The sequence below is a fragment of the Ranitomeya imitator genome, chromosome 3 (assembly GCF_032444005.1).
Source record: "Ranitomeya imitator isolate aRanImi1 chromosome 3, aRanImi1.pri, whole genome shotgun sequence".
Lineage (NCBI taxonomy): Eukaryota > Metazoa > Chordata > Amphibia > Anura > Dendrobatidae > Ranitomeya > Ranitomeya imitator.
The window spans coordinates 149,122,507-149,266,685 of NC_091284.1; the positions used below are offsets into that span (position 1 = coordinate 149,122,507).

Here is a 144,179-nt window from a genome sequence, read left to right on the forward strand (position 1 = left end):
CTAATCTGGATAACCACATAACCACAAAGTTTGAATGAGGAGGAAAGAAAAAGAGATATCTAAAGTGATGACTAAAGAACTAAAGGTACCGTCACACTTAGCGACGCTGCAGCGATACCGACAACGATCCGGATCGCTGCAGCGTCGCTGTTTGGTCGCTGGAGAGCTGTCACACAGACAGCTCTCCAGCGACCAACGATGCTGGTAACCAGGGTAAACATCGGGTAACTAAGCGCAGGGCCGCGCTTAGTAACCCGATGTTTACCCTGGTTACCATCCTAAAAGTAAAAGCAAACAAACACTACATACTCACCTACAGCCGTCTGTCCTCCAGCGCTGTGCTCTGCACGCCTCCTGTACTGGCTGTGAGCACAGCGGCCGGAAAGCAGAGCGGTGACGTCACCGCTCTGCTTTCCGGCTGACCGACGCTCACAGCCAGAGCAGGAGGAGTGCAGAGCACAGCGCTGGAGGACAGACGGCTGTAGGTAAGTATGTAGTGTTTTGTTTTTTTTACTTTTAGGATGGTAACCAGGGTAAACATCGGGTTACTAAGCGCGGCCCTGCGCTTAGTTACCCGATGTTTACCCTGGTTACCAGTGAAGACATCGCTGAATCGGTGTCACACACGCCGATTCAGCGATGTCTGCGGGGAGTCCAGCGACAAAATAAAGTTCTGGACTTTCTTCCCCGACCAGCGACAGCACAGCAGGGGCCTGATCGCTGCTGCCTGTCACACTGGACGATATCGCTAGCGAGGACGCTGCAACGTCACGGATCGCTAGCGATATCGTCTAGTGTGACGGTACCCTAAGACAAAAAATGTGACTTCACAATGGTTGTTAATATTACAACATTGTCTTTGCTGAACAAATTATATTTTAGTGATCAGTCAGTTCTCCAATCGTACAAGTAAATGGCGCAGTGGAAGAAGTAAGTGTCTCACGTGGTAATAGTAAAACTTTAGAATAACAATAGTTTAATTCAGGAAAAAAAATCAGTTGAGGCTGAATGCGATTCTGTGGTTGAATCTGGCAAGGTTTAGTTTTCTTTTCTGCAGTTTGTGTTATTATTATCTTAATATATCCATGTTTATCCCTTGTGCTGTCTACCTAATTAACAGAAGAAGCTAATTGTTCACAGATGCCTAATGTAAACTTCAGGATTCATTCTGAGTTGAATCAAGTGACTTCTGAATAAGTGGAGATGAAAAATCAGATGAAAAAGCAATTGTTAAAGTTTCTGTAAGTACCGTACTCTCCTTTTTGTCATTCACCTAGAAGTACCGTATAGTCACGACACCGACCAAGAGTTGCTTCAGCCATAAATTAAATACCATTTATTTAGATATAAAGTGTATACAGGATATGTTTGTTGGTGGCAATCATTTCACACCAACAGACGTTTCCTCAAAGCTTGAATGAAGCAACTTCTGGTGACTGCCCTGTATTTACTTCTATGTAAAAGGCTTTATTGGATGGTGCTTATCAAAACCAAGCATCACCACTGATGTATACAGCAGCCTGCGTAAACTGCCGTCAGACGCAGACTGCCAATAGGAGTGTATCTCAGATGATATGATTAGATACATAGCTCATCAGCCTGTATCAAACATGATAGGATTAGATACATGGCTCAGCGCGCTGTTTCACAAATGATAGAAGAAATACATGTCAGATTGCTTGGATCTGAGCAGAGCCATCATATAATTGCAGCTGCTGCACTCAGATCACAGTAATGATAAATAATAAAGGTAAAAATTATTACACATTCCCTGTAATGTAGTAAGGTCGAGTGGGAAGGATTCTAAAAAAAGGAAGGCCACTTCTGCATTTGTGGTTATAAGCAAAAGTTGGGTGATTTTGCAATGGTGTCAGTGTCAGAATAGACAGCCCTTAGTGATACCCCTGTGTCAGACGAACCCAGCAAGTTGTTATGGAGAAGGTATAATGCATGGAAGGTAAGCCAGTCAGTTTTTATAATGGATTCTATATTTAGGGAGATAGACGGAATATTTTGGTTTGCTGCTGAATGGTTGATGTCTCCCAGGTGCAATGGTTCGTCATACAGTGAAACTTGTGGATAAATTACTGGGGACAGAGCTGTTGATGTCCCAGTTGACCTTGGTTCACATTTGAGCCAATGGCAGAAATGTGAAAGGTCATTAAGTATAATTTAAACAATTTATTTTGGAGGGAAAGATCCATGTGTTGTATCTCTGGTGTGTTGGCAATTCTTAGTTTTTGGTTTGCAAGTAAACTTCCAAAGAAACTATTGTTATTTTCTGCCACTTTTCATCAAGATTTCAGATGGCAAGCATCACATCCCATGTGGCTTGGGACCTTATATCCTTGATCATAATCAGCCATGACCTCCTCCAATTGTTCCATTCAACTGAATTTATGAGGAATTCTATTTTCAGCATTAAACAAGTAAATGCTATTGGCACTGGCGCAGCATGGGTTGCCAGCGCCAAGGGCAAAGCAAGTATTTTCCACATCCTAACTTGTAAACTTTTAACACGACGCAAGTCCCTTCCACTAGTTTCGGTATTGAACATCTTATCCCTCAAGCACATACAGTATATTTGTATTTAAAAAAAATACTGATGTATCTACCCTTTGACCCTTTCGTTATTTTCTGAGGGATTATTAATTAAATCCAATATATAGTAATGAAGTTATTTTTTATACGTTTTTAATTACATTTTGAGTTATTTTTATTAAACTATATTATTATCCTAGCGCTAAAACTAATGCTATCTCTAACCCTAACGTTATCCCTAACAGTCCTAGCCCTAAATGTATTCCTATCCCTAACCTTGTCCTAACACAACCATTTTCCTACCTTTCATTCTAGTTCTAAGCCTAACCTTACACTACTCCTAACCCTAGACAGAATTAGAAAAGTAAATAAAAACATAATATTATTTTGTTTTGGTTTTTCTTTGTTTTTGCTTTTTTACTTTTACAGGGAGACCCTTTTCTGAATTTAAGAAAGCTTTCCCAGCAGGTCTCTGTCTCTCATTTCACAGACTGCAGCTTTAGTGATCTCTGTTGCTGCCTTTACAGAGCACAGCATTTGAGATTAGATACACTTGTCATCTGCTACTAGACTCTGTAGACTCTGTAGACCTCGTTATACCGAGTAATATGTCATCTTGGTCGCTGCCTTTGCAAAGCAAATGTGTCCATGACAAGTTCATATCGAATGCTACGCTTTGCATAGGAGACTGCAGCACCGACCGAGAAGTCATTTGTAGCACTCTGAGTAATCCTACTACTATACCCAACCTCAATTTTATAAATAGGAGAAAAACTGAAGTAACCAATTAAAGAGTAAAAAAGTGCAAAATTTATTAGAAATAGTCAAAGAACACACTATAAAATTGTCAATCAGGACGGACACACAGGAATACATATAATAGTAATGTGCACATAGAAATCATGAGGTAATGCATCTACCTAGAGTTTTCATTAGATGCTAATCAAAATGCAGGGTAAGTCAAGCCTAGTAAAGCAAGGTAAATCGGGCCCAATAAAGTATAATAATGTGGATACCCACAGAGCGAAGGAGGGCTATATAGTAGATTAAAGGCAGGACTTACCAAGGCTTGTACACAAGATTAACAAGATAGTAGTCAGCCCCAAATGAAGGCGGGTAGCCCCGACGCGCGTTTCATGTCTACACAAGACACTTCCTCAGTTCTTTAACATAAACACAGCCTAAATGTCAAAGTGACCTAACCACAGAAATGGACAGTAACCCTGTAGTAATTAGCGTTCTATTTAATAAAACAGTGCACTGACAAACTTCATGTATTTTTAATTATTAAATTGTCCAAAATTTCTGTGCACAATACTGATTTATACTGGCTGTAAGTGTCAGAGGTAAGATCATCGTCATCGTGTGACAGAGACAAGTGATGTGCTATGTACAGTTACGAGAAAAAGAGTAACAATGTCTTGCAGTTTTGACTCCTAGGCTCAATATCTCGCCATTCACTAAAGCTTTGAACATCAGACTACCATCATTTTAAAGACAATTATCTTGGCTATCTCATACATATATTTGACTTGCAACTATTTAGCATGTGATCAGTTATGCAGATTCTTGTCATGTCACTGGATTGTTACTGTTTTGCTTCTAGTAGCATAAAAATCTTTTTCTTCTGGTATACTACAAATTACAACCTGAACTCACATTCCCTAATAGCTCAGTGTGTTATTAGGTTGATTCCCAAATGAAAGGTCACTAGTTCAAATCTAGGAACAGCCATAAAGAAGATTTCCTAAGAAAAGGGCAACAACATTATGCAGCTCATCAATAGTGGTCTCTCAGCCAAGAAAATTGCCAAATTGCATCATGTCAGTGCCTTGACAGTCAGAAGAATACAAAATGAAGTTCATCCATCCATTCAAAAGCCAAAAGGTGGATGTCCAGGCAAAATATTGGAATCAACAAGTGGGATCATCCTAAGGTCTATCAGTTCTAATGTGACAAACACGGCAGTGGTGGTGGCTTGTATGCTTCATAATAGTGAGATCAAAGATGCCTATGCAAGCACCATGCGATGCAAGTTGCACTAGTCTGGAATGTTGGCCCGAAAAAAGGTTAAGCGTCAGCTCAAGTTTGCAAAAAAGTATAAAAAGATGACAGAAGATTGTAAACTGGTGATTTGGAGCAATGAGACTAAAGTCAATAGACTAGGCTCTGATGGGTGCAAATGGGTCAGGCAGAACTAAGTAAAAAACAGATTGAGAAATTGAAAGAACTGTCATGTGGAGAAAGCCTGATATCGGGTTGTTTCACAGCAAAAAGCATTGTATACTTCACAAGGATCAATGGTGGTCTCAATGCTGAGCTATATGTGAGAATCCTACAATATGAGTTACTTCATACACTCGAGTACTATATGTATGAAAAGGATGACATAGTGTTCCAGCAGGACAACGGCCCAAAGCTTACATCAAGATTGGAGAAGAAATGGTTCAATGATACTTTGAGAATGTGTAGAAGCTAAATACTTGCAAGTAGGGATAATCAAATGTGCTTGCTGATACTCGGATATCACTCGAGTATCTGGGTGCTCAGGTGTACTCATTACTGCGCTCAATTTAAAAGTCGAATCCCCATGTCTGGCACCTGTTAGCAAGCCAATAAGGATGCGGGAATTGCCTGCGCATCAATGTAATGCCGTAGCCATCTTGGCAGTGGCGTTACTGTGATTGGCTGGCTGTGTAATGAAGGGTTATAAAAGAACAGGTGCCACACTGATCGACCCATTGATGCTATTGCACAGCTATTGCACAGCTTTGTGACAGTTCATTTTGGAAGGAGAGAGTGCTTGTCTTGTCCAGGTGTGGGTGTGCACAGTATAATGAATCAGAGTCCTATAGTGTTGATACCGATGCTGATGCCGAACTATCATAATAAGAGCTTTTCTAAGTGCTAATTGTTTGCTTTGTGTTTGGATCACATACATTCTGAATTTAGTCTAGGGAGGCAGAGTTGCAGGAGCAGAGACAGTGGCAGAATACAGTCTGTAGTCAGGGATTAGGACTGTGCAGTCCCTTACAAAATATATATATTTTTGTGTGTGAAAAAAATGAATATATTATGTAATCCATTGAGTATTACGTGCTTTGTGGTGCATTGTGGTGTATTTTGGTGTTATATAAAACTCCAAAATAGTGTTATTTTTTTTTCTCTGGATTAAATTACTCACCCATTTAGTATTCTGTGTTCTGGGGTACATTTTTGTGATATTGAACGCAAAAAAAAGCATTAAACAATTTTGCTGGGTTAAATTCCTCAGCCATACAGTATTCAGTGGTGTGGGTTACATTTATGTGATATCTAACACTTCCAAAAAGCGTTTACATTTTTTTCTGGGTTAAGCTACTCACCCATACAGTATACCGTGGGCTGGGGTACATTACTTTGAAATATATCACTCAAAAAAAAGCATTCAAAAATTTTGCTGGGTTAAATTTCTCACCCATATATTATTCTGTGGTCTGAGATACATTTCTGTGATATCTAACCCTCCAAAAAACTGTTCAAAAATTTATTTGGATTCAATTATTCATCTATAGAGTATTACATGTTCTGGGGTACATTTAAGTGGTATATAACACTCCAAAAAAGTGTTCAAAAATGTGTCTGGATTAAATTAGTCATTCATAGAGAATAACATCTTCTTGGGTACATTTCGGTGGTAGACAACCCTTCAAAAAATAGCAAAACATTTATTGGAATTATATTGATCATCCATATAGTATTACATGTTATTGGGTTCATTTTGGTGGTATCTAGCCCTCAAAAACTTTTGTCTATTTTTTTGTATTATATTGCTCATTCATAGACTATTACGTCTTCTTGAGTGTATTTTGGTGGTATTAAGCCCTCTAAAGGTATGTTCAAAAATGTATCGTATCATATTGCTCATCCATGGAGTTTTACATATTATTGGTTAAATTTGGTGGTATGTAACACTCTAAAACATTGTTCAAAAGTGTATTGGTATTATATTGCTCATCTATAGAGTATTACATTTTCTTGGGTACATTTCGGTGGCATATAACCCTTAAAACAAGCTGTCAATTTTTTTCTGTCCTTTATTGTTCATCCATACAGTATTATGGGTTATTGGGTACATCCGAATAGTATATATAACACTATAAAGAAGTAGTGAGAAATTTGTCTTGATTCAACTACTCATCCATACAGTATTACGTGCTTTTTATTGCATTTCAATGTTATATAAAGCTAAAAAAATTATTGATTCAATTACTGATCTCTGCAGTATTATGTGCTTTCTGTTACATTTCAGTGTTATATAAAAATTAAAAAAAAACTTGAAAAAATGTTTATGGATTCAATTATTCATCTATACACTATTCATACATTCCTCCAATGCAGTTTCTGTTACATTTTTCCGGTTTATTAAAGTCTAAAAAAAACTTCCAAAGATGTTTATTGATTCAATGATTCATGCATACAATTTAAAGTGCTTTGTGTTAAAAATTTTAAAAACCCCTTGGTCTGGTACAGCTCACAAATTATTTTTGGTAAGAAAATTGACTATTGTCATATATACTGTAGAATCTTTGCGTGAAATTTTGTTGGTTTCAAATGAAAAACTAAATTGACCTGCTACAGGTGTACACTTTCCTAATATTTTAATGAGGCTGTCCAGTTGTTGCCTTCAAGAGTATATAGATGACCTTGCTTGTAATTTTTGGAAGGCTTTGCACTCTGCATAATTTTTAGGAGTGTAGGAATACCACAACTATACCTTGTTTGCTATATTTGAATGAGGTACTACAGTTGGTGCATTCAAGCTTATATTGATGACTCTGCTTGTAAATATTGGCAGGATTTGTACTATGCATAACTTTTATGAGTGTAGGAGTACCACAAATATACTTTGCAAACAATATTTGAATGAGGCACTACAGATGATGCCTTCACGGGTTTATTTTTGCTTGTAATTTTTGTCTGGCTTTGCACTTAGTGCATATCCTTTATGAGTCTAGGAGTACCACTACATGCCAATTTGAACAGAATGTGTATCATGTCTAATATAGGGTGTGTCTAAATCCCTCTTACATCATTTTTCACAGTTCTTGCTTCCTTTATAAATTACACTGACATTTCCAATTTTTTTTCTAAAAAAAATTTGATTTTATTTTAGTTAAATTATTATTTTTTAAAAAATGCTTTCAAAATGTTTCCTTATATAAAAGTCATTATACAGGATAAGGAAAGCATGTTTCTTAGCACTTTTTTTCACGTAAACTCCAATCTCTTGTCGATTTTGAATGTTTTTTGTCAGTCCTTAAAGTGGAGTAAAAGTGTGACACCATTCTTCTCAGCAGTGATCTGGGAGTAAAAGACGCTTCTAGGAGTCTTCCCCATTCTGCTCTCCTTCCATTCAGCACTTTTCCCATCCATTTCAACATTTTCACTGCCCCCAGACCTCTTTATAGGGTCTGCTGGAAAAATGCTCGGATTTCCAATTGAATCCCATTATACTCCCATTATACTCCCATTATACTCGTTACTCGAAACGAGCATTAGAGCATTAGCAATTGCTCGATTCGAGTAATGAGCGTTTGAGTATTTTAGTGCTTGCTCATTTCTAGTTGAAAGCAAAATTTAAATATCAGATAGCTAAGTTGATTGTCTATAAAATGATGGTACTCTCCTGTTTGAAGCTGTAGTGGACGGTGAGATATGAAGCCGGAAAGTCAAGAGTTCAAAACACTGCGACCCTTTTGCTCGTCCCTGTATTCCATAATGCCCCCCCCTTCTCCACTATTCCACTTGTGTAGACAAAGGAGACCAATTGTGAATGAGGTTTGGTAGTACTACTGCCCAGAGAGCTTTTGCCAGCTGTGGTTGTAGTGCATTGGCTGTTCCTGGCAGATACTACATTCTTAGCCATGATATGTATTTGGTTTTTTTACATTACCCCATCCATTGCTACTTTTTTTGTGCTATACATTTTGCCACTCTTTACAATACCAATTATTCAATCCTTGCCAAAAAAAAACAAAACAACAAATTCTAAATAAATACATAGGTACAAGTACAGAAAGCACAAACATACGGTACTGGAGCATGTATGGTTATAAAAAAAATCTATTTTACTGTAAATGCAAGTTGGGTACATATAAAAAAAAACGCACCTGCATCACGGTGTTGTATTACCGTATGGGTGTAAAATGTTACTAGTAAGGCAGGTATTTAAACAGATTGTGACACTCACACTTTGTCAGGTAGACAGTCACAGACAAAGGTTTTGATTTTGAGGATTAAAAAAAAAAAAAATTATGCCCCCATTCACAAAAGAATTGCATTAGAAATTTAAAAGCTCAAGATAGCTGCTCGAGACAAGCAATTACACTGTTTCTGCCAGTTACTGATTTCAGGTTTTTTTTCTCCTATGGCTTGATGCTGCTTTCTAGTGTTTTTCTCCTATGGCTTGCTGCTGCTTTCTAGGGGTTAAGGATGAAGAAAAATGAATATGTTATGGTCACACTGAGTCTGACACTGCTGCCGACACCTCTGCTAACTTTTTCTCCCTTAATAATTGAATCTTGGTTTTATTTGCTGCATTGTTTACACTGGTCTTGATGAGGGGTCCGGTGGAGTCACAGGCTACTCATTCATAAAGAGACTGATGCCTCTTAATGAACCAGGGGCATCTGAAAAGTGACATGTGCCTTTGTGTGCCTCATCACAATCTTACTCCAGTCAGGGACTGAAGCAATATTTCTGGAATAAGGTACGCCACAACTTGTCCTCAGTTTGACAAGCTATAGTGTCAGACCACCGTTACGTGCCCATCCTGCACTAGCTCTGCACATAATCACATGTGAATATATTTTTAGTTTCCTTTTTGTCATAAGTCTACAGTGATATGCAAATCAATAAAATGGTTTGGTCCCTTAATTTGACATTTTCACAACAAAATATCCATATAGGCTGTGATTAAATTAACGAAATATAAAAAAATTGTCATATTTACACCTTTTTATCATTTTTCAGATTTGAATTTGGATAACAAAAATGGATTTTAGAAATACCATTCATTTTATTTGCATACTATGTCAGTGTGTTCATTTACACCTGTGCTGCAACCTTTCTGGTAAGTCTTATTAGTAAAATCGCTGTTAAAGTTGTTGTCCAGGACTATTTTTTTCTACTATGGGCCTGAAAACTAACAGGTAGGTAATTGCTAACAGAGGCAACTACATGCCTGTTCTACCCAGCGCCAGCTCAGAGCAGTCACTGACCACTCCTATCAGCAACTCACCTACTCTACATCAACAGAGTAGCTTTTCCTCTTCCTGGCTGCTCTGTCATTGGGGTGTGACTGCTGACATCATACTGATTGACAGCAGGCTCCCCGCAGTTGGGTAGCGGGGAGCTGGCTGTTAGTCAGTGTCACACTGTAATGATAGCCGTCAACATATATTCATGGATATCCCCCTAAATTCCTGCTATGCTAACCCAATGACTCTCTACTGAGGAGAATAACAATCAAGAAAGAAATTTGTCGAAATTTATTGCCATAATATGATATAAAAAGGTACTGAATACTAACATTATGGGCATGAAGGGCCCAAAATTAATTTACTTATCATGTTTTAAAAATACTCATACCAGAAGTATGGACTCAAGTCTTAAAAGAGTTCCTTACAGGGTTGGTATTCTGTAACAATAATACTTGTACAATTTTTAAAGGGGTTGTCCATTCACACAGTCACAAAGGCTGACTGACTGATTTTACGCTAACGCTGATGGAAAAGCTACTGCAAAAATTATTTTTAGCCCAAAATACATTAATTTAAGTAATAAAAAAGTTGTCCCAAAAGTTGAAAGCCCCTCTCAGTATTGGCAGAAGGAGACATGTCTGGAAATACTTGGCATTTGAGCTCTTGATAGGCTACATTTTAACATATTCAAATAGGTATTTGTTTACTGGTGGGACAGACAAGAAAGAGGTATGAAAGCAAGCGCCCACTGACACTGTGTACGTGCACTCGGTTCCTGCAGTGTCATTGTGGATATGCAGTGCCAAGAATTCAATTTAGGCGCATTTACTCTGGGTAAGGCCGGTTTCACACTTGCGATTGCTGCGCACTCTACCCAAAAGCAAGTGTAAAACCGGCCTAAGTAAAAGCTGTTGATCAGGTTGAGAGGAGCTGCATGGCATGCGGATTGAGGTGGGGAGAAGGGTGCCCCAAAAATCCATCTATTGCATATGAAATGCAGCAGTTTTTCTGAACAAGTTAAGACCCTTTAAATATAACCTGTAATATTGAAAACTGCGAGCACAAGCTGGTGGAAGAGGAATCCAGAATCTGCCCGACTTTTAGACGCCAATTAATTAAGCATGGAGTTTCATCTGCTAGTCTTAAAGTTGCGCATGCAGGAATAAGATGCGCCCAATTCATTAGGAGATGCATGCCACTTAATGAGTTAGGTATTAGCTTATCAGTAGTGTGCGCCGCTTTGATCCTCATCAGAAATGTTACTCAAGGCAAGGATTGGGATGACATTTCTGGCATCAGGAACGCCAGAACTTTTATTGAATTTGTCGATGTTGCTGTATCCCATCTTGGCTCTTCATGAAACTGGTGTGACAAGATCAAGTTTTGTGCAAGCTATAACTCTGGTGTAAACACCATGATGAATCAGGGCCTTAATTTCACTTCTGGTTGTCAGTTTTTAAGAAATATCCAGTTTTTAAGGGAAACTGTCCTGTGAAAAAACGCGATTAACCCGCAGATATGGAGTTAATCTGCAAGCGAATAGTGTTCTAAATTTGCCTGACGCCCATACTTAGACCCCCACTACTGAGAAATTAATTTTATTCCTTTTTGCAGCGTTCAGTCATAGGGGTGCAGCCGGGGCGGGGTCAGTCACCACTCTTTATACACTGTGTATTAATAATGGCGTCTGTAACTGCAGCCCCGCGCTTACTGATGGTCCTAATGCTCAGCCGCTGTCAGTCAGTGCGGGGGTCGCAGTTACAGCCGCCACACTGTATACGCAGAGCGGTGACTGAACCCGCGCCGGCACCACCCCCATCACTGAACGCAGAACGCTGCTGGAAGGAGTAAAGTTCATTTCCTCCTGGCAGCGGGGCTCTCAGTGCAGGCGCTGGGCAGGTTCAGGACACTGTTAACTTGCACATTAACCCTATATCTGCAGCCTAATAGTGTTTTTTTTTTTTCATGTGATAAGTTCCCTTTAAAGGATTGCCTTCCTGAATAAAGTACAGTCCTCTAAAATCAAATTGACAATTATAGAAAAGATATAAAAGCTTTCTAAATTTCTTTCAGAGCTTGGATTTGACTTGGTACCCAAAAATCTATCACTGGCAGTCACATACAAAGACGCATTTTTGACATGGGAATGTAATGTTTCCAGGGGAAATGCTCATAACATGTTTTATCATTTCTACTTGAAAAGTGAAGAATTAGAATTTTTAACTAATGTAAGTTGGATATATTTTTTAACTATTTCTCGTACATAGGATGAACTACCTTTAGGGCTCCTCCTTTCTGTATTTATTCTTTTCACCTTGTATTGTTTGCTGTTTAAGGCGGATTATGCATTAATGTTTCATGCACATGTCTAAAAAAACTGATTTAGAGCATTTTGTGCCTTTTGAATGGCAGACATTCTATTCTATTTTGTCAGGTCACGATGTGATTTTACTGTAAGCAGCTGATAAATTGCCAGCTTTCATGGGAGTGTAAACATTGGATGGCAGTCGCATGGCCCAAGTGTCGGGCAATCTTTTTTTATCACACCCACTGACTTGCATTGGAGAGTCTTGTCCGAGATATGGGGACAATCGCAGCATGCTGTGATTTTTTTTCTCATTCCGATCTGAAAAAAACATTGCAGATGAGCAGGCACTCATAGATTAACATTGGTCAGAGTGTAATCCAATTTTTTATCGAATTGCACTCATCCGATTTTCTCGCAGATGAGTATGATATCTAAACAGCAAAATGGCATTGTTCTTCTTTATAGACATATTGTACTGGTACATAGAGATACATCTCTCTATTCCAGCACATCATGATGTTAATAATCACATTTTTAATACACCTTTTCAAAATAAATATCACAAACCAGTGAATAACACAGATATATTTGTATCCTTGGAACCATAACACCCCATATCATATAGTTAATACTTTATTTAAAGTAATAGGTAAATGGCCTAAAAGAACGGTGATTTTTTAATGTTTTTCTCCATTAAATCCATAAAAAGTTAAAGGGGCTGTCCAGTCCAGATCAACTGCAGACTCATGAATAATGCACTATGTGCTGTGGGGATTCGCCGGTTTCTCACCTGGGACCGGAGGGTATGAATGAGTTATACATACTCCCGGCCAGTGGCTGTGGCCTCGCTCCATACACTTACATAGAGTGAAGCTGCAACCCGACTATTGATGCAGCTGTTTAGTGGGTGTGGCCGACGAGAGGGCGCATCCTCGCTCCATACATGTCTATGTAAAGCGCCATGGAATAAATGGCGCTCTAATAATAATAAATGGAAGTCAGGCCGCGCACATTGGCCAGGAGTATGTATAACTCATGCATACCTTCTGGTCCTGGGTCAGAAACCGGTGAATCCCCGCAGTGCACACTTCATGCATTGGAGGGATTCCTAAGTCTGCAGACACACAGAGGGACTGCAGACTTATCGATTTAACACAAATGTAAAGCTTACATATGTGTCTGTCAAAATTACGCTTCATTAAAAGAAATTGCAAAAAAGATCAGATAGTGAAGCTTATTTTAAAATAAAAAGGTAATAGCTGTCTAAGCATGTGCATCACAAAAAAGCCCCATTGTGTACCTGCATGTGTTCCGTGCATACTTTATAAATGCTTCTGGGCATGTTTGTACTATGTAAATGCATGTGTAATGTGTAAATGTGCTTATCATGTATTAGCATGTGCACAATTTATGATGCTGTGGCTAATGTCAATATACATGTAAAAGTTGGGCCTGATGAATGGGGGGCCCAGACACAAGTACTCCACTTGGGTCTGTTATGGTCAGTGTCTACGCTTGGATACAGTATATATTATATAGTGATTTTTTGGGGCATATAGAGACTAAAAAAAAAGGGAAGAAGCCAGCACTGCTTATGGTCAGAACGCAATAACTGAAGTGCAATTGCACATAAATTCTAACTGTATTTCAAATATGAGACATTTAGCAAACAATTGATCAATTCTTTGAGCTACCCCGCCACTTCACGGCAATCTCATAATGGGGCAGTCCTAATCTTCGTATTTTATTTACGTTGTGCCATTATGGCTTCCTGAATGTATAAAAAAAAAAAAAAAAAGGGACCACATTAAATGCGAACTGTACCTGGAGCATTTTCAGAATCACTCCCTTGGTGCCAGGAAAGGCAAGCGCAGGTAAAGGCCGATCAGGTCCAGTGCGGACATTTCAGATCTGGCTTCCACACTGCCAAACCCGCACCAAAGATGAAGGGTGAGACAGGCTGAGACACAGGTGCACAGCTAACTTGAGCCTGAGGCGGTGCAGGGCTGCTGTGTGTGTGCACAGCAGCCTATCAATCACAGTGAACACAGAAAGAATGGCGCACATAACCCAGCGTGCGCGGCAACAGTGGTGGTCAGCCACATACCAATCAACTTTTATCCTCGCTTGCCTACTCTGGCGCCATGGGGGTGACTCAGTATATGCTCCAGGTACAGCATGTTTTTAATGTGGTCTTGCATTTAGTTCATTTAGGAGGCCTTTATGGCACAGCGAATATAAAAAACGTAGTGTAGGACTGCCCCAATGTGAGATTGCCGTGAAGAGGCGGGGTGGCTCAAAGAATTGATCAATTGTTTGCTAAATGTCTCATTTTGAAAATACAGTTAGAAATTAATATGTGCATTTGCACTTCATGTATTGCGTCTTAACCTTAGGCTGCGCTGGCTTCTCCCCTTTTTTTGCTCCATATAGAGACTGCAGAAATGTATGTTGATCCTAGAAAACACCTATAAGCTTACTGCATAATTCCATTTAATATATTTTTGTGCAGTTTTATAATATATATATAGCATTTTGGGTAAGCGGGGTTTTCCAGGATTTCTTTTATTATCATTATTATTTTATAGACATCTTATGCATAAAAATAAGAAAATGAGGTATACATTTCCCTGCTGCTCCAACAACTGACTTTGTGCCAATGCTCCTGATCTTTATGGACAGGGCTGCGGAAGTCAGTGATTGGCTGAAGTGGCCACTTTCGGTAGTTGTGATGCCACCACTGCAGCCCTACTAAGCCACAAAGACCATGGGCAGTGGTGAAGTATCGGTACTGGAGTGCAAGGGAAATAGTAGCTAATTTTCTTATTCTTATGCAGATTATGCCTTTAAAATAACTTAAATATCCTGGAAAACCCATTTAAATGTATAATTACTCACATCTGACTTAGCGACAACGTCATATTTTTTAAACACTTAATCCCTGGGCATCAGGTAAGCTAAGCAAGAACCTGGCAATATCGGTTTGAAATGCGTCAGCTTTCTTCACATGCTGTATGTTTTGCATATGACTGTTTTTAACGTGTTGGAATAAAGATTTTTTTCTGCTTTTAATAAGTTTGATGAAGTTCTTGATATTTATGCAGATGTGCATTACAGACCATTAGTCACTCAATGTTCTGACACATATGCTTTGGTGACTCAAGATTTTAGATCCAACTACTGTTTTTTATGCAGGAGAACATATGTGAGGGACAGGCAGTCCTACATCTACCCGATTATACAAGCAGTGAAGTTTGTGTGATGGTGGTTCCAACTTTTAATAATGAAGTATGCGAAAGTGCTTCTGAAATTATTACATGTGTTAAGCCAGGTAAGATGAGTAACCATGCTGAAACTGAGCTTAGTTTACTAAGTGTATGTACATGTAAAACTACTATATCTACTCTTCTTCTTAATATTCATGAAGTGTTCATGCTTTTGTGGAATTTGTTAGATAAGAAGCATAAATTGAAATCAGCACCGCAAGGTCAGTTTCTGCTGCAGATTTCTTCTGTAGAGCTTGGGAGCTACTTGACTTCAAAACAAATGGAAATGCTCACTGCGCTCAACACTATAGCAAGGCTCCGCTATCTATCACCCAGCGCATGGTCATCTCCAGTCCATGTCTACACAGATCCTGTTTCTGACATATGCTTGCAGTACATTGTTACACCTTGTTTTTAAAGAGGATGTGATTAAAGTAGTTGAAGATTTTAAATGCAAACTGATGGATTGCAATTTTTTTGTGAATGATAGGTATATTTAAATGGAACGTATCAGGTCAGGAAATGCTATTTACCTGCATATATAGGGTTAATCTGCGTGGTAAATAGCATGCCTGGTTGCATGTCAGCAAGAAGAAAATAAACTTGTGTCCTTCTGGGAGTCTTTAGCTTTCAGTGATAAGGGGGTGAACCAAATTAACTTCTATCCTTCATTTAACCAAACATTTTCAGTCATCGAGAAGTGCATGGAGGGGCTACTCACAGTATAGTGGGTGGTGACTAAACACTCCATGCACTTCTCAATGCCTGGAAGTCTATGGCTAAGGAAAGGATAGAAGTTCATTTACACCCTGTAGCCGCATTTCTAAGGTGGTCTTGCACAATTTTTACACTATTTACGTGAGGGTCAATAGAGGTTCCCAATATGACCGGTGAGGGACTCACTCATAAGAGAACAAGTCATCCCAATGGAGGATATTAGAATCCAGCTTAAGTGGCACTAATTATGTACAGTGAAGACATCACTGCTCGCCAGGTATTTAGAATGAAATGTGTAACCTTTTAATCCAAGTCAGGGTCACTGGAGCTGTGTTTGCTACTAGGCACTGGAGGGCAGCAGCTTAATGAGGCTGAGGGTGGCGCAAGCTGCTCACAAGTGCAAATTACAGGTAAAAAAAATTTCTCACAGCCTGTTCCTGGCCCCGCACTTGATCTTTTTAATGGGGAGAATATTACAAAGCTTAAGAAAAAGAGAGGAAATACCTGAAATGCTCCTCCGTCTCCTCTACAGGTTCTTAAATGGAATCTGCCAGTAGGATCAACCCTCCTAAGCCATCTATATGAAGAAAGTAGGTGAAAAAAGTTCAAATAGCTGCTGCATATCTACAGGTCTCCTACCAGTAATACAGGAAAAGGGAACACAGTTGTGGATTTTCCGTGCTGCTGATCATTAATGAAAATCCAGATCATGAGATGATTATGCTGCGATTTCTTCTTAATGTTTCTTAATCGCGTTTTTGAAGTTTTTCCAAACTTTTTCTTCAGGATAGAACCTTGTATCGATAGCAGAGCGGAAAATCCACAACTTTGCTCCAAAGCCATCTATATAGAAACGCAGTTCATAGAAAGTTGAGTAAAATTATGCCTTAATAATGTATGCATTTATTAATATGTAAATGAGCTGTTGAGCTCTATGGGTTGGACACAGATAACAGTGAGAATCTGCCTCTAGAAGTTATTTTAAATGAAATGGTGAGTTACCAGTGTGAGACATGTAGATCAGGAGAGTCGGCTGTCAGTCATTACATGTCTCACACTGGTAATGCCCCTTTCATTTACAATAAGCTCTTAAGATAAACAATTTACAAATCTGTAAATTCATAAGAAGATAATAACCAACAGTGTGTCATATTTCACAGGAACAATTGACATAAATATTCAATGTGTTGTTTACAACATATCCTCTATGACCTGTACATGGACCTATAGTGAAAACGCAACATATAGCCCTGAACACACGCTATCTTTACAGTAAGTGTAAGATTATTTCTATCGATATTTGTACAATATGTTTCCTTGATTTAAATGATAGAACACTCTCTTTTTGCTGCAGGCAAGATGCAACCACCGTTAACTGCGAGCAAAACGTAAATGACGTGAAAATGAGGAGAGGCAACTGCACATTTCATGATTTAAACATAGATTATTTTAAGCTTGTGACTATCCTTTTGCATAGAAAAGGTTCTGAGGAATATGTAATAAAAGATCGGTTCAAACCTGCAGAAAAAGGTATAGTACACCTGTAATTGTAAGGTAATAATATCCTAACACTCTATTATGCTGATAAATTATACATATAAACATAAGGATGAATGACCTCGGGAAGATTAAAACATCCAACACCGCGGAGACACCATCACGTGTTTCTCAACGCAGTGATCCAGAACACTGCCCAATCCCTTATCGGAAATATGCAAATGCATGTAGAAAAGCCGCGGAGACACCATCACGTGTTTCTCAATGCAAGCAATAAATAGCCAGGTCTTTCACCAGGAAGGAACAACCACGGGAAGGGCAGCATCCAAAAAGGAAAACCACCTATGCCAAAACATGGTATCCATCCACAGACAGCTGTTTCGGGGTATTTGACCCTCATCAGTGTGGAGTAGGAAACTGGCTATTAGGAGCAGTGCCTAGTAGGACTATACACATAAGGATGAATGACCTCGGGGAGATCAAAACATCCAACACCGCGGAGACACCATCACGTGTTTCTCAACACAGTCTGTAGATGGATACCATGTTTTGGCATAGGTGGTTTTCCTTTTTGGATGCTGCCCTTCCCGTGGTTGTTCCTTCCTGGTGAAAGGCCTGGCTATTTATTGCTTGCGTTGAGAAACACGTGATGGTGTCTCCGCGGCTTTTCTACAGATAAATTATATGTGGCACTTAGAAATTAGCAAATCGAGTCTCAGAAATCTGGTTCTCCAGCAACATAACTATTCAGTGGCCACAGTACAATAAACCTGTGAACTGCCTCTTACCGCCAGTATCCCTTCTGATTAGTGGGCCCAGAGTAGCATCATATGTGCGCCATTATACAACAATGACATTGCTTCAGGCTTACAAACCAGAAGAGGCACCGCAATCTCCAGAAGATGGGAGGCAGTTCACGGGGCTCCTGTATAATGGCCACATACTACTGATATGGCCACTGGACCAGGGTCTTGAGAATCATTTTGATTATCTCTACATGGCAGCATTGCCGCAAGCAGGGCTTTACAGGTGGTACAGCTGTCTATGGCCTAAGGGGCACAAACTCACCTGTGAGCTGCTATCTACCAGTTGTTACATGGAAGGTAAGAAGATTTATTTTTAAAAGTGTCTAAGAATGTGCAGAACCATTTCGCAATATGGCTCCCTTCATTATCCATAAGCAAGATGTGTTCAACTATCATTCTGTTTCCCCACCGCCATGAACCCATTGAATTTATTATAAGGACTTGATGGCTACAAAAAGATTAGAAACAGTGTATCACAAAAGTGAGTACACACTTCACATTTTTGTAAATATTGTATTTCATGTGAGAACACTGAAGATATGAAACGTTGTTATAATGTAAAGTAGTCAGCGTACAGTTTGTATAATAGTGTAAATTTGGTGTGCCCTCTAAATAAATCAGCACAGAGTCATTAATGTCTAATCTACTGGCAACAAAAGGGAGTACACCTCTAAGTAAAAATGGCCAAATTGTGCCAAAGTGTCAATATTTTGACACCCAGTTGCTCTATGCTCATCCACCTGGGGCTCAGACACTGGCCTCACATCAAGGATAATAGAAAAAAATTGGAGTCCGGCTCAACAGGACTGGATTTTCCTTTTCTTTTTCAAAGAAAATATAGTGCATTCAAAAGAAACATTTACGTGGTTGACATGACCCAGTCGACACATTTCGACTGCACTATGAGTCATGAAGAAGACTGCTGAGTGCAGTTGAAACGCATCGACTGGGTCAAGTGAACCATGTAAATTTTTCTTTTGTATGCACTATAATTTCTTTTGAAAAAGAAAAGAAAAGGAAAACCTAGTCCTGTGAAATCGGATTCAAATTTATTTTATTTTATGTGACCGCCTTTATTTTCAAGTACTGTCTTAACTCTCTTGGGCATAGAGTTCACTAGAGCTTCACAAGTTGCCACTGGCATCCAATTTCGCTCCTCCATGATGACATCACGGAACTGGTGGATGTTATAGCTCTTGCGCTCCTCCACATTCCGTTTGAGGAGGCCCCACATGTTCAACATGGTTTAGGTCTGAAGACATGCTTGGCCAATCCAGCACCTTTACCCTCAATTTCTTTAGCAACATAGTGGTCATCATGGAGGTGTGTTTGGGATTGTTATCATGTTGAAATACTGCCCTACGGCACAGCTTCCAAAGGGAGGGTATCATGCTCTGCTTCATTTTGTCACAGTACATGTTGGCTTGCCGCCACAGACATTTGACACTATTTGAGCCAAATAAGTTTATCTTGAACTCCTCAGATCATGGGACATGGTTCCAGTAATCATGTCCTTAGTCTGCTTGACTTCGGCAAAATGTTTTCAGGCTTTCCTGTGCATCATCTTTAGAAGAGGCTTCCTCCTGGGATGACAGCCATGCAGGCCAATTTGATGCAGTGTGCTACATATGTAAATCATTCAGCTGCCGTGATGAAAACTAAATCTCCGAGCAGTCATAAATACTCAGAGGTCACCCAAGCGTGCTCGGGAAAACCCGATCAACGAGTATACTCACTCATCACTAGATAACACCAAATAAAACACACCTGCTCCCCATTCACACGTGAGACGTTGTAACACTAATGAGTCACATGACACCATGAAACCATTTTCACTTAGGGGTGTACTCACTTTTGAATCCAATGGTTTAGACATTAATCGCTGTGTGTTGAATTATTTAGAGGGCATACCAAATTTACACCATTATACAATATGTACACTAACTACATTGTAACGAAATGTAATATCTTCAGTGTTGACCCATGAAAAGATCCAATAAAAAAAAGGTACAAAAATTTGAGGGGTGCACTCACTTTTGAAGCCAGTGGTTTAGACATTAATGGCTGTGTGTTGAGTTATTTAGAGGGCACAACAAATTTACACCATTATACAAGCTATACATTGACTACATTGTAACGAAATGTCATATCTTCAGTGTTGTCTCATGAAAATATATCATAAAAGATGTACAAAAATTTGATGGGTGTACTCACTTTTGTGGTATACTGTAAGTGGCTGCTAAATGTGCTCAATGGTCAAGATGGAAGTTTACATACCGAAAAGAGAGTTCAAGGTCCATGACCATTTTCTGATGTGTGCTTTGGTTTACTTGTGCTATAAAGACTTCTCTACCAGCCAAGAAAAAAAATGAGTACAACACCAGAAATTACAGATCCGAATGAGCGACTTTTAGTGCCTCAGAGACTTAGTCAATATCTACATTTAGAATTTTGCTTTCATTTTTTTTCAAAACACCTTCCAAGATCAATAACTTTTTATTTTTAAACTAAACCTGTTACATGCCATTGTCAATCCCTGACAGCCACATTTCCATCACACGTCCTGGAGAGTTTGCTTCTCTGAGCGCCCTATCAGCACTCTTGCAATATGATCGGCACCAGTTGATGGTCATTACAGCTGGAAGTCTCCTGATGACCCCCGTGCCGGTTATGATTGTGCTGCTATAAAAGCCAGGCTGTGGTTAACATACACAGGCGGTCATGATTTTCACTGTATACTGCAATACTGTATATACTGTATGTACTGCAGTATTGTGGTATGTAGTGCAAGCAAGGGGACTACAATACAGTCCCCAAGGGGACTACAGAATTCAGTAGCAAAGAAAAAAGTTTTTCACGATACAGTATATCTATTAAAAAAAGACAATTTTAAAAGTTTGACTCATCACCCCTGTCCACCATTAAAAATAAAAACATTTAGTATTGCTGCATCCATAACAGTATGATTTATCAAAATATAAAATTACTTGCCAGATCAGTAAATGGAGTAAAGAGAAAAAAAATTGAAGCACCGAAATGGCAGTTTTCTGTTACCAAAACACCACAAAAAATATACTAAGAAGCAATCAAACTTTTCTACTCCTAAATAGTATCAATAAAAATATCAGCTCATGGCACAAAAATAAATGCCAAAAAAACAAAAACAAATGTGGAATGACATTTTTTGCACCATTTCACTACATTTGGAACTTTGTTTCCTGCTTTCCTGTATATTGAATGGTAAAATAAATTGTCATTCAAAACTTCAACTCGACTTTTTTTTTTAAAGTATACTTGTAAAAAAAAAAAACACAAATAAACAAGCTCATTATTTGATGTGTGCGACAGAATAAAAAAAAATGTATTGTACTCTTGGAAGAAGAACAGAAAAAAAACGAAAATGAAAAAAAGATGGAAAATCGCCTAATCGGGAAAGGGTTAAGAATTTAGATGAAAACAGTAATATAGGGGAAATAACCGTTGAAACCGATAAGCTTGAAACGGATACCAAATTGAATAACATTAGAAAGTTGCAGTACTTTTAACTATATGATGATTAAACTTTATTACATAAAATTGGAAAAGCTATACCTGCTGCTCTGTATAACCGATATACTTTTCATTCTTTTAAGAAATTTTGAGCCCGCCAACAAATGTCACAGTAAGACATTCTGAAGAAAATCTCATACTGAGCTGGGAGCCTCCCCGAACAAACTATCCTCCTGTTCCTCGATCATGCTTTCAATACCAAATTGAAAAGAATAAGGTATCACACTGACTCGAACACGTAAAATGTATATTTCCATGTTGGAGGGCCTGAAAATTATTGCTATATTAGTGGGATAGTTATCTGTGTCAGCTGCAAAATTGATGTTTGTCCACAATAGAAAAATACTGTATATGCCCCGATTTATCGAAACCTGCGATTTTCACACTGTTCTAGATGAGGGAGTATGGTGGAGACAGAGGCACCTGATTCAGAAAGAGGCGCACGTCTCTTAATGAATGTCTGTCTGACAAGTGGCTTTGGGGCTCCGTGTGCCACAACACAATTCTTACTCCAATCAGGACTGTAGTAAGATTTCTGGTATGCTACAAAATATCATGAATTAGACGAAATGTGGCATCGTGTCCCAGTCCAGACCCAGCTTCGCTAATTTTTGCGGAGATGAGGTAAAATGACAGAAGTAAAAAAAAATCTGCAACTTTTCAAAATGTTTACCAGTTTTCTAGTATAAAAGCTTTGATGAATCGGGGCCAAAGTACTGACTGCAAAAAAAGACCGAAAGTTCCATCTAGGCTGCTCTTAAAAATGGAACTTGATAGCAGATACATGCTGCCTGATCCGCAGGAAGCATGTATCAGACACTGGCTGTGTGATTTCAGCCATGTATGTTTGACTCTGAAATGTGCATATGTTAAAAGTCTCCAGGTCCTCCATCATCATCCGAATCACAGGGTCATTCAAAACAAATGACTGGAAGTAGCAGGTACAGCCGGTGTGTATAGATGGGTATTCACAGTCCGTAGATAAGATATAATCTTTTCCTGCTGATCCTTCTGGTGGGAGACCTCCTGGTATAGGTCCAAGATGGACGATGTATGGGAGCCAGCGAATTTCATGACCTGTGCAAACTGTAACGGGCTGGGGGGGTGGAACCACTGTGCTGGAGCCAAAGAAAGACCTAGAGTGCCATGACTAGAAGCCTCATCCAATCTGACCATGGATAGGCAGCAGCACACGATACCAAGATCCGAGGAAAGACAAGTGAGGTGGTCTAGGTGCTACTATAGGACTGACCTTGGGTGGATGGCAGCTGACCCCCTAGGAATGGGTAGCTGAAGCGGCCCGAGGGAATGTCAAATAGATGCAGGTAGGCGGAGGCAGATGACAGAGGGAAGTGTGCACACGCATGCCCTAAGCACAGTGCCCATGAACCTGTGTGTGGTGCATGCACCTTGTGTAGCAACCAGGTTGTGTAGACCAACAGTTAGGCAAGTTGAAGTTTTAATGATCTCTAAAATGGCTAAACTTAAAGATGACACATTCCCTTTGTATTTTAGGCTAAAAAAATACATATTGATATTTTTTACATTTTAAAAGTTACAAAAAGGAAAATGAGTCTTTCAATTCTTGTTTGAGAGATTTTCAACCATTCTTCTTTGGAAAGTTCTTCTAGTTCTGTGGAATTTCTGGGTCATCTTGCATGCACTGCTATTTTGGGGACTAGCCTCAGATTTTCAATGATGTTTAGATCAGGGGACTGTGAGGGCCATTGTTAAACCTTCAGTTGCGTGTTTTGAGGTAGTCTATTGCTGATTTTGACGTGTGTTTAGAATCATTACACATTTGTAGAAGCCATCCTATTTCCCACTTAAGCTTTTTTTTTACAGATGGTGTTATGTTTGATTAAGAATTTGTTTACATTTCATTGAATCCATTCTTCCTTCTACCCGTGAAATGTTCCCCATGAGATTGGCTGCAACCCAACCCCAAAGCATGATTGATCTACCCCCTATGCTTAATGGTTGACAAAATGTTCTTTTCCTGTGCCCTTTTTTCTCCACAAATACCTTTGATCATTGTTGCCAAAGAGTTCTATTTTAACCTCATCGGTCCACAGGACTTGTTTTCAAAATGATTTTGACTTGTTTAGATGTTCCTTTGCATACTCCTAATGCTGAATTTCATGGCGAGGACGCAGGACAGGTTTTCTTCTCATTACTCTTCCATGAAGACCATATTTGTGCAGGTGTCTCTGAACAGTAGAACAATGTACCACAACTTCAAAGTCTGCTAAATTTTTCTGAAGATTTTTTGCAGTCAAGTGGGGGTTTTGATTTGCCTCTCTATCAATCCTATGAGCAGCTCTCACTGATATTTTGCTTTGTATTCCAGACCTTATCTTGACCTCCACTGTTCGTGTTAGCTGCCATTTTTTAATTACATTTCAAATTGAGGAACGGGGAAACTTGAAAATACTTTGCTGTCTTCTTATAGCCTTCTGCTTTGTGGGCCTCCACCATTTTCATTTTCAGAGAGCTAGGCAGCTGCTTAGAAGAACCCATGGCTGCTGATTTTCAGCACAAGGTTAGAGGAGACTGGGTTATTATAAAGCTGGGAAATTTACATCACCTGGCTTTTCCTAACAATGATAGTGAACAAGGCATAACACTAACAGCCTAACTAAGGTCTGAAACCTTGGTCAAAGTTATCTGAGCACACAAATCTCCAAATGTTTGCATTGGCCCATTTTCCTTTTCGTATATATATTTTTTTGCCTACAATACAAAGGAAATGTGTTATCTTTAACTTTAGCTCTTTTAGGGATCATTTCATCTTCAACTTGCTTAACTGGTCACAATTATAGTAATTTTGATCACAGGTACCCAAGCTTTTACATGCCATTTTACATGCTAGTGAGTTATTGGTATTAGTTATCAATTAGGCAGCTTATCTTGGTTTGTAATTTGACACTGGTGCAGATGTTACCCTCAAGGATTTGGTTGTATAGTGCCTAGTAAGTGGTAGCCCAGTGTTAAAGAATGCATTCCTTAATGGCTCAATAGATTAAAGTATAGTCCATTGTGAAACTTCTAGCCTAATGGATCATGACGCTGGCAATATACTTGAGGTGGCTGTTGGCTGAATGGTCATTCATCTGGCAGGTATCTAATTTTCACCTCCTGCCCCATTACTTACATTCTTGATAGAATGTTGCATGTGTTCCCACTGGTGGCTTAAGGTACCTTCACACATAACGATATCGTTAACGATATCGTTGCTTTTTGTGACGTAGCAACGATATCGTTAAGGAAATCGTTATGTGTGACAGCGACCAACGATCAGGCCCCTGCTGGGAGATCGTTGGTCGCTGAACAAAGTCCAGAACTTTGTTTCGTCGCTGGATCTCCCGTGGACATCGCTGGATCGGCGTGTGTGACACCGATCCAGCGATGTCTTCACTGGTAACCAGGGAAAACATCGGGTAACTAAGTGCAGGGCCGCGCTTAATAACCCGATGTTTACCCTGGTTACCAGCGTAAAAGTAAAAAAAACAAACACTACATACTTACCTACCGCTGTCTGTCCCCGGTGCTGTGCTCTGCACTCCTCCTGTACTGGCTGTGAGCGTCGGTCAGCCGGAAAGCAGAGCGGTGACGTCACCGCTCTGCTTTCCGGCCGCTGTGCTCACAGCCAGTACAGGAGGAGTGCAGAGAAGTAGAGCGCCGGGGACAGACAGCGGTAGGTAAATATGTAGTGTTTGTTTTTTTTCACTTTTACGCTGGTAACCAGGGTAAACATCGGGTTACTAAGCGCGGCCCTGCGCTTAGTTACCCGATGTTTACCCTGCTTACCCGGGGACTTCGGGATCGTTGGTCGCTGGAGAGCGGTCTGTGTGCCAGCTCTCCAGCGACCAAACAGCGACGCTGCAGCGATCCGGATCGTTGTCGGTATCGCTGCAGCGTCGCTTAATGTGAAGGGGCCTTTAGAGACACATTTGGATTGTGGCTATTTCCAGAGAAAACAAACAGATCAGGGATCAAAAGTCAACATGTCTGATCCTTCTTCTCATTTACATCACCTGTCAGGGAACATTTGAGATCTCCACACAGATAAGATAGCCAGTCCTGTTGAAATTCTATAGGTTCAGAAGACATTTTTGTATAGGCAGCCAAATTGAGTTACTGCGATTCTAGCAGAGCTAAACCTGTATTTTTTAAAATCTATGTAACTATACGTGAGGTTCATCATGATCATGAGAGAGATAATGGAATAAATGTCAATTGATAAAAGTTCTGTTTTTTTCAGGTCTATACATTGGAGGAATAGCAATTACAATTATATGGAGTGAGTAAGATTCACTCCAGATAGTTTTCTCATCAACTTTATCTTGGATAAACTTATAACATAGTCAATTTAGGGGAACATAAAATAGATGCAACTGAGTGTTATTATTAAAGATAAGCACACTGGTTTAAGGCAAAATGCATTCATGCATACATTTTCAAAGGATTTGGATTTGCCCAAATTGAATTTTCTTCTTATTTGCTGCAGGCAAATCCATTAAAATGATAGCTGGCCTGGGTGAGTGGTTTAACAAAATTGACCATATCCACAGACTAGAGGAACTCTCAAGTTGGGAAACATATTCTCATGAACATTTTGTTGCTGTTTGGCTCCCCTGGAAATCATTTAGATCCAGTGCGCCTTAATATTGTTCTTTACTTGTCTCTGCCCCTTCGCAAACTCCATGATATCGATCAGTCTACTTTAGAGTGATGTCTTCACGTGTACTTGAAATGTTATGTTTATTGTTCCCCTCCCTCCCCCCATCTCCCTCCTTGTCTTTCTCCCTCAGCCTCATCCCCTTGCCCTACCCTTCCTACCCCTCTCCACCCCTCCCCCTTTCCTATCCTTCCCAAAGGATGGTAGTCTTGGTTTGTTTAATGCCATTAATGTAATGGACATGATTTATTTACGCTAATATAAACTGTGCGATTGTTCTTTGCCTTTACTTTAAATAAAGAATTTACAAAAAAAAGAAAAAAAATGATAGCTGGCCCCCATTTTTTTGGGAAATATAATAAGGCAAAAAGGGTTTTAAAAAATCAGAAATTATTATACTCACACAACCCTCACACATTCCACCACACATACCAACTCAGGTACGGGTGTTTTCTTCTGTCCAGTAGAGTGTAGAGTAATTTCCAAGCCGAATTCAATTGCATCTACCAAATTTCCGCAGATTCAGCTATCCGTATGCACAATATCTAAGCACTTAAGTATCACCTATAGGATAATCTGATGGATTGTTCTACAGATGGATTCCCCTTGAGGAATGATTCCAGCAAAGATTAAACATGAATAGAAATTTAACAGTACTAAGTTATGTTTTCACAACGATACACAGAAGAAACAGCTGACCGCACCACTGAGCCTCCTGACCTGTGACTGCTACAAGCTGATTCCACACAGCTGGCCCGCTGATGTCGGGTGCTTGAGCCGAAGAAGAAACAATCGTGGATACGCAAGTAAAAAGTGTACGGCAGCACTCACCAATCTTCCAAACTGGTTCCTTTATTTAAACAATTTCTTCACGGCACGGGGGAGTATATACAAGGAATGGGCAGCTGAACGACGGCCGTTTCGCGCCCACCTGGCGCTTCAACGGGTTCTCAACCACATGGGACTTTTTTCATTACCTTTATAACACAATTTTCCTTCTTTCTTTTTCTAGATTAATTGGAAATAAACTAAGCAAAAGAGTTATAAATGTTGTAGGGGTTTCACTCACTCAGGTGCGACGGCTGACACTCAGGAGGCACGTTCCTTTAAAAGTTCACAGGGTTTATTGCTCCATAAACCACATAGCAAAATAAAAGATAACAAATAGCCTTTAGCTCAGGAAAAGAAAAACAAGTGTCCAGTCCTTCAGGCTCAGTCCTGGAGCCTTAACACACTCTGGAGGGTTTCACCTCCACACATATATCTACTGTGTTAAACATTAGCCATTCTTTTATAGGTCTAACCACACCCAGGAACCCATCACATGATTAGACATGTGGTTATGACATCACCACAGGTCCTGAAGCACGCATAGGCAGGGTTATGTCACAGTGACAAGCCACCTATGTGACACATATCTCCCGTTGACTATACGACCTTTAGCCACGCTACAATGTATATATTGTTGGTGCATAACGTGTTCAGCTAGTGGTCATTAATGACCGTTAGAGGACATTCATACTTAGAGGCAGTGGCATTGGACTTCACAAGAGAAGACAGAAATGGTTGCAACCAGCTTCTAGCTTCTCCTCAGGATCCTCAGCTGAGGACCTGACCTGCTCCTTCTAGATAGCAAGAGCTTTCATTTAGCAAAGACATGTCTGTAGCCCCTCCAGTTACAATCACATGATGCTTCAGCATTGCTTCAGCTCAGTACCACCAGAACCAAGAGAAACCATTCAATTCCTCACTTATACTTGATCCTTAGTTATCTAGAGGTCTTGTACGCTGGAGGGAAATACAAAGCAGAAATGAAAACAAATGTGATTTCCATGTAATAAACAATAAGGGAAGTTTAAGGTTTAACCAATTTGTGAGATCTCGTCTTCCTCATTATCTTTCTCTCTTCCTTATTTTTTAAAAAAAACATAACCAACATGCTGAAATCAACATCATTTGAAAATATCACTTTTGCATCACACAAAGTAAAAGCACTACTACAAAACTAATGTAACAGAGAAGGAGGAGGAAAATTGGGAAACCATTCAGTAACATTTTCATTTTCTTCATTGAAAACCCTGGTGCTTGTATGTATAGAAGTCCAGTGGGCGGTCCTATTCTGTGATTGACAGTCATTCCTGTATGACTGTGCCTGCAGAGATATGCTGGCTGTCAATCACTAGTAGTAGTTGTAATAAATACTTACCTACAAACTTACGGTATATACTGGATTATTGTGCTCAGCTTCTGTTTCTACATCTATACGCTGTGAGAGAGCACTGAAGGTACAAAGTGGATCGCGTTTTTTCTTGGGAATTTGTTCCTGGGTAGGGAAGGAAAAAAATTGCGCAACCACCAATGTTTTTGCACAGTAAATATTGCATTCTTCGCACTGTCACAAATAATGTGTCACTTTTTTTTAAACCTAGGGTGCTGAATGATCACAGTGATACCAGATATCCATATTATTTTTTGCATTGCGTCTCATGTTTTTTAATATTTTGAAACAAATTTTTTGATTAACTGATGTATTTGGAAGGGAAGTGATGGAAAGAAAAAAAAAATCTACACTTATGTGTTTTTTCTATGGCTGACATTGTGCGATTTAACGGCCACTCTCTAAGCAGTGATTGACAGGTTACTTTTCTTTCATTTACCTCACTGTCCTGTTCAAAATCTAGTGGAAGTAAATCTAATGATGTCAATCCCTGTGATGGATGCACAGAAAGCTCCTCATGAGGAAGACTCAGTGTCTGGTGTGTTCAGCATAGTTTGCACATCGTGCCAAACACTGATTGTCTTCTCTGTTGTGAATTCTGTTCTTGGGCTCCCTCCGGTGGTTATGAGTGGTAGTGCTGCTGTCTGTGGATCGCAGCATTTATTAGGTATGTTCACTTTTTGCAATTTGGACTCAGCTATTTAGTCCTGCTTGATCCTTTAGTCAGTGCCAGTTGTCCATTGTTTTTGGAGGATTCACATCCCTTTCTGGTCTCTCCTGTTTGCTGTGCTTTTCAACAAAGATAAGTCCTGGCTTTGTTTTTGATGTCCACATGCTGTGGGCCTTATAGTTCAGTGCATTTTCATGTTTTGTCTTGTCCAGCTTGTCTGTGTAAGGATTTTTTGCAGTCAAGCGGTATCTCTGGAGATGCAGATATACCCTCCATGTATTTAGTCAGATGTGGAGTTTTGTATTTTCTGTGGTGGATATTTTCTAGTGTTTTAATACTGACCGCATAGTTCTCTGTCCTATTCTTTCTTTTTAGCTAGTAAGGCCTCCTTTGCTTATCCTGATTTCAGTCTGCGTTTGTCATTTCCCTCTCCTCTCACAGTCAATATTTGTGGGGGGCTGTCTATCCTTTGGGGGATTTTCTCTGAGGCAAGATAGTTTTCTCGTTTCTATCTTTAGGGGTAGTTAGTCCTTAGGCTGTGTCGAGGTGTCTAGGGAGTGTTAGGTACATCCCACGGCTATTTCTAGTTGCGCTGCTAAGTTCAGGGTCTGCGGTCAGTACAGGTACCACCTTCTCCAGAGTACGTCACATGCTGCTCCTAGGCCACCAGATCATAACACTTCTCCACTAGGATGACTGGTGCAGGAGCGAAGAAGCCACTGTTTCCTCACTCCCGTGCTGGTCAGCAAATTATGCAGATTGTACCAGGCACTGAGAGTCTTCCAGAATCAGGAGGAAGACTGTATATTTATAAATTGAAAATTATTTAAGGAAAACCTGTCATCTCCTGAAACAATATTAACCCACAGATATGGGGTTAATCTACTAGTTAATAGCATTCCAAAGCTGTGTGGCCACAGCACTGAAACACAGCTATTGGGAGAAAATTAACCTTATTCCTCCCAGCAGCCTCTGGTTTTCAGTCATGAAAGTGTGGCCAGCACAGCCTCAGTCATTGCTCAGTGCATCGTGAGCAACGATTGTAAGCTCAACTTTGCACATTGACCTGCAGTATATCAGTGCTGTCAGTCAGTGTCGATGCATGCTAACAGCTGCCGCTCTTTGTGGACGGAGCGGTAACCGAAGACACACCCGCCACGCCTCTCTAACTTAAAGCTGGAGGCTGCAGGAAGGAGTAAAGTTCATTTCTTTCCAACAGTCGTGCTTCCAGTAAGGTGGCCACACAGCTTTCAAACACTGTTAACCTATCGATTAACCCCATATTATTATATGTGATTACACCCCTCATTAAAAGTGATTACACACCTCACATTTTTGCAAATGTTTCATTTTATTTTTTTCATGGGACAACACTGAAGATATGACACTTTGATACAATGTTACATAGTTACATGGTTTGAAAAAAGACCTAGGTCCATCAAGTTCAACCTTTCCCCGCCAATTAAACATTTGGTCATTAACTATGGTTAATTAGGTACATTAACTATAGCCCATAATGTTATGCGCTTTGAGGAAATCATCCAGCCATTTTTTAAAAGCTTCTGCCATTGCTACCTTTTGTGGTAGGGAATTCTCACTGCTCTAACGGTAAAGAACCCTTTCCTATTTAGCTGCCGGAATCGCCTTTCTTCCACCTGTAGTGAGTGCCCCTCTGGTCCTAAGTATGGTCTTTTGACGGCATAAGTCATGCAACAGTCCTTTGTATTGACCCCGCATATATTTATACATGCTAATGAGATCCCCTCTGAGGTGTATTTTTTTTAAGCTAAGCAAGCCCAATTTTTCCAACCTCTCATCATATGAGAGGCCTTCCATCCTTTGTAATAATCTAGTTTCCCACCTTTGAACTGATTCTAACTTCTTAATATCATTTTTAAAATGTGGGGCCCAAAACTGGATCGCCTAATAAGCGATTTATAAAGGAGTAACAATACGTTGGCATCACGGGATTTTAGCTCTCTTTTTGTACACCCTAAAATATTTTTTCCTTTTATGACAATAGGTCCACTGTAGTATCTATTTATATCAACATGGCTAATACCTTGTAGCTTGCATAACATTGTAAATTTGGTGTGCCCTCAAAATAACTCACACAAAAATTAAAGTCTAATCCGCTGGAAACTAAAGTGAGTACACACATAAGTGAAAATGGCCAAATTGTACCCAAAGTGTCAATTTGTTTCGCTACCATTATTTTCAAACACTGCCTTAACTATCTTCTGCATGGAGGTCACAAGAGCTTCACATGCTGCCGCTGGCATCTTCTTCCACTCCTCCATGATGACATAACGGAGCTGGTGGATGTTGGCTATCTTACGTTCCTCCCCCTTCCATTTGAGGATGCTCCACAGATGTTCAGTAGGGTTTAGGTCTGGAGATATGCTTGGCCAGTCCAGCACCTTTACCCTCCGTTTCTTTAGGAGATGTGGAGGTCAGACCCCCACTATTCAGAAAGTTATAACACAGCCCAGTTATCTGCCATAACTTTCTGTGATGATTATTACCCTTTATGCCTATTTAGAACGTACTCTAGAAACCAGACATGAATGCTTATCACAATAATATGTATTATATCTGTGCATTTCAGGAGCTAATTTCCGATGTGCGCAACCCACAATCCATGTCAAATTTTGAAAAGAAATGTTTAATCAGGATAAGAGCAAAAGGAGACCATACTTGTGGATTAAACACAAGCTGGGGCCAATGGGGTGAAGAGATATCATGTGGTAAGATTTCAGTGTACAAAAGTCACAAAAAGCCATGTTATATGTATATTTATATGGAATTCCAGCATTCTGCACAGTAAAGATTAGGAGTAAAGGCTTCGCTGTCTAGGATAAGCTGAAATTGTGCCTGAAATAAACATTACACCATATGTGTAGTATTCCTACAAATATTATAATAATTCAATAATACAATTTGAGAATTTCTGCATAGGTCTCTGAAGCCTGAATTCATCAATAAAAAAGCTTCAGCTTATGTTTCTCAATCTCAAAATACTATTACAGCACAAAGGTGCCTGAAAAATTGGACTTGCATTCCTATAGCAGTTGCCTCCATGACCCAATAGAGGACTAGGGTATATTTCGTTCTTCACCATAATGACAGTCACATTTATCCTCATCGACTCTATAGAATACTTATATGATAAGATGTCAATTTCTAGATTTGGTCCATTTTTTATAAATCATTTGCAACCTGTCTGATTGAATTGTACGAGCATAATAAGGAATATTTAACTTGCGGCACAAAAGCTTTGCTGCGAGTCGAATTTCCCACAAAAATCTGCGAGAACTGGCGAATTTGAATTTCAAAAGATCCATTCATCACTAATAACTTTTTTTTAGCAATTGGTTCTTAATGTGTTAATTAAAAATTTATGAAATTTGGATACAACTCTGAAGTACAAAATCTGTCTTCCTAATTTCATCCATGTCTCACAGATTGCCATAGACTTTAAAGGCAGAGTCTGATCAGCAAAATTGATGTGAATACGACATGTAGGACATGCTCTGACTGTCATGAACTGGAGACACTGACCCGTTTTTAAAGCTGATGTGTGTATGGTTCAGTAAAATTCTGTGGGTCACTGTGAGGTCCGAGAAAATAATCAGACTAGTATGTGTAGCCTAACAATCCAAATTTTCTCAGAACTGCCCTGATGATCAAACATCAAAGTGTAGAGGACATATTACACTTGCATAACATAGGCCATATTAGGATTCTGTATTGGGCGTAGACTTAAAGGGAACCTGTCACCTGAATTTGGCGGAACCGGTTTTGGGTCATATGGGCAGAGTTTTCGGGTGTTTGATTCACCCTTTCCTTACCCGCTGGCTGCATGCTGGCCGCAATATTGGATTGAAGTTCATTCTCTGTCCTCCGTAGTACACGCCTGCACAAGGCAATCTTGCCTTGCGCAGGCGTGTACTACGGAGGATAGAGGATGCAGCTTAGGGTCCAAGCTTGGCAGTCCTTGGGAATCTGCCAGAGGGCCAGATAAAAGGTCATCGAGGGCAGTAAATCGTCTACAGTGTCGGCACTGGCTCTACCGATGAGCCCTGCAGTCAATTAGCAGCCAACTCACTTTTTCCTCATTTGGACGTAACTGACATGCAGAGGAAGTCAGAGCTGCAGCATCTCTCTTATTTCCTCTAGATGTCTAATTTGTCTGAAGGAGGGGAGAGTGAAGCAGCCACTGATTGGCTGCATGCTTCGTAGGATGCAACTATGTCATGCAAGCCCCAGGAGAGCTGGTTCCGACACCAGCACCGGAGGTGAGTAAAGCTATTATTTTATAAGGGGAAACGTACTGATTGAGGAGTTGTCTGAGTAGTTGACAACCCCTCTAAAGCATGCTGTGTACTTGTACTGTTCTCTTTATTCACTTTAATAGGCTGCATAATGTATGATAATAAGCCTGGGGTACTGTGATTTTAGAATTGTGTTTGAACTAAGGTTACTTAACACCTAGCAAAGGAATGTTTAGAATCACTACTCCAGTGATGGGATTCAGGTCTGCCTTCCTAAAAGTGTAGGTTAGTGGATACGTTAATGGCAGTTTCATTATACAATTGTGCTCAAAAGTTTACATACCCCAGCAGAATTTTTGCTTTCTTGGCCTTTTTTCAGAGAATATGAATTATAACACCAAAACTTTTTCTCCACTCATGGTTAGTGGTTGGGTGAAGCCATTTATTGTGTTTTCTCTTTTTAACTCATAATGACAACCCAAAACATCCAAGTGACCCTGATCAAAAGTTCACATACCCCATTTCTTAATACCATGTATTGCCCCCTCTAACATCAATGACAGCTTGAAGTCTTTTGTAGTAGTGGTAGATGAGGTTCTTTATTTTCTCAGATGGTAAAGCTGCCCACTCTTCTTGGCAAAAAGGCTCCAGTTCCTGTAAATTCCTGGACTGTCTTGCATGAACTGCGTGCTTGAGATCTCTGCAGAGTGGCTCAATGATATTGAGGTCAGGAGACTGAGATGGCCACTCCGGAAGCTTCACTTTGTTCTGCTGTAGCCAATGACAGGTCGACTTGACCAAGTGTTTTGGACTGTTGTCATGTGATGAAGTCATGAATTAATTCACTGTGGAATCAGTGACGCTATATTAGAGAGTAAAATAAATAAGTGGGGTGTGTCTCTTAATGAATTGGGTCACGGGTGCACAACATTTTTTGGTCCACCGGCCGCCTTGTCGTATTGAACTGATCTAAATGGCTGCAAAAAAAGGGTAATTATATGAATACATCTGCACAACCAAGTTTTGAGTATTTGATAATGATTTGGAGAGTTTCTGCTAAAAATAAAAATCACTGTGAACTAATTCAAACTTATACTGAGTTTTTGAAGCAGAAACTCAACCAAACCCTCTTCATAATCTCAAAACTAAGTTTTGAGAATTTTTCAGTTTTAACATGAAGCATGTTATGGATTGCTACATGATCCACAGTCAGTGCATGAAATCAGTGCCAGAATTATCATCAGTACAGGAATATATTACAAAGCTTAATACAGTGATCAATTGCAGTTTCAGGTCAGTTTCAGGTCAGCCCCATATACACTGTTATTATGTAAACCTGCAACTTCTAGTAGGTCCTTAACAATAGTAAGGAAATATTCTGAGTTGTTGTTACCAACCATCATCAGACTGTAGAAAATATAGGAACCACAGCACTGATGAGACACAGGAAGGAATACAAATAAACATTTATATCCAGATACCTAATAGGTTACATCTTTGATCATTCCCATCCCTTTTTCCGGCATTTCCTTGTCTCCTCTGCGCTGTAGCACCAGCAGAAGTGTGATGAGATCACAGTGTAACAAGCTCATCACGCTGCTGCACATCAGGGTTGGTCTGAGAAGCGCTCTTCTGCCCTGCCCCTGTCCCAGAACCATAATGTTAAACAGTATTCGCTTCTGAAAAGACAAATACAGCTAAACAAAGGAAGATGAAAACCAGAATTGCCTGGGTCTCTGGGGGGTTGCACAACATCCTTTGGTGAGCAGCATGCGTCCTGTGTTCCATTTATTGCGCAGGCCTGAATTAGGTGTATCTTAGGCCTCTGTCACATTTCCGTCGGCCCGATGTACCGACGGACGTAGTGCAAATAGTGCACAACGTGGGCAGCGGATGTAGTTTTCAGACGCATCCGCTGCCCACTATGAGTTAGAGTACCTAACAGCAATATTTCGCAATCTAGAACGAAACTGCCGCACAGCTGTTCCTTACACATGGGCGATGTTAGCGGTGCATGTATCACTTATCTTGGATCCAACCGCCAGGTAGAGGTGCACGCAGGAGACAAGTCAAACCACTGGTACTGTGTAGAAAGAAGCGGCAACACTCACCGGTCCTGTGTGGTCTGAGTCTTTATTTAGAAGATTACAACCATCGTATCTTCACGGCATCGGGATACAAACGAAGGGGGAGGTGAGCAGGATGTGACGACGGCCGTTTCGCGCCGACGATAGCGCTTCCACGGGTCTAAGGTGCAGGAGCATGACGCGGGTTCATAAAGGCAGGTGAGGGGAAAACCCCTCCCCCCTCCTCCACATCCCCGCCCCTCTACTTCCCGCACCCTCAGACAAGGTAATCATATGTGATAAGTGAGACTAAAAGGAACCGGGATTAACCCGGATCATTAACACCATAGCTCCCGATTAAAAACAAACAATACAAAACAAGACCCCAAACGGCCATACAGGCATGAAGACAGAAAGTAACAATACATATACCCTCCTCCCATTCACATACAATGAGTCACCCGCATAATCTCAAGCACGTATATAACCGATGGGACAATATCGTTACCCCACCGCAAAGAGTTAATGCGTTTAATCGTATGCACGTAAATACTAGCGTGTGCGGATGTCATACGCAGCAAAACCAGGCGAGTCTGAATACATAAGGAACTGCAGATTATTACAAAAAGACAGCCATGTCAATTCTGTCATTCAGGCCTGCCGGACCAACCGCGTGCGTGCGCATGATCCACTGTGCCTCTTTCCTAAGTAGAAGTTTATGCACATCGCCCCCCTGTACTGGAGCAACCACCCTCTCAATGCCTGCAAAAGTGAGGACGTCCGGGTCCCCTCGATGGGTATCCCTGATATGTTCAATTAACCTTGGTGCACCTATGCCAGTTCGAATTGACCTATAATGTTCTCTAAACCGAGTACACAAATGCCTAATAGTTTTACCGATGTAAAATCTCTTACAGGGACAGAACACCACATACACCACGTAATCGGTCTTACACGATATAAACTGCTGGACGGTATGTCTCACAGGCCCTATATCTAAAGATCGTCCAGTTACATGTTGCTTACACGAAAGGCAGTGACCACAACGGAAATTTCCTTTCGGAACGCACCGTTCTAACCAATTTGAACCGGGGTTAGACACACGATTCCGCACCAGTACGTCCCTGATCCGTGTGCTTCGTCTATTGGAAATTAGCGGCCCTTTAGCCACTTTGTCCGCCAGGTCTCTATCTCCTGCCAACACATGCCAATACCTTCTGATCGAAGCCCGGATTTCACGGTCCATGGGACCAAACCAAAAACAAAAGGAAAACCGCTGACCCCCAGAGGCTCCACCACTGCCCGACCCCGACCGTCCGTGTCCATCCACCCGCTCCACTGCCCTCCGCAACACACTGTCCGGGTAGCCTCTAGCCCTAAATCTATCACATAACTCTCCAGACTGCCTCTCAAACCCTAACTGTGTATTATTAATCCTCCTCGTCCGGAGGAGTTGACTATAGGGTAATGAGCGTCTGGTGTGCACGGGGTGGTAACTACCAAAATGTAAGACAGAGTTGGTGGCAGTGGGTTTTCGATGGACTGACGTGCAAATATCCCCGTCTTGAATCCTCACTGCTACATCCAGGAACTCCAGACTCTCTCCTCCAAAAACGGAGGTAAAGGACATCCCCATAGTATTAAAATTCAAATAATCCACAAATGAATGAAAGCTATCCTCTGTCCCGTCCCATATCAGGAATACATCGTCCACGAATCGAATGAAAACTTTGATATGTTTAAGGAATGGGTTGTTGGCAGAATACACGTAAGTATCTTCAAAAGCTGCCAAAAACAGATTGGCGAAAGTACATGCAGCCGGGGTTCCCATGGCAGTCCCAGTGGTCTGGACATACCAGGTATCCAAAAACATGAAGGCATTATGGGTTAGAATGAACCTTAACCCATTGCACACGAAGTCGATGAAAGTCGGACTCTTATCGGTGGTGTCCACTCCCAAAGACTGAGGTATCCTGGTATATAAACTGACCACGTCAATGGACGCCAGGGAGAACCCCGGCTGCCATGTAAAGCCCTGGCTCTGTTTCAGAAAGGAGCTCGTATCCCTGATATAGGAGGGGACAGAACGGAGCAAAGGTCTGAGAAGCCAGTCTACATAACGGGACAGTGGCTCTGTCAAGGAACCCACCCCCGATACGATGGGCCTACCCGGGGGCTGGGAAATGGACTTGTGTACTTTGGGTAGATAGTACCAATGGGGTCTTACCGGGAATTCTGGGAGTAATTTCTCCGCTTTATTCTGCGTAATGACCCCTAATTCGACCGACCCCCTTAAAAAGGAGCGTAGCTCCTCCTTATACCTATTGGTCGGGTACCCAGGCAACTCCCTGTATGTACATATGTCCGACAGCTGACGTTTAGCCTCCGATAAATACGCCTCCCTGGGTAACAATACCACCTTACCGCCTTTATCGGCTGGTCTCACGATGACATCATTCCAACCAGCCAATTCCCTTAAGGCTGTCCTCTCTGCATCAGTAAGATTATTAGGGGCCCGCTTATACACCAAAGCCTCCATATCTCTTAAAACCAAAGATTCAAATACATCGATTAGATTTCCAGGGGACGTAATGGGCATGAAGGAGGAAGGGACTCCCCCTGTGAATGGGGTCACCCGATTAGACACATCTACTTCAGTATTAATACCGTCGTCTTCAAGGCTCAATAACAAAGTTGCGTCTTCACGCATATTAGCGAGCGTATCATCAGACGAACCTGCCATAAACCCCAAGGGTCCTACGGCACAAGGTCTTTCCCCCTCCAAACAAACTGTGCTAGTAGAGCCAGATATAAAAGCTTTGTGGAGATGAATCTTTCTTATAGCTTTAAACATATCCACCTGGAATTCAGTAAAGTCAAAGTCATCAGGGATACAGAAATTAAGACCCTTAGATAATAACGACAGTTGCGCGGGTTCTAAAACACGCTCGGTTAAATTTAAGACACAATCTTCAGGGGAGAATCTAACACCTGGGTCTACCGCCAAGACACATTCTTCCTCTTGTGTCTCCAAGCTGGAACGTGACCGCCGCTTCCCCCTTCGGGTTCTCTTTCTAAAGGGAGAGAGCTGACACCAGCGACCGATATCGTGGGTGGATTGTCTCTTGTCTCAGTCCCCGTAGAAGTCCCTTCACTAAGGCTTGAATCGGACTCGGTGGTCAAATAGTCCTTACGGCGATGCTGATTACGTTTCTTATTCCTCCACTTCTTACTTCTAGAGGACTTGCCCCCAGTAACCTGGGTAGAGATCCTATCTTTGTGCATATTCTGCCAGGAAAAGACCTGCCCGGAATCATAGTCACTCTTATCCCGGATGAACTTGTCTCTTTTCCTGGTTTTAATTTCAGCCTGAATGGGAATAAGTTTATAATCCATCTTTTTGTTCATCACTGCTGAAATGGGAGTGATGTCACGTTTAGATCTGAGTGGGAAAGCATTATGCTGAAATGCTCCCAGGACTTACTCTCACTGGTATTGAAGTCGAATATGCGGAATTATGAATTGGTCAACGCTGACATCCTAAAAACTCAGGCAGAATTAAAGAGCAGGCTTACTGAAAGCCAATGGACCGCGCTGAACAAAAAGATGGATTATAAACTTATTCCCATTCAGGCTGAAATTAAAACCAGGAAAAGAGACAAGTTCATCCGGGATAAGAGTGACTATGATTCCGGGCAGGTCTTTTCCTGGCAGAATATGCACAAAGATAGGATCTCTACCCAGGTTACTGGGGGCAAGTCCTCTAGAAGTAAGAAGTGGAGGAATAAGAAATGTAATCAGCATCGCCGTAAGGACTATTTGACCACCGAGTCCGATTCAAGTCTTAGTGAAGGGACTTCTACGGGGACTGAGACAAGAGACAATCCACCCACGATATCGGTCGCTGGTGTCAGCTCTCTCCCTTTAGAAAGAGAACCCGAAGGGGGAAGCGGCGGTCACATTCCAGCTTGGAGACACAAGAGGAAGAATGTGTCTTGGCGGTAGACCTAGGTGTTAGATTCTCCCCTGAAGATTGTGTCTTAAATTTAACCGAGCGTGTTTTAGAACCCGCGCAACTGTCGTTATTATCTAAGGGTCTTAATTTCTGTATCCCTGATGACTTTGACTTTACTGAATTCCAGGTGGATATGTTTAAAGCTATAAGAAAGATTCATCTCCACAAAGCTTTTATATCTGGCTCTACTAGCACGGTTTGTTTGGAGGGGGAAAGTGTTGTGGATTCTGTTTTTGGGCTCCCTCTGGTGGTTACAGATGGTACTGGGTGACTTGTGTTCTCTGCGGTCTCTGGTGTCCACCTGTTCTATCAGGATATGGGAGTTTCCTATTTAACCTGGCTTTCTTGTCATTTCCTCGCCGGCGATCAATGTAATCAGTGTGTCTTGTTACCTCTGCTTTCCGCTTCAGTAATCTTCAGGACAAGCTAAGTTTTTGATTTTCCTGTTCCACGTTTTGCTTTATTTTTGTTTTTGTCCAGCTTGCAGTTATGTGATTCCTTGTTGCTGGTTGCTCTAGTGGGCTGATATTACTCCTCATGTTCCATGAGTTGGCACATGAGTTCAGGTAATTTCAGGATGGTTTTTTTGTAGGATTTTTCGCTGACCGCGCAGTTCACTTTTGTATCCTCTGCTATCTAGTTTTAGCGGGCCTCATTTTGCTGAATCTGTTTTCATTACTACGTATGTGCTTTCCTCTCATTTCACCGTCATTACATGTGGGGGGCTGCTATTTCTGTGGGGTGTTTCTCTGGAGGCAAGAGAGGTCTTTGTTTCTTCTAATAGGGGAAGCTAGTCCTTCGGCTGGCGCGAGACGTCTAGAATCATCGTAGGCACGTTCCCCGGCTACTGCTAGAGTTGTGAATTAGGTTCAGGATCGCGGTCAGCTCAGTTTCCATCACCCTAGAGCTTGTTCTGTTTTTTGTGTGCTTGTCCTTTTGTGATCCCCTGCCATTGGGATCATGACAGGAAAGACCTTGTGCCGTAGGACCCTTGGGGTTTATGGCAGGTTCGTCTGATGATACGCTCGCTAATATGCGTGAAGACGCAACTTTGTTATTGAGCCTTGAAGACGACGGTATTAATACTGAGGTAGATGTGTCTAATCGGGTGACCCCATTCACAGGGGGAGTCCCTTCCTCCTTCATGCCCATTACGTCCCCTGGAAATCTAATCGATGTATTTGAATCTTTGGTTTTAAGAGATATGGAGGCTTTGGTGTATAAGCGGGCCCCTAATAATGTTACTGATGCAGAGAGGACAGCCTTAAGGGAATTGGCTGGTTGGAATGATGTCATCGTGAGACCAGCCGATAAAGGCGGTAAGGTGGTATTGTTACCCAGGGAGGCGTATTTATCGGAGGCTAAACGTCAGCTGTCGGACATATGTACATACAGGGAGTTGCCTGGGGACCCGACCAATAGGTATAAGGAGGAGCTACACTCCTTTTTAAGGGGGTCGGTCGAATTAGGGGTCATTACGCAGAATAAAGCGGAGAAATTACTCCCAGAATTCCCGGTAAGACCCCATTGGTACTATCTACCCAAAGTACACAAGTCCATTTCCCAGCCCCCGGGTAGGCCCATCGTATCGGGGGTGGGTTCCTTGACAGAGCCACTGTCCCGTTATGTAGACTGGCTTCTCAGACCTTTGCTCCGTTCTGTCCCCTCCTATATCAGGGATACGAGCTCCTTTCTGAAACAGATCCAGGGCTTTACATGGCAGCCGGGGTTCTCCCTGGCGTCCATTGACGTGGTCAGTTTATATAATAATAATAATTTTTATTTATATAGCGCCAACATATTCCGCAGCGCTTTACAAATTATAGAGGGGACTTGTACATACAATAGACATTACAGCATAACAGAAATACAGTTCAAAACAGATACCAGGAGGAATGAGGGCCCTGCTCGCAAGCTTACAAACAATGAGGAAAAGGGGAGATACGAGAGGTGGATGGTAACAATTGCTATAGTTATTCGGACCGGCCATAGTGTAAGGCTCGGGTGTTCATGTAAAGCTGCATGAACCAGTTAACTGCCTAAGTATGCAGCAGTACAGACACAGAGGGCTATTAACTGCATAAAGTGAATGAGAACATAGTGCGAGGAATCTGATTTTTGTTTTGTTTTGTTTTTTTTTTTTTTAAATAGGCCACACAGGGATCGTTAGGTTAATGCATTGAGGCGGTAGGCCAGTCTGAACAAATGAGTTTTTAGGGCACGCTTAAAACTGTGGGGATTGGGAATTAATCGTATTAACCTAGGTAGTGCATTCCAAAGAATATACCAGGATCCCTCAGTCTTTGGGAGTGGACACTATCAGGCGGGTGTTGGACACCACCGATAAGAGTCCGACTTTCATCGACTTCGTGTGCAATGGGTTAAGGTTCATTCTAACCCATAATGCCTTCATGTTTTTGGATACCTGGTATGTCCAGACCACTGGGACTGCCATGGGGACCCCGGCTGCATGTACTTTCGCCAATCTGTTTTTGGCAGCTTTTGAAGATACTTACGTGTATTCTGCCAACAACCCATTCCTTAAACATATCAAAGTTTTCATTCGATTCGTGGACGATGTATTCCTGATATGGGACGGGACAGAGGATAGCTTTCATTCATTTGTGGATTATTTGAATTTTAATACTATGGGGATGTCCTTTACCTCCGTTTTTGGAGGAGAGAGTCTGGAGTTCCTGGATGTAGCAGTGAGGATTCAAGACGGGGATATTTGCACGTCAGCCCATCGAAAACCCACTGCCACCAACTCTGTCTTACATTTTGGTAGTTACCACCCCGTGCACACCAGACGCTCATTACCCTATAGTCAACTCCTCCGGACGAGGAGGATTAATAATACACAGTTAGGGTTTGAGAGGCAGTCTGGAGAGTTATGTGATAGATTTAGGGCTAGGGGCTACCCGGACAGTGTGTTGCGGAGGGCAGTGGAGCGGGTGGATGGACACGGACGGTCGGGGTCGGGCAGTGGTGGAGCCTCTGGGGGTCAGCGGTTTTCCTTTTGTTTTCGGTATGGTCCCATGGACCGTGAAATCCGGGCTTCGATCAGAAGGCATTGGCATGTGTTGGCAGGAGATAGAGACCTGGCGGACAAAGTGGCTAAAGGGCCGCTAATTTCCAATAGACGAAGCACACGGATCAGGGACGTACTGGTGCGGAATCGTGTGTCTAACCCCGGTTCAAATTGGTTAGAACGGTGCGTTCCGAAAGGAAATTTCCGTTGTGGTCACTGCCTTTCGTGTAAGCAACATGTAACTGGACGATCTTTAGATATAGGGCCTGTGAGACATACCGTCCAGCAGTTTATATCGTGTAAGACCGATTACGTGGTGTATGTGGTGTTCTGTCCCTGTAAGAGATTTTACATCGGTAAAACTATTAGGCATTTGTGTACTCGGTTTAGAGAACATTATAGGTCAATTCGAACTGGCATAGGTGCACCAAGGTTAATTGAACATATCAGGGATACCCATCGAGGGGACCCGGACGTCCTCACTTTTGCAGGCATTGAGAGGGTGGTTGCTCCAGTACAGGGGGGCGATGTGCATAAACTTCTACTTAGGAAAGAGGCACAGTGGATCATGCGCCCGCGCGCGGTTGGCCGGCAGGCCTGAATGACAGAATTGACATGGCTGTCTTTTTGTAATAATCTGCAGTTCCTTATGTATTCAGACTCGCCTGGTTTTGCTGCGTATGACATCCACACACGCTAGTATTTACGTGCATACGATTAAACGCATTAACTCTTTGCGTTGGGGTAACGATATTGTCCCATCGGTTATATACGTGCTTGAGATTATGCGGGTGACTCATTGTATGTGAATGGGAGGAGGGTATATGTATTGTTACTTTCTGTCTTCATGCCTGTATGGCCGTTTGGGGTCTTGTTTTGTATTGTTTGTTTTTAATCAGGAGCTATGGTGTTAATGATCCGGGTTAATCCCGGTTCCTTTTAGTCTCACTTATCACATATGATTACCTTGTCTGAGGGTGCGGGAAGTAGAGGGGCGGGGATGTGGAGGAGGGGGGAGGGGTTTTCCCCTCACCTGCCTTTATGAACCCGCGTCATGCTCCTGCACCTTAGACCCGTGGAAGCGCTATCGTCGGCGCGAAACGGCCGTCGTCACATCCTGCTCACCTCCCCCTTCGTTTGTATCCTGATGCCGTGAAGATACGATGGTTGTAATCTTCTAAATAAAGACTCAGACCACACAGGACCGGTGAGTGTTGCCGCTTCTTTCTACACAGTACCTAACAGCAATATTGCCTTCCTTAGAGTTGTGACCAGATTGCTTATTAATTTTGAAATGTAGCAAGACACGTTCTTCTCCTCCTTCTCCTTTGGGACATAACAACTTGGATTCACTGAGTCTAGGATAAGACCAGGGAAAACCTGCACTTTTTAGGCTCTAATTTTGATTTTATTTTATTTTTCTAAAATAAGTAGCCAAACCAAACCTTGTCAAAGTTGCCCTTAACTCTGCAAACTGAGTTCTGCAGCGCTCGATAGATATGCCCACAATAAGGAAATCATCGAACTAAGGTATCACCAACGCTTCTTTCTTTCATAGGTGAGTTGTTATTTCTGCTATAATCTCCATAAAGCCTTGAGGGCCCAATGACAATTGAAGCTAAGAACCTGAAACTGAAAGCCTGATTTGTCCTTTTAAGCTAAGAGTTAATCTCGGGAATTTTTGGTGTTTCATGTGAATTGGAACATGATAGTACACGTCCTTTAAATCCTAGACTACCATATAGCAATCTGAAACCAGAAGTTGTATAGCCTATCTTATAGACTCCATTTTAAATTGTCTAACTCTCAGGAATCTGTTCGGCCTCTACAGGTTGTAGCAAAGCCTGGGTTAAATCCTAGCTGCATAGGTTTTAATTGGTGGCACCTGGGGAACTCTGCACATGATTAGGCTAAGTGTTCACCTTAGATAAGCAAAGCCTACTAGGGATTCAAGAATCCAATCAATCTTAAGCCCCCGTCACACACAGCGAGATCGCTAGCGAGATCGCTGCTGAGTCACAAGTTTTGTGACGCAACAGCGATCTCAGTAGCGATCTCGCTATGTGTGACATGTAGCAGCGATCAGGCCCCTGCTGTGAGATCGCTGGTCATGTCAGAATGGCCTGGGCCATTTTTTGATCGTTGAGGTCCCGCTGGGTAGCACACATCGCTGTGTTTGGCACCTTACCAACGACCTCGCTGACAGGACGTCCCATTGAATCATCATGAAATGGCATCGTTCTACAGGTCGCTACAGTTCACCGCATCGCTGCTGCGTCGTTGGGGAGATCGCACTGTGTGACATCTCACCAGCGACCACATAGCGACGCTTGAGCGATCCCTGACAGGTCGTATCGTTGTCGGAATCGCTCAAGTGTCGCTATGTGTGACGGGGCCTTAAGCTGGGGTAAGCAGGATCAGATTTCATAAATAAAATATAACTTTTACTGTTCAAGCTTAAAATATTGGTAGCCAATACCTTGCAATGACTTATACAGACAGAAGTGAACCAGTACTCAATCAAAAAATGGTTGGATCTTACCATTAGATGTTTTCACTCAACAAAAATATCATGCAGGAGGAAGAAAAGGGAATTAAAATCAGACAACTAACTCTACGTTTTCTGTCATGCTCAATGTAATATCTTCCGTCATGACAAGAACAATGCCCCAGAGTGACCCATACCTCTAAAAATGTCCTTGTAAAAACCCTCCCTACGCAGTTCATGACCCTGTAGTGGGGGACTCCTCAGGGGAGATGAATGTATATAAAGGAAATAGACTGTGAAAGGTCGTGGGTAATAGGAGCCCTCCTAAATTTCAAAAAGAATAATTAAGAGGTGCTGTAATAGTATCACAGCCCCTTTATGTGGCAGAATGCTGACAGAGTGCTGTGCAGGACATGGATGGAATGCTTTCCTGGAGCAGCCATTTAACCCTTTTACCCCCCAAAGCTGTTTGCACTTTAATGACCAGGCCATTTTTTACAATTCTGACCACAGTCACTTTATAAGGTTATAACTCTGGAATGCTTCAACCGATCATACTGATTCTACTGTTTCTTTCGTTACATATGTACTTCATGATAGTGGTAAAAAAAAACAATATTATTTGCACTTACTTAGAATAGAAATTTCACAAACATTTTGAAAAATTTTCCAATTTCCAAACTTTTATTTTTAAGCCCTTCAATCAGAGAGTCAAATCACACGAAATAGTTAATAAATAACATTTTCCACATGTCGACTTTACATCAGCACAATTTTTTAAGCATAATTTTTGTTTGTTAGGAAGTTACAATGGGGAAAACAGCATTTAGTCAGCCACCAATTGCGCAAGTTCTTCCACTTAAAAAGATGAGAGAGGCCTGTAATTCACATCTTGGGTAGACCACAACTATGAGAGACAAAATGAGAAAACAAGTCCAGAAAATCACCTTGTCTGATTTGGCAACATTTATTTTGCAAATTAGGGTGGAAAATAAGTATTTGGTCATTAACAAAAGTTCATCTCAATATTTTGCTATATATCCTTTGTTGGCAATGACAGAGGTCAAACGTTTTCTGTAAGTCTTCACAAAGTTGGCACACACTGTTGGTGGTATGTTGGTCCATTCCTCCATGCAGATCTCCTCTAGAGCAGTGATGTTTTGGGCCTGTCACTGGGCAACACAGACTTTCAACTCCCTCCTAGGGTTTTCTATGGGGTTGAAATCTGGAGACTGGCTAGGCCACTCCAGGACCTTCATATGCTTCTTACAAAGCCATTCTTAGTTGCACTGGCGGTGTGCTTGGGATCATTATCATGCTAAAAGACCCATCCACGCTTCATCTTCAACGCCCTTGCTGAAGGAGGTTTGCACTCAAAATCTCACGATACCTGGCCCCATTCATTCTTTCATGTACACGGATCAGTTGTCCTAGTCCCTTTGCAGAGAAACAGCCCCAAAGCATAATGTTGCCACCCCCATGCTGCACAGTAGGTATGGTGTTCTTTGGATGCAACTCAGCATTCTGTCTCCTCCAAACACGATGAGCTTTGTTTCTTCTACCAAACAGTTCTACTTTGGTTTCATCAGACCATATGACATTCTCCCAATAATCTTCTGGATTATCCAAATGCTCTCTAGCAAACTTCAGATGGGCCCAGGCATGTACTGAATTAATCAGGGTGACACATCTGGCACAGGAGGATCTGAGTCCCTGGGGGCGTAGTGTGTTACTGATGGTAGCCTTTGTTATGGTGGTCCCAGTTCTATGCAGGTCATTCACTAGGTCCCCCCATGTGGTTGTGGGATTTTTGCTCACTTTTCTTTTGATCATTTTGACCCCACGGGGTGAGATCTTGCGTGGAGGGAGATTATAAGTGGTCTTGTATGTCTTCCATTTTCTTATTATTGCTCCCACAGTTGATTTCATCACACCAAGCCTCCTGCCTATTGCAGATTCTGTCTTTCTAGGCTGGTGCAGGGTTAAAATTTAGCTTCTCGTTTCCTTCGATAGCTCTTTGGCCTTCACCATAGTGGAGTTTGGAGTGTGACTGTTTGAAGTTGTGAACAGGTGCCTTTTATACTGATAACAATTTCAAACAAGTGCCATTACTACAAATAATGAGTGGAGGACAGAGGAGCCTCTTACAGAAGAAGTTACAGGTCTGTGAGAGACAGATATCTTGCATATTTTTAGGTGACCAAATACTTATTTTCCACCATAATTTGCAAAATAAATCTTGCGAAATCAGACAAGGTTATTTTCTGGATTTGTTTTTTCATTTTGACTCTCATAGTTGTGGTCTACCTATAATATCAATTACAGGCCTCTCTCATCTTTTTAAGTGGGAGAACTTGCACAATTGGTGGCTGACTAAATACTTTTTCCCCCACCGTATAAGGGTTAAAATTTGACCAGCGATTTCTCATGTTTCCAACAAAATTAGCAAAACCATTTTTTTTAAGGAGCACATCACATTTGAAGTGACTTTGAGGGGCTTCTATGACAGAGTATACCTAAACGTGACACCAGTCTTAAAACTGCACCCCTCAAGGTGCTCAAAACCACAAGTTTACTAACCCTTCAAGTGCTTCACGGGAATTTGTGAAATTTGAAAGGAAAAACTGAACATTTAACTTTTTGTCACAAAAATTGTATTTTAGTCCCAATTTTTTTTATTTTCACAAAGGTAACAGAAAAAAATTGACTCCAAAATTTGTTGTGCAATTTCTTCTGAGCATAGCAATACCCCATATGTGTGGTAAATCTACTGTTTGGGCACACGGCAAGGCTCGGAAAGGAAGGAATGCCATTTGACTTTTTGAATGTAAAATTTCCTGTAATAATTAGTGGACCCTATGTTGTGTTTGGAGAGCCCCTGATTTGCCTAAACAGTGTAAACCCACCCCAAACCAAACAATTGACATCATCTTGGGAGCTAGACTTCTGAAGGAACTTATATAAATGTCTGGTGTGCACCATGAACCCCCTGGTGTTTTACAGAAGTTACCAACATTGAGCCATGAAAATTTAAAAAAAAAAATCACATTTTCCCCACGAAAAGGTTTTCTAGCCCCAAACTTGGCATTTTCACAAGGGTAACAGGAGAAAGTGCACCGTACAATTTGTGCAATTTCTCCTGAGTACGTCGATACCCCATATGTGGGAGAAAACTACTGTTTGGGCGCACAGCAGAGCTCAAAAGCAAAGGAGTGCCATTTGACTTTTTGAGTGTAAAATTTGCTGGAATAACTAGCGGATGCCATGTTGCTTTTGAAGAGCCACTGATGTTGCTAAACAGTGTAAACCTCCCATAAGTGACACCATTTTGAAAACTAGACCCTTCTATGAACTTATCTAGATGCGTGGTAAGCACCTTGAATTCACAGGTGTTTCAGAAAAGTTTCTAACATTATGCCTGCAAAATAAAAAATTAAAATAATAAATCACATTTTGGGCTCAGAAAAGGAGTGCCATTTTGGAATGCAGACTTTGATGGAATGGGCTGCCGATGCCATGTCTCATTTGGAGAGCCCCTGATGTGCCTTAACAGTGAAAAAACAACAAGTGACACCATTTTGGAAGCTAGACCACTCAAGGAATGTATTTAGATGTATGTTTAGTAACTTGAACCCCCAGCTGCTTCACAGAAATTTATATCGCAGAGCCGTGAAAATAAAGAAAACACATTTTTCCCACAATTTCTCCTTAGTACACCAATATCCCATATTTGGTCCAAAACAACTTTTGAGGCACAGTGCAAAGCTCAGAAAGGAAGAAGCGCCATGTTGGAGTTAACATTTTGCTGGACTGGTTTGAGAATGCCATGTCACATCGGCAGAGCCCATGAGGCACCAGAATAGCAGAACCCCATAAGAGACACCATTTTACAAACTACACCTCTCAATAAATTCATCCAGGGGTGCAGTGATCATATTGACACCACAGGTAGGTCACAGAATATTATACCATTGGGCTGTGAAGAAAAAATAATTGGCAAATAGCACTCCATCCTTCCAGAGTCTCACCATATGGCTAACTAGGTCTGTTATACAGGATGTATCCTGGAGTGCAGGATTTTCTCTAATAGTTTGTGAACGCCATATACAGAGCTACTAAGTGCTAGAAGTGCAGAATTCCCCCATATTGAAAATTATACCCTTTGGGAATTTATCTACAGGTGTAGTGACGATTTTGACTCCATGGGTGTTTTCCAGAGAAACAAGCAGCAGTGGGTGTTGCTGAGTGAAAATTGCAAACTGCCATTGTAGTGCCCGTACATTGTGCCCAGCTCATGCACCTGTAAATTAGGAGGGCTCTCATTGCTACAGAAATGCCAAACACGTGGACACTAACTGCAGTTTTGGCACACTGGGGCTCAGAAGGGAGGTGGGCAGTTAGATTGGGAGCACAGAATTTGCTGACTTTCTTTTGGGAGGCGAGGGCCATTTTGATTTTCCAGAGCCTATAGTGGGCTTCAACAGTACTGGTAACAGATGACGGGCCACAGTGGGGAGCTGCTTTTTTTGTGAATTGAGTTGAAGCTTTTATTGGGAAAATTTTACGTAACATTTGGGATCACATAAGTGATTAGACAACTTTATCCTTCGGGTCGGTGCAATTACAGCCATACCAGATTAATATATTTTTTTATGTTTGAATGCTGTCACACACCAAAGACACCTTTTTTTTTTCAAAAACTAATTTTTGCATCATCATAATTTGAGAGCTAAAATTTTTCTATATTTCAGCCTACAGAATAACGTGACAGCTTATTTTTTTCGAGAAGAGTTGATGTTTTTATTGGCATCATTTTCTGGCTCATTACATTTTTTGATCGCTTTCTATTCCAATTTTTGGAGGCACAACAAAAAACAACAATTCAGAAAATTTATTTGGAGACTTTTTTAGCCCGTCCCGTGTATGGTAAGATTGATAAGGCATCTTTATTCTTCAGATTAGTATGATTACCGTGATACCCCATTTACATCTTTTTTTGTTTTGGCGCTTTTACACAATAAAAAATATTTTATAAAAAAAAATGATTATTTTTGCACCACTTTATTCTAAGAGCTATAACTTATTTATTTTTTGGCTTATGGAATAAAGCATTTTTATTTACATTCGTCTTTTTGATTGCATTTTATTCCACTTTTGTTCAGTGGTTTGATGATAAAGCTGTGTTTTTTGCCTCATTTTTTATTTTTTTACGGTGTTCAGTAAAGGGGTTAACTAGTGGGACAATTTTATAGTCTGGGTCGTTCAGGATGCGACAATACCAAATGTGTGTACTTTAATTGTTTTTTTGTTGTTGTTTTTCATGTGTATTTATGGGTACAATATATTTTTTATTTTCTTTTATTAGTTTGTGATTTTTAAATAAATAATTTTACAACTTTTTCACTTTATAATTTTTTTTTTGCTTAGCCCACTTAAGGACTTTCATTTTCTGCAGTCTGATCTTAGCTATCTAATATATAAAGCTGAATGTGTGTATGTGTGTATGTATGTATGTATGTATGTGTGTATGTCCGAGATTGGCATCTGCACCGTCGCAGCTACAGCCACAAAATTTTGCACAGTCACAAGTCTGGACCCCGAGAGCGTCATAGGCTATGTTGTGAGGGGAAATTTTAACCCCGCGCGTTCCAATTCACCAAACAATTTTGCCCCTATCTACATAATGGGGTAAAAGTGAAAGGAAAAGTGTTGGAGGCAAATTGACAGCTACCAGATGTGAACAAGGGGGACTTAAAGACTGAGAGCGATGGCGCCAAAGAGTATATACCGTACAGTTGCTAAGGTGGGGCCCCGACATGGGATACTCACCACACATCGGGATATGAACACACACACACAAAATGCCCCGCACACTACCATGTACTTGAACACATATACCACCCTCAACACATTTCACCACACATACACCAACCTCGCCACATAAAAGTCGAAACACAAAAGTCGCCGCTCAAAACTCGCCACGCGCAAAACACGCCACGTTCAAAACTAGGCTGACGCAAAACTCGCCACATGTGCAAACTCACTTCATGGAAAACGTGCCACACGCGGAAAAATTGCAAGACATGCAAAAGTTGCCTCACACAAAACTTGCACATACTCAAACTGCACCACACATAAAACTCACCACGCGCATAGCTCGCCATGCGCAAAACTTGCTGCACACAACTTGCTACACTAACCTGTCACATGCAACTCGACACAAAAAGTTGCTACACGCATGTCGCCACACGCAGCTCAACACACACAACTTGACACATGAAACTCGCCCTAAAACACACACAAGTCTGGTATTATCCTTCAAAAATAAAAATCTGATTAATAAGCAGACAAACTACAAGAGTAACAACTGTACCATATAGGAAATATGGCAGCTGTCAGTCACATGACCTGTCTTTTATGTGTATGTGTAAGCTAATATATACTGCCAGGGGAGGGCTTCCAGTTGGCTGGAGATTTATCAGGCTGCCAATTTAGCTTACAAATACTGAGGTAAAAATACTGAGCAAATAACGTGTGAACGAGGTCTAATACAGGAGGAGATGACACACAGATATATACTATATACAGGGGAGATGACACAGATATGTACTATATACAGGAGAGATGACACACAGGTATATACTATATACAGGAGGATATGGCACAAAGGTATATACTATATACAGGAGGAGATGACATACAGGTATATACTATATACAGGAGGAGATGACACACACTTATATACTATATACAGGGGAGATGACAAAGGTATATACTATATACAGGAAGAGATGACACAGGTATATACTATATACAGGGGAGATGACACACACATATGTACTATATACAGGGCAGATGATACAGGTATATACTATATACAGGAGGAGATGACATACAGGTATATACTATATGCAGGAGGAGATGACACACACATATATACTATATACAGGAGCAGATGACACAGGTATATACTATATACAGGGAAGATGACACACACAGGTATATACTATATACAGGAGGAGATGACATACAGGTATATACTATATACAGGAGGACATGACACACAGGTATATACTATATACATGAGGAGATGACACACGTATATACTATATACAGGAGGAGATGACATACAGGTATATACTATATAAAAGAGGAGATGACACATAGGTATATAGAGGAGGAAATGACATACAGCAGGTATATACTATATACAAGGGAGATTACATACAGGTATTTACTACATATAGGAGATGACATACAGGTATATAGTATATACAGAAGAGATGACATACAGGTATATACTATATACAGGAGGAGATGACACATAGGTATATACAATATACAGGAGGAGATGACATACAGCAGGTATATACAATATACAGGAGGAGATGACATACAGCAGGTATATAGTATTTACAGGGGAGCTGACATACAGGTATATACTATATACAGGAGATGACATACAGGTGAATATTATATATAAGGGAGATGACAAACATGTATATACTGAGGGGAAAATGAGAGGTGTGAGGTGAAAATGAATGGTGTGAGGTGAAAATGAAAAGGTGTGAGTGCAAAATGAGAGGAGTGAGGGAAAATAGTGGAGTGACCAGAAAATGACAGATGTGAGGTCGAAATGACAAGTATTAGGGGGGAATGAGAGGAGTGAGGAGGAAAATAAGAGGTGTTAGGGAGAAAATGAGAGATGTGAGGGGGAAAATGAGAGGCGTGATGGGAAAATAAGAGAAGTGAGGTGCTATAACGAACCACAGATATTTACTATGCCCAGGCAACGCTGGGCTCTTCAGCTAGTAAGGTATAAAAATGCAGAGCATTGCAATACCTTATAACCTGTCAGTGCTGCAGACACAAGTTAAATCATGCACAGTGCATAACCAAACTTAACTTACTAGAGTCTCCCTTTCCATGCATTATCCCAATCTGGTCAGTATCAACATTTCTTATTTTAGATGTAATGCCAACCCACCTTCATGGAGCATTGATTGTTGCACATACCAGGAAGTCCCATCATTCGGCAACGGTTGCCGTGGTAATGTGTCCCGGCATCAGTGGTTGTGGTGGTAATATGATTAATATGATTGTATACTGTGCTTTTGCACATGCCTAGAGACAGTGTTTCTCTGAGAGCCAGTTGTTGCCTTGGTGACGTGCCCCTGCGCCTATTGCGCATGTCCTGAAGCTGCATTATGCTATTGTCCAGCAATTTACCATGGTCACACATCCCGGCATGCATAGTTAGGGAAAGTGCATTTTGTGCCACATTACTGACTGCCGGTTGCCGAGGTGAAACATCCTAGTCGAACATCATAGTTTTTTGGTGGTCATTAAAATTACGCAAAAGGTTAAAATTGAGGGTTCCCTGTTCACGCTTCTTTCACCGTGACCATGGTAACGTGTCACATCAAACAGAGGTAATCATATTTGTTTTCTTTGCTTTCTATTAATCGACAAGGTTTTAAATAGCAGGGTTTTTTGGCGGGAAGAGGCAGGGAGGAGAGAGGGGCAAGTGTGGTAGATGTGTGTACTGTATTATACACACTTCATAGTCTATTCCCTTTATATACATTCATCTCCCCTGAGGAGTCCCTCACTACAGGTTGATGAAACGCGTAGAGCGGGTTTCTACAAGAACATTTTTAGAGTGATAAGTCATATTTGGGCACTGTCCTTATTGCATATATAGATAGATAGATATTGCATTGGGCATGACAGAGAACGTAGCTTTACCTATTTCCTTTTCTCTCTGCCGTTGCTGATTTAAAACTTCTAATGTCTTCTAATGTCTAATCCAACCCTTTTTAATTGAGCACTGGTTCACTTTAATGTCTGTATATGTCATTGCGAGGTATTGGCTACCCATATTTTACTCTTGAATATTAAAAGTTATATTTTATAGGTGTTTACCTTAGTCAGACTGCCGAAAACAGAGCAGACTGCATGTGTCCTGGAGCTCAACAGAGAGACAGGCCAGAGACTCTCCATGAGCAAAGTCTTCACAGGGCCGTGTGCAGAAAACCGCAAGTATCAGTGGTTGCTACTGCCAATAGCTGTTTGTTTAATTAGCGCTGGGCAAGGCTAGGGATTTATGTTTATGATCTCCCCCACCCTCACGCTGCTGTGCAACTTGTGGAAAGCAATAAAACTGCATTTATTTGGACTAACCCTGCTTTAGCTGTATATATGCTACCTAATTAGACAGAAGCACAACGAAATACAGCATAATCAAGATTCTCTATTGCTGACCAAAAAGAAAGGACTAGATAAACGGACTAATCGCTAACGAAATATATCTAGACGCGGGTCACAAGGGCCCGAAAAAACGATCTTACAGTCCATGTGATACAAAATATGAAAAAATCTTTATTAATAATAAAACATCATAATGGGACAATTATGGAACGGGTAAGGCTAAGGTGCAACCCGGATAACGGGGACGCTGCACGACCAAGATGTTACACAGGCGTATGAAACCGGGACGGGGTCATAAAAATATATCCAAACAACTGGCAATATTCTAAGTCTGAGTCTGAGTCTGATGTCATATAGCAATAAATACAGGCGCCATCTATACACAGGGACACAGATCCAAAGTATAAATAAAGTATCACTATCAGATCCCTGTGTAAAATGAACTAGTGGCACTAAGACATAGAAAAAGACATAGGCACCAGATAATATGTTACCTCTAAATAGAGCACAGAGTACAGACACCTCCCGGGGCCAAACGCCTGCCCCAACGCGCGTTTCGGCCAAACTCCTTCTTCAGGGGGCATAAGGAAAAGACGCCGAACGTGTGTTTTAAATATAGCCCAAACCGGAAGTACTATATCGCGGACCGGAAGTGAACCGCTGTAACTATGACAACCGGTAACTCATCCCCTGTTCCAGCACCGCAGACAAATCAACACGGTAACTACTACTAATGCCTGCCTACCTTTGAGAGTGAATCCTTACAAGGTTTATTATTGACCTGAAGTTTGCATCCGACACTAAAACAGAGGGAAAAGTAGAGCCCCTTTCTTGTCCTGAACCTCTGTAAGAACACATTACTTTTAAACTATGAAAATGATAATTTAATGAAGCCCTTTTTACTGTCATCTGTTTTACCCAGGTATTTTCTATAACAGGGAATGGAACAAAGTCTAGACTTTGATTGAATGCCCACAGGCCAGCCTTCCAACCATAGAACTTGTCAAGCCACATTAGACAGAGCCACTTACTTAGATCTAACCGCACTGAGACAGCTGAACGTTAGCCAGGAATGCTGCTGACCTGTGCATCACAATAATAGTGGCTAAGATATTTTCCCCTGCTGTTTTAATATTTAGTGGACCTTTTGAACGGTCCAGCCATACCATCATGGACCATTTTTAAATGGCTGGATTAAAAGAACCTACAGTGGATTCCCAAGCTGTCTACTGGAAACTATTCGCCCCCGGTCAAGGGGGCCTTTTTGAGCTCCCATATTGTCAAAGGGTAAGATTGGCTATCTTGATGCGTCTGAAATGGCCACATCAATTTTAGGAGCCTTGTCCCATATAGTTGAGGAATCCTTCTCAAAGGAATAGTTTTGCTTTGAGGATGAGGGTAAGAAACTCTTCCATTCAGAGTTTTTTTTATTTTTTAACTCCTTTAAATGAGGGGGAGAACTTTAGTATTTACAGGAAGGGTTCGCCGCTTCTCCAGATAGTCTTCTCTATACATGACTGACATAACCTCTCTTTGTGTTAACAGAACCAGGTAGCTAGAAGGAATATAGAGCGCACATAGGGTCTTATCCGAGATAAAGGGAATATTCATGAGAGATAGTATAAATTCACTCACCTATTATGGTTGTGTAAGACACAACCACTGCACTTACAGTCATGGCCAAAAGTATTGACACCCCTGCAATTCTGTCAGATAATACTAATTTTCTTCCTGAAAATGATTGCAAACACAAATTGTTTGGTGTTATTATCTTCATTTAATTTGTCTTAAATGAAAAAACACAAAAAGAATTGTCCTAAAGCCAAATTGGATATAATTCCGCACCAAACATTAAAAAGGGGGAGGACCAAAGTATTGGCATTGTTCAAAAAATCATGTGATGCTTCTCTAATTTGTGTAATTAACAGCACCCGTAACTAAATCACACTTGCAGCCAGTTGACATGGATTAAAGTTGACTCAACCTCTGTCCTGTGTCCTTGTGTACCACATTGAGCATGGAGAAAAGAAAGAAGACCAAAGAACTGTCTGAGGACTTGAGAAACCAAATTGTGAGGAAGCATGAGCAATCTCAAGGCTACAAGTCCATCTCCAAAGACCTGAATGTTCCTGTGTCTACCGTGCGCAGTGTCATCAAGAAGTTTAAAGAACATGGCACTGTGGCTAACCTCCCTAGATATGGACAGAAAAGAAAAATTGACAAGAGATTTCAACGCAAGTTTGTGCAGATGTTGGATAAAGAATCTCGACTAACATCCAAACAAGTTCAAGCTTCCCTGCAGTCCGAGGGTACAACAGTGTCAACCTGTACTATCCATCAGCGTTTGAATGAAAAGGGACTGTATGGTAGGAGACCCAGGAAGACCCCACTTCTTACCCCGAGACATAAAAAAGCCAGGCTGGAGTTTGCCAAAACTTACCTGATAAAGCCTAAAACGTTTTGGAAGAATGTTCTCTGGTCAGATGAGACAAAAGTAGAGCTTTTTGGGCAAAGGCATCAACATAGAGTTTACAGGAGAAAAAAAGAGGCATTCAAAGAAAAGAACACGGTCCCTACAGTCAAACGTGGCGGAGGTTCCCTGATGTTTTGTGGTTGCTTTGCTGCCTCTGGCACTGGACTGCTTGACCGTGTGCATGGCATTATGAAGTCTGAAGACTACCAACAAATTTTGCAGCATAATGTAGGGTCCAGTGTGAGAAAGCTGGGTCTCCCTCAGAGGTCATGGGTCTTCCAGCAGGACAATGACCCAAAACACACTTCAAAAAGCACTAGAAAATGGTTTGAGAGAAAGCACTGGAGACTTCTAAGGTGGCCAGCAATGAGTCCAGACCTGAATCCCATAGAACCCCTATGGAGAGATCTAAAAATGGCAGTATGGCAGTTTGGAGAAGGCCCCCTTCAAATATCAGGGACCAGGAGCAGTTTGCCAAAGAAAAATGGTCTAAAATTCCAGCAGAGCATTGTAAGAAACTCATTGATGGTTACCGAAAGTGGTTGGTCGCAGTTATTTTGGCTAAAGGTTGTGCAACCAAGTATTAGGCTGAAGGTGCCAATACTTTTGTCTGGCCCATTTTTTGGAGTTTTGTGTGAAATGATCAATGTTTTGCTTTTTGCTTCATTCTCTTCTGTTTTTTCATTTAAGACAAATTAAATGAAGATAATAATACCAAAGAATTTGAGTTTGCAATCATTTTCAGGAAGAAACTGAGTATTATCTGACAGAATTGCAGGGGTGTCAATACTTTTGGGCATGACTGTAGCATTGGCTAACCCCGATATGATGATCCTTTGCTAGGTGAAGAGAATGGGGCATCAGACTGCGCTGCTCGCCTGTCAGGATAATGTACCAGAGAAGTCCAAATAGATGTAATCGAGAATAGACTTTATTTCTACGCGTTTCGTGGTGAACACACCACTTCCTCAAGACAGTCCTGAGGAAGTGGTGTGATCACCACGAAACGCGTAGAAATAAAGTCTATTCTCTATTACATCTATTTGGACTTCTCTGGTACATTATACTGACAGGCGAGCAGCGCAGTCTGATGCCCCATTTTTTTCACCTAGCAAAGGATGTTAACAGAACCAGAGATTTCTAGCCAAACTCCCAGGCTAGTACTTGTCCCGCCTTAACTGTGTAGCTAATGCAATCTGACCAGGGTAAACCCATTTTTAGAATGGACGTTGACCCCCTCAATTTTATAACCTTGCCTTGCACAGTGAACATTCCCTGAAATTGTTTTTTGCCACATGCTTCCTAGGTTATCTCTAACAAGGAAAATTAAACCCTAATTACAAGGTGAACATTCACAAAGGTCACTTATCGGTACCGTATTATGAGGAAGAATAATTTCTTCTGAATGATCCCCTTTGAAGGTTGTGGATTCATCCATCCTGCTGGCACAATCCAACTTTCCTGGTGGTGCTCCTGAGGTGGGTCTTCACAGGATGTCACCCAGCAATCCATGGATGGGCTTACCATAGCTTTCATCTACCAGTCAATGCCCCACCAAACACAGCACTGCCATTTGAACTCGATGACTGCCCTGCCATACCATTGATGTGTGCTTTCACAGACCTGCATGCCATGCAAATACGCAAGCTCGGGACATTATGTCTGCAGGCAGACACATCAGTTTACTATGCTGCCACCATCAAGTGTCTGATCACTAGCTGATTGCTCTTGAAGATACCGGCGTGCTTATCATCAGGGTGCGCTGTAACAGATCTTGCACATGCGCAAGTCTAGGACATCGAGGTGGCCAGAAGACACATCAGCTTATTATTCTTCCAGCGTCCATCATCCACTCACCAGCTGATTTCCTCTTTGTAACCACTCTGGCACCTTCATGAGCCACCTGCTCCAGCTACAGCAGTGCCATAACACTACGAAGATGACTTGGCCAGGAAATGGGTAAGTCTTCCTATCCCATGACGGTCATTCCCTTGGACATCGACAGAAACCAAATGATGCATTTGAGAGGCGCCCCCTTTTACTCTGTAGGTTTCATGTCCTTAAAGGGTGGATTCCCTCTCAAGTGGTGCAGTCATAGGTGATAGAAAAAAAATATTGAAAACTTAGTTATCCTTTACATGGTGTCTTATAACTGATGTTTCAGCATATTATTGGTGTGTTACCCTACTTTCCTTTAATTCTAGATGCATCTCAAAAAGAGCCTGCCAAATCTGAATTAACATTGTTTATCGTATTGGGGCTCTCTGGCTTTATAATCTTGCTTACAATTATTATCAGCATTTACTACAAAAGGTAACATTTATTTTTTAATAAGAGCATATGTAAATGTTAGTGTAAATATACCGTAAATAGATTACTGAAAAATAATGTTCAAATTAATGGACATAAGTAGTGATGGGCAAACCCATGGAAGTTCTGACCCGGCGGGTTCGGTCAAACATCTAAAACAAGTTTTGTTCAGGTACCAGAACATCCGTTGTTTGCCACACTGTCACTGCATGACAAAGCGGCAAATATGGGGCTCTGATCGGCGGTAAGATCATTACCGCCGGTCAGAGAGCTGCGGTTCCCACGCTGTCAGATGCCTAGTGTGAGCCAGCATCTGTGACCAGTGGTAAAAGAAGTATACTACTCCCACCTTGGGTGTGTATTTTAATGCACTTGTGGTTAATAAATAAAAAAAGTAGATGAATAAAATGGCTTGGGGTCCCCCATAATTTTCATTAGTACCGTTGTCTTTCCTTCTGCTGCTTATAACACCTCACAGCTGATTGTTTAGCCTTTACTGGTTATTATAGGGGAGGAGACTTCCGGAACAGGAATCCTTTTTCAGTAAAAAATTCTCTTTATTTAATCATCTTCAGCGATAAAAAAACAACATCATGTAGACCCCCCATAGGCCTGACGTGTTTCGGACCCAGTTAACACAGTCCTTCCTTAAAAACAGCTGACATGTCCCCAGAAAGATGTGGGCTCACCAAGAGAGCCCACATCAAAGTGGGGGATACTGACATCGGCGTACTAATACGTCTGATATCAGAAAGGGTTTAATTATAGCACAGCTGCCAGTTGTTGAATACTTCCATTAGCGACGCCTGCTTTCTCGGTTATCAGCGACAGCAGGCATAAGCTGATGAGTATTACTTCCTGGAGAAGTTCAGGTTTGGGGTCCGTGTCTGAACACTAGGTGTTAGGTACGGACTCTGAACTTTACTGTTCGGGTTCGCCCATCTCTAGACATAAGGTTTATAAGATTATTTCTGTTTAAAACATATGTAGCTAGTTCAAAGGGAGCTCTAGAAATCCATAAGCAATATCTTATGGCAGCTGCAGTTGCAAGCAATTTAGAAGGAAAATAAATTCTGAACATAATGTAATGCCGTTCATGCAGCCACTTAAAAAAAGAAAAGACAGAAGAAAGAGTCATGGCAATGTTACATAGCAAAAATTCTGTATTTAGCCCAAGCCAGATTTCTCAAACCTCGAAAATCAATATCAACTATCTCTGTTCTTCTAGGATATTGAACAGTTGTTTTCCTCGGATTCCACAGCCAAAAAATTACTTGAATGAAGCCCACAGTTTGTAAAACAATTGAAGTTATTAAGGTAAGTGTTTCTGAGATCAACATGTAATCTTACCATATGACATGGAAGATTTTGCCTTAGTATATTTTGGAGAGATTTTATCTTGAGTAAAAATTTTAAGTCACGTTTGAAGCGTTGCCATTATTTGAGTCAAATTTGTCAAAATGTATCACAATGTTTAATAAATTTGATGCATCTTTGGAGATAATTTTTACATCACACCTCTAATGGGGTGAGCTCTGACTTATAAAAAGTTGCTGTTTCCATCTCTTTTTGAAATTTTTAGCAAAAACAGCATGCTACTAAATTTAGTACCCACAGACCACTACAACACAAATGTTATAAAATCAATAAAGTTTATTGAAAATTAATCTAAAAAGTATACATAATACCATGTGAGTATCTTCAAAGAGAATCAATCAATGTTCCATATAGAGCAGAGGTAACACGTCAAGCCATATCGCTTCGCATTGAAACACACTATAATCGGTACTAGTCCCATATGCGGTTCCCAGAAACATCCTTTAAGGTTATCTTAAATATATTGTTCCCGGATGATGAGAATTCAACATAAAGAACATTATAAAAGTATTAGAAATAGATCAATGCTTACCCGTTGTTATGTACCGCTGCACAGGAACGCCCCGACGCGCGTTTCACCCACGTGCTTTCTCAAGGGGAGACACACTCCCCTTTCAAGGGAGACTAGAAGTTGTAGCTGCAGCGTTAGATTTTGTCTGATCAGATTCACTTTAACTAAAGGTACCATCACACTCAGCGATGCTGCAGCGATATAGACAACGAATCGACCTAAACTAGATTGCTGGAGCGTCGCTGTTTAGGTCGCTGTAGAGACGTCAAACACAGCAACTCCAGAACGATGCAGGAGCGATCCAGTGACGTAACGGCGACTCACTTATCGCTCTCGCTGGTTGTTAGCTCCATGTAAAATGTTGCTGGCATCGTTGCTTTTGATGTCAAACATGACGATACACGCCGACCTGACGACCAAATAAAGTTCTGGACTTCTAGGTCCAACCAGCGATATAACAGCGGGATCCAGATCGCTGCTGCGTGTCAAACACAACGAGATCGCTATCCAGGACACTGCAACATCACGGATTGTTGTTCTCGTTGCAAAGTTGCTGAGTGTGACAGTACCTTTAGTGTGAGGTCACTTGAATGACAAATCTGATAAATCCCTCATTCTAGGACATCAGCAATGCAAGGCACTGGAAGAAAATGACAACTACTGCACAATATACTTATCATATGGATCTAAAAAAAAAAATAGCATTTTAGTGGCAGATGCTCCATGTACCAACATCTCCATTCCAAATATTCAACCCACAATATATAGCTTTATAATTAAAAATGTCCCATTAACCTTTGACTTATATTAACTACTTACGTGTAGTTGTGAATACCTTATTTATTGTACCTATTTTTTATTTGATATTTTTTCCCGAATTTTTAATTAATATGTTGCTCACATAACCAGTGTTGGAAGGTCCTTTTATTTTGCCTGTTTCTGAACCCTAATGTTCCCTCGTATGTTATGTGCTTTCAATAAGGCGGCCAGGTAGTAATTTACCGCTATTTAATTAGAAAATTAACCCAATATCTGTAGGTATATAGCACTTTTGCACATGACAGGTTCATTTTAAATACAACTTGGAAAATAGCTAAAGCAGGGACACCCATTTGTCTACAGCAGTGTTCCCCAACTCCGATCCTCAAGAGCCACCAACAGGTCATGTTTTCATGATTTCCTTAGTATTGCACAGGTGGTTGACTGCTTGCCTGTCCAGGTGATGCAATTATCACCTGTGCAATACTAAAGAAATCCTGAAAACATGACTTGTTGGTGGCTCTTGAGGACCGAAGTTGGGGAACACTGGTCTACAGCTTGGTTTGAGTTTTTGCCTCTTATCAGTATTCAGTAGAGTTGTGTATAGCTGGGTGAGATGCATTTATATTATTTACACAGGGCAAATGTGATATTTTGTTATAAAAACTAAAAATATACCAAACGGCAATAAAGTACCTTTTGGTTTTATTTCATTTTTGCAGAGAAAGGATATAATGACTTCCACTCTTTGAACATCAGAAACAGAAGAATACATTATTCTCCAGGATAATTCATGAAAAAGGAGAGAGCAGAACAAGGCCAATTGTTTGACTTGCTCCATGTAAAAGTTCAAGTCTTCTGAATGGATTACAATGTGTTAGATTTTAGAAATAAGTAAACATGTATTCTTTATCAGGCTCTATTGTTTTGTTTTTAATCTCATTTTATTTAAAGATAAAAACAATAATGGTGAAATCATAACCAACATAGTGGGAAATCAAGCTCTTTTGTAATTTCATGTCCCTCAAAATACGAGCAATGGAAAATGGTGAAGAAAATGATAATGGCAGATTACCTAAGCTTTTATAAATTCCACAGAGCATTGCCATTTTGTTTTGACTAAACCATAATAAGCTTGAACACACTATGGCCAATTACTGTATAAAAGTGGTAGTGAGGTCATGAGCCTACTAAAATAATCCCATGCTAACACAAACAAAATATAAACTACCATGCACCCCCTTAATTGGCTTTGAACTCAGAATCACTAAACCACCATACTGCCTTTCCTTTACTAAAAGTCTTCTTCAAAAACTTTACTTTCTTCTGGAAGAATGCATGAAGATGTAACCATTGTCGGCCATGATGGTCTGCCATGGCCTGGTGACATATCATCATGCATCTTTGTCCGAAGTTGGCTTTTGGTGGCATGGATGTAAGAGACCTGTGCAAACAAATCAGTTTTAAATTTTGTTACATGGTACAAAATACATTAAAGTGTGCTATGCCATGATCACTGACACAGCTCTGCTATAAGACTGTACCGCCTCTGAAGCCGGTATACACTGCCATAGCAGAACTGTGTATGTCATGCCATCATACATCATAGCAAAGCAGTAGAGGACTATATGGAGGACTATGGGGTATGCATTATAATATATGGAGCACTATGGGGCATGTATTATACTATACAGAGGACTATGGGATGCATATATATGGTTAGCAATGGACGTAAAACTTAAACTTTTATTATCTCCAAATGAGAAACATGCAAAGTGCCCACTAAAATCACCTAAGTGAAGAAAATGACGAACATGACACTACAAGACACAAGAAAGGGGAGGGGGGGGATAAAAATACTGATGACAATGGAATAGTATGCTCCTGTGAGAGCCTATACCAAAAAAGAGTGTCAGAACGGGATTCTAAACATATAGTTCAAACCCGGTCTCGTACCGGAAAGGCTTCAAAAATAAGTGACACAAGAATCACCACACTAGGTTTTATGTCAATCAAGTTGTCACAGACAGCAAAATAGGTAGGAATTGGCGCGAGTGCTGTTCAGTCACGTCCCAGCGTATAGTAGAGGTGTCGCTGAGATCTTTACCAAAAGAGAACTGCACTACAGGATGAATAAGCTCAAAGGGTATACAAGAAGTGTTAATATGACCTATAACACAGCATACTTATTGGGTATTAATGAAATTGCAACCCATTCCATCCTTTGCTCATCCAGCTCTGTAAAAGAAAATGCACTTATCATCCTACCGCATAATTATGTTGAGATTAGTGACAGAAGTGACATAAAGACCACTATTGTACATCAGCATATAAATAGCAGCAAATGTGAAAAAATATATATAGAAGGCTCAAAGTGACAAATAGCGTGCCTAGGTTCCTGTATGATAGCGGGCTAAATACCCATCTCTTGCATCCATAAACCACAGGAAACCTTATACAATAATGCTTATAGCCACATCCTTTCACCTGCAATGAAAGACAACACAACTCCTATACTTTCTAAGATAGCGCAAATAGGGTTGAACATCTGCGTTTACTTTCAATATCAAGCGGTGATAAGGTTAGATCTCACCCAGTTCCCAAAAAGGCTGTACCATATCCCTGCAAGGTTTCACACGCCTTCAGAAATGGGGAGCAGGTGGTGAGCCTCTATAGCGTCTCCTGACGCGTTTCATCCTATCTCGGATTCATCAGGGGAGTGTAAGCGATAGCTGCAAATAGCTGCGTTACCTATTCCCCGCCTGTGTCTTTTACAAATAGTCCGAAAACCGGAAGTGCGTCAGACACCGAAAGCCAGCTGACAACCGCGCGCGACCCACCTCCTATGCCTGGAACGCATCACCGCACTTGTGGAGCACAACTAATGCGCATGCGTGTGATGTACCAGGTAGGTCACACGCCGAAAGTCAGCTGACAGCCGCGCGCGACCCACCTCCTATGCCTGGAATGCATGACCACACTTGTAGAGCGCACATAGTGCGCATGCATGTGAGGCACCAGGCTGGCGATATGTCTCTACGCTGATGGAATCTAGACAGCGTGTAATGCACCTGCCATACTAATGTACAGGTACAAGTATGAATTATCGCCTATGTATGATCTCGCATGCATGTAAGCCCCAAGAGCAGACCATTCATGAGGGGAAGTCTCAGGACTGATCTCTTAACTGTGTATTTGCAAAAAGACACCAGGGAAGCCCCTATGGAGATAAATTAAAGGGCTTCACATGTTGTCTATACGGTGTTTTACAAATTAAATCATGATAAATATGATTCAGAAAAGAGAGAATACACAGGAGAGACAAACAGGATAGATGTTGGTAATCGTTAACAACAAAGATCCTGTTGGATCCCAACGGTATGATTTAGGTTTTACTTAGAGCTATATAAAACAATGGGACACTGAATAGAATGGATGCTAAAAGAACCAATAAGCCAAATTTATATGCGAATATGAAATGGACAAACTTGAAAAAAGGTACGCACTTGGTTGTAAATATAGGTCAAACAAGTGCAAACAAACGGAAAAAACTGTGAGAGATACCACCGCCTTTTTTAAAGAGACTACACTGTCCTCTAGTCACAGACTGTGCTCACATGAACCTATCTAACGCGGAGGTTGGCACCCTAAAGACCTGCGCAGATGGTGCCCCCACTCAACGGCGGCTGTCCCTACTTACCTGACCCTGTAGGGCCCTACATTAGATAGAGAAATTATGTGAGAAGTGGAACAGATCATATAAGACGTAGTGGAGGTCGGTTGGGTGCAACGTCTTGGGGATGCAAAAATGCAGGCGATCTTCTGTCCCTCTATGCCCCTGCCTTTCGGGGGGGGGTTGGCACCCTAAGACTCCTGACGAGACAATTGTGTTTGGTGACTCTCCCCCCTGCCCAGAGGACAGAATAATTCTATGGCTAAGGTACATAGACGACATTCTGGTCATCTGGAAGGGCAACATTACCGACTTTGGACAATTTGTTGATGGTTTAAACCAGAATTGCATCGGTCTGCACTTCACTTTTGAAGCCAACCCTTCTAAATTGGCCTTTTTGGACATATGTATCGAAAGAGATACAAATGGAGCAATCATGACTAGTACTCACAGAAAAAGTACAGCAACAAACTCCCTCTTGAGATGGGAAAGTAACCATCCTGTCCCACTCAAGAGGGGTATACCTAAAGGTCAATACTTGAGAATGAGGCAAAATTGCTCAAGCATGGTCTCCTTCCAAGAACAGGCCAACGATTTACGGACACGATTTCTAGAAAGGGGGTATCCTGAGCATGTCCTGAATAAGGCGTATAAGGAATCATATAAGAAAGCATTTGCACTACTAAAGCAGGATGGCACCATTGAAGCTCTAAAAAACTATAGGGAGAAAAATACTTTATCTAAAAAACTAATTAAAGCTGCCAAAAAGGAAACAGAGAAGCACATTGCTAAGAAGAGTAAAACTAATCCCAAACTGTTCTTCAACTATATCAATAGTAAAAGAATAAAAACTGAAAATGTAGGCCCCTTAAAAAATAGTGAGGAAAGAATGGTTGTAGATGACGAGGAAAAAGCTAACATGTTAAACACCTTCTTCTCCACGGTATTCACGGTGGAAAATGAAATGCTAGGTGAAATCCCAAGAAACAATGAAAACCCTATATTAAGGGTCACCAATCTAACCCAAGAAGAGGTGCGAAACCGGCTAAATAAGATTAAAATAGATAAATCTCCGGGTCCGGATGGCATACACCCACGAGTACTAAGAGAACTAAGTAATGTAATAGATAAACCATTATTTCTTATTTTTAGTGACTCTATAGCGACAGGGTCTGTTCCGCAGGACTGGCGCATAGCAAATGTGGTGCCAATATTCAAAAAGGGCTCTAAAAGTGAACCTGGAAATTATAGGCCAGTAAGTCTAACCTCTATTGTTGGTAAAATATTTGAAGGGTTTCTGAGGGATGTTATTCTGGATTATCTCAATGAGAATAACTGTTTAACTCCATATCAGCATGGGTTTATGAGAAATCGCTCCTGTCAAACCAATCTAATCAGTTTTTATGAAGAGGTAAGCTATAGACTGGACCACGGTGAGTCATTGGACGTGGTATATCTCGATTTTTCCAAAGCGTTTGATACCGTGCCGCACAAGAGGTTGGTACACAAAATGAGAATGCTTGGTCTGGGGGAAAATGTGTGTAAATGGGTTAGTAACTGGCTTAGTGATAGAAAGCAGAGGGTGGTTATAAATGGTATAGTCTCTAACTGGGTCGCTGTGACCAGTGGGGTACCGCAGGGGTCAGTATTGGGACCTGTTCTCTTCAACATATTCATTAATGATCTGGTAGAAGGTTTACACAGTAAAATATCGATATTTGCAGATGATACAAAACTATGTAAAGCAGTTAATACAAGAGAAGATAGTATTCTGCTACAGATGGATCTGGATAAGTTGGAAACTTGGGCTGAAAGGTGGCAGATGAGGTTTAACAATGATAAATGTAAGGTTATACACATGGGAAGAGGGAATCAATATCACCATTACACACTGAACGGGAAACCACTGGGTAAATCTGACAGGGAGAAGGACTTGGGGATCCTAGTTAATGATAAACTTACCTGGAGCAGCCAGTGCCAGGCAGCAGCTGCCAAGGCAAACAGGATCATGGGGTGCATTAAAAGAGGTCTGGATACACATGATGAGAGCATTATACTGCCTCTGTACAAATCCCTAGTTAGACCGCACATGGAGTACTGTGTCCAGTTTTGGGCACCGGTGCTCAGGAAGGATATAATGGAACTAGAGAGAGTACAAAGGAGGGCAACAAAATTAATAAAGGGGATGGGAGAACTACAATACCCAGATAGATTAGCGAAATTAGGATTATTTAGTCTAGAAAAAAGACGACTGAGGGGCGATCTAATAACCATGTATAAGTATATAAGGGGACAATACAAATATCTCGCTGAGGATCTGTTTATACCAAGGAAGGTGACGGGCACAAGGGGGCATTCTTTGCGTCTGGAGGAGAGAAGGTTTTTCCACCAACATAGAAGAGGATTCTTTACTGTTAGGGCAGTGAGAATCTGGAATTGCTTGCCTGAGGAGGTGGTGATGGCGAACTCAGTCGAGGGGTTCAAGAGAGGCCTGGATGTCTTCCTGGAGCAGAACAATATTGTATCATACAATTATCAGGTTCTGTAGAAGGACGTAGATCTGGGGATTTATTATGATGGAATATAGGCTGAACTGGATGGACAAATGTCTTTTTTCGGCCTTACTAACTATGTTACTATGTTACTATGAATCAATCAGGAAAGAGAGAAGGGAGTTACTAACCCCAAAACCAAAAGTGGAAGATGATTCCACCATTTGTTTCATCACTAGATTTTCTAACGGTGCCAGAGATGTTAGGAGCAGTCTCCAGAAACACTGGCCCATACTAATGATGGACGATGACATCAAAGATCAGCTCCCCTCTTTTCCTCAAAATTACATTCAGGAGGGATAGGTCGTTGGGTGACAGGTTGGTCCATAGCCATTACCAGCCGGCTCCAAAAACACATTTTTTGTCAAACCAGACCAAGGGATGCTATAAATGTGGGAAGTGTAAGGCCTGCAAGTCCATTCAATCGGGAAAATCTTTCTTGAGTACCGTTACGGGGATTACATATTCTATTCGACACTTCATAAACTGCAGCACAAGAGAGATAGTATACAAAGCCACATGTGAGTGTGGAATGGAATATGTTGGAAAAACGAAGAGGGAATTCCGCAAGAGAATTGGTGAACATGTTCGAGACATAGCCAACAAAAGGGACACACCAGTCGCCAACCACATGAACCTATACCATCAGGGGGAATCCGATAAGATCAAATTTATGAGCATAGATAAGATTAAACCATCAATAAGGGGAGGTGACTTGGACAAATTAATACTGCAGAAAGAGAGCAGATGGATTTTCACTCTAAGAACAGTACGACCGGAGGGCCTGAAAGAACAATTATCATACAGTTGCTTCCTGTAAACCCTCTTCCCTCCCTTCCCTTTCGAACCCGCCTCCTTCCCCCCACCCCCTTCCCTACCTGTCCCCGTCTTTCTTTAGGGGCAAGTTGTTAGGGATAGCCATCGTTGAGTGGGGGTGCCTCTTGCCCAGGAGTCTTAGGGTGCCAACCCCCACGATAGTCAGGGGCATAGAGGGACAGAAGATCGCCTGAATTTTTACATCCCCAAGACGCTGCACCCAACCTACCTCCACTACGGCTTATATGATCTGTTCCACTTCTCACATAATTTCTCTATCTAATGTAGGGCCCTACAGGGTCAGGTATGTAGGGACAGCCGCCGTTGAGTGGGGGCACCATCTGCGCAGGTCTTTAGGGTGCCAACCTCCGCGTTAGGTAGGTTCATGTGAGCACAGTCTGTGACTAGAGGACAGTGTAGTCTCTTTAAAAGAGGCAGTGGTATCTCTCCGTTTTTTTCGTTTGTTTGCACTTGTTTGACCTATATTTACAACCAAGTGCGTACCTTTTTTCAAGTTTGTCCATTTCATATTCGCATATAAATTTGGCTAATTGGTTCTTTTAGCATCCATTCTATTCAGTGTCCCATTGTTTTATATAGCTCTAAGTAAAGCCTGAATCATACCGTTGGGATCCAACAGGATCTTTGTTGTTAACGATTACCAACATCTATCCTGTTTGTCTCTCCTGTGTATTCTCTCTTTTCTGAATCATATTTATCATGATTTAATTTGTAAAACACAGTATAGACAACATGTGAAGCCCTTTAATTTATCTCCATAGGGGCTTTCCTGGTGTCTTTTTGCAAATACACAGTTAAGAGATCAGTCCTGAGACTTCCCCTCATGAATGGTCTGCTCTTGGGGCTTACATGCATGCGAGATCATACATAGGCGATAATTCATACTTGTACCTGTACATTAGTATGGCAGGTGCATTACACGCTGTCTAGATTCCATCAGCGTAGAGACATATCGCCAGCCTGGTGCATCACACGCATGCGCACTATGTGCGCTCTACAAGTGCGGTCATGCATTCCAGGCATAGGAGGTGGGTCGCACGCGGCTGTCCGCTGACTTTCGGCGTGTGACCTACCTGGTACATCACACGCATGCACATTAGGTGCGCTCCACAAGTGCGGTGATGCGTTCCAGGCATAGGAGGTGGGTCGCGCGCGGTTGTCAGCTGGCTTTCGGCGTCTGACGCACTTCTGGTTTTCGGACTATTTGTAAAAGACACAGGCGGGGAATAGGTAACGCAGCTATTTGCAGCTATCGCTTACACTCCCCTGATGAATCCGAGATAGGATGAAACGCGTCGGGAGACGCTATTGAGGCTCACCACCCGCTCCCCATTTCTGAAGGCGTGTGAAACCTTGCAGGGATATGGTACAGCCTTTTCGGGAACTGGGTGAGATCTAACCTTATCACCGCTTGATATTGAAAGTAAACGCAGATGTTCAACCCTATTTGCGCTATCTTAGAAAGTATAGGAGTTGTGTTGTCTTTCATTGCAGGTGAAAGGATGTGGCTATAAGCATTATTGTATAAGGTTTCCTGTGGTTTATGGATGCAAGAGATGGGTATTTAGCCCGCTATCATACAGGAACCTAGGCACGCTATTTGTCACTTTGAGCCTTCTATATATATTTTTTCACATTTGCTGCTATTTATATGCTGATGTACAATAGTGGTCTTTATGTCACTAATCTCAACATAATTATGCGGTAGGATGATAAGCGCATTTTCTTATACACAGCTGGATGAGCAAAGGATGGAATGGGTTGCAATTTTATTAATACCCAATAAGTATGCTGTGTTATAGGTCATATTAACACTTCTTGTATACCCTTTGAGCTTATTCATCCTGTAGTGCAGTTCTCTTTTGGTAAAGATCTCAGCGACACCTCTACTATACCCTGGGACGTGACTGAACAGCACTCGCGCCAATTCCTACCTATTTTGCTGTCTGTGACAACTTGATTGACATAAAACCTAGTGTGGTGATTCTGGTGTCGCTTATTTTTGAAGCCTTTCCGGTACGAGACCGGGTTTGAACTATATGTTCAGAATCACGTTCTGACACTCTTTTTTGGTATAGGCTCCCACAGGAGCATACTATTCCATTGTCATCAGTATTTTTATCCCCCCCCTCCCCTTTCTTTTGTCTTGTAGTGTCATGTTCGTCATTTTCTTCACTTAGGTGATTTTAGTGGGCACTTTGCATGTTTCTCATTTGGAGATAATAAAAGTTTAAGTTTTATGTCCATTGCTAACCATACATATTTATTCTTGTGGATTATATCCTGCTTTGTTATAGACTATGGGATGCATTATACTATATAGAGGACTATGGAGAGTGCATTATACTATATAGATAACAATCGGGAGAGCATTATAGTATGTGGATTACAATGGTGAGTTAATTAAACTATATACAGGACTATGGAATGCATGATGCTAAATGGATGATAACGGTGTGCATTAAACTACATGAATGACTATAGGGTGCCTTATAGTATATGGATGAATATGGGGAGTGCATTATACAATTTGAAGGACTATGGTAGTGGCGTTATACTATATGGATGACTAGAGTTATTATTATGCTTTGCTTATATAGCGCTATCTTAGGCTAGTTTCAGACTTGCGTTCCTGTGTGCTGCGGTTGGTAGCATACTTCCTCCTTGCTTCCTCCGTGAAGCTCCACCCAGGCTCCGTCTACTGCCGTCTGTGTCCAGCATTTCACTGGGTAGGCAGTGATATGTGTTGTATGCAGATGTGTCCACATGTAGCGATTTGAGGTGTGCGGCGACACATCCGCATACAACGCATGTCCCCGCGTACCCAATGTTAAAGATAGGTACGCAGGGAAACGCTGGACGCAGCCGGCAGTAAGTGGAGCTTCAGCCTTAGTCCGCAGAGCTTAACATACATTGTCATAGCTGTCCCCAATGGGCTCACAATCTAAATTTCCTATCTGTATGTCTTTGGAATGTGGGAAGAAACCGCAGTACCCGGAGGAAACCCACGCAAACACGGGGAGAACATACAAACTCCTTGAAAGTGTTGTCCTTAGTGGGATTTGAACCCAGGACTCCAGCGGTGCAAAGCAACAGTGCAAACCACTTGGCCACTGTGCTGTCCTGTAGTGCATTATACTACATACCCATCATGCGTGATTCACCCCAGGCCAGTATATTTAATCCAGTCATGCATGATATGCCCCAGATGCGTGTGTCTAATGCCATCATGAGTGATACACCCCAGACCCGTGTATCTAATCCCATCATGCGTGATTTGCCCGAGGCCATCGTATTTATTCCAATCATGCGTGATATGCCCCATACCCGTGTATCTAATCCTATGAGTGATACTCACCAGACCAATATATCTAATCTCATCATGAGTGACACACCCCAGACCTGTGTATCTAATACCATCATGCGTGATTTGCCCCAGAACTGTGTACCTAGTCCCATCAAGCAACTGCTTTCCCTTGTATTTAAAGTGGAAAATATCAAACCTTTTAAAATTATTTTTCATATTTTACTTCATTAAAAACATTAACAATAATATTAAAAAAAATAGAACTTAAACATTAATACTTTCAATTTTTTTTCAATTATTAAAATTTATTTTAATGGCACCTTTCTATCAGTACAAGAACTTTTCGGCAGGAGCTGCACTGCATAGGTTTTCATGGGTGAGCAGCTGTATGCAAACCTTATATCATCAAGCACAATGCCAATCATCAGATGCAGTGGTGTAAAGCACACCTCCACTGAACGCTAAAGCATTGAAAACTTGTTCTGTGGAGTGATACTTTTTGCAGAACAACAAATGGCGGTTTGTAGAAGGAGCGCTAGCGGCCGTCCCAGTGAGGAGGAAATAAGTGCGCAGGTCCCCGCAGCTCCAGCCGGATACCCCACAAAGGGGGAGAAAACTTGCAACAGGAACAGAATAGGCGGTCTCAGGAGCGCAGAAGGAGAACACAGACACCAGATAGGGTAAAACCACAACACGTTTCAACGGCGTGCGCTGTCTTCTTCAGGTGGATATTTATTAATGATATGCAAGGAAGCAGTATTTAACCTTACAAGGACAAATCACAGAACAGTGGCAACTACATATGAAAATAAAACATACAAAAAGTGGGCATGTATCATTGTTCATTCTGTCTCCCAAAAATCGGAATAAGCGATAAAAAAAATGTTATGTGACCGAAAATGGTACCAATAAAAAATCAACTCGTCCCACAAAAAACAAGCCCTCACATGACTGTTACCCGAAATCTGGAAAAATTATAGCTCTCAAAATATGGTGATGTATTGCAATTAAAAGCGTCTTTTAGTGTGTGACAGTACCAAACAGAAACTATATAAATCTGGTATTGCTGTAATCACACCAACCCAAAGAATAAAGTTGTCCTATCACTTATATTGCACCATGAACACCATAAAAAATATCTAAAACAAATTCTTCACCTACATTCTACATATTCTACACAGTAAAATATCGATATTTGCAGATGATACAAAACTATGTAAAGCAGTTAATACAAGAGAAGATAGTATTCTGCTACAGATGGATCTGGATAAGTTGGAAACTTGGGCTGAAAGGTGGCAGATGAGGTTTAACAATGATAAATGTAAGGTTATACACATGGGAAGAAGGAATCAATATCACCATTACACACTGAACGGGAAACCACTGGGTAAATCTGACAGGGAGAAGGACTTGGGGATCCTAGTTAATGATAAACTTACCTGGAGCAGCCAGTGCCAGGCAGCAGCTGCCAAGGCAAACAGGATCATGGGGTGCATTAAAAGAGGTCTGGATACACATGATGAGAGCATTATACTGCCTCTGTACAAATCCCTAGTTAGACCGCACATGGAGTACTGTGTCCAGTTTTGGGCACCGGTGCTCAGGAAGGATATAATGGAACTAGAGAGAGTACAAAGGAGGGCAACAAAATTAATAAAGGGGATGGGAGAACTACAATACCCAGATAGATTAGCGAAATTAGGATTATTTAGTCTAGAAAAAAGACGACTGAGGGGCGATGTAATAACCATGTATAAGTATATAAGGGGACAATACAAATATCTCGCTGAGGATCTGTTTATACCAAGGAAAGTGACAGGCACAAGGGGGCATTCTTTGCGTCTGGAGGAGAGAAGGTTTTTCCACCAACATAGAAGAGGATTCTTTACTGTTAGAGCAGTGAGAATCTGGAATTGCTTGCCTGAGGAGGTGGTGATGGCGAACTCAGTCGAGGGGTTCAAGAGAGGCCTGGATGTCTTCCTGGAGCAGAACAATATTGTATCATACAATTATTAGGTTCTGTAGAAGGACGTAGATCTGGGGATTTATTATGATGGAATATAGGCTGAACTGGATGGACAAATGTCTTTTTTCGGCCTTACTAACTATGTTACTATGTTACCTGCTATTGATTTTTTCATTCTGTCTCCCAACGATCGCAGCAAGGCTCAGTGTAAATTTATTCTGCACTCTGCATTGAGCGCTTACACCAGCGTTTCCGTGTAAATCTCTGAAATATGTGATTCAGACAGAATCCCTGGCGGAAGATTCCCTATAATGAGGCAGATGGAGGAACTGTGGACACCGTAGAACCTGTGATCTGGCAGTGTCCGTCTTTTTAGGATTGCATAAAAGTGCCGTCGGCCCGTTTTGTGCACTTCTGAAAAGGAAAACCGCTAAAGAGACCAGTTTAGTCCAGAGTAACACTGCTGCCTCATTACAGTGAATGGACTTCTCAAGGGTTTCACCTGAATCATATCATTCAGAGATATAGATGGACACCCCAAAGTAAGTGCTCAGCGTACAGTTAGGAGACTATGTGAAAAATGTTTTTTTCTTTCTCACAAATCAACACTGCAAAATTCTGTGAAGCACCTGGAGTTTCAAGAATACCATACTTCTAGATAATTTCCTTAAGGGGTCTAGTTTCCAAAATGGGGCTATTTCAGGGGTTTTTCCACTGTTTACGCTAGGCACACCAGGAGCTCTCCAACCACGATACCCGTACACAAGTCCATCAAAGTCTGCGTTCCAAAAAGGCCCTTCGACCTTTCTGAGCCATGTCGTGCACCCAAATAGTAGTTTTCCCCCACTTATAGGATATCGGCGTACTCAGAAGAAATTGCACAACAATTTGAATGGTGCAATTTCTCCTGTTATCCTTGTGAAAATAAAAAAAGTGGCTAAAATAACATTTTTGTGGGAAAAAGTTAAATGTTCATTGTTTCCTTGCACATTGCAAAAATTCCTGTGGAGCACATGAAGGGTTCATGAACTTCTTGAATGTGATTTTGAGCACCCTGAGGGGTACAGTTTTTAGAAAGCTGTTAAATTTGGGTATTTTCTGTCATATAGACCCCTCAAAGTCACTTTAAATGGGATGTCATCTCTAAAAAAATGATTTTGTATATTTTGTTGGAAAAATGAGACAATCGCTGGTCACCATTTAACCCTTCCAACTTCCTAACAAAAAAAAATTATATGCTTCAAAAATTGTACTGATGTAGAGTAGACATATGGGAAATGTTACTTATTAACTATTTCATGTGATATAACTCCGATTTAATGGCATAAAAATTTAAAGTTTGAAAATTGCCAAATTTCCAATTTATTCAGAAAAAAACGCATGTCATATTGAAGAAATGTTACCATTATCATGAAGTACAATATATCACAAAAAAACAGTCTCAGAATGAGTGGGATCCATTGAAGCGTTCCAGAGTTATTACCACAAAGTGACACAGATCAGAATTGTAAAATTTGGCCTGGTTATAAAGGTGAAAACAGGCTTGGGAAGGGGTAAAGGGGTTAACCTTTTGAGGGCCGGGCAATTTTTCATTTTTGCACTTTTTTTTAATTTCCTCCTCTTCATCCGAAAGCCATAACCATTTTCTTTTCTGTCGACATAGTAGCTGTATAAGGAGTTGTTTTTTTGTGGATGTGTTGCACTTTTGAATGACACTATTTTGCTTTAAGTATGCAGAATAAACACGGAAAAAAATCAAGTGTGGTAAAATGGTGATAAAGATGCAATTCCAACATTGTTTTTTGCGTTTTGTTCCTCTGGAGTTCATTGTGCAGCAAAAATTATCTGGAAACTGGATTCTCAAGATCAAAGATCAGTCCAATTATGGTTTCCCAAGTTTGCTGAAAAAAATTTTTTTAGTTTGGTCGCCAAATCCTGAGATCTATATTATATTTACTGCTCTACTATTGGAGCTGTATGGGTACTTGTTTGTTTGCATAATGAACTTAGGCTCATGTTTTGAGCGATACCATTTTGGAGTAGATACAATGTGTTGATCACACTTTAATGTTTTTTTGTTGTTGGTTTTTTTTTATTTTATTTTTTTTAAGAACTTTCTCCTTATCTATATCTGAAACTAAACAACTCCCGCCCTCACTTTCTTAAAGAGACAGATCTAATTCTTATACATTACAGGTTGGTCCCCAAAAATACACAATACTGCCATTTTAATATTTTTTTTCTTGTTTCAGCATTTACAGATCACTTTTATTCTATATTTTATCTATACACCACACTTTTATAGACAGAACGATACCAAAACAGATGTTATGTCTTCATTTTTAAATGGGGAAAAAGGTAGGTGTCTAGAATTTTTATAAGATTTTTTAGCTTCCATAGGAGACTTGAACCTGTGATCTTCTGACAGCTTATACTATATGCCGTAATACCATAGTATTTTGCAGTATATAGCGCACCTTCTGAAGAGGGCCAAGATGGCAGTGAGTGAGGCCTTTAGGCCCTCAGCTGTCTGTCTTTAGAATCTATTATTTTTCCTTGTAGACTGGTAACTTTCTTCAAAATTGTAGTATGAATAAACAAGTTCCCTGTGAAATTGCTTTCAATAAGTTATTTTCAGAGAGAAGACTAGAAGGCCAGGGGCATTTGCTGAAGAATAAAACTCCTGTCTTATTTAATACTGACTAGTGATGAGCCAGCGTGCTCGTGTGCTAATAGGGTATCTTCGGCGTGCTCGAATACTATGTTCGAGTCACCGTGGCTGAATGTCTCGCGGCTGTTCGACAGCCATAACACATGCAGGGATTGCCTAACAAACAGGTTTAACCCCAGCGTGTATTGTAGCTGTCGAACAGCAGACATGGGGACTGGAGCATAGTATTCAACCATGCCGATATTCTATTAGCACATGAGCGTGCCCGGATAACACCTTATATAAGCATGTTCGCTCATCACTAATGTGGGCATAAGGTGCCACTTCAGTCTCTGTTTTGAAAGGTATCATATTGGAGACGTCAGCTCATGAGGCATCATTACTCGCAAAACAGAGACCTTCAGCTTGTGCGGTTTTGTGGCTGTAGTGGCGGCATGCTTCATCCTCTACGACAGGGGAATAAGTCAGTATGTTGTGGTTGCACTGGAGCTCAGAGGGGATCACAAACTGGAATGATGGGTGGTCCAGTGCGCAAATGTGATTTGTTGTACCAATTGGTCAGCCTTACCAACACTGTGCGGAGCCATAACATTTTTTTTATACAGGGAAAGAAAGGACATCTATGCTGTGTCAGCTATTAATGCGGGGGCGCTAAATGGTCAGTGACACTATGCTTAGCCACAGTAGAATACTATGGAGACATTATTCAATAGCTTCCCCATTGTATTCTAGGAAAAAGACAATGAATAAAACTGTATAAAATTGGTATAAACAGAAGACAAAGATTGACCCTTTCTTTCAGCTTATGAATAGTTGTCACTAATGAATTATGCTTCTACTTTAATTTTTCCCTTTATATTGTGTATGTTCTTTGCAATTAACGCATTGTCTCCTGGATCATTGCATGTATCCAATTTATGCTTTGTACACGTTACCCTTTCCATTATTTACCATTCTTTCACTAAGGGCTCATACTCACTTGCGTGAAATACGGCCGAGTCTCGCATGTTAAAACCCGGCTCTGCCGCCGGCACTCCAGAGCGGAGCATGTGGCCGCATAGCAATACATGGAGCTGCACGCTCCGCTCCCAAGTGCCGGCGGCAGAACCGGGTTTTAACATGCGAGACTCGGCCGGATTTCACGCAAGTGAGTATGAGCCCTAAAAGCTTACCCTGTATGTAACTCCTTTCTCATGTACAGCACCATGGAATTAATGGTGCTATATAAATAAATAATAATAATAAATAATGATAAAAGCTATCATCCACTTTAGATAAGAGGTGGATAAGCATTCTTTCGGCCCACAGATTGCTCTTCCCTCATACAAATGCATGAACAGCTCGGCCAGAAAATGACTCTTTATAGAAATTTATTTTCCCTTTTACCCTTAAAGAGATCTAAGAACATCATTAACATTAGACAAAAAAACAAAACAAAACATCTCTTCCCATTCAAGTCAGTATTTAGCAGAGGCACAAATGGTAACAACATCAGAGTCTCTTTGGACGGGCCAGATTCAGTTTTGTCTTTAGGCAGAAGTTGTCCCTACGTGTAAAGAGTGAAAGTGAATTTTTGCTATCACTACTTCCTTTAAATTATTTTTATTTTTTTTTCTAGGTCAATAACATAAATGCATAATGAAAAGAGGAGCAATCCAGCGTAGTGGTCTTCAATAAAATGTAAACTATTATTTACAGAAAAGCATAAATGGATAATCCATTGTCACAATCGCACCAGGGAGTTCTAGGCAAACGCGTTTCAGAGAGATCGTTAAGCATAGCAATGAATAATGATTTCCATCCGAAACGCGTTTGCCTATAATTCCCTGTTGCGATTGTGACAATGGATTATCGATTTATGCTTTTCTATAAATAAAAGTTTACATTTTATTGAACACCGCTACGCTGGATTGCTCCTTTTCTGAATACATTTCCATGTGGCACTGCGATCGTCTCCAAATGGGCGAGCTGACTTTTTTCCCTATTTTTCTATAAATGCATAATGGTATGTCCACAATGTATGGAAATGTTATGGGTTTTCTGTGCAAATTTGCAGATTATAAATCTTTGTAGTGGAGATTATATTTGAGCAAATCACATCCAAATGCTGCTTTTTTCTTTCCGAATAGAAACTGACCCGTGGTTAGGATTCTAAAATAGGAAGGAAATCAATTTCTGCAATGGATTTTCACAGCACATTTAACCTCTCACTGTAGAGGGGTACAATTTGCTAAAATATACATTAATAGCATAATCTACAGGCAGATTTTCCCATCCTGTGAGGACCTACCCTTAGACCAGGACTAATGTTGTACTTCACCACTCCATTTATTCCTCAGATGTATTCCACAAGTTTGAAAAGTCAATTTTAGGTCATTTTCACACGTCTGACATTCACAATCCGAGTGCAGACTGCGATGTCTAGACCGGCCGTAGGTCTCCAAATTCAACAGTCTCATAGGGCAAACTGTTGAGTTTGGGACAGGAGTCTCACCGACAGGCCTGACATTGTGGTCTGTACTTGGGCCGAGAATATGAGATTTGTGAAACTGGCCGTACTCAAATTATTTGACAATTAAAATTCATCCAGCCTGAAATAATTAACTTTTTACAGCTAAAATTGCATCTAGTAAATTGCCTGTACTCCTAATTTGTACACTATTAAATCCATGCTTTTCTAGAAGCTTCTTGTATTCTGTGCCGCTCCTCTGCTTTCCGTCACTCATGCTAAGAGATTGTAGTGGACCTCTTGGATCCTTTGTATCTTCATCGAGGACAATTTCTGCAATAAGCACGGCACTCCTACCTAAATAGAGTCAAAGAGTAATCGTGTAAATGGGCCATAGTGGATTATATCATTTTATTGCAAATGTACGGCCTACGTGCTTTTACCTGGACAGCAGGCTTCAGAGACCTTCTGTAAAAGATGGTTTAATTTTCCCTCTGGCAAATCATGCAATACTCTGGAGAGGATGAATAGGTCAGCCTCAGGGAGTGGGTCTTCCAGAAAGTTACCTATGGAAGTAGTTAGAACAAGAACGGTAAATGTAAGTAATAACAACAAATTCCAAATGCTGAAACATTTACCCAAGCCCTTCTATAAACACCAGTGGAGATAAAAAAAAAAGCGCTCAACGACAGAAAGAAACATTGGCAGCCGTTCTAGGCTAAAAAATGGTTATAGCGGTATGTTGCTTACTACGGTCAGTGTCTACCACTACGCTATGCTGCCCACCGAGGGGTGACAGTCACATAATACACATGAATTAGGGGCACTGTGCAGCATTTATGTTATCCTTCTAGACAAGGCAAAAAAGTATTACAACTTTTATATGTATACCCAAGTGTGCCTGAGCTGTATAAAACATGCAATGATTAATAGAACAATGGTGACACATGCACACGATTTCCAACATATTTCACATTTCCATTCTTCAGAAGTACCACTGAGGAATAAAGATCAGCTGATTTCAGCAACTTCATATTTCTGTATAACAGATAGTTCCCTTTTCCTTCTAACCATAGATGCTTACTGCGCACAAAGTGCACCAAATATCCACACAACCCCCATCACCGTGATACTTGTACATGAATATTTCCTTTCGGCAAGGTCAGCAGGACGGAGTCCATTCAGAACTAAAAGGGGTGGATAACTGTTTCTTAAATGTAGCAGTGCCCCATGTCAAATAAGAACCACATATAGTCACCTCCCGGCCCCCCTCATACTTACCTCACACAGTACAGTTTTGTCAGAGGCAAGTGTGGTTGCTGCAGCTACCAGCGGATGTTGATGGGCTACAGTGCTTGCCTAAACACTGTCACACGATCACGGGCACAGAGCGCCAACTTGACTGGTATAGCTCCAATCTGGGATGTATTTGGCATTTTTGTTTTACATGAGGCCCTGTTGCATTTAAAAAGGGGTTGTCCAAATAAAATCTGTTTATCTCAGACTTAAAATAAATAAAAAATTCCTGTTTTAATCCATATGCAAATGAGGTTCTAGTGCTACGGGAGTTGCGATCTTACCTACTGGACTGGCACCATTCCCAATACTCTGAGCACTTTGTTCCTTGAAGGTCCAATGTGACCATTAAAGTCGGTCAACAGCCGCTGATTGGCTGCAGCTTTAATACTTACATAAAAATTAGAACAAACACTGTTTATTCATGTAGCACACGGGGACAAATTGTAAAGGATTGGTCAGTGGTGGACACCTCTTTAAACTCTTAAGAATAGCACATTTTTTTTAGGTTTACGCTTTCACCCAACCCCCTCCTTATTCCAAAAATCATAACTTTTTTGATATTTCTACTGCCATAGCAATATGAGGTCAATTTTTTTTTTCCAGGATGAGTTTTGCATTTGATGGACACACTTCGTTTTTTCCCCATGTAAGGGCTGTCCCACACGTCCAGATAATTCCGGTACTGGAAAAAAATCGGTACCGGAATTATCCGTGTGCCGGTGCGTTTCTGTGGCACATCAGTGTGGCACACGTGCGGCACACGTGTGCCCACTGGGTACCACACGCTCCGTGCTGGGTACCACACGCACCAGCATCTGGTGCTGAAGCCGCGATTCATATCTTCCCTGCAGTAGCGTTTGCTGTAGAGAAGATATGAATAATCGTGTTTAAAATAAAGATCTATGTGCGCAACGCCCTCCAACCCCCTGTGCGCCCTCCGCTGTTCTTAAAATACTCACCCAGCTCCCTCGTTGGCTGTCGCTGCTTCCTGTCCTGGCCGCACCTTCTACTGTATGCGGTCACGTGGGGCCGCACATTCACAGTAATGAATATGCAGCTCCACCCCTATGGGAGGTGGAGCCGCATATTCATGACTGTAATCGGCGGCCCCACGTGACCGCATACAGTAGAAGATGCGGCCAGGACAGGAAGCAGTGACAGCCAACGAGGGAGCTGGGTGAGTATTTTCAGAACAGCGGGGGGCGCACAGGGGGTGGGGACATGGACCTTTATTTTATACATGAAAAACCACAAAAAAAATGGATTATTCATATCTTCTTTACAGCAAGCACTGCTGCACAGAAGATATGAATCGCGGATTCAGCACCATGTGGGGGGGACAGCGCTTACTGGAGCGCTGTCCCCTGCACGGCACACGGACTGCACACGGACAACGTCCGTGTGCGGTACGTGTTTTACACGGACCCATTGACTTTAATGGGTTCGTGTAATACGTGCGCTCCCACGAACACTGACATGTCTCCATGTTTGGCACACGGAGACACGGTCCGCAAAAAATCAATGACATCTGCACAGATGCATTGATTTTAATGCGTCTACGTGTGTCAGTGGCTCCGGTACGTGAGGAAACGGTCACCTCACGTACCGGAGCCAGTGACGTGTGAAACCGGCCTAAAACATACTGAAAACACATTGTTATTTGGGTTTTGCTTTGATGGCCTATTTGAGCCTATCCATTCAACTCCACTTTAGTGATAAATCTATGAAAATTTACAGCTATGGTCATTTCAATACACCAGTAATTTCCATGGAGAATAACCTCATGCATGACCACCTAACCCTAAGTCAGATACTTTATTGCTTAAAACAGCTCACAAAGTAGCTCTTTTCTCTCCAGACAGTACTCCTTAGGCCAGAACCATAGTTAAAGGCCACAGTTCGCCAAAACAGCTGTGTAGTCAGAGCAGAGCCGATGATTCCAGGAAGGCGTTATCTCGTACTCCAGGCTTCCTCGGGCTTCAGAACAGACTAGGAGTGTTATTATAGTTCTTGCCCTTCCAAACAGGACAAAATACCCTATAACAACATTGTAATGCTGTGAGAAACGTGAAGTTCCTAAACAGGCAACATCATCATTTACGCACAAAATAAGCCATACTCTTTACATTCATGTATTTATGACATTTACAGTTATTTCCGTATGTCTGCACCCACCACAGGTTGACAGGATTGCAGGAACAGATGCTACACTTTGTTTCGTAGTAACTCTAATTTGTACTTTTGCGCTTTTTGGGGTAAATTAAAATAATCCTTAGTATGATATTTGTGTAGATGCTTAATATATGTAGGCTTATGTTTATGGATGTTATACTAGGGCAATGACAAACAATGGCGAATTTGATTTACAACATGATTCAAAGTAAAACAGGTCTCTTTTTTTTCTGATGACAATAGATCAGGGAAAATAAAAACAGAAAAGGCACATTCGCTGTAATATACGCCATGATATATCCGCAAAAATAACAGGGATTAGAATTTTATATCTCTACTTAAAAACTTAAAGGGCCCGATTCAACAAAGCTTTTACACCAGAATTCTAAAAAAAGCATTGAAAAGTCACAAAACATTTGGCACAACATGAAGCTGCACTAAAATTTTGCAACTCAAGGCGTTCAAGCCATTTTCACACAGCTCTGACAAAGTAAGTGGAGCTTGGGAGGGACAGGGAATTGGTAACCCACGCTTGTCAAATACATGACGAGAGGTGACGTTTATTACTCCACAAATCTTACTCTAGTCTCAGACAGGAGTAAGGGTACCGTCACACAGTGGCATTTTGATCGCTACGACGGCACGATTTGTGACGTTCCAGCGATATATCCGTGACGTTCCAGCGATCTCGCTGTGTCTGACACGCTCCTGCGATCAGGGACCCCGCTGAGAATCGTACGTCGTAGCAGATCGCTTGAAACTTTCTTTCGTCGTCTAGTGTCCCGCTGTGGCGGCATGATCGCATGGTGTAACAAAGGTGTGAATGATATTGTATACGATGTGCACATAGTAACCAACGGCTTCTACATCGCACATACAGTGGGGCAAAAAAGTATTTAGTCAGTCAGCAATAGTGCAAGTTCCACCACTTAAAAAGATGAGAGGCGTCTGTAATTTACATCATAGGTAGACCTCAAATATGGGAGACAAACTGAGTAAAAAAAATCCAGAAAATCACATTGTCTGTTTTTTTAACATTTTATTTGCATATTATGGTGGAAAATAAGTATTTGGTCAGAAACAAACAATGAAGATTTCTGGCTCTCACAGACCTGTAACTTCTTCTTTAAGAGTCTCCTCTTTCCTCCACTCATTACCTGTAGTAATGGCACCTGTTTAAACTTGTTATCAGTATAAAAAGACACCTGTGCACACCCTCAAACAGTCTGACTCCAAACTCCACTATGGTGAAGACCAAAGAGCTGTCAAAGGACACCAGAAACAAAATTGTAGCCCTGCACCAGGCTGGGAAGACTGAATCTGCAATAGCCAACCAGCTTGGAGTGAAGAAATCAACAGTGGGAGCAATAATTAGAAAATGGAAGACATACAAGACCACTGATAATCTCCCTCGATCTGGGGCTCCACGCAAAATCCCACCCCGTGGGGTCAGAATGATCACAAGAACGGTGAGCAAGAATCCCAGAACCACGCGGGGGGACCTAGTGAATGAACTGCAGAGAGCTGGGACCAATGTAACAAGGCCTACCATAAGTAACACACTACGCCACCATGGACTCAGATCCTGCAGTGCCAGACATGTCCCACTGCTTAAGCCAGTACATGTCCGGGCCCGTCTGAAGTTTGCTAGAGAGCATTTGGATGATCCAGATGAGTTTTGGGAGAATGTCCTATGGTCTGATGAAACCAAACTGGAACTGTTTGGTAGAAACACAACTTGTCGTCTTTGGAGGAAAAAGAATACTGAGTTGCATCCATCAAACACCATACCTACTGTAAAGCATGGTGGTGGAAACATCATGCTTTGGGGCTGTTTCTCTGCAAAGGGGCCAGGACGACTGATCCGGGTACATGAAAGAATGAATGGGGCCATGTATCGTGAGATTTTGAGTGCAAACCTCCTTCCATCAGCAAGGGCATTGAAGATGAAACGTGGCTGGGTCTTTCAACATGACAATGATCCAAAGCACACCGCCAGGGCAACGAAGGAGTGGCTTCGTAAGAAGCATTTCAAGGTCCTGGAGTGGCCTAGCCAGTCTCCAGATCTCAACCCAATAGAAAACCTTTGGAGGGAGTTGAAAGTCCGTGTTGCCAAGCGAAAAGCCAAAAACATCACTGCTCTAGAGGAGATCTGCATGGAGGAATGGGCCAACATACCAACAACAGTGTGTGGCAACCTTGTGAAGACTTACAGAAAACGTTTGACCTCTGTCATTGCCAACAAAGGATATATTACAAAGTATTGAGATGAAATTTTGTTTCTGACCAAATACTTATTTTCCACCATAATATGCAAAAAAAATGTTAAAAAAACAGACAATGTGATTTTCTGGATTTTTTTTTCACAGTTTGTCTCCCATAGTTGAGGTCTACCTATGATGTAAATTACAGACGCCTCTCATCTTTTTAAGTGGTGGAACTTGCACTATTGCTGACTGACTAAATACTTTTTTGCCCCACTGTACGTCATGAAATTATCGCTCCAGCGTCGTACATTGCAAAGTGTGACAGCAGTCTATGACGCTGGAGCGATATTGTTACGATGCTGGAGCGTCACGGATTGTGCCGTTGTAGCGATCAAAATGCCACTGTGTGACGGTACCCTTAGACTTGTGGCAAGGCGTACAGAAAGGCTCTCGCCACTTGTCAGACGATCCCGGATCATTAACAGGTATGCACTTCTCAGCTTCAGAGAAGAAATTTACACCACCATCAGCCAGTTAGTGTCAAGCTCCTACAGGTAGACCCCCTGCTGATACCATGCGGTCTAACTGCTTTGTTGAGTCAGCTATGATTTCATAAGGAGAATATGAACTTATTATATGTACTAGCTATACACTGGTTACATTTTCGAGATCTCTGGAAAGGACCGAAAGCCAGGGTCTCGATTAGTTCCATCACCCAGGGTGGGGAGGTACATAGAATGGCTAGAAGGAGCCAGGTAGCAACGCACATGTTTGGTCTCCAAGCATAAAGCGAGTCCCGGCCGGACCCGATGGCACCAGAATCTCCACCCTATGACCTTCTGTTGTGAATTTATGATCTTTTATAGGTTTTGGGAGAGGCACTTACAAGCCTCCAGGGAAGGGTGATAAAGACCTTCCAGGGGCGGAAAAAGGTGTGACCAGCCAAGGGGATAAGGCATGTGTAAGGTCATGTGGTCTCCGTTATACTTGCTGTTCAGTAACGTGCTTTGAAGGAACTAGGAAGCAGGTAACTCATGCCCCCTGCGGCCCAGCGCACACTTGGTCGAATATCAAACCGGTAATGGACATGATCCATTTTCTCATATCTTTTGTACTTCAACTGTATTTGCATATCTGACCATTGTATATGTATTATCATTGTGCATAGTGTATCGTCTAGTGTGCCCTTAAGGTGGTTAAATATCTAATTTAACATGGGCTGCTCTTTTATTTTGATTCACCAATCCATACGTCCGTATTCTCGGTTTAACTTTCAATGCTGCCGGGGCTGGTTTCTGGCCCTATATAATCCAGTTAACGGATTATAATGAGGAAATGGAGGCAATCCTATACATCTGATCAGGGGCTGTTTCACTGGTGCTAGTGAAAGGAGCCTCTCAGAGTTGGGGGCGAGTCTGGTGCCACATCAGTGATTGCATGGGTCACATCTTCTCACTCCCTGTGCACTCCCTGTGCCTCCCTGGGTCCGTGCAGACAGGGGGTGTCTGTGTAAAATTGTACTAAGATAATCTTGCGTGTCAAGAGGGGGTGCAGAACGTCACGTTGGTGAAAGTGGGGAGCCCGCACTACGTGATCCTTCTGATTGTTATAGTGACGTCAGGCAGAGTGGTGAGGTGCGGGTTCATCACAGTGGTTATAAAGCACTGGGCATGTGCCGTATACAGTGGAAAGCAGCTATCAAACATTACCTAGAAAGAAGGGGAGACACCAAGCGCAATACAGTTTTATTTGGTGGAGAAATTGGTCTAGGTAAGAGTTAAAGGAATTGCTCATTTTTAGTGGTTATTTAACCCACAACTGAGGAATCAAGGTGTGACAACTGAAGCAGCAGTTTCAGGTTGGGAGATCCCGTCATGTAGAACAATTGGTGGAAGATGGGTGTAAACTTCAAAACTTGTTGAAAATAAACAGCATGATCTAATACCTCATCAACTCTTCTGGATTTCTTGAATCTAGAACATCAGCATAGACCACCACTCCCATCCTCCACCAATAATACATTACCTAGATGAGGTTATCATACTGAGTAAATGGAATCATAATAACACAACAAGTAACATTTAGGTTTATGTGTACAGACCAAAACACAACATATCATCAAACGTGAGGTGATCTGTGGAGCAGCTTGCTACTCACCTCACTCTGAGGGTCCACCACTCAGGACCCATGCATGTGGCTCCACAGCTGTTGGAAGCTGCATATACCGTATATACTCAGGTATAAGCCGAGATTTTCAGCCCAAAAAAATGGGCTGAAAGTGCCCCTCTCAGCTTACACTCGAGTCATGGAAGGTGGGGGGGGGTGTCGGCGGGTGAGGGGGAGCGACGCCTGTCAAATACTCACCTGCTCCCAGCGCAGTCCCTGCATGTCCCACGGTCTTCGGGCGCGGCAGCTTCTTCCCCTGTTCAGCGGTCACTGGTACCGCTCATTAAAGTAATAAATATGGACTTCACTCCCATAGGGGTGGAGCCGCATATTCATTACTGTAATGAGCGGTACCATGTGACCGCTCACTACAGGAAGAAGCTGCCACTCCTGGAGACGTGGGACATGCAGGGACCGCGTCAGGAGCGCCGGGAGCAGGCGAGTATGTCATATTCACCTTTCCGCGTTCCACCGCTGCCCCATCTTCCCCGTCCTCTGCAGTGACTGTTCAGGTCAGAGGGCGCGATGACGTATTAGTGTGCGCGCCGCCCTCTGCCTGAACAGTCAGTGCGGAGTGACGGGACGCTGAGGAGCAGCGACGAGACGAGAGTATGTCTTTTTTTTTTTTTTGTGCAGCAGCAGCATTACATGTGGCACAATGCTATATGGAGTATTATAAGGCCATAAGGAACTGCATGGAGCATTATATGGGGCATTACATGGGGCCATAAATAACTGCATGGAGCATTATATGGAGCATCTATGGGGCCATAACTGCATGGAGCATCTATGGGGCCATAACTGCATGGAGCATTATATGGGGCATCTATGGGGCCACAAAGAACTGCATGGAGCATTATATTGAGCATCTATGGGGCCATAAAGAACTGCATGGAGCATTATATGGGGCATCTATGGGGCCATAATGAACTGTATGGAGCATTATATGGGGCAAATATCTTTATGGAGCATCTTATGGGGCCATAATCAACATTTGTGCACCATTATATTGGGCAAATGTGTCTATGAAGCATCTTATGAGGCCATTATTAATCTTTATGCAAACTTTATGGAGCATTATATGGAGCTCCTGATTCAATATGGATATTCAAAAACACAACCTACTGATGTCTCAATTAATTTTAATTTTATTGGTATCTATTTTTATTTTTGACATTTACCGGTAGCTGCTGCATTTTGCACCCTAGGCTTATACTCGAGTCATTAAGTTTTCCCAGTTTTTTGTTGCAAAATTAGGGGGGTCGGCTTATACTCGAGTATATACGGTACTTATATGCACTTGTGGTATCAGCAATCACGGCATTACTAAAATGTACCCCTAAGGCCAAACCACATGATGGATAGCCAACACTTGGACAGGGGTCATATCACCAGGAAATATTTTTGATAGAAATCAACAGTAAGGCTAGGGTCACATTGCGTTAGGGCAGTCCGTTTAGCACATAGCGCTACGGACTGCGCTAACGCAATGTCCCAAAGGGGATCGCGTTAGCCGATCCCGCTAGCGCAGATCCCCAATGTGGGCACATCGCTAGCGCATGCCCAATGTGGGCGTTCGACATTTCAGGCTATGGCGGCGTTAACGGACTACGTTACACTGCGTTATGCCGTGGTGTAACGTAGTCCGTTAAACGCGGTCACATAACGCAATTTGACCCTAGCCTAAATATATTTAAAAGAGGTTGGCGACCTACAAAAGGTTGGGGACCTCTTCTTTATTGTATGCCAGGTAATGCTGATATTACAGAAATGGGAATAATTCTTAAGAATATCTTCTATCCATGTCTTTCATGGCTAGAAAACGCAACCATTAATGTTAATGGTGATGTTCACATGTCCATGTTTTTTGTTGATCAAAAACAGACAGGTCTCTGATTTTTGTTTTTAGAATCAAAGATCAAAATTACAAATACAAGTCAATGAGTCTGTGAAAATCATGGACAGCATCAGTGTACAGTCAATGCGCTGCCTGTGATTAACATTGCAATATATAGGAGGAGCTTTGTAATTTATGTATTTGTAAATGTGAAAATCACTGATGGAAAACTGATGTTTTTTTTTTCAAACATGAAAAATCATTGCTGTCCGAATAAGGCCTAAGCACTCCGCTAACGTCAGTCAATTAGATGAGCCTCAGAGCAGGACGTGGATGTCTCGGTGTAGGTAATGTTACCTGAGGTGAACGTCACACGACTGGAATCCCATCCATCAGGCTGGAACTTGGAACTATGTGCAATAACTTCAGGAAGGTCGAGTACATTAACTTTCATTTCTGGGTATGTTTGGACCAGTTCACGAGCAAGCGCACCGGTGCAGCCTGAAGACAAAAAGAGATAGGACACAAAACAGAATCAAAGTAAAGGTCATGGCTACGGGTAGATTTCCAAACTTACAGCCATATAAAAAGCACATCATGGCAGCCAGCTTGCAGGCATAGATTCATAAGACAGAAAAAAATGCAGATCACCAATTCATACCTCCTAAATCACAAGCGGAGCTGTACTTCGAAAGGTCAAATGCAGTCACTATATCTCCTGCAGCGATTCTCAGTGTACAGTGAACTACCCGCATGAAGCGCTCCTTGAATTCAGGTCCCTTTTGGTAAGAAGAAAATCAAGATTCAGCGGCAGATAACCAAATGGCATTGTGCTACCTGTAACAAATTATTTTTGATCATCCACCAGGCAATGCATGGTTATCTTTAAAGGGCATCTCGTGCGAGAACATCAGGCGATTATTTCACATCAAGATGAAGTCTCGTTCAGCAGCTGCTAGACAAGATCATTCTCCACCATTACATTTAGCCCTTCATCCGAGCTCACAACATGAACAAGCGGACCCCCCACATAGCATCTAAATCTAACAGGGAATTTCACGAGCAGCATTCTTATCTAGCCCTTTCTTGTCCATTCATAGACTAGGTAATGTTAGTCAGCACTAACCATCCTGCCCTCCATGTTATCATAGATGCACCATGATGACTAAAGTAGTTTTCCAGATTGAGGACCTTACCAAACCATCTCACCTTCCTAGATGTTCACAAGCATGACTGTTCTGTGGTTTAAATATCTGACATTAGAATAGCTGTAGATATAATGCGGACACAGATGAGGAGTTACTTGGGTCTACTCTATGTGCCTTCAGTGATCCTCTAAACCCAATAAAAAAATAATTACACGTGTATTTCTAAGAAGTAAGGGAGTGAGGTTGTGTAAAATGCCAAGTCAGCGCAAGGAAACTTGTCAGCTAGGGGATGCTCCTCTGAGAATTTAAAAGTGCAAATAGGCTCTTCAGAGAAAAAGAGGACAGGAACTCTAGCATCAAGGACTGCTTATTCCAATAGGGAGCACTAGAGTTTCTGTGTTCATCCTCACTTTAGAGCCTATTGGCATATTCAGGCTATATATGACAATTGTAAAGTTAATATAGCCATTGTGCCCAGATTCCACATTTGGCTGTCCATTTATTAACACAATTTGAGAGCTGCCATCTCTGATTTCTAAGAACATTCTCCATAGAGAAGTCACACATCCACCCAACCGGCTTTGATGAACCAGCACAGATGATGTTGATGTTCTGTTCATCCAGTCTGTATCTTCTTATGTAGAGAAGACGGATACTTCTATGAATGCCACAAACAGGCAGCAGATATGTTCATGAAGAGGGCACAAAAGATTTTGACTTACATGATTCTTATTACATGATACTTTCGTTCGTGGGAAAACCCCTTTAAATGTGACCGGCTTCCTCTGACTGTAGACACGTCGCACATCTGCCGCCGGGATCAGCCGAATGATTCACTGCACCTGCGCGTAATTCGCTCAGGCAAAGTAAATCAGACGGCCGCCATCTTTGTGCAGTCAGATAGCGGGTGGTCACATTAAAACTGCACATGCGCTCCTCCTATACAAAGATGGCGGCAGTCAGTAAATCATTCGTCTGGTCCCGGCGGCGGCATGTTGGCGACGGTGTTCCGCTGGTGGTACCGCGCAAGAGGCTGTGTGAGAGTGTGTGGTGCGTATGGCGTATAGCGTGTGTGCGTATGTGTGTGTGTGAGAGACGGTGTTCCGCTGGTGGTACCGTATAATAGGTTGGTACCAGCAGCAGTTTCCATATTGAGACACCCATCACTTGGGTGTCCCAATATGGCGGTCGGTGAACTTACTCCGCTTGGAATTCTGGGATACGGTGACATCCGTACAGAACAGGAAATGAAAACATTACAAGGCAATTATATAAATCGATTGTGGTAATCCTAATTGACCTAAAATGGGAAAGGTTTTATCTGATTTAATTCCAGATAAAAACATGCATGTGTGTCTTTTTATATAGTGTATGTAAACTTCTGGTTTCAACTGTATACCACACAAAACAGATAACATTTGCCACATGTCTACTTTACATGAGCATCAATGTTGAATTTTTTTTTAGGAAGTTAGAAGGGTTAACTGTTAATCGTCAATTTTTCATTTTTCAAAGAAAAATTTACAAAACTAATTATTTTAGGAACCACATCACATTTGAAGTGATATTGAAGGGCCAATGTGTCAGAAAGCACACAAAAGTAAAATCGTTTTAAAAACCGTACCCCTTAAAGTGCTCAAAACCACATCCAGGAAGTTTATTAATCCGTCTGGTACTTTACAGGAAATGAAGCAATGTGGAAGGAAAAAAATAAAAATGTCACTTTTTCCCACAAAAAAATGTTTTTGCTCCAAAGTTTTCATTTTCATAAGGGTAACAAGACAAAATGGGCCACACAACTTGTCCCGAGTACACAGATACCCTAAATGTGGAAAACTACTGTTTGTGTGCATGGCAGGACTCGGAAGGGGAGGTGCACAGTTTGACTTTTAGAGAGCACCGATTAGAAATTACACTGATAGAAGCCTTAGACCATGCTCCGGGCATGGTGTAAGTAGGCCTCCATAGCTGACAGTTCAGGTGTCAAATAAATAAGGCAGCACACTGCAGCGCTAGAACATGCAAACATGAAACACGAAAATTGAACTGCATTACTGCACTAGAAATATGAAAAATGAAAGCGTTTAGCGCATAAAAATGGCCAATTTTATGTGTACCTGGTAGCCACTTTACGGCATCTCTCTTATACCAGGTCCTAAACTTGCCTTTCCTCGCTGAGAATAAACGTCTCCATCTAAATGGGTACCTGTGAAACCTCTTCTTAGACTAAAATTCTCTCTCTATTATTATATTATTGGCCATTTTTATGCGCTTAACGCTCTCATTTTTCATATTTTTCATATTTCTAGTGCAGTAATGCAGTTCAATTTTCGTGTTTCATGTTTGCATGTTCTAGCGCTGCAGTGTGCTGCCTTATTTATTTGACTATATATGAGTTGGCGACTTTAGGTTCAGCACCTGTTCACACTTAGTCTATGTTTGGATGTGACGGTCAGTCTTTTGAAATTGAAATGACAGTTCAGGTGGTCATCATGTGACTTCCGGATGTCAAAGCAACCACGAGGCCCCCACGATGACATTACGGGGGCGCTATCGTTTAGGAGAGGGAGCCTCCTCCCTTTTTCTGCCTTCTAAATGTTGCGATCACTATTAATCACAGCATTTAAGGGGTTAAAAAGCCAAAGGCGGTGCGGACACCGGTCCTCGCAGTGACCGCCGGGTCTTGGCTATCACTTAAGCCCAGATCCCGGTGGCGATCATGCGGGCAATGTTCCTCTGCCCGCACGATCGCCAGGAACAAGTAAGGCTACGTTCACATTTGCATTGTTGGGCGTTGCGTCGGCGACGCAATGCACAACGCATGCAAAAACGCATTGTTTTGTGACGCATGCGTCCATTTTTGGCTTGATTTTGGATGCAAAAAAAATGCAACATGCAGCGTCCTCTGCGCCCTGACGCGTACGCCAAAAATGACGCATGCGTCACAAAACGCAAGACAACGCATGTCCATGCGCCCCCATGTTAAATATAGGGGCGCATGACGCATGCATCGCTATGCGTCGCCGAACCTGCGCCCGACGCAACGGAAATGTGAACGTAGCCTTACATGCAAAATAGAATGTACCGGTACGTCCTATGTTGGGAAGGGACACGCAGGCGCGGGGACTTGAACATATTATTCGAGCATGACAAAGACACTGTTCGCACCAGAGCATGGTCGGATAACATTTTATCCAAGCAAGTTTGCTCATCTCAAGAGGGAACGTGCTCTGTAGAGTGAGAAATCACACATCTCTACCTAGCATCTAATGTACAAGTGGAGAACACCAGGAGAACATTACCTGCCTGACTGCACTATGCATGTGTATAGTTTATGGTGGAGGAGGGATATTTCTATAGGGCTGTTTTTAAGAATTCAGCCTCTGCCCCTTAGTTCCAGTGAAGGGAAATCTCAATACTTTAGCATAATGAGTCATTTCAGACAATTGTAGCTTCTAACATTGTGGGAACTGTTTGGAGAAGGTCCTTTTCTGTGCCAAGCATGTCTGTGTCCCAGTGCACAAAGCAAGATCCCTAAAAACATGGTTAGGAGAGTCTGGTGTGGAAGAACTTGGCAGAGCCCTGACCTCAACCCTATTGATCACCTTTGGGATAAACTAAAATGGATGATTCCACTCTTGGCCCTGTCATCCAACATCAATGTCTCATCTCCAAAATGCTTTACTGTTACAGCTGGAAATGAGAAATCAGCTCCATAGTAATGCCTATGGATGTAGAATGGGAGGGCATCAAAGCTCCTGTAGGTGTGATGTGTAAGAGTCTCAATGCTTTTGTTTATATAGAGAGAAAATGTAAGTCTTTCGTTCTTGTATAGTGCAAATAGTCTCTTCAGAGAGGAAGAGGACTAGAACTCTAGTGCCACCTATTGGAAGTAGCAATCCGAACTTTCAATGTCGACCCTTTAACGAGCCTTGTCACATGACTTAGCATAAAAGCCAAACCAGAATCTCAATTTGCAGACAACTTCTTGGTTCTTGTATAGTAAAATATAGGTAAATTTTCCAGCAAAACTCGAAACTTACAAGGGTTCCTTGAGCGCTCTCTTGTGGCACAAGTTCATAGTGCAATCAGAATAAAGCAGAATAATGCACATTTACATTCTCTAACATTTAACACTACGCTGGAAATGTGCAAACAAGCAACTGAATGGAATAATCTGGACTCCAAATGTGAAACTGCAATCATTTCACTGACTGGTCATGCAATAGAATATGCATGGAACTAATGTAACTCCGACATTCTGAACATGTGTGGTCCTTCCTTGGGCTACCATAGTGAAAAATATTACAATATAGTACATGCAATATAGTAATATATATCCTGCTACCAACTTCTTCCTTAAAATAATTATTATACAGGGAATTGAGGCGATTCATATGAAAAAGCAGGACTTAAGTCTTGCTAAAATGGTAACATTTTTATCAATTTGTAATGAAAATGGACTGTTATCTGAATTTTCTGATGGAGAGATTAGCTAACTGTCAAGAGTAGGGTTGAGCGAAACGGGTCGAACATTTTCAAAAGTCGCCGACTTTTGATAAAGTCGGGTTTCATGAAACCCGATCCGACCCCTATGCGGTGTCGGCCATGCGGTACGCGACTTTCGCGCCAAAGTCGCGTTTCAATGACGCGAAAAGCGCCATTTCTCAGCCAATGAAGGTAAACGCAGAGTGTGGGCAGCGTGATGACATAGGTCCTGGTCCCCACCATCTTAGAGAAGGGCATTGCAGTGATTGGCTTGCTGTCCGCGGCGTCACAGGGGCTATAAAGGGGCGTTCCCGCCGACCGCCATGTTACTGCTGCTGATCTGAGCTTAGGGAGAGGTTGCTGCCGCTTCGTCAGAAGCAGGGATAGCGTTAGGCAGGGTCCATTAACCACCAAACCGCTTGTGCTGTAGCGATTTGCACTGTCCAACACCACCTTCGGTGTGCAGGGACAGTGGAAGCTACATTTTTTTTTTTTTCCCCTCAGCGCTGTAGCTCATTGGGCTGCCCTAGAAGGCTCCCTGATAGCTGCATTGCTGTGTGTACGCCGCTGTGCAAACCAACTGCTTTTTTCAAAGCACAAATCCTCTTGTTCCTTCCTTTCTGCACAGCTATCTTGTTTGTTTGTCCACACTTTTTATTTAATTTGTGCATCAGTCCACTCCTTATTGCTGCCTGCCATACCTGGCTGAGATTACTGCAGGGAGATAGCAATTGAAGGACAGTTCCTTTTTTTTTTTTTTTTTTGTTGTGGGAGATTAAGATTGGCATTTCTGCTAGAGTGCCATCCCTGTCTGTGTCATCTCTCACTCAGTGGGCCATAGAAAGCCTATTTATTTTTTTGCTTGATTTGGGTTCCAAAATCTACCTGAAAAAAATCAATAAATCAATCAGTGGGAGAAAAATATTGGCCTTTGGGCTTGTGTGCCAGTCCTAAGCGTGCCATCTCTCTCTCTCAGATAGTGGGCCATAGAAAGCCTATTTATTATTTTTTTTTATTGGGTTTATAAATTTTCCCTGGAAAAAAAAAAAAAAAAAGTGGGAGATTAATATTGGCCTCTGGGCTTGTGTGCCAGTCCTGAGCGTGCCATCTCTCTCACAAATAGTGGGCCATAGAAAGCCTATTTATTTTTTTGCTTGATTTGGGTTCCAAAATCTACCTGAAAAAATCAATAAATCAATCAGTGGGAGAAAAATATTGGCCTTTGGGCTTGTGTGCCAGTCCTAAGCGTGCCATCTCTCTTTCTCAGATAGTGGGCCATAGAAAGCCTATTTATTATTTTTTTTATTGGGTTTATAAATTTTCCCTGGAAAAAAAAAAAAAAAGTGGGAGATTAATATTGGCCTCTGGGCTTGTGTGCCAGTCCTGAGCGTGCCATCTCTCTCACAAATAGTGGGCCATAGAAAGCCTATTTATTTTTTTGGTTGATTTGGGTTCTAAATTCTACCTGAAAAAATCACTTAATCAATCAGTGGGAGATAAGTATTGGCCTCTGGGCTTGTGTGCCACTCCTGACTCCTGTGTGCGTCCTCTCTCACTCAGTGGGCCCTAGAAAGCCTATTTTTTTTTTTTTTTTCTAAATTCTCCCTGAAAAAATCATTTTATTTTATTTGGTTTCTAAATTATTCCTGAAAAAAATCATTTTTTTTGTATTTTTTTTTTCTAAAGTCTCCCTGAAAAAAAAAAAAAAAAAACAAATCAGTGGGAGATTAATATTGCCCTTTCTGCTTGTGTGCCAGTCTTGACTCCTGGGTGTGCCATCTCTCTCTCTCCAATTGTGGGCCATAGAAAGCCTATTAATTTTTTTGCTTGATTTGGGTTCCAAAATCTACCTGAAAAAATCACTTAATCAATCAGTGGGAGATAAATATTTGCCTCTGGGCTTGTGTGCCACTCCTGACTCCTGTGTGCGTCCTCTCTCACTCAGTGTGCCCTAGAAAGCCTATTTTTTGTTTTCTTTGTTTTCTAAATTCTCCCTGAAAAAATCATTTTATTTTATTTGGTTTCAAAATTATTCCTGAAAAAAATCATTTTTTTTTTTCTAAAGTCTCCTTTTTAAAAAAAAAAAAAATCAGTGGGAGATTAATATTAACATTTGCGCTTCAGTGACAGTCCTGCGTGTGTGGCATCTCTCTCATTTGTTGCCACCAACAACAGAGTGTGTAACATTGTGCCTGATTTTCGTTGTGGTCTCACCCACCTGTAAAGGGGTAGCTAAATCATACTGAAGTTATAGCTCACCGTGTAAGTTGTGTGACAGCAACAAATACCGTTAGTTTGGTAACGTTTTTAAAACAATGAGGAAGTCTGGTGGAAGAGGTCGTGGCCGGGGGCGTTCATTGTCAGCTGGTAATGAGGGTAGTGGTAGTGGTGGAGCATCAGGTGGTCGTGGGAAAAAAAATATTGCACCTAAGTCTGGAGCTGTGGAGCCAGGTTCGTCGTCTGGCTACACAAGGCCTCGAACGCTCCCTTTTCTGGGAGTAGGAAAACCGCTTTTAAAGCCGGAGCAGCAAGAGCAAGTTTTGGCTTATCTTGCTGACTCAGCCTCTAGCTCTTTTGCCTCCTCTCGTGAAACTGGTAAAAGTAAAAGCAGCGCGTCATTACTGGATGTTCACGGTCAGGGACAAGTCGCTTCCTTGTCCTCTTCAGCAAAAACAACAACAGAGAAGAATGCAGCAGGCGACACAACGGGTTACTCCATGGAGCTCTTTACACATACCGTCCCTGGCTTAGAAAGTGAAGCAGTTAACAGTCCATGCCCATTACAAGTTGAATCTGACATGGAGTGCACTGATGCACAGCCACAGCCAGACTACTATGCTGGTCCTTTGACTCAGACCACAACATTGCCCTCGCAGGGTGCTGATCAAGAATCAGACCCTGATGAGACTATGTTGCCCCATCACGAACGCTATACCACCGACCGACAAGGTGACACAGACGAAGTTGCACACGAGCTACAAGAAGAGGTAATAGATGACCCAGTTCTTGACCCCGATTGGCAGCCATTGGTGGAACAGGGTGCAGGCGGCAGCAGTTCTGAAGCGGAGGAGGAGGGGTCGCAGCAGGCATCAACATCGCAACAGGTTCCATCTGCCGGGCCCGTATCTTGCCCAAAACGCGTAGCAAAGTCAAAACCTGTTGGAGGACAGCGTGGCCATCCGGTTAAAGCTCAGTCTGCAATGCCTGAAAAGGTATCCGATGCTAGAAAGAGTGCAGTCTGGCATTTTTTTAAACAACATCCATTTGATCAGCGCAAAGTCATCTGTCAAAAATGTTCAACTACCTTAAGCAGAGGGCAGAATCTGAAAAGTCTCAATACAAGTTGCATGCATAGACATTTAACCACCATGCATTTGCAAGCTTGGACTAACTACCAAACGTCCCTTAAGGTTGTAGCACCCTCGGCCAATGAAGCTAGTCATCAACGCAACATCCCTTCCGGCAGTGTAGGGCCAACATTTTCTGCACCACCTGCAGTATCTGTGCAGGTTTCTTTGCCAGGCCAAAGCAGTCAGGGTCAGGGAATCACCAGTTTCGTAGTAGGAAACACTGCATCTAGGGCACCGGCGGCAACAATACCATCTCCCACCGTCTCTCAGTCTGCCATGTCCACCGGCACCCCCGCTAGTTCCACGATCTCCAGCTCTCCAGTCCAGCTCACCCTACATGAGACTATGGTTAGAAAAAGGAAGTACTTAGCCTCGCATCCGCGTACACAGGGTTTGAACGCCCACATAGCTAGACTAATCTCGTTAGAGATGATGCCCTACCGGTTAGTTGAAAGCGAAGCTTTCAAAGCCCTGATGGACTACGCTGTACCACGCTACGAGCTACCCAGTCGACACTTTTTTTCCAGAAAAGCCATCCCAGCCCTCCACCAGCATGTTAAAGAGCGCATCGTCCATGCACTCAGGCAATCTGTGAGCACAAAGGTGCACCTGACAACAGATGCATGGACCAGTAGGCATGGCCAGGGACGTTACGTGTCCATCACGGCACACTGGGTAAATGTGGTGGATGCAGGGTCCACAGGGGACAGCAAGTTTGGGACAGTTCTGCCTAGCCCACGGTCTAGGAAACAGTTGGCTGTAGCCGTTCGCACCCCCTCCTCCTCCTCCTCGTCCTCCTGCAGAAGCGAGACCTCGTCCACAGACCGCAGTCGCACAACCACTCCATCCGCAGCTGCCAATGTTGCACACCAGGTCTCCCATTATGGGGCAGCTACTGGCAAACGTCAGCAGGCTGTATTGGCTATGAAGTGTTTGGGCGACAACAGACACACCGCTGAAGTTCTGTCCGAGTTCTTGCAGAAAGAAACGCAGTCGTGGCTGGGCACTGTAGATCTTGAGGCAGGCAAGGTAGTGAGTGATAACGGAAGGAATTTCATGGCTGCCATCTCCATTGGCCAACTGAAACACATTCCTTGCCTCGCTCACACCTTAAACCTGGTGGTGCAGTGCTTCCTGAAAAGTTATCCGGGGTTATCCGACCTGCTCCTCAAAGTGCGTGGACTTTGCTCACATATCCGCCGTTCGCCCGTACACTCCAGCCGTATGCAGACCTATCAGCGTTCTTTGAACCTTCCCCAGCATCGCCTAATCATAGACGTTGCAACAAGGTGGAACTCAACACTGCACATGCTTCAGAGACTGTGTGAACAGAGGCGGGCTGTTATGTTTTTGTGGGAGGATACACATACACGGGCAGGCAGTAGGATGGCAGACATGGAGTTGTCAGGTGTGCAGTGGTCGAAGATTCAAGACATGTGTCAAGTCCTTCAGTGTTTTGAGGAATGCACACGGCTGGTTAGTGCAGACAACGCCATAATAAGCATGAGCATCCCCCTAATGCGTCTGCTGATGCAAAGTTTGACGCACATAAAGGATCAGGCGTCTGCAGCTGAGGAAGAGGAAAGCCTTGATGACAGTCAGCCATTGTCTGGCCAGGGCAGTGTACAGGACGAGGTAGCGGGCGAAGAGGAGGACGAGGAGGATGATGGGGATGATTATATTTTTAATGAGGAAGCTTTTCCGGGGCCACTGGAAATTGGTGGCGCGGCAAGGCCGGGTTCTGGTTTTTTGAAGGACACAAGTGACGTGGATTTGCCTGAAACTGCCCCTCAACCAAGCACAACCGCAGATTTGAGAACTGGAACTTTGGCCCACATGGCGGATTATGCCTTACGTATCCTCAAAAGGGACACACGCACAACTAAAATGATGAATGATGACGATTACTGGTTGGCCTGCCTCCTTGATCCTCGCTATAAAGGCAAATTGCAAAATATAATGCCACATGAGAACTTGGAACTAATATTAGCAACCAAACAATCAACTCTTGTTGACCGTTTGCTTCTGGCATTCCCTGCACACAGCGCCCGTGATCGTTCTCACACGAGCTGCAGGGGCCAGCAGACCAGAGGAGTTAGAGGGGCAGAAATCAGAAGTGGCGTTGGCCAGAGGGGTTTTCTGACCAGGTTGTGGAGTGATTTTGCTATGACCGCAGACAGGACAGGTACTGCAGCATCAATTCAAAGTGACAGGAGACAACATTTGTCCAGTATGGTTACAAACTATTTTTCATCCCTTATCGATGTTCTCCCTCAACCGTCATTCCCATTTGATTACTGGGCATCAAAATTAGACACCTGGCCAGAATTGGCAGAATATGCATTGCAGGAGCTTGCTTGCCCGGCAGCTAGTGTCCTATCAGAAAGAGTATTCAGTGCTGCAGGTTCAATACTAACAGAAAAAAGGACTCGTCTGGCTACCCAAAATGTAGATGATCTAACCTTCATTAAAATGAACCACAACTGGATTTCGAAATCTTTTGCCCCACCTTGCCCGGCTGACACCTAGCTTTCCTATGAAAAGGTCTTGCCTGTGGACTATTCTGAATGCCTTTTCCAATCTCGTAATTTTCTGCACCTGATTGTCCAGCATACGACATGTTTACACCTCACTAAATGGCCAAACTCCCCACACGGGGCCGTGGTATCGACACTTGGCGGCAGCACCCGTGAGAGTGCACTTTGTCTGAAGAGGTGGGTGAGCCCGCTTTTGGTCGACGGCACTGCCACTGGGTCCCTCCTAGTACAATAAAGTGTCTCTGGCGGTGGTGGTGCGCACCCAACGTCAGACACACCGTTGTAATATGAGGGGCCCTGGGCCTGTACCGCCGGCCACAAGACAGTTCCCCCCCCCTCAGCTCAAACAGTGCTCTACCACTTGCAAAATTATCTCACAGCTCCACCAATGTTTAGTCTATGCGCTGACATCCTTCAATGCCTGCCACTGACAATACCATTGTATTGACATTTTTGTTATGTTAGGCCTTCGATGCCTGTCTGTGGTCACTCCTTCCACTAGGCCTCCACTGACCACACCACTGCTGCCCGTGTACCCCTGGAACCAATTTAAAATTGCCTACAGCCATGTGTTATTATTTTAGGCCTTCGATGCCTGTCTGCGGTCACTCCTTCCACTAGGCCTCCACTGACCACACCACTACTGCCCGTGTACCCCTGGAACCAATTTAAAATTGCCTACAGCCATGTGTTATTATTTTAGGCCTTCGATGCCTGTCTGCGGTCACTCCTTCCACTAGGCCTCCACTGACCACACCACTGCTGCCCGTGTACCCCTGGAACCAATTTAAAATTGCCTACAGCCATGTGTTATTATTTTAGGCCTTCGATGCCTGTCTGCGGTCACTCCTTCCACTAGGCCTCCACTGACCACACCACTGCTGCCCGTGTACCCCTGGAACCAATTTAAAATTGCCTACAGCCATGTGTTATTATTTTAGGCCTTCGATGCGTGTCTGCGGTCACTCCTTCCACTAGGCCTCCACTGACCACACCACTGCTGCCCGTGTACCCCTGGAACCAATTTAAAATTGCCTACAGCCATGTGTTATTATTTTAGGCCTTCGATGCCTGTCTGCGGTCACTCCTTCCACTAGGCCTCCACTGACCACACCACTGCTGCCCGTGTACCCCTGGAACCAACATCAGAAAATATAAAAATAAGTATTTTGCTTATAAAAAAGAAAATACTGGAGAGATATCAAATGCAGACATTTTAACATTAAAAACAAACACATACAACAAAAATCTGGTACAGTACTAAAAATGGCCACCAGCTACAATAACTTTCTCCTGCAAGTAGTTAACTGAAAGGTTTTTTCAATTTAAAACACAGATATGGCATCCACCGAGTGTTGTCCTGTCGCGTCTTCTTTATATTATTGCCAAGGAGATGCAAAACAATGAAAATAATAAAATCATTATTTACCAAAAAAATAGAGTAAGTCAAAACCACATTGCAAATAAACATTCATTACAAATAAAGAAGCAGGGCGCGTCCGAGGGTGAGTATATACCTAATAAGAATATAATCACCCTCGGACGCGCCCTGCTTCTTTCCGACAGCCTTCCTTCCTAAGAATCAGCCCTTCCGTGGTGTAGAGAGAGGGTTTGTTACACTCCAAGGTGTTCCCCAGGTTGCCTTTCCTGAGCTTCGATCTTCCGGCTCTCGTTTAGTAGTTGTTGGAAACTACGCTGCATTAGGCCTACAAATTGGGTATGGGGTGTAGAGAGATGGTGTGTTCCACTCCAAGGTGTTCTCCAGGTTGCCTTTCCTGAGCTTCGATCTTCCGGCTCTCGTTTAGTAGTTGTTGGAAACTACGCTGCATTAGGCCTACAAATTGGGTATGGGGTGTAGAGAGATGGTGTGTTCCACTCCAAGGTGTTCCCCAGGTTTCCTCGCCAATGCTTCGATCATCATGCTCTCATTTAGTAGTTGTTGGAAACTACGCTGCATTAGGCCTACAAATTGGGTATGGGGTGTAGAGAGATGGTGTGTTCCACTCCAAGGTGTTCCCCAGGTTTCCTCGCCAATGCTTCGATCATCATGCTCTCGTTTAGTAGTTGTTGGAAACTACGCTGCATTGGGCCTACAAATTGGGTATGGGGTGTAGAGAGATGGTGTGTTCCACTCCAAGGTGTTCTCCACTTATTTTTCTTCTCTTACAGGTCGGATAAGGGGCTTATCTACAGCATTATAGAATGCTGAAGATAAGCCCTGAAAGGCGGTGGCCTTATCTTATATCGGCCAAACCTGGTGACCGGTTCGCTTTAAGGATACCACTCTGTTAGTTTTCCTCCCACTACACTGACAGCTCCCTGTGCATAATTTGTCGGTCCTTCTCCATCTCTATCCTTTTGCTTCTCATGCTTTAGTACAAAGTCCAATTGTTTTTTCTCTTCTCTTATTAGACAAACGTTCAGCAAGTTTGGCTGTCAGTACCATCTCTAAGTTGATGACATCCATTATACACATCTCCCAATATTACCCCGATTACTACAAATTACCAGTGCATGCCTGTTCTGTCTCTAACAAAATGTTCTCTATCTCAAACTGAATCTCTCCAAAACTTAACTTCTTGTGCTTCCATTCAACAAACTTACCAAACCTGACATTTCTATGTGTGGTACCACCATCACTTCCAAGCAACACACCCATTGATTATATTTGACTCCAATCTTTCCAGAAACTGACTTCTCTATCCTCTACAATATATTCTGAATTTAGCAGTCAGGCTCATTTCATTCCACCCCGGTGCCAGTCATTGCACTGGTTGTCCATCTGACAATATACACTTATCACACTCCGCCACAAAGCTCTACATGGTGCCACACATGCTTAATCCTCTTCTTCATCATTATCTATGACCCTACAAATGCTCTCCTCCTGATTATACGTAAGATTATCATTCACCAGAAGCTGAACCTCACATTTGTCTTCAAGACTTTTCTTGAGCTGCACCAGTTCTTTGGAATGCATTACCTCAGAAAAACCCTGTTAATGCCAAGTATCATAGGTTTTAAGTATAACATAAAAACACATCTTTCTAGACTGCCTCATCATTCCCCTCATTAATCTAACTGTTTTCCGTCCCTTCATTTACTTCAGAATCTAGTCCTATCATCTGTTTCCACACCCTCCATGCACTCAGTAACACTTTGTACAACTCGGTTATCAACAAGTTTATGTATTTGTCTATACAAGGGAATGCAAAGTCACATTTAGGCTTGGTGGTGAAGGTTTGCTTTAATGTAAAATAAGGTGTCAGAAAAATGTTAAAAGACTGACCACAGGCTCAATACTTGACACAAAATGTTGTCTGATATTTACCTTGTTACATGTTTTATGAATTGCTTGATGATGTTGGTGTCCTCCTTCTACTATGGTGGATTCCAGATGAGTAAAATGGGACCATACATGATCATTGGAGAACAGAATATATTCATGGATTGAAAATGCAGCATCAGAAACTAGATATGTATTAGCCAATTCTGTGTTGCTATAAACTAAAAAGATAAAAGCAGATGAAACATAAGATGCAATGTCATATAGTATAGTAGGTTTGTATACAGACCAAAGCACAATATTTGCTGAAAATTAAGACGGAGAGGCTTATATCCACACACCGTGAGAACATGACCAACTGTACAAGCGGAGAGAACCATAAGCATTGTGTAACATATGAAAAATAGAAACTACACTTGCTGAACTAAACTAAAGGAGGACTGCCTCCCTCCCCCTTATTTCATCCTAACATGCCGTCCATCAAGCAAATGAGCTCACCGACATGTCTCACGCAGAAGCTCTCGCACTTCGATACTGCAGCAAACAGCAATTAGATTACATTCATGTATCAGTCACTCATTTTACTTTCTTTAAAATGAGAAGTTCCAAAAATAGTAAAAAAACAAACAAAAAAAACCCCACTAGTCAAACCTGTTCATTGTGTCAATCAGCAGCATTCCATGTAAAGAGAGCACCCCTCCTTATATTTACCACATTAAAGGGGTCATCTTACCAATGCAAGCCATTTTCGCATGTTCCATTATATTGTTATTAGGGTGTCCGTATGTCCTTTCCATTCAGGATGCTCTCCCGAGCCATGACCTGCTATCAGAGAACACAACATGCTTGCTCTGACTAACCCTGTCCTTCATCGACTGCCATGGAATACCAAAAGGTGCAGTACATCCATGAGGGGACTGTACCCCCGCCCTCCTAACAGTGGCTAATTGGAAGCTATGCAAGCAGATGAACAACAGCTAGCCACCAATCACCAGTGAGGAGACAGGGCGAGGGCTCTCCTTCGGAATACACCAGACTCAAAACTATGGCCCAATTCATTATTGCCTTTGCAACTGGTTTTTGTCCAATTTTATGTATTATTCTATTTTTTTGCCTTTTTATTTTTTATGTGCTCCATTTCTCCATTTATTTTTTTTATTTTCTGCTTTGTGAGTGGAGTCTAGCAATTTTAGATTTTTTAGCCCAACTCATCAATTACAACTTTTAAAAGTCTTTGTATTTGTGAGTAGGTCAAAATTTTGGCTCAAAAGGTAAGAAAAGCAGTTCAAGACAAGAAGAAAGTCCATCTGTTATTTTACGCCAAATTCACGAACTGCGTGCCTCATTTTGGCACAAAAACCAGCAACTAATACCAGGACACAAAAAAGGAAAGGTTATAAAAAAAAAAAAAAAAAAATGATGAAACTGTGCCACAATGTTCAGTGTATACTTTCACTACTCCTATTAGTCGAATGCCAGGAGAGTGAACTTTCTCGAATTCTATGCTGCCCATTGGATGGTATATGTAGAGGAGCTGCGGAGACACCATCACGTGTTTCTCAACGCAGGCAGTGAATAGCCAGGCCTTTCCCCGGGAAGGAACAACCAAGGGAAGGGCAGCATCCAATAAAGGAAAACATCCAATAAAGGAAAACCACCTATGCCAAGCATGGTATCCATCCACAGACAGCTGTTTCAGGGTTTTTGCCCCTCATCAGTGTGGAGTAGGAAACTGGCTATCAGGAGCAGTGCCTAGTAGAAAGTCTATAAAGGCACGGATGATTGACCTCGTGGAGACCAAAACATCCAACACCGCGGAGACACCATCACGTGTTTCTCAACGCAGTGATCCAGATCACTGCCCCCAAATATGCAAATGCATGTAGAGGAGCTGAGGAGACACCATTGGATGGTATAGTCTGATGAGTCTGATGACAAATTCGCTTTTTTAAAAAAAAAAAAAAAAAAAAAAAAAAAAAAGGACCAGTCACAAATGTCACATTTTAAAAAGAACTTTAATTTATATTGGTTTATTTTATATAGAAATTAAGGGTATGTTTCCACGTTCAGGAAACGCTGCGTGTTTGGCGCTGCATAGAGCTGCAGCGTCAAACACGCAGCGTCCAGATGTTACAGCGGAGGGGATTTAATGAAATCCTGTCTCCACTATGCGTGGTAACACGCATCCGGCAAACCTGCGATTCCGGACATGCGGCCCGTCTTTTTAGATCGCAGCATGTCCGTATACCTTGCGGCAACGCTGCGCCGCTGCAAGGTATAACACATGGCCCTATGTGTGGGGTGCGATGATACCGGATGTGTGCAATGAACACATCCGGCATCATCGCGTCACAGAAGGGGGTGGAGCGATTTTGCCGCTCCGTCCAAACCGCCGGCCATCCTGAACGTGGACACGTACCCTAAAGCTTTAAAAGCCATTATCTAGCCAAAAACCTTCTTTTTAGATCACCTAAAGGGAATCTGGCAGTAGGTTTTTGCTACTTCATCTGAGAGCAGGTGGATATAGGTAAAGGAAAGCCAAATCCAACGATGTATCACTTAGATTACTGGGTGCAGCCGTTCTGACACAATTAGAGAGTTTTTAGATTGAGAATGAAGCACAGCTGTGGAAGCTAACGCCACCCACACCACAGCTAACCCCGCCCACACCAGGCTATATATATATATACAAAGTCCATAGGACATTAGGTGCCTGCCTATTAAAAGGAAGGGGTGTTGCTGGACCAGACGGCACACGCTGCTGGATCAGAGTAATAAGCACCTAGTACTAAAACAATAATTTCTAGCAAAAGAAAAAAAAAATGGAGCTTAATATAAGAGACATTGCTGAAATCTGTGTTTTACGCCCTACAGAATGTTGTCTTCAGCTTACAAAGTAAATACCTACTGACAGATTCCCTTTAAGGAGTGTGCTATAATCCTGTGGATTGCACGGCGTCTCAGTGATCCATCTGCACTATGCATGCTTCTAATATGCAGGAATAAGGACCAAGAACTGCTGCGCTCCTCTATGCACCAAACTCCGCACACTGCTCTCTGCGCTGGATTACTGGCGAGATCAATGGGGAACGAAAGACCATTCTGCTCCTGTGAGGACCATAGTTTCCTTTTGTTAGGATAGGTGTCACTGCTGCTGCGCTTCACTCTGCATAACTCATGAAACAAATCATCAATTTTGAAACGAGTTACTGGCAATACATTTGCTTGGTTTTTCTACACCTTCTCATCCTTCCTTATTCATGACAGCGCCCACAATGTTTTTTTCTCATTTTTCGCAATTGTAATTAGCTGTTCAAGCAGGCTTCAAATGGGTGAATGGGTGGAGAGGCAGTCTATACGAGAGGCATACCACTTCACTACTACTCTCATCAGAGTTGTGCCTGACCTGCATATCGGCAGCAGGCGGGCAGATTCCACCTACTCTTCCCTGTTACTTATCACCAGGACTGCACCATGGAGTCTCCTATTGTGTCCACTAGTCACACTGCATGACTGTCACTGCTGTAAATTGCGTCATCTCACGCCGGTTAGATTAGAGGGCAGAGTTTACGAGACTGGCAGTCATGCAGCCACACCTGTCCTAATACGTGAGACTATGACCCCCACAATAGAGCAGAGATCCTCCTTCATTTCACAGCACCGACCATGATCTCTCTGCTCTAGGCAGCGACATCTTGACACGGTTTGTGCGATCACATTGTTCACCGGAGAACGATCACGTTCTGTACTGTGGATTCACGTCCGGCTGAGAATTTCAACAGAGTCATGATTTTTTGATTACTCTTAGAAAATTGGTTATTTTTCTCACGACTGATCCAATAAAATAAAGAAGGGTGGGTGCAATTTGAGGATTGGTACTCGTTAATACAGATTTGCTCCCCATTACAGATTAGGGCCCATCTATTTGGTGCCAAATTACTGAATTGTACGGTTATGTTCACACGTTGCTTTTTTTCTGCAACCAAAACCTCATCTCTTGGCAGTAAAAAAGCTGCAGACAAAAAGCAGATTTTGTTGCTTTTTTTGTTGCATTTTTCAGGATCTCAAAGTTCAGCTTTTCTTCCGCCATGTAAGCATGAACAATGCAAGGTTCAGGTCATCAATGAAAAACATATGTGACATCGCAAACCATTTTCTGAAAAAAGGAGCAACTTGATCAAATCATTTAGTCGAAAAGGTTTTTTATGTCTGAAAAAATAGTGACTATTCTGAACAAAAAAGTTAATGAAAAAAAAAACAACTGCAAGTGTAAAAACAAGAGGGTGGTGATGGTGGGGTTGAATTGGTCAATTATTGCTTACCTAACATATTGGACATGCATGGAATTGGTCGGGAACGGTTTACTTTCACACATTGGTTAGGGCTATTCAGTTGGTCAGGTACTGTTCAATTTCACACATTGGTTGGGCATTGAGAGGCTCAAGCAGTTTACTTTTATACATAAAAAAAAAATTAGAATTGAGAGTCTTCAGTGGTTGATACCTTTTAATGGCTATGGCTACGTTCACACTAGCGTTGTGCGCCGCTGCGTCGGCGACGCACAACGCACCGAAAAACGCGTGCAAACGCACGCAAAAACGCTGCGTTTTTCTACGCGTGCGTCGTTTTTTGACGAAAATCGGACGCAAGAAAAATGCAACTTGTTGCGTTTTCTTGGTCCGACGCTAGCGTCAAAAAAGACGCACGTGTCGGAAAACGCAACAAGCAAAAACGCATGCGTCCCCCATGTTAAACATAGGGGCGCATGACGCGTGCGTCGCCGCTGCGTCGCCCGACGCTAGCGCGACGCACACTAGCCGAATGCTAGTGTGAACGTAGCCTAACTGAAAAGATGGCAAATTGCAAGCTTTCGAGACTACTCAGGTCTCATCAAACATAGACTAATACTAGGACAACCCCTTCTTGATAAAAATATTTGGCCCCATAATATAATAAAGCCTATACTCTCTTACCGTGCAGACGCCATTCAAGAGGCACTTGCTCTTCCGGGGCTCCATTGCAGTTATGACAGGTTGACCACGGCGTCCAATCAGCGTTGGCTTCACTGTCTCCGCCTTTGGTCAAATTGAACATGAAGCGGTAGTACGGACAGCAGCTGATCTTGGACTTCGTCTTCATGCTCAATTCGACAGGAGGCAGGGAGTGACACCGGCACCGATTGGGCGGCAGAGTCACAACAACAGTACGGGAGCCCGGGATGAGCGCCAACACGGGAGGAGAAAATAAGCTTTATTATTTTATGGATGCCAAGCAAGTGGTATGAGAAGAAGTTAGAAAAAATTGGAGTCCGGCTCAACAGGACTGGATTTCCTTTTCTTGTTATTTTTCAACTGAGTAAGACTCAGTCATGAGAAAGACTGACTAGTGCAGTCGAAACGTGTCAACCATGTACATTTTTTCTTTTGCATGCACTAGATTTTCTTTTGAAAAAGAAAAAGAAAAGGAAATCCAGTCCTGTTGAGCCAGACTCCAATTCTTTTCTATTTTCCTTGATGTGAGGCCAGGGCTAGGCCAGAGTTTGAGCCCCAGGTGGATGAGCATAGAGCTACTGGGTGAGCTGGAATCAAGTTTCTAAGAGAAGAAGTTGTTTAAGTTGTGGACAACTTCTTTAAACTATACTATTCCCATCTGACATGCAAAAGTGTGATGATACCAAGACATTTTTGGTTTCAACCTGGGAACCATCACAAAAATAAATGGCTTTCATATCCTGCTGTACCTGTTTTTTTCACTAGAAACTTCAAAAATGGATGGCAGTGTTTTTTGCTGCTTCTTTGCACTTACCGTATATACTCGAGTATAAGCCGAGATTTTCAGCCCAAATTTTTGGGCTGAAAGTGCCCCTCTCGGCTTATACTCGAGTCACGGTCGGCGGGTGAGGGGGAGAGGACGCTGAGGCATACTCACCTAGTCCCGGCGATCCTGGCGCTGTCCCTGCAGTCCCACGGTCTTTGGGTGCCGCAGCTCTTTCCCTGTTCAGCGGTCACGTGGGACCGCTCATTAGAGAAATGAATATGGACTCCACTCCCATATGGATGGAGCCGCATATTCATTTCTCTAATGAGCGGTAACGGTGACCGCTGATAGAGGAAGAGGCTGCGGCACCCAGAGACCAGCTGTCCGGGAGAAGGAGCCGGACGCCGGGAGCAGGTAAGTATCGCATATTCACCAATCCCTGTTCCACACGCCAGGTGCCGCTGCATCTTCCCGGTGCCTCTCAGCACTGACTGTTCAGGTCAGAGGGCGCGATGATGCATATAGTGTGCACGGCGCCCTCTGCCTGAACAGTCAGAGCGGAGAGACGCCGGGACGAGACGCCGGGAGCTGCAAGCAAGAGAGGGGAGTATGGTTTTTTTTTTTTTTTTTTTTTTTTATTGCAGCATTATATATACCGGTAGCACAGCTTTATAAGGAGCATCTATGGGGCACAAATGAACGGTGCAGAGCACTATATGGCAGAGCTTTATAAGGAGCATCTATGGGGCACAAATGAACGGTGCAGAGCACTATATGGCAGAGCTTTATAAGGAGCATCTATGGGGCAATAATGAACGGTGCAGAGCACTATATGGCAGAGCTTTATAAGGAGCATCTATGGGGCAATAATGAACGGTGCAGAGCACTATATGGCACAGCTTTATATGGCACATCTATAGGGCAATAATGAACGGTGCAGAGCATATATGGGGCACAGCTTTATATGGAGCTTCTATGGGGCAATAATGAACAATATGGAGCATTATATATGGCACAGCTTTATATGGAGCATCTTATGGGGCCATAATGAACGGTATGGAGCATCTATTTTTATTTTTGAAATTCACCGGTAGCTGCTGCATTTCCTACCCTAGGCTTATACTCGAGTCAATAAGTTTTCCCAGTTTTTTGTGGCAAAAGTAGGGGGGTCGGCTTATATTCGGGTCGGCTTATACTCGGGTATATACGGTACTCATTGCTTTATCTGTTAAAAGCAGCTTTTAAATTTGCATTAAAAAATGCAGCAAAAACACAACGCGTGAACATAGACATTTACGCAATGAAGATATAGGCTAACAGGATGAAGAATACAAATCCTGTAGATACATGCCGTACATGCACAATGTACAGCAAATAAGTAAGCCTGTCATGACAGCTATTTTTTCCATCAAGGTCCCTTTTAGACAGCATTTATTCATAACATCCTTAAAAACACCTACACAGCGGTGAGGCGTCCCTGAAAATTATTTAAAATACATTGGCACCAAAGTAATGTCATAAAGAGGCAGACAGTCACAGCCGCTCTGCTACTACCATGCTATCCACCTTATTAAAGGAATCCACTTCTGACCAAAGAGAGAAAATATTCTAACAGTGGTTATTATTACCCTTTGATTAACAACCTAATGTGATCTGCTAATATTTATAGGTGTATAGCCAATGTAAGATACGTATGCCAGTGGAGCTAACATCTTTCTGTAACACAATTAATCACTGACTCATAGTTAACAGCCTTAGCTACATTTATTTAAACAAAAGCCATTAAACATAAACTATTGAATTATTGATTTTTTTTTACAAAAAATGTATTTCTTAAATGTTTGTGATATATTTTTTTCACATATCTCAAATGGTATTAGAAATCTCACAATTTTCACAGTGGCCACAGGGGGGCTATTTTACACTTTAACTTCCTGTTTCAGGAAACAACACATGTACATGGCCACAAAAATCAGACCGTGATCCTATCTTTTGTATTTGCAAAAGGTCATCGAGAAGGGTTTGAGGGTCTGCAGTGACATCACCTATTGCGATTGATGGGTAATGCCTCTATACATAATGGATCTGATCCACCAATGTAATCCTGCCTCTAAGGAATCTTGCTGAAAAACTTTCCCTGAAAGGGAAGGAAGTACAAGTCTAAAAAAAAAAAAAAAAAAAGTCAATGTGAAAATTTCAAGATTACCATTTCATTTTTTAATAAAGATTGAGATATGAAAAAAAATCTCATTAAAAAAAATAAATAAAAAATACAAAAACGTGAAGTAAACAAGGTCATTTTCTGATGATAGGTTCCCTTTAAGTGGTGAAAACATTCCGAAATTTGGAAAAAAATAAATAATCAATTGCTTGGGGCAACATTTTGTGAGACATGTATCTTTTTTATTTTTCCATTGATGGAACAGTGTGAGGGCTTATATTTGTTTGGCGAGCTGGCTGTTTTTATTAGTATTATTATGGAGTAATATTTTTGTTTATTTTTAATACAAATTTCATGTAAAAGGAAAAAAATAATGCCAAAATATAATTAAACAAAAAGGAATTATAATGTATAAAATTCCCAAAAAGGGAGATACAAAACAGCCTAATTATCAAAATGACATAATAGATCAATATTTTCTGCATTAGTTACCCGTATATCGAGCATAAGCTGACCCGAGTATAAGCCGACCCCCCTAATTTTGCAACAAAAAACTGGGAAAACTTAATGACTCGAGTATAAGCCTAGGGTGGGAAATGCAGCAGCTACCGGTAAATGTCAAAAGTAAAAATAGATACCAATAAAAGTAAAATTAATTGAGATATCAGTAGGTTAAGTGTTTTTGAATATCCATATTGAATCAGGAGCCCCATATAATGCTCCATAAAGTTTATGATGGCCCCATAAGATGCTCCATATTAAAATATGCCCCATATAATCCTGCATAAAGGTTAATAATGGCCCCATAAGATGCTCCATAGACACATTTGCCCAATATAATGCTGCACAAATGCTGATTATGGCCCCATAAGACGCTTCATAAAGATATTTGTCCCATATAGTGCTGCACAAACCTTGATTATGGCCCCATAAGATGCTCCATACAGACACTTGCTCAATACACCGTAATGCTCCACAAACGTTAATTATGGCCCCATACGGACACTTGCCCCATACACTGCTGCACAAACGTTATGGCCCCTTATAGTGCTGCACAAACGTTATGGCCCCATATAGTGCTGCACAAATGTTATGGCCCCATATAGTCCTGCACAAATGTTATGGCCCCATATAGTGATGCACAAACTTTATGGCCCCATAGATGCTCCATACAAACACTTGCCCCGTTTGCTGTTGCTGCAATAAAAAAAAAAAAAAAAAAGTCACATACTCCCCTCTCCATCGCTCAGGCCCCCGGCACTTTCAATAGTTACCTACTCCTTATTTTGGTGCAGCTACATCTTCCGCACTGACGTTCAGCAGAGGGCACACACTGACCACGTCACCGCGCCCTCTGAGCTGAGCGTCACTGCTGAAGACAGAGCGGCGCCTGGAACGAGGAGCAGGTGAGTATCGCGCAGAGCAGCGCTCCCCTCCCCGTATACTCACCTGCTCCTGGCGCTGTGCAGTCCCTGCTTCCCCAACGCCGCAGCTTCATCCTGTACTGAGCGGTCACCGTTACCGCTCATTACAGTAATGAATATGCGGCTCCACCTCTATGGCTGCTGCCGGCGCCAGGGAAGCCAGGGACCTGCAGGGACCGCACCAGGAGTAGGTAAGTATAATTAGACAGCCCCCACTCCCCCTCCCCTGCCGACCCCTGCGTATGACTCGAGTATAAGCCGAGAGGGGGACTTTCAGCCCAAAAAAGTGGGCTGAAAATCTCGGCTTATACTCGAGTATATACGGTAACTAAATGTTAAATGAATAATACACCGACAACACCTTGATGTAGATTCCACAAAGTTTGGCGGGTTGCAGAGAACACCACAAAACCATTTAAGTATCATTTATGTAGCACTGGAGCCCCTTATTTCGATAGATTGGTGTGGGTCCTCACAATTGGAATAACAGCAAGGGTAAAAATAGCAAACCCTAGCAATATGTGTGCATGCGGTTTTAATTGAAAGATTGGACAAGGCAAATGCCAAACATCTCTGATGGCAGATTAAGTCCCTCGGCAATAAAATGATTAGGCATGTTGAAATCAAACAGCCTGATCCTTAATAAATATAAATAATAACAATCTTTATTTTTATATAGCGCTAACATATTCCGCAGCGCTTTACAGTTTTGCACACATTATCATCGCTGTCCCCGTTGCGGCTCACAATCTAAATTCCCTATCAGTATGTCTTTGGAATGTGGGAGGAAACCGGAGTACCCAGGGGAAACCCATGCAAACACGGGGTTGTCCAAGGTGGGATTAGAACCCAGGATTCCAGCGCTGCAGTGCTAACCACTGAGCCACCGTGCTGCCCTTCTTTTATTGGGGAGAGTATTCACATTATAGGTTAAGATGAAATGGACTCTGAAGCTTTCCTCACATCTGAACAGAAAGATCAGTTTGTAGCCTTCACTGCAGATCTGATTAACAATACCAGGCAGAACACTTAGATACTGTGTAACAGAAACTCAAAGGACCCATTTACAGTCAAGGGGGCCTGTTGGCTGTCACTGATGCCCGTCGTGAGAAGATCCTGACAATTCTGTAGTTTTTGTTTTTCTGCTCATATAATGGAATTAAAAACACTGATGTTAAGAGAGCCTAATTGGTATGGCCACCTACAGGATAGGGTGAAAATCTATAACGGCCTGCAATAGGATAGATTTAAAGGAAATGTGCATGCAGTCTGTGGGAAAGATGGCAGAGAAGGCGAGGAGAAGCTGAGCAGAATGATATATAGGTTGGTTGAAAAAGTTTCAATACAAATTTTAATTTATTCATTGAAATCCCTGGAGATTGTATAGACATGAATCCAATGGCGGCCATATTAATTAGTGATTGACAGCTCGCTCTACATACAGTCATATAGGGAAGATTTTCAATGTAAGTCGATTTATTTTTTTATACTATTCAGTGATTGACAAAGTGAAAAACAGCCCTCTTGAAAGTGTTCAATTGGAAAGAGAGGGCCATTTTTTCCCTTTTCGGATGACATTTTGCTTACGAGCATCTCTCCTACAACACTTAAGTTCTGACCTTCTCCTTTTATACAAACTTACATTGAAACTTTCCCAACAAAACTGCATAATAACCTGGCCACCTCCTCCTGCTCTATAGCATCCTGCCAGTGGATTTTTAACCAGACAGGTTCCCTTTAACATCATTCCCTTGTATGTTAGCAAATAGCCATCAAAAATTAAAGTGTAAGCTCAGAAAGTGGTCTGAAGTTTAGCGATATTAGTTTCCCTTGTGAGAACCAATATCGCCCAGGATTGCTACCATATCCTGATAGATTTCTCGTTCTCACTTTAAGCTCTTGCAGACTACAACATTACATAGAAATAAATTACCACGAAGATTCACCTTGATGAGTTTTCTCCAGCAGGCCAAGGGCAACACAAGCATCAAGAAGCCTTTCAGTTCCTTGTACGGAAGCATTAATCTTCTCCGCAATTTCCATGGCCTTCAGTGCACCTTTATCTTTCAACTTATCAAAGACCTTCAGCTTAGACGCAGCAAACAATGTCTGTAAACAGAAGACAAGTAGTGGAAATCAGAGCGCTCGCCATTTATCTCCGCTCCGCACCGGCACAAGGTTTAGGTTGACCATTAGGTGTTAAAAATACAGTTTTTTGCTACAAGCTATAATACAAAGTAAAATGTAACAATCCTGACAAAAATAAACTCAATGAATTAGACCCATGTGCACTGTACGGACCATTAGAGCGGTAGTTACATAGATTTTCACACTTTGGGTCATCACAGGAGCTAAAATATGGGTAACCACATCTACATTTTACAGAATAATTAACTGGTCAAAAAGCATAGAAAAAAAAATCTGCTAGTATAATAATTGGTGCTCTATAAATCGGGCTCTTGGTCTTGTACTGGACTATTATCATTGATTCTGGACTAAAGACACCTAACAGCAGGTTATACCGCCTAATAATTTGGGGGAACCAAAAGAAATATTTAACCACTCTCTCGCTGAGTAGACGATGAAGCAGCAGATGACCAAGGAGCTTGGTAAATTCTGGCAGCAGTTTACCGTGATAGAAAGTCTGCGTAAATTTACATCCATCTCTAACCCCATTCCACAGAGTCATCAGATTGGACACAATTTTTATCTACTCTTGCCACCAGAATCATGTACAAAATAAATAAAAACGCACCACAGTTAAAAATACATATGTTTTACTATCTGCTTAGTCATAATATAAAAAAAAGCTATAACCCCTTTAAATGTGTCTTCTTGCACACGGACATGTCCTACGGTAACAGTCTGCATACTGAAGTAGACTAGATAACAAATAGGCCCCTCCTCTTTCTTTAGCATCTCGCATATTATTGGATGCAACTGGTCACATGACACATACAACTGTGGGAGTGGCCACATTCCAAAGTTCCTTTCTAAGAACATTAAAATATACAAAGTGATATTTTTGTATACTTCGTGAATTCCACAGATCTTCTTAGTTATAATATATGTAATTAAAATTTTATTTTTCATATTTTAATTATTTTTTTTTAACCTTATTTTTTCCATCTCCTTGGTGGACTTGAACCTGAAAAACGTCTGATATACACTGCAAAAAAATTGTCTTGGTCTGGCAATTGTGTTATTTAAATACTGCGGTCATTGACAGAGGCATTTAAATGGTTAAACAACAGCAATCAGAGAGCGCTGTGGCTGCTACTGTTACAGAAAGATCTTAGCTGTGTTTCACAGCCAGCATCTGCGGGGAATGATGTAGGCTCAGCTCTTGAGGTCTTAATATACGATGTACCGCTATGTCAATCAAAGCCATCAATAAAGGATCCTTAATTTGAGCCTTTCTTAGTGCCAATAAATTAACTCCCAGCATAGAAGAATTCTATTACCTTGGATGCTTTGAAGCCATCGAGAAGGTCACTGAGTTTCGACAGTTTCTGGGCACAGTGTTTAGGTCTTTCTTCAGTCCCATTGTGAAGGCCCGGAGCACAGGACACTGGGGATCCCGGACTGTCAGCTTTACGCACCCGGTCTTGTCCTCCTTTCTTCGTTTCGCAGGTCTTGTTGGCAAAGGTGCAATCTTTCTCAACATCACTGAGGTTCTCAAAACTCTCAACATAAGGAATAGAGTCATGCTTCACTCTGTGTATAGTATGACTGGGAGGCGGGTAATAGAGCTCAGACAATTTTTTGCAAAAGTGATTTAAGGGAAATCCAACTACATTTAGGAAGTCCCCATGGACGCTTTCTACTAGCATTCCTCCAAGAGACTGGATGCCGTAGCCACCAGCTTTGTCCCTGCATTAGGAAAAGTACAGCATAGTAACGATTCTGCTCATATATTGAAGCTGTTGAGCATTTTCATATATATTTTGCAATCAACCCCCCACTCTAAAAACAAAAACCATTATTTGAGTTGCGCAAAAAAAAAAAAAAAAAAATTATAATTATATATATATATATATATATATATATATATATAATCCAGAATCCAATTGGAGAATATAATTACCTTGTCTACTGCCCCACTTGCCAGCAAACATTAAAGCTTAAAAGGAATCTGACAGCAGGTTTTTGCTACCTCATCTCACAGCAGCGTAATGTAGGCAAAGAGAAGCTGAATCCAACAATGTATCACTTAGTTTACTGGTTCAAAATTTCTGACACAATCAGAGCTTCTAGATTTAAAATGAAGCAGAGCTGAGAAAGCTAGCCCTGCCCACACCAGGCTCTCCATGTACCAAGACCATAGACCAGGAGGTGCTTATCACAGATAGGGGCGATGCCGGACCAATGTAGCCAAGAAATGCTAATCTCTTTCCTGAATTCTGTGTACCAGCCTCTATCTCCTGCAGTCTTTAGATAATATAGCAAAAAAACTGCTGACAGATTCCCTTTGAAGGGGATCTTAAAACTTAGGGGCATGGTGAACCTTCTGTACACCTTTGGCCATAATATTTTTCTAATATTAACACCCATAATCCCCAACCTATGAAGATATATTAAGAAATCAAGTTGACATTCAGTTTGGTATTCAGCAGCTGACAGATTATTTTTCAACAAAAATAAGTATGAGATAGAAAGGGGTTGACCAGCAGCTGAAGAAATAACTGCAGATTTAACCCCTTTCTGCCATCGGAATAGTACGTCTGATAGCAGAACACCTGCTTTGATGCAGGGCTCCAGAGGTGAATCCGCATCAAAGCTGGGACATATCAACTGTTTTGAACAGCTGACATTTGCCCGCAAGAGGAGCGTGCGGAAATGCGCGCACTGCTGACCCCTGTCACATGATCGGGGGTCAGCGGTGTGTCGGCATAACAACCAGAGGTCTCTTGCAGACCTCTATGGTTGTTGATGCCAGATTGCTGTGAACGCCACCCTGTGGTTGGCGATCATAGCAATGCAGTAATTCAGCTCCATAGGGGCGATCTGAGCATCGCCCCTATGGAGCAGAGCCGATCAGGATATGCCAGCTGCTAGCCTCCTATGGAGGCTATTGAACCATGGCAAAAGTAAAAAAAAAAAAATTGTATGTTTCTAAAAATATGAAAAAAAAACAAAAAACACATAATAGTTCAAATCACCCCCCTTCGTCCCATTCAAAATAAAATAAAATAAAAAAATAAAACCTGCACATATTTGGTATCGCCGCATTGAAAATCAACCTATCAAAGAAAAAAAAAAAAAAGAATTAACCTGATCGCTAAACGGCGTAGCGAGAAAAAAATTCAAAACGACAGAATTACATTTTTTTTTGGTTGCCGCAACATTGCATTAAAATGCAATAACAGACAATCAAAAGAACGCATCTGCACCAAAATGGTATCATTAAAAACATCAGCCCAGCACACAAAAAAAATAAGCCCTCACCCAACCAGAGGTCACGAAAACATTTTTAGCAAAGTTTGGAATTTTTTTTTACCACTTAGGTAAAACATAACCTAGACATGTTTCGTGTCTATGAGCTCGTAATGACCTGGAGAATCATAATGGCAGATCAGTTTTAGCATTTAGTGATCCTAACAAAAAAGCCAAACAAAAAACAAGTGTGGGTTGCCCTTTTTTTTTGCAATTTCACCGCACTTGGAATTTTTTTCCTGCTTTCTAGTACATGACATGCTAGAACCAATGGTGTCGTTCAAAAGTGCAACTCGTCCCGCAAAAAATAAGTCCTTACAAAAAAAAAAAAAGTTATGGCTCTGGGAAGGAGGGGAGCGAAAAGGAATACGCAAAACCGGAAAAAGCAAAACATAAAATTAAGGCCTTGTTAAAAGGAGGCGAGTATAGGTTTTCTTATTTTAATCGGGGCCAAAAATTTAGCTCAAGAAGGGGTTGTCTTATTAGTGGACAACCCTATCTTGAACTAAATGTCTGGCCCCGCTAAAATAAAAAAAACCTCCAGTGCTGGCGCCGTTTCATCGGTCTCAGCACTCGTGGTTCCAGAGTTCTTTTGCGGTGTTGTGACACCTGGTGCCCAATCAGCATTGACATCACTGTCTCCGCCTTCATACGTGAGCACTTACTCCCTACTGCTCATGGGAAATAAACTAGTAGAACCACCAGAACATTGTCACAGGAACGGAGGAGTAGGTATATTTTCCCCGTTTCTTCTAACATTTTCTACAACTACTATAATTTATTCGACTGTTGGATTAAGACTGGGACTACACGGCGACATTTGCTGCCACACCTGTTGTGCGACCAAGGTTCGGTGCCGCTGCTACAGTGCAGTGCAATAAAAGTGAAGGGGATAGCATTGCGATTCCGAGGGTCTTGAGACAAGTAAGTCGTGAGAAGTCCAACCTTGTCGGAGGCTTAGTTCACATGTATTATACGGCAAAGTACAAGGGGCATCGAGTGAACTTTGGTCATTTTATAGCTGCCATGGTGTAGCCCCAGCCTTATATACGGTTTATTTCACCACTAACACATACGTTTGATGTTCATGATCACATTCTGCATCTTCTCTACTGCAAAGTGAGACTTACATTGGTTCTCCACTGTCAATATATTCCCAGAGGAGCTGCTCTGACAGGTCTGCAAACTTAACTTTAGTTTCTTCATAAAAATCAATAATATCAGTTTCCAAAAGGTTGTCTGGAACAAAGAGAAGAACATCATGTCCAAGCAATACAAAACTCCTCTATAAACACCGATATAACATGACTTTATTGGGTTTTTGTATATCTTCCATAATTATTCTCATCTTAGTAAGTTATCATCTATCCATGTACTCTGAACAAAAATATAAAACAACATTTTTGTTTTTGCTGCCAGAGAGCTCTAAAAGGTACCGTCACACATAACGATATCATTAACGATATCGTTGCAACGTCACGCTTTTGGTGACTTAGCAACGATCCAGCTAACGATCTCGTTATGTGTGACAGCGACCAACGATCAGGCCCCTGCTTGGAGATCGTTGGTCGCTGGGGAATGATCAGGACCTTTTCTTGGTCGCTGATCACCCGCTGTCATCGTTGGATCGGCGTGTGTGACGCCGATCCAGAAATGTGTTCACTTGTAACCAGGGTAAATATCAGGTTACTAAGTGCAGGGCCGCGCTTAGTAACCCGATATTTACCCTGGTTACCATTGTAAAAGTTAAAAAAACAAAAACAAAAAAAAAAACACTACATACTCACATTCTGATGTCTGTCACGTCCCCCGGCATCCACTGTGTCAGCGCCGGCCGTAAAGCAGAGCACAGCGGTGACGTCACCGCTGTACTCTGCTTTACGGCCGGCGCTGACACAGCCAGTGCAGGGAAACTCTCGGCAGCAGCGCGTGCATTAGCAGCGCTCCTGCCGAAAGCAGTTTTAACCCTGTGGACGCCGGCGGGGGACATGACAGACATCAGAATTTGAGTATGTAGTGTTTTTTTTTTTTTTTTTTTTTTACTTTTACAATGGTAACCAGGGTAAATATCGAGTTACTGAGCGCGGCCCTGCACTTAGTAACCCGATGTTTACCCTGGTTACCCGGGTGCTGCAGGGGGACTTCGGCATCATTGAAGACAGTTTCAACGATGCCGAAGTCTTTCCCCTGATCGTTGGTCGCTGGAGAGAGCTGTCTGTGTGACAGCTCCCCAGCGACCACACAACGACTTACCAACGATCACGGCCAGGTCGTATCGCTGGTCGTGATTGTTGGTAAGTCGTTTAGTGTAAAGGTACCTTAAGACGTGTTCTATGTACACAAGAGGCCTTTGTCTCACAAATGTTGTTCACAAATTTGTATAAATCTGTTAGTGAGCTCTTCTTCGCTGAGATAATCCATCCACCTCACAGGTGTGGTATATCAAGACAATGATTGGACAGCATGATTACTGCACAGTTGTGCCTTGGGCAGTAGTGATGAGCGAACGTGCTAAGGTGTTCTCCGAGCATGCTTGTGTGCTAACCGAGTGTATTTGGCGTGCTCGAAAAATATGTTTGAGTCACCGCGCCTGAATGTCTCGCAGCTATTAGACATCCTAGTTTTTGAATGACCAGCATACCCACCGGACAGGTCACCCATTGAGCATGTTTGGGATACTTTGGATCAGTGTACACAACAGGGTGTTCAAGGTCCTGCCAATATCCAGCAACTCTGCACAGCCATTGAAGAGGAGTGGACCAATATTACACAGGCCACAGTCAACAACCTGATCATCTCTATGCGAAGGAGAGGTGCTGCACTGTGCAAGGCATATGGTGATAACACCAAGCACTGACTGGTTTTCTGTCCAACCGGAACTCCCAATGCTGTAAAACTGCACATTTTAGAGTGGCCTTTTATTGGGGCCAGCCTAAGGCACAGGTGTGCAGTAATCAATCACGGCAAAGGAGAAAGGCTCACTAACACAGATTTAGACAACATTTGTGAACAATATTTGAGCGAAAAAGGTCTTTTGTGTACATAGGAAAAGTCTTAGATCTTGGAGTTCAGCTCATGAAAAATGGGAGCAAAAACAAAAAATGTTGAGTTTATATTTTTGTTCAACATAGATGGGCGGAAGTTTGCTGATCAACTTCTTGAACCCACACAGATTACATCATGACAATGTTGATTATCTGTAATGTGAATATAAAAATGGCTACTTGGAGTCCACATTGAAATATACAGAATGCATTCAGACCATTACAAAGCAGCATTTCTGGTCATACATTTACAGACGGACAATGCTCATCGTGACACAATCTTGAGAACCGTTTACTTATTGTCTGAAGCCCTTTCACCTAACAAACAGTTCTATGCTTCTCCAGACAAAAGAGAAAAATATGCGGCTCTCACCCTTCTTTTTGCTGTGCATTCGTGTTCTTTATTGGAATAAATAGTTGAATGCACCTGGACCAGTCGAAGCACTCACTGTGCGAAACGGCCGTCGTCCTCTCTCCAATACCGCACCCTCCTGTACACCTGATGTCTTAATGGATGTATGAGCATTCAACTATTTATTCCAATAAAGAACACGAATGCACAGCAAAAAGAAGGGTGAGTGCCGCATATTTTTCTCTCTTTTGTCTGGACGATTATTCAGCTATATGCTACAAGTGCAGAGCACCATATACCCGTTGACTTCGTGACAACTGCAGATCGGTCTCTCATTAGAGTCTAAGTCCACTAGAGTTTGTACTTCTCTGGTGCCGTTCCTCTTTTCATTTCTTTATTGTCTGTTCTATGCTTCTGTTTGTTATTGTAAAACATGAAGGTTTATTTAACCTCTGTCTGTGATGGAGTGATCTAATCCTTGTGCCTTTTTATATTCTAAGGGTTTATTGCCCATTGTCTGATGATTCCATGGTATCTCGGTTTCATCCTATCTTGAAAGCTGGCCACTTGAAGGGCAGGGTGAAACCAGATTTACACATAGTGCAAATCACTATACACAGTAAGGCCAGAGAAACATGACTATGATAGAAGCATAACCTGGGGTACCTGTATACGTGTACAGTGTTGTAACACCTACATAAGTGGGGACACCAGTGCAGTGTTGTGAATTTCCCAGGGGTTCTCGGTCTTGGTGTTGCTTCTCTGATATTCCAGACGGATGAGGTTTAAAAGCCCCTTGGTGATGATTTAAAGGGACTCTGTCACCTGAATTTGGCGGGACTGGTTTTGGGTCATATGGGCGGAGTTTTCAGGTGTTTGATTCACCCTTTCCTTACCCGCTGGCTGCATGCTGGCTGCAATATTGGATTGAAGTTCATTCTCTGTCCTCCATAGTACACGCCTGCGCAAAGCAATCTTGCCTTGTGCAGTCGTGTACTATGGAGGACAGAGAATGAACTTCAATCCAATATTGCAGCCTGCATGCAGCCAGCGGGTAAGGAAAGGGTGAATCAAACACCTGAAAACTCCGCCCATATGACCCAAAACCAGTCCCGCCAAATTCAGGTGACAGGTTCCCTTTAAGTACATGTGGTTAATTAATGTACTTAATCATTTTATGTATTTAATCTTTATATGTACTTAACCTTTGTATGTTAAAACATACAAAAGTGTATGCAATCATACTATTCAATCATACTATTCCATTAATTTAGTACTTTAATATTAAATTGCGTTATATCGCATGTAGTAGCCTGAGAAGTCGGAGGTCATCAATGGCCAGGCTGAACTGCGGTGATCTCAGGGCCATGGGAAAATGCCGGTGATGATGCCACAGCTGGTTAATGATGCTGTGCTCTCAGCATCTCATTCACTAGTGCTTTTCAGCCGGGACGGTTGCATCTTGGCACCATTCAGGTTGAAAACTATTTAGCCCCCAGACATGGATTACAGAGTGGGACAACGACGGGCAGGTATGGTATATTGTGGTCTTATTTTATTTGTATTACAGGAGAACGACGGCTTCGGGGAATTAGGCGTTGCAGTAAGTATGGTTTAATTTAGAATATTAAAGGTGTCCGTGTCATTTTTTCAAATAAAGGATTTTATTCTGGCTGTGTCTTTAGTTAACATATAACTATAGGATTAGTAATGGATAGGCCGTGGGCTTGATGTTAATTACAGAGGTGACATCAACCTCAGAAATACAAACCCCACTTGCCACCGCTACAGGGCAAGTCGGAAGAGCCAGGCAACGTGCCAAAATTGGCGAACAGCTCTTACTATAGCGCTTCTTCCCCGACGGCAGTCCGTGTGGTACTGATGCGGAGTACGGGTGGCACACGGTTGCCACACGTGTGCTGCACATATATACACACGGATACGGATATCTCCTGTACCGGTTATTCAGGTACTGGAACTAAACCGGGCCTTGATGGCTGCTGCAGGGTACTACACATCCACCTCCTCAAGAAATTCACACCATCCATCTACTCCATGACTCGGATCATTTTTCCTGTCCTGCTGCAGATAAACATTCTCACAGCATGATGCTGCCACCACCACGTTTCACTGTGGGCACAGGTGTTCTTGGGGTGATGAGCTGTGTTGGTTTGGCACCAGACATAGCGTTTACCTTAGGGGCCAAAATGTTCAATTTTGGTTTCATCAGACCACAGAACCTTCTTCAATACATTTGAGGAGTCTCTTACATATCTTTTGTCAAAAATCACAATTTTTACAGTGGATACAGAAAGTATTCAGACCCCTTTTAAATTTTTCGCTTTGTTTCATTGCAGCCATTTGGTAAATTAAAAAAAAAGTTCATTTCTTTCAACGTACACACTGCACCCCATCTTGACTGAAAAAACCCAGAAATGTAGAATTTTTTGCAAATTTAATAAAAAAGAAAAAAATGAAATATCACATGATCACATATCACATGATGTAATATCACATAAGTATTTAGACCCTTTGCTCAGACACTCATATTTAAGTCACATGCTGTCCATTTCCTTGTGATCCTCAAGATGGTTCTACTACTTCATTGGAGTCCAGCTGTGTTTAATTAAACTGATAGGACTTGATTTGGAAAGGCACATACCTGTCTATATAAGACCACACAGCTCAGAGTGCATGTCAGACCAAATGAGAATCATGAGGTCAAAGGAACTGGCCGAGGAGCTAAGGGACAGAATTGTGGCAAGGCACAGATCTGGCCAAGGTTACTAAAGAATTTCTGCAGTACTCAATGTTCCTAAGAGGACAGTGGCCTCCATAATCCTTAAAATGGAATAAGTGTGGGACCACCAGAAGTCTTCTTAGACCTGGGCGTCCAGCCAAACTGAGCAATCGTGGGAGAAGAGCCTTGGTGAGAGAAGTAAAGAAAAACCCCAAGATCACTGTGGCTTGACTCCAAAGATGCAGTAGGGAGATGGGAGAAAGTTCCACAAAGTCAAATATCACTGCAACCCTCCACCAGTCGGGCCTTTATGGCACAGTGGCCCGATGGAAGCCTCTCCTCAGTGCAACACATAGAGTTGGCTAAAAAAACACATGAAGGACTCCCAGACTACTGCTCATCACCTGCCCAATACAATTCCAACAGTGAAACATGGTGGTGGCAGTATCATGCTATGCGGGGTATTTTTCAGCTGCAGGGACAAGACGACTGGTTGTCATTGAAGGAAACATGAATGCAGTAAAATACAGAGATATCCTGAATGAAAACCTCTTCCAGAGTGCTCTGGACTTTAGACTTGGCTGAAGGTTCACCTTCCAACAAGACAATGACCCTAAAGCACACAGCTAAAATAACAAAGGAGTGGCTTCAGAACAACTCTGTGACCATTCTTGACTATCCCAGCCAGAGCCCTGACCTAGACCCAATTGACCATCTCTGGAGAGAACTGAAAATGGCTGTCCACCAAAGTTCACCATCCAACTTCACGAAACTGGAGAGGATCTGCAAGGAAGAATGGCAGAGGATCCCCAAATCCAGATGTGAAAAACTTGCTGCATCATTCCCAAGAAGACTCATGGCTGTACTAGCTCAAAAGGATGCTTCTACTCAATATTGAGCAAAGGGTCTGAATGCTTATGACCATGTGATATTTCAGTTTTTATTTTTTTATAAATTTGCAAAAATTACTACATTTCTGTTTTTTCAGTCAAGATGGGGTGCAGAGTGTACATTAATGAGAAAAAACGAACTTTTCTGAATTTACCAAATGGCTGCAATGATACAAAGAGTGAAAATTGTTATAGAGTCTAAATACTTACCACTGTATGTGTAAGTAAAGGCTTTTTTCTGGCCACTCTTTGATAAAGGCCACCTCTATGAAGTGTAAGGCTTATTGTGGTTGTATGGACAAGATACTCCAGTCTCAGCTTGGGAACTATGCAGCTTCTTCAGGGTTCGCTTTGGTCTAAGTGCTGCCTCTCTGATGAATGCCCTCCTTGCCCAGGCTGAGAGTTTTGGTGGGCGGCTCTCTTGGTAGGGCTGTTGTGGGACCATGTTCCTTCCATTTGAGGATAATGGATTTTGTGGTGCTCCGGGGAATCAGATTGGGATTTTTTTAAATTTGTTTTTTTTAATAACCCAACCCTGACTTGTACTGCTCAACAACTTTGTCTTTGACTTGTTTGGAGATCTCCTTGGTCTTCATGGTGTTGTGTGGCTAGTGGTGCCTCTTGCTTAATGGTGTTACAACCTCTATGGCCTTTCAGAATACTGACAGACCATGTGACACTTAGTGAAATGAAGTTCACCTGTGTGCAATCTAATCATGTGACTTACAGAATGGCTTGCACCAGAAATTTTTAGGGGCTTCATAGCAAAAAGGGGTGAATACGTATGCACATACCAATTTTTAGTTATTTGATCCCATACATTTAATGTTTGCCTATATTTTCTTCACTACAAAAATATTTAAAAAATACAGGTTGTAACGTAAAGAAAAAAAAGGGGAAAAGCCAAGGGGAATGAATTCTTTTGCAAGTCACTGTAGCTTTTGCTATTTTAGATAATTCTAAGAACAAAATGTTATGAAAGGATTGTCCATTCCCAAAAGTATGAAAGTGTACAACATTTCAGTACAGAATGAACATGGCTTATTTGTTGTACACCCTTATCACAAGCTTTCCTCCCATCGAAGAGACCGGTGGTGGAGGCTACGACACAATTATAAGTTTGCTCCAAACAGAATACAACAATGAAAATGCCGTCACATTCTGCCTATAAAATACATGATTGCTTAAAAGCTTAACAGAAATCTCGCACAGACCCCCCCAAAATACCTTCTTGACTTCGGCAATGCACAATTACAACTCCTGTGAAGACGCTATGTTCTTTACCACTCAGCCTGTAAGGATTTGGAGAAAGAATTGTTATCGTTACCTTTGCTTCATCATTCAGAGAATGTACAATAGATTTACAAAGTGAAGGTTAAGCGTTTGCATATTTGTCGTCAGCGTGACATGTGAACGATTATCATGCACTTTATTACAAAATGCAAAGTTAAATCAGCTATTTACTACAAAAGTCTCCAACCTTGATAACATATTGTAAGCGTCTTGTTTGTCAAATGGCTTTTCAAGGATTGTGTCTTCCAGAGTCTGTAAAAAAGAAAAAAAGAGCACAATGCCATTATAAGACGCCAGGTACGCATGCAGAACATAGCGGCATTGACGTTCACAATAATGGGAATGGCTGTGATGTAATCCAATTATCACACTAATACAATGGGGGAGCCCACAGATGTGGGGAAGAGGGCACCTACAATACAAAAGTCTGCCACACTCTGCAATAAGCGCAGCTGGGAACTAAGGCTTTCATTCACTTGTAGTACATCAACATTCCCAACCCAGGCATGGCATAAAAACCTGCTTAATCTTATGTTTGACTAGGACATTTGTGATCCCTTTCCATTCAGAGGACCAGTAACTCAGCTGAATAGTACAGAAGCGAGGGACAAAAAGCTATGTCCTGGGCCCAGACCATATACTGAACTTGTCATCTCCGGGACCACGACGTCAGCGACTAGCGAAAATAGGGATTTTTGTGTACTAACTGTAAAATCCTTTTCTCCGAGCCAATCATTGGGGGACACAGACCATATGCTGCTGCCACCAGGAGGCTGACACTAAGTATTACAAAGAAAATTAGCTCCTCTCCTGCAGTATACACCCTCATGCTGGCTCCCAGAGAACCAGGTCAGTGCAAAAGCAGTAGGAGATCAATAATAACATATGCGAGTATAACATGTCAAATTACAGAACAAGCACAGAGCCATTAACAGGGTGGGTGCTGTGTCCCCCAATGATTGGCTCGGAGAAAAGGATTTTACGGTGAGTACATAAAAATCCCTATTTCTCATTCGCCTCATTGGGGGACACAGACCATGGGACGTCCCAAAGCAGTCCCTGGGTGGGGACAACATAACAGATCAGGCCCTACGTAACCGCCATCTAAGAACGCGCTACTGGGGCCTGCAGAGTCCACCTGCCAAGACTCACGTCTGGGTGTGAATATTGTAGCGCTTCAAGAATGTGTGCAGACTAGATGAAACTGCAAACTTGTCGACCTGCTCTGACGACACCTGGTGCCTAATGGCCCAAGAAGCCACTATCGACAAAGTGGGGAGCGCCTTGAGCCCCAATGGGATAGGCTGACCTCTGAGCGGAAGGACCCCTGGATGGAGTAACGAATCCACCAGGCTAACATTGTCAATTAAGCGGCTAAGCCCTTCCTGCAACCGTCAGGAAGGCCAAATAGTGTCCAACCTTCGGAAGGACACCGTCCTCGGTATGTACCTTCTCAGAGGACTCATCTCGTCCAGAGTATGGGGAACCCATTCCATTTTGTGGACTGGTGCCGAGAAGACGAGGGAAAAACGATGTCCTCGTAACAGAGGGAGAACGATACCACATTGGTAAGAAGGGACAAGGACAACCTTGCGTTGATGGCAATAAGGAAAAAGAGTCTGAAAGGACAGAGTGGTGAGCTCCGAAGACTCGCCTGAATGACGTGACCACATAGAAAAAGGTGACCTTCCATGACAGTAGAGTCTGTCCAGATCAAAAGAAGTGTGCTGTAAGACCCCGCAGGACCATTAAGGTCCCAAAGATCTAACGGTAGGCGATAGGGAAGAACCGCATGGGATAACTCCCTGCGAGAAATTCCCTATTTGCAGTTTTGTTGCAATAAGACCGAAAAGGATAAAATCTAGACTTATAATGAGCTGAGCGTCAGGCCTGAATCTCGATTGTTTTAAAGGAAAACTAAAAAAGGGGGAAAGGCATCCACGATCTCTGCCCCAAGCAAAATGCGTACTGAGGCGGGCTTACAAGCACTAGTCGCTGACAACTTGTTGTGAGAGTCTCGCCTGGGTCAGAACCGGTTCCTGGAGAGCAGATCTGGACGATCCAACAACCGCCAGAGAAAAATTGGCGACAAGTTGTAAAAGCTCCGCAAACAAAACCTGACGTGGTCAGTGCAGATCGCCCAGGGATCACTGGGACCCTTTCCGCTTCCTAAAGACTCTCGGAAGTAGTGAAAGAGGGGTGATGGAACTAGTACCATGGAAGAACCACAGCATGCACTGCAATGGCTTTTGGATCTCGAGCCCGAACTATGAACTCGAGTACATTGGCATTCAGTCTGGATACTATCCAATCTACATCTGGAATGCTCCACTGAAGGCAGATCTGTTGGAAGACTTCCGGATGAAGTTCCCACTCAATTGAGGGAAGACACTGAGGGCTGAAGAAGTCTGCCGTCCAGAGTTCTACTCCTTGGAAATGTACTGCAGAGATCACCGAGTGATTGATCTCGGCCCATCAGAGAATATGAGGTACTTCAGCTATGGTCGCCTGGCCACGGGTACCTCCTAGATGATTGACGTATGGCACAGCCGTGGCGTTATCCGAGTGAATTTGGATGGGGTGACTCGCCAGAAGGCAGTAGAGCTCGGATCCCCAGAACAATGATCGGGAGACTGGATTCCCGAGATGACCGGGGGGCATTGAGCAGTGTGGGGACGCTCCCCAGGCCAGAAGACTAATCAGTAGTCACTAATAATTATTGAACCGGGAGAAAGGATCTCCTCTGGATGAGGAAGGAGCTCAGAGACTACCCTCTGAAAGCCTTTTTTAACCTGCAGAAAACAAGGAGAAGCGAAGGGAATTGCTTCCATTGGTGCCACCATTTTTCCTCAGAACCCTCATAGCAAATCGAATGGAATGAGGGGATGGGTAACCAAGAGCGCAAGATCCCTGTTGAAGGGTCAAGGATCATCCTCAAAAAAGGATATCTGCTGGGCTGGAAATGAGGAAGAAATATCTAAGTTTATCTGCCAGCCCAAGTGAGAAAGGGTATCGCAAGTGATATAGTCGGTCTCAGCGCAGTCAGAAAGTCGACCAGAAGAACACGCTCGAGGGTGCAAGAAGGACATGATAGCTGCGATGATCCTTGTGAACACTCTGGGAGCGGTAGCAAGGCCGAAGGGCAGGTCATGACCTGAAAATGCTGTTCGCGAATGGGAAAAAAAAAAAATGATATCAGAATGTGGAGGTAAACATCCCAAATGTCGAAGATGCCAGAAACTCCACCATTTTCCATGGAGATAATGGCCGAACAAAGGAACTCCATCCAACGAAGGAGCACCTTGTCAAGCTTGTTAGAAGTTTGAGGTCCCAGATCGGTCTTACTTTTCCATCCCCTTTTTGGGACCAAGATCCCTCGGATCTAGTCTGTTTTGGGCAACCCTTCCACTGCTGGTTGGGTTTATAGGAAACATGCAATCCTTTTTTACTGCATGGGGAACGCTCCCAACTTCTCACCGAATAACCGACCACTCTGGCAAGGGAGTGATGTCAGAGGATTTTTGAAGGTAGAGTACGCTTCCATTCTCGGAGCCATAATGCCCTTCTGAATGCAATTGCATTTGCTGCTGACAGCGCCGCGCAACTAGCTGCATCCAAGAGGCGTGAACCCCATAGTCTCCCGCTCAAGAGTTTTGATTGGCCAGCTGTACCGTCTTCGGGAAAAGGTTATGGTTGTGAATCAAAGTATTTAAGGTCTCCCAGCAGGAGACCATTTCTCTAGCAACCCATGCAGCGGCTAAGGAAGGGTAGAACGCTGAACCCGAGGCCGCAAGAAGGAACGAACCAGATTTGCTATCGAACAGTCCGTGGTATTTTTAATTGATGACTCATCGGGCAGGGATACTGGAGATTCTACCTGGTTAAGCTGCCATGTGGCAGAATGCACGGCTGCATCCAGCAGGTCAGGAAAAAGCCGTCTCTTGCAATCGACGCTCTCTTTTGAAGGTGCAGAGTTAAAATGATGAACCCTCGATTCACCATCCTCTTAACAGGGAAGTGGAGAGGGATCGTCCGCCTTCTTGCATCATCTGCTAAATAGTGGTGATGCAGAGGGGGCTGCTCAGATGCCAAACGGGTGCCTCTGTACATCCACGGAGTTCAGGTCCCCGGGTGGACAGGGCTGGTTGTTCGGCGTTAGGCCCGGCTGCAGAAGAGAATTCATGGAGGCGACACTCCATGTGCTCGGCTGTTGATGGTCTAAAAATCAGACCAGGCATGGCATCCCACGTTCTAGGGGTGTATACGTGGAGGGGATACCCAATGTGTTCGCGTATTGGCTGAAAAAAGATACCGCGCTTGAAGAGGCTTCTGTCCAGTGAATCGCTTATCCGGACGCTCCCTGTCCGGGTGAATCGCAAATGCTCTAGGAGGGAGTTTAGTCTCCTTTTGAGGGACACTGCGTGATCTAGAGCAGAACCGGAGTCCTCGTCAATCTATAGAGACTGGTTGATGGTCTAAATATGCAAATCCATCCTTTTCTGAAGCTATGGCGAATCCAAATCCAAGGCAATATCCGATCCATATTCAGAGTCTTGTTCTCAGCATATCATTGGTGAGGGAGATCAGGAAATGAAGCTCCCATTTTCTTGACGCCTGTATGTTTCTAGATGCCTGTACGTTCCTAGAATACTTGCGGCCCCTGCTAGCCGACGGCTCCCATGTAGGAGAAGGACCATCTATATCGGTCATGCAAACACTCCGATCCACAGAGGGTTCACAGAGGGATTCAATCTCTTGATCAGAGAAGCCATGGATTGCGGCAGTGACGAAGCCTGCTCGGGGGAATTAGGTACTCCGGGATAAGCTGGGATTAGCGGCGGCGGGCTCCTGAGCTCATTTGGGGTGACCGGCTTCGGACTGGTCATTTGCCTTTAAGACCAGGGAATACTGGTCATGTGCCTTTAAGACCAAGGAATACTGGTCACGTGCCTTTAAGACCAGGAAAACACTTCCGGTGGGAAAATGCAGGGGGAGAGAGCAGTACTTCTTTACCTGGATGCTGATGTTGGAGAGTCGTTGTGCCCCTTTAATGTAAATCCGTCGCCCCTGTATGAGCCGGCCAGGTGGACCAAGATGGCCACCAGGAGTTGCAGAGGCGGTAAAGTCTCGCAGAGAGCGAGAGGCACCAATTCGGATGGCGGAGCCACAGCCACGATGTGGGCGGACCCTCGTGACTTCCATGAATAGGCCCAAGCCAGGGCCTAAATTTCTGCAGTCGGCAGGAGCAATACCAGGGGTAGAAGTGAGTGGGCGTTGGTGGTGGCCGAGAAAAAACGAGCGCTCCCGTGCCAGGTGAGAAGCGCCAGAAAAGTGGGCGGAGCCGCCTTAGCATGCCATAGTGCGGGCGCGGCTTCCAGGATGCGGCCTACATATCGGCTGAAACCAGGGGCTAAATTTTTACAGTTGGCCGGAGCGTTGCCTCAGGGAGGTGAGCCACAGGGAAGCCATGGCTGAGGCTGCCTGTCAGCATGTGAATATCCAACTGTAGAGGCCCACCACTGACTAGATCCACTCACCAGCGGTGTCCGTCCCGGCATGGAGCCGCCGTGGATGACTGGGTTTCAGTGCCGAGGAAAGCGTGCGCACTCTACTGTTCTGCTGCAGGTCAGGTATTGCAGCGTGGATGGTGCAGAGATAAAAGGGTAAACCTCAATCCACCATCCCTTTGTTAGGGAGGTGGAGTGGGACCGTCCGCCTCCTTGTACCATCCGCTTTAACAGTGGTGGTGCAGTGGTGGCTGCTCGAACACCATAGAGAGGGTGCCTCTGTACATCCACGGAGTTCAAGCCCCCAGGTGGACAGTTCCAGTTGTCCAGCATTAGGCCTGGCTGAAGAAGAGGATACGTGGAGGCAACACTCCATTAGCTGATCTGTTGATGGTGCGGGGAGATTGGTGCCCTTGAAGGGACTCGACGCCCCTAAGAATCAGCTCAGGCGTGGCACGTCGCAGGAGAGGATACGGAGAGGCAACACTCCATGTGCTCGTCTGTTGATGGTGCGGGGAGATCGGTGCCCTTGAAGGGAACCGTCGCCCCTAAGAATCAGCTCAGGCATGGCATCTCACGTCGCAGGAGAGGATACGGAGAGGCGACACTCTCAGTGTTCGCCTTTTGATGGTTCGGGGAGATTGGAACCTTGAAAAGGAGCTGTCGCCCCATTCGTCCATGGAAAAAAAAAAAAATTTAAATAAAAAAAAGGTAATCAAAATTGAAAAGTAAAATAATAAAGAGTTTTGGGTCTGAACAGCAGGCCCGTCTGTGTGCCTCCTACGGACACTAAGCAAGAACTGGTTCTCTGGGAGCAAGTATGAGGGTGTATACTGCAGGGGAGGAGCGAACTTTCTTTGTAATACTTAGTGTCAGCCTCCTGGTGGCAGCAGCATACACCCACGCTCTGTGTCGCCAAACGAGGCGAAGGAGAAAATAAAGTGAATCAAAACCATCAATCCAAAAGATTAAAAGAATGCAAAACCTATCTGAGATTGATGCAAGACTCCACTAAGATTGTTGGCCTAAACTGGTGAGAAAAGTCTAGGGACCTCCAAGTCAGAGTATAGCTATTACCTGAGACACTAAATAAGGAGGCCTGCATATAGCTATGAATACTCGAGACGCTAAAGAAGGAGGCCCGCGTATAGCCGTATAGCTATTAATACCTGAGACACTAAATAAGGAGGCCCACGTACAGCTATTAATACCCGAGACGCTAAAGAAGGAGGCCTCCATATAGCCATATAGCTATTAATACCTGAGATACTAAATAAGGAGGCCCACGTATAGCTATTAATACCCGAGACACTAAAGAAGGAGGCCTCCATATAGCCATATAGCTATTAATACCTGAGAAACTAAATAAGGAGGCCCACGTATAGCTATTAATACCCGAGACGCTAAAGAAGGAGGCCCGCATATAGCCGTATAGCTATTAATACCTGAGACACTAAATAAGGAGGCCCGCATATAGCCGTATAGCTATTAATACCTGAGACACTAAATAACGAGGCCCGCATATAGCCGTATAGCTATTAATACCTGAGACACTAAATAACGAGGCCCGCATATAGCCGTATAGCTATTAATACCTGAGACACTAAATAACGAGGCCCGCATATAGCCGTATAGCTATTAATACCTGAGACACTAAATAACGAGGCCCACATATAGCCGTATAGCTATTAATACCTGAGACACTAAATAACGAGGCCCGCATATAGCCGTATAGCTATTAATACCTGAGACACTAAATAACGAGGCCCGCATATAGCCGTATAGCTATTAATACCTGAGACACTAAATAACGAGGCCCACATATAGCCGTATAGCTATTAATACCTGAGACACTAAATAACGAGGCCCGCATATAGCCGTATAGCTATTAATACCTGAGACACTAAATAACGAGGCCCGCATATAGCCGTATAGCTATTAATACCTGAGACACTAAGGAAGGAGATCAGTGTATAGTTATTAAAGCGAACCCGTCAGCAGTTTTGGCTGATATAAGATACGGCCACTGCCTTTCAGGGCTTATCTAAGGCATTCTATAGTTACCCAACTATGACTTTGTGGATCTTGGCTTTTATAGCTTTTCCCCAAACTGTTCCTACAAAGTTGGAAGCATACAATTGTCCAAATGTGCTGAAGCATTAAAATTTCCCTCCAATGTAGCTATGGGACCTAGACCAACCTGCGAAAATTAACCCCACAGCATTATCCCTCCTCCACCAAACTTCACATTTGGCATGATTTAGTTAGGTAGACAACAGTCTGCCAGCATTCACAAAACACAGACTGATCGATCAGACACAGAAGCAATATTCGTTACTCCACAGAAGACTCTCCACTACTCCAGAGGACAGTGTCGGCATGTGACGACACGCCATCTGACGCCGGTCATTCTGCTCGGGGATGCAAGGCTTGCATGATGCTTCACCGCCAAGATAACCCATGCAGTGAAGCTGTTGGTGTGCATTTTTCATGCTGATGAGGTTTGGAGATCTGCAGTTATCGAGTCAGCAGAGCACTAGACTTTTACACACTCTTTGCTTCACCACTCCATTGTAGAGTTCCTGCATTTCCTTAACGCTTCCACTTTTACATATTCCCGCTCATAACTGAACCCAGGGCCGTAGGAAGCGACCCTGGCCGTGAACTATCGGGGCCCAAGCCAACGCCAGCACTGGTTTCAGCTGAATGGACACTCTCGGCTGAAATATATTGTGGAGCAGAAAACTACCAAGTACCCGCACTGCAATCACTATACATGCCACCAGCCAGAGGTTGGCAGCAGATGTTGGCATTGGCAGGGTGGTGCTAAACCTCAGTGTCATGCACCGTCCGACACCCTGCACCAGCTATTGAGTATGAAGAGGACACAGAGGACACGGAGCTACATGGACACGACGATGGTGGACTTAATTACGGGATGGTGGACATTATTACAGATGGAGGCCAGGATGAAAGAGAGATTTATAGGATGGAGGCCAGGATGAGAACATCATTACAGAAATGGCCAGTATGTTGGAAATTATTGCAGGATGGGAGGACATTACTGAAAAATGGAGGCCAGAATTAGGGACATAATTACGGGATGGGGGACATTATTACAGAAAAGATCTAGTACAGGGGGCATTATTACAGGATGGGGACCAAAATGGAGGACATTATTACAAGGGTCAGTACACCAGACCAACATGTTGGTGAAGGCCAGGTCTACATTCTGCACTGGGGCACATAGAACTCTAGTTACAGCTGTGGTCGAATGAGGAATATTTAGAAGGGAAGAAACAAACTAACTAAGGAGCCACCGTATTACAGGACAATGCTTGAAATAAGGGAGCCCTGTGGAATAACCCCATCTTTCACAAATATTAGTAAATCCAGACTACATGACGACGGGCTGGATTTTATACACATGTGGCAATGGGACGGAATGAAAAACCTGAATTCCATGACTAAGACAGATGATTCTTACTAAATAAATCTAGAAATATAACAGTAGACTAATATCAGTAATGTCCTTGTGATTATCACAGGAAAGGCCCCTTGGGACATAAATACAAGATACTTAAGGGGCACATCGTTTACACTAACTTACCACTATTGTGTCTGCTCCAATGACTATATCAGGAGTTTTCAAGTGTTTCTAAGGACAAAAGCAAAAAGTTTTAAAAGTAACTTATGCTTAATTCTCACAGTTAAAAAAAAAATGTTTTTTTAAAATATAAATTTTCTTTTTTGCAAGTTTGCCTGCTAGATCTTTGATGTAATTGTACTGAAAGGAACAATATAACATTTATTTCAATGGATATCACTGTGAGACATTTGCCATTACACAGACATTATGGGGTGATCCATGGGTTCTCGCCAAATGCAAAGCTTAAATATGGCAAACCCGTAACTAGTGATAAGTGACCGTGCTCGGGTGCTAAATGTGGGACTTCGGTTTGCTCAAATAATGTGTTCGAGTTCCCGCGGCTGCATTTCTCGTAGCTGTTGGACAGCCGCAACACATGTATGGATTGGCTAACAGACAGGAAATCCCTACATGTGTTGCGACTGTCCAAGAGCCAAAAGACATGCAGCCTTGGGGACTCGAACATATTATTCAATGACGCCGATGACACTAGCACATGAGCATGCTCAGTAAACACCTTATCAGAGCACGGTTGTTCATCACTAGACCTGACTCAAGCTGCCAAGCATGGCTAGTGGGGCTGTGAAGAGCATCTCCTTTATAGTCTATGAGAGGTGCCTAGGCAGCAAAGCTCTTAGATCGCACATATAAAACAGTTATATTTTCCATATCCTGACTGGTATTTATGGGTGACTCTTCCATTTTTTCTTTATACTGGATTTACTAAAATTCCTTGGTCATTATCACCATTATACACCTTATGTGAAAATATAATGGTTCAAACCAGTAAATCAAAAAATACATGAAGTTCAGACTAACCACATGCATTCTCCTGGCCACTTCCAAGGCCTTTTGTTTAGCGGTTTCAACTGCATATTCATATGGAGCAGAAAACAAGGACTTATCAAGGGTCTCTTTGAACCAAGATGGAACCACTTCAAAACGAAGACCCTGCAAAAAAAAAAAAAAAAAGAGAAAAAAAAAAGTTAATTAACATTTTGAACACATGTCTATTAAACTTCAAAGTCATATTTAAAAGGACATGGACATCTTTGCACGGTTTCTCACACTACACGGCTCCTGGATGGTGTTTTCTCCCACCCTCCCTTCTCAAAGTGTTAAGGATAACAAGAGGGAGGAAAGCATCCAAGTCTTCTGGGAAGGCAGATCACACAGGCTGTACATAACAAGGAGTGCAGACACAGCATATGGAGATAAAGCTGTGCTGATGCTTGAGAGGGAGCAGCATCAGCATCCTTGCCTCACAGAACTCACATACAGCACGAATCACAGTGGCAAGTAGCTTTTTTTTTTTCCAGGATATTTAATGGGGAGTATTCAGCAGAAAAAGTAAAACACATAGGAAGCAAGTCATCAAGCTATGCCCCGTCTACTGCCCTGGAATGATAGGTAAAGACTTGTCAGTCATTGGCTGTGGACAATCTGTGGTCCCTCTGTCCAACTAGTCCCCAACACGGCTCGGTCTTCAGTGGCTTTTAAGCAATTTTCTCTTTGAAATGCAGCAGCGTTTAAGAGTCAAACATGCCTGACTGGGATCATACAACCAGTGTCTGATACATGCTATCTATGGATTGAGCAGCATGCATTATCTGTCAGGTTCCCTTTAAAGAAAAACTACATTTATATAGTGTTTGAATATTTATTGGCTTTTTTTTAGTTTCTACACCAATTTCTGAGATCCAGGGGCGGCAGATGCGCAGATGGAGATCTCGGCGCAGAGATTTCGTGTCCCAAAATCTTGGTACCGAGATCTCGATCTGCACATGCACCGCCGCCGGCCACCATTTTCCCGGAGTCCACCGCAATGTAAACCATGGAAGTGCGGGGAGCTCTGGACTTTCACAAAATGTCATCAGAGCCCCCACACCACTGAACAGCCGCAGTGTCTCGCACCTCCGAACACCTCTCCTTCCAGCCGGAGACCCGCAGCATCACCCTACTCTTGCCTCCGCCAACAGCGACCCTGGGACCTCACTCCATCGAAGCTGATAAGATATATTCGAATTATAAGATGCACCCCCATTTTTTCTCCCAAATTTTTTTTGGGAAAAATAAAAAAGTACGTCTTATAATCTGAAAAATACGGCACATAATAACATACATTATATCAGGGAAAATATCTGAAGACGAATCTCAATCTATAAAGTGAAAGTTTCAACTGAAGTTAGCACAAAAAAAAGCCCTTCCGTTTAGAAATTTGAGTATTTCCCCCCCCCCCCAGGTATTCAAAAGAAAAACAATTACAGATGATTGAGAGAGATCAAGATGAAATGTAGATAGAGCTAAATGTGTAGAATGATATGAATATAGCAAAAAAAACATAAAATAAAAAAAAAGACAAAGATTACAAGGATGACGCCTGAAGGCAGAGCTGTAATTGAAAAAGAACAAATAACAACTGAGAAAGATAAAAATGATTCATATGAACTGAATCAATCTTTCCGCAGATCTGCCAGCAAGTACAAAGACAAGGAGCCCAGGAGCAATTGTAGAGATAGCAAGAATGGAAATGTGTGAATGCGATGAACAAAAAGATCCAGCCTGAAAACCAAGACGGACGTCAGCGGGCGCCGGACGTCAGCGGTCAAAACCTAGAGCTCATACACATTTGTGAGACAAACGGACAGAACTTGCACCATGCGATGGCTGTCCAATTTTTGGCAGTAAAAAAAAATGCATATATGTACCCAAAATAAAGGAAATTACATTAGGACAACCCATGAAGCTCCTCTTGTGACATTTTGACATAAGTGCAGTTATAAATGCGAAGTTTGAAAAAAATAAAAAACACATGCCTCCACGGAAAGCAGGAAGATAACACACCTAATTAATCTGGAGCTTATGCTAGTTCTGGTGCCGCAGCGTCCATAATTTTGGGACACCAGGGATGCGGGCCTGAGTAAGCGCCATGCAGCCTGGAACCAGATTTGCAGGGAACCGCTTGCAAATTTACAGAACAGCTCCAAAAAAAGTTCAGGATGAGATCAGTAAGGCCATGTTCACACAGTGCGTTTTTTACTGCGGAACCGCCGCGATTTTGCTGCTGCGGCTCCGCAGCTGTTTTCCATGCAGGGTACAGTACACTGTACCCTATGGAAAACAGGAACCACTGTGCACATGATGCGGGAATCGGGAAAAAAAGCCGCGCTGAATAGCTGCGGTAAAAAAGAAGTACCATGTCACTTCTTTTTGCAAAACTGCAGCGGTTCTGCACCCATTGACCTCCATTGTGAGGTCAAACCCGCAGTAAAACCCGCAGATGAAAAATATATCTGCGGGTTTTACTGCGGTTTGTGGTGCAGAACCGCTGCAGTGTGGCTGCCCCCCATGCCCCAATCCCACCCCCCCATGCTCCGATGCCACCCCCCGTGCTCCGACGCCCCCCCCCGTGCCCTCATCTTCCCCCCTTATACTTACCCGGCCTCCCGGTGTCCGTCCGTCCGTCTTCTCCCTGGGCGCCGCCATCTTCCAAAATGGCGCGCGCATGCGCAGTGCTCCCGCCGAATCTGCCGGCCGGCAGATTCGTTCCAAAGTGCATTTTGATCACTGAGATATAACCTATCTCAGTGATCAAAATAAAAAAAATAGTAAATGACCCTCCCCCCCTTTGTCACCCCCATAGGTAGGGACAATAAAAAAATAAAGAATTTTTTTTTTTCCACTAAGGTTAGAATAGGGTTAGGGGTAGGGTTAGGGGTAGGGTTAGGGGTAGGGTTAGAGGTAGGGTATTTTCAGCCATTTTAACCCTAAAAAACTCCCTAGAAAACACACAGACTCTGCATAGAAAACTGCATAAAAAAACGCACTAAAAAACGCATCAAAAAACGCACCAAAAACGCACCAAAAAAAAGGACCTGCGTTTTCTGCCAAGAGCTGCGGTTTTTAGTGCAGAAAAAAAAGGATGGAAATCAGGAACGTGTGAACATGGCCTAAGTATTTCCAAAAATATAAACTCTACATTATGCATGTCGTAAGAGCGAATATGATCGGGTCAGGGCTTACTGGGTTCTCCATGCATGTGCTGTGACTGTCACACAGCCGAGACACATGCAGCTGCGGCGCTGACCAGACGGCGCGCTCCATGTATCCAGGTTCCCTATGCAGCTAATTCGGAAAGCGCTATAGCTTGACAAATAAGCAGGGACCCGATCAAATTTGCTCATCTCTAGTCATAACATATGTGTTCTCTGGGTTTTTTTTAGCTGACATAATATTTTAGGGTTTTCACATTGTTATATCAATCTTCAAAAACCATTAAAAAAATAAAATAATACAACACCGTTAACAATAGTACACCATGCTAGCAAGGAGCTTCCAAAAAATACATTACATACCATACACCATCATTGAGAGATATTATATTTTGCTAAAAAAAATGACTTATACTTTCTATTATTTTACAGTGAGTACAGTCACCAAAAGATGGAGAAGTTGCCGGGCCAGTTCCACTAGGAGAGGCAGCTGCAGTCCAACAGCAGGGGTGTTGCCCTATATAAGAGGCCATACCTGTACTATGTGAGCCTCCAATTTTTGCCTTTTTTCCTTATTTATTTTGGCTTCTAATGCTTTTTATTATGTTGTAGGCTACAAAACTGAAATTTTATTTTCTTCTTCCTTACATTTCTGATAAAAAAGGGAACTTCATTGAGCCGGTGCTCATTCCAAATTGGAGTCAAGAGCTTGAGGATGTGACGAAGAGGAGGTACTCGGCATGACAAGTCCAAGCCACACCATGGACAACTCCCCACAGCCACCTATCATCCTTCGACACACCCGGTGAAAAAGGGCCCCCAACAACGACAATGCTGGAAGAGCAAGAAAGCTTGGTGTAACAGAAGAAGGGGAGGAGGGCTTCTGTTTGAGTCTGGCGCATTATTTTCAAAAAGTCCCCTTTGGGTTCAGGCTGCAGACCAGGGCAGCTATCCAAATTGTCCTGAATTTCACCACACCCCCAAACAGTCCAATAGTGTTTTTTTTTTTTATTTCCTGGAAAGGTGGCAGCTTTCTCAGGAAAACAAAAAACACCCATTGGACCCCAAAGAAGTGCAGTCAGCAAAGCCAGTTGGCCAACATCCGCCGCCTCCATAGTCAGACTCCCACCAACAACCCACTCCTCCTCCTGTGGACCACAGCCTGCAGCCAAAACCACAGCATCCTGGCCCACATTGATGGCAAACCAAAACACCATCCTCACCAACTAGCCAGCCAATGTTTATTTCCCTGGATGGAATGTGGACTCAAATGAAGAACACAACAAGAGACTCCAGACCATGGACATTTCCCATTCTTTAGTCCCCTACCGTCTGTTACCTCCTCCATGTGTCCACTCCATCATGTTTTTCAACACCCAGTTCAGGCCTTGATGCAAGTTCCCCTTATCATCTTATAATATGTAAAAAAAAAAAAATATTCTTTTTTATTTGCTAATAGTCAGCCTTTTGTTTTGGCGTATGTTAATATGTCCATTAGTGATGAGCGAGTGTGCTCGGGTATTCACCGAGTATCTTGGGCGTGCTCATTGATTATGTTTTTGTCTCTGCAGCTGCATGATTTGTGGCTGTTAGACAGCCTGAATACACGTGGGAATTCCCTAACAAACAGGCAATCCCTGCATGTGTTCAGGCTGTCTAACAGCCGCAAATTCTGCAGCTGCGGAGACAAAAACATTATCTACGAGCACGCCCAAGATACTCGGAAAACACCGGAGCACGCTCGGGAAACTTGAGTAACGAACACACGTGCTCATCACTAATGCCATTATTTTATTTCGTTTCCAAACGTGTAATCATTTTTTCGTTGTTTAAAAAATGCATTTTTGGCATTTGCTTTGTAAAATTATTTTTTATTTTTTGGTTTAAAAAAAACACAACCCACAAGCAAACATTAGCGTGAAAGAGTACAACTGGGGGATTATGATTATAGTCTGTAAATTTGTAATAAAACATTGAGTTGCTCAGACTATTGTCATCACCAAGTTTTATGTCCACTCTAAACTGGGACTTAAAAATGGGTGATTCTCCCCCCCCCCCCCCCCCCCAAAAAAAAAAAAATGGACTTAGGATCCACCTAAATTTTATTACCAAGCAGAGGGAAAGCGGATAGCTGAGGACAAATGTTTATAGTGTGGGGAAGGGGGTAATACCCATGGAGCTTCCCAGGCTATTAATATCAGGTCACAGCTGTATACTAAGCCTTTACTGGTTATTAAAATGAGAACCCCCCAAATAAAAAAAATGGCTTAGGGTCCCCCCCCTAAAATAACCAACAAAGGCAGACAGCTGCGCATGGATATCGGCCCCGTACCAGGCTAAAAACGTTCAGCTCTCGGCCACCCCAGAAATGGGCGTCCATAAAGGTGCACCAAAACTGGCACTTAGCCTAACTCTTCCCACTTGCACTGGTGCGGTGGCAAGTGCGGTGATAGTATTGGGGTTGATGTCAATTTGTATTGTCATTTGACATCAAGCCTAGGGGTTAGTAATAAAGAGGCGTCTTTAAGATGCCCCATTACTAACCCCATAGTCAAAATTGTCAAAAAAAATAACACCCAGAATAAAAAAAAAGTCCTTTATTTGAAAAAAATGACAAACTCCTTTATTGATTCTAAATGAAACAAAAACATGTATACTCAACTTGAGCTTGTTCCACTGAAGCCAATGTCCTCTTTGAAAGAATTAAAATAATAAACAACCATATTCCTCACCTGTCCAACGTGGATGCGCCATTTCTGGGGCGGTTGAGAGCTGCTGTTTTTAGTCTGGTACCCTAGGCTATTAATATCAGTCCGCAGCTGTGGGCCTAGGCTTTGCTTGCTATTAATTAGGGGACCCCATGTCATTTTTTGGGGCAGTACCCCATTTTAATAACCAGTAAAAGCTTAGTATACAGCTGTGACCTGAAATTAATAGCCTGGGAAGCTCCGCGAGTATTACCCCCTTCCCAGGCTACAAACATCTGCCCCCAACTGTCAGCTTTCCCTCTGCTGGTTATAAAAATTATGCTGGAGGCCATGCCATTTTTTTTTCCAGAAAATAATGAATAAAATACATTTACAGTAAACTACACACTGATGAACTATCACACACGCACACCTTAACATATCCTGTGTCGGTATGTAACCTCAATACTGCCGCCATCATGTGGTTGGATAATCGCATAAGATGTTAAGGCATTTATATATGTGGCCAAATGGATGGGGGCATGTCATCTATACTGTAAAAAAACACTCACCAGACCGGGGCGAGGGTTGAGGGAGTAATGATGTTCAGCCACCCATGGCCCAGTGTAGCGCAGAGTGGCTCATTTTACACCTAGTCAGCACTCATATGAAAGTAGTGGACAGAAAAGTACAGCGTGATGTGAGTGGTATTGAGGAGGAGAAGAAGGAAGCCGTCCATGCTACACTTACTCCACTGTGCCCTGACATGATGTAAATGCTATTCACCTCCGGATTACCACTAGATCGGTCAGTAAATAGCATTTCTGAAGGTCACAGTTTCCTTTAATCAGTTTTAGATTTTGATATATCTTCCTTTCATGTACACGGTAATACTTAATATGCCTATTATTTTCAGAATAGGAAAAGGAGGTGAATTAAACATTTTTTTCTTAAATGTTTATTTTCTTACATAGCTTTAGTCCACATGATCTGCTGATCACTTGTACAATATACTACAATACTTTAGCGCTGCAGTAAAGGCCATTTTCTATTCATCTATGAGATCAGTTAACTGGCCAGGCTTCAGAGCAGTACAAAGATGGCGGCATTGAGAACCTTGGTGATCTCGTAAGCACTGCACAAAAGCAAGGAAGGGAATACAGGTGATGGGACTTAACCCCCCCTCCCCCTTACACATAATCCCATGGATCGAGAAACTTAAAAGCCGCAGTGATTGACATCAGCATCTGAATGTTTAACAGTAGTGGTTGGAGCTAGCGCCGTTGGACGT

General features: G+C 42.4%; 2 protein-coding genes across 2 annotated transcripts in view; one reads left to right on the forward strand and one right to left on the reverse strand.

Annotated features, from left to right (window-relative positions):
* Nucleotides 1–1,855: 1,855 nt before the first annotated feature.
* Nucleotides 1,856–62,926, forward strand: LOC138673016 (granulocyte-macrophage colony-stimulating factor receptor subunit alpha-like). Its single transcript, XM_069761549.1, has 11 exons — nucleotides 1,856–1,957; nucleotides 9,556–9,655; nucleotides 11,859–12,013; nucleotides 15,289–15,424; nucleotides 17,237–17,348; nucleotides 17,431–17,606; nucleotides 22,012–22,145; nucleotides 32,106–32,244; nucleotides 59,259–59,367; nucleotides 60,593–60,681; nucleotides 62,734–62,926. The coding sequence occupies exons 2-10, from the start codon at nucleotides 9,577–9,579 to the stop codon at nucleotides 60,660–60,662; spliced, it is 1,110 nt and encodes a 369-aa protein (XP_069617650.1). The 5' UTR covers nucleotides 1,856–1,957; nucleotides 9,556–9,576; the 3' UTR covers nucleotides 60,663–60,681; nucleotides 62,734–62,926.
* A 15,444-nt stretch (nucleotides 62,927–78,370) lies between these two features.
* The window catches only part of ASMTL (acetylserotonin O-methyltransferase like), a 70,065-nt gene continuing 4,256 nt past the window's right edge, over nucleotides 78,371–144,179 (reverse strand). The window contains exons 3-14 of the mRNA XM_069761550.1: nucleotides 137,029–137,160; nucleotides 136,171–136,218; nucleotides 127,241–127,305; nucleotides 126,988–127,052; nucleotides 119,865–119,973; nucleotides 116,763–117,171; nucleotides 115,245–115,407; nucleotides 104,002–104,177; nucleotides 89,809–89,926; nucleotides 89,505–89,648; nucleotides 79,910–80,032; nucleotides 78,371–79,823 (exon numbers count right to left, since the gene is read on the reverse strand). Coding sequence (XP_069617651.1) covers nucleotides 79,618–79,823; nucleotides 79,910–80,032; nucleotides 89,505–89,648; nucleotides 89,809–89,926; nucleotides 104,002–104,177; nucleotides 115,245–115,407; nucleotides 116,763–117,171; nucleotides 119,865–119,973; nucleotides 126,988–127,052; nucleotides 127,241–127,305; nucleotides 136,171–136,218; nucleotides 137,029–137,160 — 1,758 coding nt within the window. The 3' untranslated portion in view covers nucleotides 78,371–79,617. The remainder of the gene's footprint in view (nucleotides 79,824–79,909; nucleotides 80,033–89,504; nucleotides 89,649–89,808; nucleotides 89,927–104,001; nucleotides 104,178–115,244; nucleotides 115,408–116,762; nucleotides 117,172–119,864; nucleotides 119,974–126,987; nucleotides 127,053–127,240; nucleotides 127,306–136,170; nucleotides 136,219–137,028; nucleotides 137,161–144,179) is intronic.

Coding starts and splice junctions, on each gene's coding strand:
- LOC138673016 (XM_069761549.1), top strand. CDS start 9,577: ATGGATTTTAGAAATACCATTCATTTTATTTGCATACTATGTCAGTGT. Junction 9,656..11,858: donor CCTGTGCTGCAACCTTTCTG/GTAAGTCTTATT, acceptor AATTTCTTTCAG/AGCTTGGATTTGACTTGGTA. Junction 15,425..17,236: donor TATTACATGTGTTAAGCCAG/GTAAGATGAGTA, acceptor CATATTTCACAG/GAACAATTGACATAAATATT.